General features: G+C 41.4%; 3 protein-coding genes across 4 annotated transcripts in view; all 3 read right to left on the reverse strand.

The window, feature by feature from the left end:
- Positions 1-4497: 4497 nt before the first annotated feature.
- Positions 4498-59985, reverse strand: LOC121182264 (voltage-dependent calcium channel subunit alpha-2/delta-1). The gene is made up of 39 exons (XM_041038683.1): positions 59723-59985; positions 54035-54116; positions 53629-53745; positions 42042-42101; positions 41299-41334; positions 40203-40332; positions 34678-34809; positions 33651-33720; positions 32934-32984; positions 32614-32713; positions 28707-28865; positions 27848-27952; positions 27174-27252; positions 26936-26985; positions 26730-26819; positions 26540-26614; positions 26365-26445; positions 25896-25970; positions 21910-21981; positions 21553-21624; positions 20834-20895; positions 20287-20363; positions 17419-17479; positions 17234-17325; positions 15990-16071; positions 15388-15450; positions 14676-14779; positions 14039-14128; positions 13858-13925; positions 13714-13752; positions 13347-13418; positions 11905-12057; positions 11513-11565; positions 11044-11099; positions 10745-10874; positions 9853-9965; positions 8875-8957; positions 8447-8526; positions 4498-6794 (listed from the first exon to the last, which is right to left on the reverse strand). The coding sequence occupies exons 1-39, from the start codon at positions 59809-59811 to the stop codon at positions 6758-6760; spliced, it is 3240 nt and encodes a 1079-aa protein (XP_040894617.1). The 5' UTR covers positions 59812-59985; the 3' UTR covers positions 4498-6757.
- Positions 59986-63879: 3894 nt separating this feature from the next.
- Positions 63880-94313, reverse strand: pclob (piccolo presynaptic cytomatrix protein b). The gene is made up of 28 exons (XM_041038195.1): positions 90435-94313; positions 87773-89174; positions 86486-87295; positions 85728-86368; positions 85245-85510; positions 84046-84856; positions 82608-83658; positions 80533-80601; positions 78414-78502; positions 78213-78288; positions 77978-78103; positions 76237-76345; positions 75961-76028; positions 75779-75858; positions 75620-75724; positions 74633-74680; positions 74387-74517; positions 73429-73455; positions 72899-72992; positions 71860-71931; positions 71440-71584; positions 71272-71403; positions 70707-70901; positions 68515-68656; positions 68372-68430; positions 67420-67557; positions 67172-67317; positions 63880-66630 (listed from the first exon to the last, which is right to left on the reverse strand). The coding sequence occupies exons 1-28, from the start codon at positions 94311-94313 to the stop codon at positions 66487-66489; spliced, it is 11055 nt and encodes a 3684-aa protein (XP_040894129.1). The 3' UTR covers positions 63880-66486.
- Positions 94314-132641: 38328 nt separating this feature from the next.
- Positions 132642-144179, reverse strand: part of sema3e (sema domain, immunoglobulin domain (Ig), short basic domain, secreted, (semaphorin) 3E) — a 19951-nt gene continuing 8413 nt past the window's right edge. Inside the window, exons 2-17 of one of the 2 annotated variants that reach the window (XM_041038858.1) lie at positions 142886-143046; positions 142627-142686; positions 142112-142231; positions 140130-140223; positions 139697-139813; positions 139316-139458; positions 139101-139215; positions 138723-138792; positions 138494-138638; positions 137928-138153; positions 137481-137572; positions 137006-137047; positions 136376-136542; positions 135952-136019; positions 135464-135588; positions 132642-134696 (exon numbers count right to left, since the gene is read on the reverse strand). In XM_041038858.1, the coding sequence (XP_040894792.1) occupies positions 134202-134696; positions 135464-135588; positions 135952-136019; positions 136376-136542; positions 137006-137047; positions 137481-137572; positions 137928-138153; positions 138494-138638; positions 138723-138792; positions 139101-139215; positions 139316-139458; positions 139697-139813; positions 140130-140223; positions 142112-142231; positions 142627-142686; positions 142886-143046 (2240 nt within the window). In that variant the 3' untranslated portion in view covers positions 132642-134201. Of the gene's footprint in view, positions 134697-135463; positions 135589-135951; positions 136023-136375; positions 136543-137005; positions 137048-137480; positions 137573-137927; positions 138154-138493; positions 138639-138722; positions 138793-139100; positions 139216-139315; positions 139459-139696; positions 139814-140129; positions 140224-142111; positions 142232-142626; positions 142687-142885; positions 143047-144179 lie in introns of both variants that reach the window. The other variant, XM_041038857.1, reaches the window with a different exon arrangement.

The raw sequence follows: 144179 nt of genomic DNA on the forward strand, positions 1-144179 counted from the left end.
GGAGAGAGGGTGGTCGGTAAAATTAAAGAACGGAGGGGGGGGGGGAAAGCTGCTCTGGGGCAGCAGGTACATTTCATCCCACATGTGTCTGTGTCAGACCTCATACGTGTAATTTACGTGTTGATGGTGAACATGGCATGAGGCAGGCAGGCCTGCGTTCAGCCTGGGTCTTCAGAGCCCACCTGAGTGATTCGCCAGACACGCACACAGGTAACATGAAGCACGAGGCCACACAAAATCATGCATGCAAACACACACACACACACACACACATAAATAGACACAAACAGGCTCTGTGAGGTCTTTCGGAGCCAGCTGCTAAAGTTTTACCACTCCACCCCTCTGAGCCTAGGGCTTGCACTGTAAACTTGCCAGTGGGATAACACTCACCAAAGTGTCTACAGCCAGGTGACCTTTCCTATTCTTTACCCCTCCTTTTTTACGCCCCCTCTCTCTTTCTCTAATTTCAACTTATTCTCTTGGTTTTGTGAGCATATGTGTGGGACATGGGAAACAAAACAAAAATCAAACAAACATGTTTCTAGCCTGGATATCTTTTTTTTTATAAGAAATACTTTATAATTTATACTTTATATATCAGTTAAGTTAGTTTGCGCTGCCAGGCTGTCAAAAATCCCTTTAGCTGATGTATATAATCCTCAAGTACAACATTTTCATTTTAGTTAGCAGGTACATTAACATGATAAATTCCTTTAGAGGAGTAACCCTGTAATAACTTAATAATACTTACAGCTGCAGACCTAATTGGTTCATTATATAACTGCAAACAAAAAGACTTTTATATAAAGAGACTGATCAAAATAACTGTTCCAGTGTTGAGAATGACATACTCCTAAATCGTGTTGAATAGGCATGCCACCCACAAATCCAACACCTCGTGTTACCAGTTAATGTATGTTAGACCCCACTCTAAAGGCAGGGCAAATCCACAAATCAAGCCCCAATCTGGGCTGGAATGGTATGTGTCCCGTTGAGACCGCTCACCTGGACAGAGTTTTCCAGTGTTACGCCTGCCAGTCACACTAAGTGCACGCAAACTCAGAAGAACCGCCTGCTTACCAACTGAGAGAAGAGGAGAGAGAAAAACCAAGGTAGTGAGAACTGTGTGGTCATGTTAATAGGTTTGGGAAAGCCCGTGGCATTTCCTGATAACCCATGCCAAATGTGTGTTTGGTGTTCTTTCCAACCCTCAGTTTGTCTAACACCATCTTCCTCTCTCTGTTGCCAGTTTGGGTGGGGGTTCATAAGAACAGGTGCCAAAAAGTTTGAACAATAACAGGAAAATATTTGAAGCCTATTTAGAATCCTTTTCTGTGATTAACAGCTTATTTGACGCTATCTGTATTTTCCTTTTGTGGCAATCAAAACCCATTCAGAGTTTCATAATGGTTAGTAAAAACATAAAGATTTATCTACAAATACTGTTTGATCCAAGCATGGGGAGAAAGAGTTTGCCTCGTACAGGAAGACACACAGTAGATGTACCCAAACACTCAGTCAGACAGCAGTCACTGACAATACTGGAAGACCTGAGTGCGCAGTAAGGGATTGGTTTAGCTTTTTTATGGGATGTCAGAGCTCCACTACAGAACCTTAGTGACCCTGATGCCCCTGCAGTGCTGTGTTTTATAGTGACGGAAAACTGTGACCTCTCTGTCGCAACTTACAGGAATTTTATTTATTTTTTTTTCATAATTAGGAAAAAAACAAATGGTGCCAATTTAAAAATGTTGCAGCTGATGTAAACCACATTATAGTTACCAGATACAGGGAAGTTTATTCAGACTTGGGTTGATTGCCCTGAGAGTGTCATGACCCAGAGGCTGCTGAGAGTGCTGGCGCTTTCTTTAGAGCTAATGTTAGAATCACAGTGTCACTGAGTTACAACAAAAATAGCCTTTGCTGGTAAAAGTCTACGCAAATGGATGTTATAGTACTATCAAAATAATGTTAATGAACTTTAGAAGGGTTTACTAATGCTGATTCTTGCAGATCCAGTCACGGGTCATGTTGTTGATGCAGCATCAATCTCATGTGTCACTTCCTGCAATTAGTGGAACAAACCCAAAAAGCCACTCTCAGACTTTAACTTTACCACCAATGAGTCATACAGTTACAGCTTTTAAGGGTTTAGACTCTGTGAAAAGTTCTTCGTTGCGGAACTTAACACTAATGGTATTTTGCAGAAATAGGTGTATTGGATCAGCAGTTGAGTAGAAAAGCTGCTGGGGCAGAAAAACATCACCACTGTGTTTGAAAAGGGGTATATTGGGAACAGTGTTTTTTTTTAATTATAAAAAAAATAAAACAAAAACTACCTGTCACTCAAGTTAAAATTCCTCTATTATCTATCAATCTATCAGTCATTGTTCTGTTTGACATCACAACAACACCAGAACAATGTCATCAACATGTTGATTGAAGTCAGAATGGAGTTTTCCTATCAGACAAGCTTTAAACAAATCCCTGATTTAACCCAATTATCTGAACCATTCATTTGGAGGCATAGACAAAGGTGACAGGCCCAAAAATGTCAATTATAATCATCTGCGTGCACACATTTGCTGTGCTGCAGGTTTGGCAACTCAGCGTTAAACCAGAAGATTAAAAAAAAATAATAATAAAGAAATTAAGGGGGAAAAAAACAGATGTTTAACAAACAGATTAGGTAATGACTTTAATGTTCGACTTTATTTTCTTTTCCAAACAAATGGTTTAAATAAGATGGTAAAAATATGGGCTTGTTTTGTGTTTGGCCTGCGGTCTAAGACACATGCCATAAATGCAATCCCATGGCTCGATTTTGGCCTGCAACCTTTATTGCATGTCTTCCGCTTTTGCTCTCCAACCATGTCTCCCATTACTTTTGATTGTTAACTTTCTAATAAAGTAGTTATAAGAAGATAGAGTACAAAAGAGAGGAAAAAGGGAAGTTGTTGCATATTGACTTAGTTAAGCTGGAATTAGCACAGTAACTGAGAACCCATATGTAAGAACAGAAGTTGGTGAGTTGTTATAATTAAGAAGATTGATGCCTAGAGCTACAAAAATAAGGCAAGATGTAAAAAAAATAAAATAAAAAAGTCCTGAATTTTCATTTTTACAATAATACTTTTAATTTAAGTGAAGTTCATTCATTCTCTTAATGTGGTTTTTTGACTTATGAAGTATTCCAAATAACAAATTGAAAAGAGCTGTAGAACTTGTCCCTGCTTTTTCCTGCGTCTGTAACTTCTTAAGCCAGGCATGTTAAAGGGTACGACCTCGTCCCCATTTACAAGAGTATCCTGTTACAGCCTCCCTTCTAGATGATCGCTATATAGCACACATACAAAGACCTCCCAGTCTGACACATCTCCAAGAAAAACAAACGCCTTTTTACTCTCCACCCCAAACTGTGGCCATATTGATTCTTAGATTACGATCAGATAAACAGAAATACCATCAAGCGAAGCACACATTATGTACAGCTACTCTGAGAATGGTGTTAGCATCTGGCTTTCCACTGCTGCCCTGGGCAGGAGATGGCAGAGCTGTCTGTGTCAATAATGTTTCCAGAGGCGTCAATAAATTAGAAACACAGGGACAACAAGTCCTCAGTCAGAACTCAGTGGGACATACTCTGCCATGCTGTTTGTCATCATACATGCAGTTCGTTGCTTCTAATTTGGAGGCAGCTTCAGGCGTCTCTGAATCATGTGAAAATGCAAGTCTGTGTGTGTGTGTGTGTGTGTGTGTGTGTGTGTGAACCAGTTTGTAGTTCAGGATGGAGGAAGAGGAACTCAGCAAACAGGAAATAACTAGTTCATGAATTTCTTTTTTTTTTTTAAAGAGCAATTAGGTTTTCTCCTGGGAGGCCATTTCTATTGTACATTAATGTGTTTATATACTGTAGAGCAAATCCCAGTGGGTTGTAGACTGAAATAAATATGTTTGAAATGACATAATATAAACTAATTCAAATTTTATATTATATAAGAGTGAACAAATAAATGAAAAATACCAATCTCTTTGAAACTGCAGTTTCCGCATTCCATTTCCATTTCTTGTAAGTACATTACGTATATGAATCCTTAACTTAAAGAACCCCTACGATTCTTAATTTTCTGACCTCCATTGGTTTAATATCTTGCCTTCCTGCAGTGATGTAGAAGTGTACCCCAGGGTGCAACAGTACACTGTGACATCACTGTCACAGGGCGTGGTTACAGATGCAACGTAGCACATATCGGGCCACACCCAACCATAAATCACATCTATCAGCGATGCTGGGTGTGGTCACATATAACACAGGACTGAAACGTTCAACTGCAGAGGGTCAGTCAAACACTGATTTTCAGCCTGATGCTAGGTTACACACTAATCATTTTTTAAAATTTTATTTAATCTTTTATATGATATTACAAGGCAGTGGTAAACTTTCAGAATGTACAAAGCTATTTGAGAATCACCCAAGCTTTTACATACACAGCCGCCATGAAACCCAGATGCAGATGCTCTTCCCTTTTTCAGCAGCTGTCTCTCTCTCTCTGCAGGAAGGATGACATGTTTGGTCTGCTCCCAGTGGAGCCAAAACAATTGGCCAGACATGACAGCTTAAAAAGGTGCACCTCGGGTCATAACAATACAACACTTTTATTGTGAATATATTGGATTTGCACAATAATTAACACCATATTATAAACATTTTTCTTTTCCTTCATTTTCTCTTTTATACAGTAAATAGTATTAGTGTACAAATGTATACAAAATTTATTCAGGCTAGTCAAGTTCCACAAAAGAGTAATTCATGTACAGTATTAAAGCACAATCAGATATCGGAGGTACACGCACATGCCTGCACATAGACACGGGACCCCCTGGGGTAAAACACAAGTTAACACGCGACTTTGATAGACAGGCATAACCTGACCACTCAATACCAACAGGTCACCATGAAGGTGAAGTGGAGAGAACTCAACTTTAATGGGTAAAATAGCCAAAAAAAAAAAAAAAAACTAAAACACTTATGTGTGATCTTTATGAATCGTGGTAAAGTAAGGCTATGTAAAATTACTACTGGTAGTAATGTAGAGTTCTCTCAGTTCTCCCCAGCTCGCCCTAATGCTGACCATGGGCATAGACAGGCATTCAAACACAGAACAAGCTCATCCCATGACATTGCAGCGTTTTCGACACTGAGCCTTCAGTGTCTGCTTCACAGCACTTATAGAGCAACACAAAGAGGAAACAAGCATAAGGAAGAGAACAGCAAGGAGAAGAAAACAAAGAAACAGTTATTTTGATATGCTGATCTCATTCACAAGTCATCTTGGCTCCTGAGTCTGGTGATCCAGAAAGGGAACAGAAACAGGACTAATAAAGAGAGGTGTTTGGAACACAAGCTCCAGCCTGGTTTAGCTTTGATTTGACCGTGGAGGAAAAAAATGATGTTCCTCTTCCATAATCAAAATCATTGGTTGTTTCTACTGTTTTCTGGGCCACGTAAATTAGAGTAACTGCAGCAGATTTGGCCCAATTCACAACAACACTGTATTACTTCAGGGGCTACCCTCTCTGCTATGTTGCAGCAAGCATTAGCATAGAAGCGTACATGGGAAGAATACAACTCTGATGCATTGCTTCATTCAAATAACAGACTGTTTGAACTACTATTTAGGCACTGGGAATTTGATGCATCAAATTGAAGACAACCAAAGCTGTCAGACCAAGAACAAACATATGTGAAATTGTAATATCCTAATAGATTTTGATTCACATGGGTGCTCTCTGACCTCACTTATTTCTCAGTGAGGTATCTAAGGCATCTCTCTATCTAGCTAACATTGTAACTTGAATACTGATGTACACCCACATCTTAGGAATCTCTTAAAATAAACTAGCCAGCAGATTCTCTGTAGTAGGTTTGTGTGTGTCTGTGGTCCTTGGTACTGTGTGGAGCTTTGGTGTCAGAGTATTGGTGTTGTCTTTAGCTCTGTACTGAGCACATGCTGCTACAATACAACACCTAGCTAGTCACGAAATGCTTGTTAATTTTGAGTACAAAAAAAAGGTTGAAATAGATAAATAGATAGGTACAGTACATTTCAGAAACACTCAAACAAAAGGGATATTCTTCATACTGTAGTTGCACAGGTTGTCGAAATAAACAATCATTACAGCATAATGATTCATACACAATAAATCTAATAAGCAACAAACAATACTGACAACTACACAAATCAACGCTGTCAGTGAACATACAGTCTTTGAATGGTATTTTGTTGGCATAGTGGGACAACTCTCCACCCTCCGCTAAATAAATCAGAGAAACAAATGAGGCAGAATTAAAGGGTTTGGTTAGCTCTTACTCTTGCACCATAGGAGAGTATTAAGGAATATATCATGGAAATGAGTACAGCTGAGCACAGTAAATGTGTCTCTATTTTTGAAAATGACAAGGAGGAAATGAATGAGCACCCTTTGGCATTGGAAAATGGAAATGCTGATACGGGTCATTCAAAAAAAAAGAAAAAAGAAAAAAAAGGAAAGTCTTGTTGCAAATATTCTGCATACTTCCTGGATGGCATAACTGGAGTGTCTTCTGGCCTCTTGTGAAATGAGATGATGCTCAGTGTGTAAATGTATGAATGTGCGTGTGTATGTATGTGTGTGTGCAGGGGTCATGAGTGTTGTAAAGATGTGATGAGCCACAGCAGCAGCAGTTGGAGCCCGAGCACTGGCCAAAGACATGGGCTTAGGCTGGTCCCTCCTCCACAATCAGAATCATCTTCCTGTTGGACAAATCGGTTGTCAATAAATTACAAACATGAACAATTTTCTTCTACATCAATACTTCTGCTACTAACAATGAGCAATTCAAGATCATTTTATATCTTATCCTTTTGTATCCTATCATATCTACCTACTGTATCGTACTGTATGATACACATAAGTCTGCCTGTCACATTAATGGCATAGTTCAACATTTTAGGAAAAGTTGAATCCAGAATTTTTTTGCTTAGTTTAGCACAGAGACTGGAAACTGTGTGTGTGTATGCACATGCACCTGGATATGGAGTGTGAGGCTTTTTTTTTTTTTTTTTTTTTGATGGGTGTATTCAGGATATCCGTGCATGCCAAAGGCCTACGAGAAAGAGGTGGTGGGAGGCTTCTGTACTCAAAGGGCAAGAAAGCCATGTGAAGCTTCCTCTGTTTACTCCAGTGACAAAATGGACTGGCCTGGACACAAACTGTCTTCCTTTGAGGAGCTGAGCCAAAAGTAATGGGACAGATGGATAGAGAAAAAGGGACACAGCCTACTTTTACTCTGTTCATCCACTTCCTCAGCCATTCCTACCCTTTCCTTTGCTTCCTACCACAGCCTCTCCACAGTATAAACACACAGGAACATGAATTAGTGGCCTGTTGTGTGTGTGATCTACGCCTTCGCAACACAATGAAAGGCTCAGTTCACAAAGATATGGGAAATATTTTTTCAAAATATTTAGACGTCTTATAAACTGTTCAGAGTTGGGTGGTGATGCAATGATCTCACATGATTTATCCACCTTGCTCCTTTGTTTTACTTGTTTAGTTCCCTTTAGCTACAGGAATTTCCATTACATGTTTCAAGGGAATGCACCTAAGTGCATTTGTTTCTGAATCAGGTCTTAATACTGCATTTTAATCCCAGAAACTCTGAAGTGCTTCCCTGTTTAAGGGAATCCAAATGTGCTTTCATAGTTCTGAACTAAGTTTGTTTGACAGCATTAGGAGAGGTAAATAAAATGGTGATAGCTGCAGATATATTTATACATAGCTGTGTACTGCCATTATCGAGTGGTGGTGGTGTGGTGCTATTATATCGAAATGATTTAACACGTTTAACAGCCAAGATTGAATCTGCTCTCCATCTGTTGGGGTAAAAAAATAACCGGGAAAAAAACAAAAAAACAACAACATGCCAGTAAAATAAAAGATGTAGCATTCTGTTAGGGACATGAGCATGCAACAAATAAATAAATCCCATCTATTTGTTATTAGGTTACTGTGTTATTTACTTATCATAGTAGGCCATTTCCTCCTCAAATTAATCTCATGTGTATGAAAAAGTCCAAAATGGTAAATGCCACATAAAATATATAAACAAATGTAAGTAATCTGTAAATGTAAATAAATATCTGTGTTTGTGAGAAAGTTACTTAAGACTCCATGTTGCTTGATTAAATGGGTAATGACCTAGATATTACCCAGCAAACATTACATAAGAAATATGAATAAATAAATATTAAGTTCACATGACATCAAACCAGCTATGAGGATTGACTTGTCCCTGTGCTGCCTGATTTACCCTTGCCAAGCACATCGTAATAGCTCAGGAAGAGCTGAGATCAAAGGGGTTAGTGTCAGGGCAGTTGGTAGTGAAGCTTACATAGAGACCAACCCTGAACTCAGCAGCAGAAACAAGGAGAGTGTTGAGGGGCTCAGTGTAGAACCTCTGCTGACTGGGCACAAGGGCTTATCCTTCCAGATAAGAGCAGCAGCCATCGGGAATCATAAAACAAGAATGACAGACGATGAGTGAAAAAAATCATATAAAGCAAGAGAAATGAAAACAAAGTAGTGATAATTGCATGCAAATTTCATAAAGCAAAAAAAAAAAAACTGTTACAGTACATAAATTAAATGAATAAATCAAGTATGGATCAGAGTGGAAGAGCAGGCGGCCAACAGTGCTTTGACTCTATGCAGAAAGCCCAATGCTGATGAAAACCAGACAGAAATTGACAGAGGCCAACTGCAAAGCCTCACTAATAGAGCTGTTTCCAGCAATATTCTCTGCACGAAGGCACATGTGTGGTTGTTTCTTACGTTTTCATTGTTGTCAAAACAAACGTCCGGCCCTTTGCGGTATCTGGGGTTCTGAGCCAGCTCGCATGGATCTGGACCTTCAGCTGAACACACACACACTCAGGAAAAATGAACTACTATGTACCATCAGCAGTGCACATTTAACACTTTTAGCAATAACAGCGAAATGATGTGCTGACTCTTAATTTCCCTGCCAGAAAGGCTTATGCGGTTCCAACTCATCAGCCTTGGCTAGAGACACCCTGATTTATTTTTTCCATCTATTTGCTGATCTTCTGTTAACATATAAGAGAGATTAAATTATAAAAAAAAGGAGTAGAAAGGCAGTCAGAAATCCTTATAAGTGCTCCTTTTGCTTTTTGGTCAAGCAGTATATATCTTTATATCTTTAAGCTATGTTGTGTGTATGTGTATATACATCTAGTGTGCTACAGCAGCATGTGCATGTATTGTGTGTGTGTCAGTGTGTGCGTGTGTTGAGTGCTGTCATTATTAGCAACTGGAGGCCCCTGTTGTGACCCCATGGCGACCTCTGATGATGACACCTTTACTGTTACACCAGCAGGAAGCTACATTCAAGACACATCTGTAAACCAGATATCCTGAACATACATATATATATGTATATATATACACACACGCACAAACACACACACAGACACACATATTGTACATACACACAAACACACCCCTGCTCTTAACCTTAATTCAACCTGATGGCAGCATGCAGCCCAGATGAATTTAAACAAAGAAATCTAATCTGGGGGTAACTTGAGACTGGCTTTCATATGCCGTGCATCTGGTTTACTGTTCACCCGTGAACATTCAGGAGGGACCTACTGCAAACTCCTTAGGTGTGTGTCCTTGTATTGAGAGTTTAAAGCTCCGCTGTCATACGGGTGATGGATGGAGGGCTGGAGAGTAGAAAGAGGAAGTGTAACTCTGTGTTCGATTTTTACGAGTTGAGCGAAAGGATACAGGGTTGTTCAGCCTGTCGTAGCGGTCTGGGGTCACACGACAAACATGTTGCCTTGGCATCAGTGATCAGGAACACCAGGTTGGTGTTTGGCAGCTTCTCAGCACGGTACATCCTAGAGAGCCACATACATACAGTATGTATATGTAAACATATATACAGTCTGTGTCCATACAGTGATATGCCTATGCTGTAAGGATATCATGTAGCTCCAGTAGACATGCAATAATAAATCCTCTACAGTAGACTGCATTTACATACAGAGTAATAAGTACACCACATGCACATGGAGGTATGTGTGTCACATTTATACACGTTCATACCTCTTCCCTCCTCCTGGGATTGGCTTTTTATGGTAGTCATGAAAGTTTCTGTGTCTGCAGTCGTTAACATTGGGGAGTAAAGCACCAGACACGTGGGACTCATAATACCCAGTAATTATAGCCATATTTAACCCCCTTAGACAGCCCAAATTGACACAAGAGGAGGTTAGAGCAAAGTAAATGTGCAGTGGTCCGTGAATGTGTGTATTTGTGAGTTTGAACTACAGCCAGAGAGAGAAGGAAGAAAAACAGATAAAAGAGCTTTTGTGCGTCCTTCTGCAGTTCCGGTCACTGACAGATCAAGGTAATCTGTGTCTGATCAGAACTCATCAGAAAACAGCTGCCTGAAATCAGGCTGGAAAACAGAGGAGGCCAGGAAACTAACACTATTCTGGAGCCATCCCCACAGACCATTAAACAGAAGGATGTCCAGGAAGAAGATACAGTAAGAGGTGGAAAATCTTTAATAACACAGCCCATTTACGAATACAAAGGGATAAAACCACTGGAATGGGAGCTTATAATGTACTGATTTATACACATACACTCACCTGAAGAAACATGCACATACCTGGAACAATTTCCACAATCCAGGACACCCGAGTAGGATCTTTCGTCGTTGTCAAAGAAGTACTGAGTCTGCTCTGTGATACAGCTCTCCTTAAACATTGCATCTGGAATGTCTTCATCTGCTGGGTCCACTAAAAAAAAAATGAGATAGGTTTAATAAAGAGAAATATAGCAAAGAATAAGTGAGAACGTGGTAGGATTTTAATTTATCAAACCGGGAAATAGGTAGCCAAATACTATTTTCTTATCTCAATAAGGCTGACAGTTACATTTTACACAGTCACAGCTTTGATTGCTCACCTGCCTCTAGAAGACTGGGGAACATGAGACCAAAGAAGAGCTGCTGGAGTATTGACCTAAGCACAGAGGATGAAAAACAAGAACCCAAAATGAGTCATTTATGAGCCAGTAAGCCATCTTTAACTCATTTACACTGAGCAACCGAACACTGATTAATAATAGCGATGCATCTTTCAAAGGTCATTGCTAATGTTAATGTCAAGGGAAAGTGTCAGTCATTCTTTTCTAAAAGCTGGTTTTGTTGTAGTCGGACAGTCATACAGGTAGTGATGCAGTATAATGTTGTGTAACTGCCCTTGTCCTACGCTGACCCGGGCCAGCTTCATCCCTCAACAACATGCAAGCCCACTCCCATACAAACTCCTACCCTAAAGTACAAATGTTACTCCCACTCTAAAACACACACACAAATGCCAAAAACTGAAAGAAACAAAACGCAGAAACACCAAAGCACAAGTTGTACACTCACCAGGCAGCACTGGAAGCCCACCAGCCAATACTGAGCAAGTCTGCAATGGTAGGCTGGAGAGGGACAGGAAAAGAAAGTCAGGTAGAGTAAATTCCAAAATAAAGCATGTAGGAAAAAATCAATTCAGTCATGAATCATGATTTTTTTTTCATTTGGCCATTTTATGTTCCAATAATGAATCCAGAAATCCAAAACATATGTAACATACAATCACAATGTTACAAACTAAAAGACTCGAGAATTAATATAGTTTTGGATCAATAATTTTTTTGCCGTACGAGTAAGTAGCATAAAGGCTGGGTGTACTCTCAATGCATAAATGTGTAAACAGTAATAATCTGAAAGAGGGGGCGTGACTATTGTTTGACAGCTTATGTGATTGAGTATCTAACCACATAGACGGAGCGGGGTCCTGCTGCAGCCTTGCTGTCTTTCTCTGGGTCGCAGACAGACTGGTAGTCATAGGTCTTGTTAAAGGAGTACAGGGAGGTGTTGACCAGGTTGATCATCAGCACCGGATCCACCTCGCCAAAGAACTGACCTATCTGGATGAGTTCACACATGCACAAATGACAAAACCAGTCATTAAAGGCAATGTAAGAGTCAGCTTGTACAATAAGGAAAAAAAAAACAGCTGTGTACTATTTACTCTGACAGGGTTTCATAGTCTTAGTCATTCATCATTGCATGGAGAAAATTAGCATTTACAAGCCAATGAGGATGAGCCCATTCAGTTGTTTTCAGCAGCAAGTCATGCTTATGTCATGGAGTCTGTCACTGCCATGCCCTCTCACTGCCCGATCGAGCAGCTTAAGTGGAAAGTGGCGGTGTGCTCCAGTGCCACCTGTTACATGTGTTGATGTTGTGTTGCTGTCAGTGTCACAGCAGGTTTTGTGCAACAGTTCGCTGAACCACGACACCAGTTTAAAGGTGAAGGCCAACATAGCAAAATCCTATGCTGACAGTCAGAACAGGTCACTTTTTAGTTTCACAAGCAGCTGAAGACCAGGTGGATGAGCAATCTGGCGTTTATGGCAGCTTTTATTCGGATGAATTAGCTCATTCTGACTGGCTGAGCATGTAAAGTGTATGAAATTGTCTGATAGGCTGATATGTAGAGGAGCGGCTAAGCTTGTTTGCAACCAGCACAAAAGCAGCCAGAGATTTTTTCACAGTCCCAACGGACACCAAATGCATCCCAAGATGTGAAAACAGGAGAGAAGGGTGCTTATTCAAAAGCCTGAAGAACATAAACTGTATGCCAGACACGGTGATGGGTCGAATGGATCAAAGACAGCAGATGTCCTGTCTTGACTGACATGAAATGTTGCAAAATCCGCGGTGTATCCTACCACTGACACACAGGGGCCCATAGCAGCCTGAGAGAGTGGAGTTAACACAGCTGAGCTGACTTCATAGATACACAGGGGACTCACTTCACTACAGCTTCCATGACTGACTAAGACCCGTCAGAACCTTCCCTTTGATCCTCCTCCAGTGGCTAGTGCATTACTTTACCCGAGAAATGGATGTACTGCTGTCCTACAGGAGCTTTCAAACAGTTCTGAGCTAACAGGCCATTCCCATAACTTAGCTGAGTCCTAAGCCCTTTATTTGACCTCTATATGAGATGGATGGATTCCTGTGACAAAGGTAAAAGAAGCCAGAGGTAGAGAAAAAAAAAAAAAGAAACAGGACTTTTGACTGACTTTGTGACACTCTATGTTTTATTGTCTGATGATTTACCCATTACTGATCATTTAGAGAAAGACAACAGATAAGTCGTTCATACATGGCTATGATAAAGTAAAGAGAAAGGTTGATGGTAGCTCACCAGGGTGATGTATTCATCCTGATTAGACATGAGAAGAAATCCTCCATCATCCAGGATCACACAGTCAACATGCTGCAGGGTAAAAAGTTAAACAGTTTAAAAATGCAATAAATCCAAGTTGTAATCATGTGGAAGTTGAAATTCATCTGTCAGTATTGTAAAAAGAGATAATAATCAAGTTTAAATACATAATTACATTGTAGGCAAAGGTCTTATCATAATGGTTTTCTCTTGTATGGTAATGTAAGAGTCCTAATCAAGGCTGTTACCATAGCCACAGTAAGGGCAAGCACTCTTAGAGAAGATGATAATATGTTTAAAGCAAGAAGAAAAAAAACCTTAGATTCAATAAACTGTATTTCTGTACCTTGTCATTCCTCAGACAGCCACAAATCTCATCTTTGCACTAAAAGGTAAAAAGTGAGAAAAGCAAGCCAAAGAAGAAATTAATACTTTACACTAACAGCAGAAGGTGCATACAATACAAATAAACTTTATTAACACAACTTACATTCAGTTTCAGCGTAGCATTCATGAAAATGTTCATCCAGAAGGAGACATTGAGTTTCACTCCCACCACTACAGAGCAAGCCGCAAAACAGACAGAGGTACAACTTTAATGAATAGCTATTGAGTCTTTTCATTTGTGTTGCATCACAAGACGCAATCAATCTGGTATTAGCGAGACTGACCTGCGGGTTTGAGTGTGACTTTGTCAATGGTGAGGTCCACTGCTTTGCTCACTAGGATACCTGACTCAGAAACAGACTCCCTGCTCTCAGCTGCAATCGAGAAGGGATACATAAGGGAAGAGAAACAGTAATCATGGCAGTTGTGCTGGAATCATGTTAAGTACATGGAGAGAATGTGAACTACAGCTTAAACGAGAATAATCGTCTGTCCATTGTGGGGAATTCCACACATTTTTAGCTGCTTGTAATTTATGCCAGTGGAGTGGAGTCCGCTGGGCCGGAACATGTGTTAATCCAGTCAAGTGTAGCTATAAGAACGGCTACATTACACTGACATTTGCCTGTCCTGGTGTGTGTTAGAGAGATCAGTGGAGATAACAGGAAGTATACAGGGCAGGAGGGAGGGAGGGAGGGGATGAGTGCTGAAAGACACAGCAGGAAGAGGAGAAGGATAAAGAGAGTGATATCAGAGGCCTGAGAGTGTGATCTTTGCCAGTAAGGTTGGGATGACGTCCAAAGGCAGAGAGGAGGATAGGCTCAGTGCCAGACCACACTGAAGATCCTCGCGCACAGAAAAGTGTGCACGCATACACATATCTGACCCTTCAAAAGAAAAGAAAAGAAAAAAAAAACTTACTGTTGAAAGATGGAGCTGTGAAAATATAAATTTCATTGTCCAGGGTCCTCTTGTAGAAGCTGGACTCGTATGTCTCAGGATTCTCAGTCCACTCTTCCCCAGCACTGAACACATTAACACGGTCACGTAATGTTATATAGGGACAATTATAGGCATAAAACACAGAGTGAGTCTGTTTGATCTATCTGAACAATTTATATTTTAATCTGTAGCCAAATGTTAGTCATCGAAATAAGAGTCACACCCAGTGCTGCTGATATACGACGAGGGTATGATCCAGTAAAAGCAATAACTGATTGTATTTCATGTTTTATAGTCAGGAGGAATATACATTCATCTTCTTTTGGAATGTTATATTCTTACAAGGTGGAACCCCCAGTTGTAGTTCAGACAAAAGTAGCAGCAAGGAAAATGAGCCGCATTTGGCTGCTGGGTCTGTGGATTTGACCCATGTCCTGTATTGGGTCTGGCAAGCTCTGGGAGTTCAGCTGAAAGTGTCTAATCCTCTATGTTCTGGAAAATAACCCAGTGGAGCAGGTGAGTAAAGCAGCCAAAAGCGCCGAACCTGCGAGTATTACAGTCTGTATCCATTTTCATCTCACACGTTTACACTACCAGATATTTGGGCAAAGTTTGCTGTGCCTTTTTACAATGCAAGAGCTAATGCTAGGAGTGAAAACTGAGAGAGGAGAGAAGAATGAGGGGAGAGTACCTTCTTGGGTAGACTCTTGTGATTCCTCCATCTGTGGCTACAAACCTGGCTACTATCCCGTCACTGAGAACATGGAAAACAACGGCCAGTCAAACATCAAAGTCGATCACACTGACAATTATTGGAAAAAGTGTTTGTGAACTGCGAGGCCAAGCTGCAGACACGACACAAATTGTTTTATGCACAGAGTCACTTGTCTCTGCGTGTCCTAATGTTAAACAGATACCCCACAGTGTGTGTGTGTGTATGTGTGTGTGTGTTCACATCATTTCAGAGTGGGCATGCCATGAAAAGAAACACACTGATGTAATTATTTTATTCGCAAAACTGCATGTCTTGGCAACGCTGACAGTGGTTGGGTGTGATATGCATTTTGCGCTTTGCTTTCATCATGTTTCACTAGTTAGACGTGATCGATTCACCCGGAGTAGAAAAGAAAGAAAGAAAGAAAGAAAGAAAACTCCGGCTCAGTCAGTAAATTGTGCATGAAATAAGCATCAGCTATGGTAGTGCAAGTACCGTTAAATACTACGAAGTAAAGAAGAAGGTTTATGTCTTTGCATTGCTTAAGGCAGAGAAGAGCAGAAAGGTCTGGCACTCACACTGTCTGCTCATTCCATAGTTTAACCAGTTCAGCTGTCAGACCTGCATCCAGGATCAGTCGACTCACAAGGGACACGTTACCTTAAAGACGAGATAGATTTTAAATATTGCAGACATTACACCACCACAATAACAGTTCTTTATAGGGAGATATGGTAATGGAAGCAATGGCAGCCTTTTTGTTTGCAAACAAAAGTTTTGCTTTTGGCTTGTACAAGAATTAGTGCCACTGAGCAGTGAACTTAGCCCGGCATTTCTGCAGTAAATCTGTTCACTGGCAGTGAACAGTAGGGACACTGGGAAGAATAGTGATTAAGTGTACGAAGGTGGAAGTCAGGGGCTGAAAAAGAGCAGGTGTGTTCAGCCAAATCCTCTCCCTGGATAAATGAGGGGGAAAAAAATTGATCTCATGGCACTTGTCAGGAAATCATCCAGCGGGGAGACATGTTTTTGTAGGTCCTCTCTGAGTGACCATTAGACATTCAGACAGCAGGAAGTACTATGTGAGGGATTGGCTGTTGTATCTTTAGGAGGGAAGTGATGCCAAGGTATTGAGTTTAAATCCCGCTGTCAAGAAGAAGTCCCTTTTCAAAAAGGAATCATTTTGTTCAAAGTTTCAACACAACATCTCTTGAGTTTTCTTATAAATCATGTCCATAACTTTTTCACAAAGACTCCACACACTGCGCAAACAGCAGCAAGGAAAGCATTATTGCCTAAGTGTATGACGTGACCTTGGGTTAAAATGGATCAAGGATACCTAGATCCATTAGCTGGATGATGGTGGTAAACCATACTACGGGTGAGATCCATTAGATGATGACAAATCAAACAATGTGAGTCATTGTGCAGCATGACGGCATCAGGCTTCTAGGAAACTCAGTCGGTCTGGCTGATGTCACCGTGCTTAGACCGTACTCATCTAATGACCAAAGTCATGCTCCGACCTTCAGATGCTGACCATCGTGAGATCAGATTAGAACATTTCACCACGACTAACAATAAAACATAACGTGCCCTTGAATTGCCCCCCCCCCCCCCCCCCCCCCGTGGACAAATAATCAATTGATTGATTGATTGACTGTTGTTTCTGCATACATCAGAATGCAACATACTTAATATTGAATCGTGTGAAATAGTGCGCGTCAGTGGCATCATAATAGTCATATGAACACAAACAGTGCAGACAACAGACATCACAAACTCATGCAAATGTGTCGAGTGGAAAAGATGCATGACTCACATGCATCTGGAGTGTTCCTATCAATGTACTGGTTGAAGTCGAGGAGAAACTGGGTGTTGTTGAGTGACAACTTCAGCTCTTTGCAGTACTCCCTGAGGAAACATTGTTGATCAGTTTCAGTCTGGGCCCCTTGTTTGCTGCTGTATAGTGAAAGTTGGCTGTACGGTAGCGTAGGGATCACTCACCTTGGAGCGATGTAGGTGTAACCAAACTCGTCAAACCTTTCCAGCTGTATGGTCTCCATAGCTTTTGAAAACACAGAAGAACTTGGTTCAGGCTCATTATTGACAAAATTGTGACATATCTCTTTATATATTATCACAGTAGGTAGATCAAGTGCAATTAAGCATGATTTCTATTCACAAAATGATGAAAATACAGTTATTCATGCTGTGGAATGACTTAATGAATCCAGATACTCTTGACAATTGGGTGGCCATATAAGATTTGAAGAAATGCTCGTGGGTGAGACAGTAGTATGCATACTCTAGCTAAAAGGCCCCCACAAATATGCATACACACAGACACGCACAGACACATAAAATATAGAACAGATATGGATTGGATTAATATGGTGATGGATTAACGTAGAGAGTGTGGATGGAGGTGCAGTGGGGAGGCACGAGAGAATAACTGACTGAGAAATACTTGCCTCCTTGCCCTGTTGTGACCCCAGGGAGAGAGAGAGATGAGGGGAGGAGAAAGTAGGGAAGACAAAGGGTGATAAAAATTCATTCATCATCTGACAAATGATGTCATACCTTGGAAAATGTGCTGAAATTTCTGAATATTTCCCACAGCAGGTAATAAGATACTATTCTGCAGTGAAGTCACAGTAGAGCTAATAGACAGACTTTAAATATAAGGAAAGATGCAGTCCATTTTCTAGAAACACAGAACATGAAATGAGGACTATAGGCATAGGCATGCAAGCAAACAACATGTAAACATACAGTAGTAATAAAGAAACGTCCTTCCACTCTATGCGTTGTCTGCCCTGGCTCTGGATCTCATTTGCAATACTGTCTGGTAATTCTTATCTCATAAATGACATGACAGGCATCAATGGCCATCATTCACTGGTCTCTTAAAATGAGGACGTTTTAGACATTGCCTTTAAAATATATTGAGTCGTGTTGTGCAGTCTGCGAAAACAATTACAGAGCACCGAGTTTCCTCGGGGTCATGGAAATCTGGTGCAGGATGAAACAATGTCCTTCACATAAAACGTAACAGGCAGATTCATTGTCCTTCTGTCACTATAGACTAGGCAGGGTGTCTCTATGTCCCAATTGCTTTCCACATCATACACTTTTTCTCTAATTTCTTGCTCTTTACTTCTCTGTCACCATCTCTTCAACCCCAGTATTAGGTCATTTATTCATCAAATACAGTATACTTGCTATATGAATGGAAAAATCTGAGTTCATCCATCACACCCTTGGCTGGGGAAACTCCCTAATGTATTAGAAGGACAGGTGGCTGCAGGAACCACCTACTACAGGAAAGTGGTAAGATGGATCGAGGTATTGGTGGTCTGGCTCCAGTGTGAAACTCTATATGGCTGTACAGAGAACTTTAGAGTCCCAAACTCCCTATCGGAGTAGTCTGCGGCAGCAAGGCATGGTGTGTTACTTTCTTTAACAGGCCTGTAAACGTTCTGACAGCCTTTATGGCACAGTGACAGACTCGTTACGGCAGAGAGGGAGTGATACAGAGGCCGAAACACTCAAAATCTCATCTGTTGGAATAACTGCGCCATTAGCAGTTTATGCTTTGTGGCGTCACATCAAAGTTATGAAAAATCCTCTAAAGCCAGATGGTAATGTGCTGAATCGTGTGTTTTCCTACTAATTACATCCCTTGATCAAAGACAGCATCCATCCATACTTCTATAAAGTCATCATTAGTATTCGTACTCCACAGTCCTGCATTCACCCATTCATCTATTCATCTATCCGTCCGTTATACTAAACACTGTGTGAAATATAACTATGCACATGTAAAGAACAAACATGCTTAGACAGTCGTTGAGCATCACATGAGTAAGAAGAAGCCAGAGGACACAGAATAGTGAGTACTTGCCCCAGGTAGAAGCTGTGAAATTCCAGCATAGAAGCAGGACAGGAGGGAAATAAGTTGCATCAGAAAATGCAAAGAATTGTATGAAGATTCACAGTTGCATGTTCCTCACAGAATGGATTCATTTTAATGAGTTCTGTGCTTGTGATTTATAAGAAGATTATTAGTTGTGTTCTGAGCTGTTAGGAGAAGCAGACCAGAGTGTATCGCACAGTGAGACAGCCTTGAGAGCACAAACAGCAAAAAAAAACAATGAGCTGAAGAAAGGGAAAAAAGAGGGAGGGGAGAGGGATGGTAGGAGGACTAAAGACAACGAGGTGAGGACAGGTTTACAGAATAGATAGAAAGAGAGAAAAACAGAGGGACAGACACAGGAAAAACTTTAGCCTGTCTACTTTGGGTAGCCTGTGACTCCGTCAAAAATTTAGGCAAGAAAAGATGGACATAAGGACAGGGAAGTGTAGAGATAGAATTAGCCACTGAAACAGACTGAAAAGGGTAGAGTGTAGAAGAAAGGGAAAAAAAAAAGTTTGGTACTGTAGGAGAGGCGATAATGAGCAGGGAGAGGAGGTGAAGGAGGTTTCGTCTTCTCCTAAGCCAGAAGGAGGGCCAGACGAGGGGAGTAAAGAAGGAGAGAAGAGCAAAGTGTAGACAAGATCAAAAGAGCCAGTGCTTTGGGCTGGGTCTGGGAGAGGGAAAGCATGTGGTGAGTGTGTGTGGGAGTGCAGGGCGACTGACCAGTGGGTTACACTACAAAAGAAAAGCACCGCAGGGATCCGCTGATCTGTGCAGCAAATACAAAGGAGTGGTTGTGTTTCCAGCTAGGAGCGAGTAATACAAAGCGAGTGGAGATACTCAAGAGTACGAGCCAGAGAAAGTATGCATGGGAGCTGGTTGTGAGGCACCAGCAAAATTAGATGTGATTGACTTGTTTGTGCGCGGTTTATCGCGAGGGTGTATGCTATACTCACACATAGCTTGTTTCATGTCATCCCCCAGTTTAGCTTGAATGAAGTGTTCGCTGTATTTGGGCAGAACAAGAGCCAGGCTGCAGAAAACACAATCACAGTCAGAGTGATGAGGAGGATGATGATGATGGAATTTTATGACTCATTTGAGTAAACAGTTTGCTTTGGAAAACTCAAAGTCAGCTGATCCAATGGTCATTCAAAGTATTCAGCCTTTTCTAAAATGTTGTGTGGAACGCTTTCAAAAACTTTAGCTGCAAGTGATTATGGGAATTTTCTGTCAATCAAAACAAACAACAAGATACACAACTAATGTCCGTGAGTGAAATGCAAAAATAATCTCTTTAACAGTAAATGTATTTGCCATTAACTGAGCAGAGCCTGATGTTAAAAAACAAGAGAGTGACCCCTGTTGGCTTAAGTAGTGTCCTCCAACAACTGGAGCACTCTCAGTAGTTAGTGGCAGTGAATAGTGTTAAGTGATGTAGTGACAGTTTAATGAACCACCAAAAAAAAATATATTACAAAATTGCTGGGATGGCTGACTCACCTGTAATCTGTTGCATTGACTGGTGCCCATGTGTAGGTCCTGACTCCTCTGTCTATGTACCTCTGCCGGAGATAATGCACACAAGAACTGGCATTCAGAGCTGCTCTTTATTTTCAATAGTAAAAATACCTGCAAGTCAGATTTTCAGAATCTGTATAAAATCGTGATACAAATGAGATAATAATTTATAACAATTTTCAGCTCAATCAAAAAGTAGTTTAAATATTCTTGAGGGAAGTCTGGCACATAATCAGCACCTAATTTGTGTTTTCTCTCAGTGTTTCTCTTCCGTTTGTATTAGTGGATGGGTGTTCTGAACTATCCTCACTGTACGAGGAGCTTAATTACTACAAACAGCAGTGAACAACATTGTCTTGTACATGACAGCTTTAAATGTGGAGAAACATAAAAAAGCAAGTGGAAAGCATAAGGTTTACACCTTTTAGAATTTTCTTTTTTTGTAAAATGTATAGTATAATATTGAAATCACTATAAGAAGTGTCCCATTTTACCTCATACGGTGAACATAATGCTGCGTTGAACACATATTGTTATATATTTATGTCAGCTCCAGTTTGTTTTGATTTTACAACATCTGCAGCATTACTGCAGAATATGTAACTGCAGAGCAAAAGCAGGAGGCCTATTCAATAGGATCCAAACAACTCCCCCCAACATACTCCAGTGTAATATGTTAAACCATAAGTACTTTCTCTTACCTCATCCTGAGTTTTCACCAGAGTGTGAATAGTTCGTTCTCCTGTCTCACCATCGATCATCATTCTCCTGATCTACAGGGGGACACGAAGAAGCAGATCGTATAGATGCAGTTCCAGCGACACTGATTCACTGAGTATCAACTGATTTGAAAACATTCTGTATCATCATCTCATACTACAAGTTAGAGACACTAAGTAAATCACTGGTGAGGACTGATCATGATAACTTTATTAGGAGACACGAGACATCTGTACCTGGATACCTGCCTTATGTGTATCCTTGCTTGAATTTGTGTGTGTGTATGTGTGTGTGTGTGTGTATTGGTAGGGGGATTTCCATGTGTTTGCATACTCTACCTCCACTTTGATGTCATTCTCCAGCTCAGCATCCAGGAAGTCGAGGGTAACAGGTTCCTGGAATTTAGGATTCTGTGGAAAGGACGATATTTTGGTGTAAAGTGTGACACGATTTAAAAAATACAAACAAATCAAATGACATTTGACTTGGCTTGACTCATGTGAACACAACAAAGAAGAACCCATTACTTTAGGCTTATTCTGAGTTTAGCTGGAAGCAAAGTTTATTAATAACCCACATTCAGATCACTCTATCTGAAGCCTGCTGAGCTGATGCAGTAAAATATTATAAAATGCAGTGGACCATTTTACAGTTGTTATTCAGAGATGGGTTCTTATCATGGCAATCAGCCATAAAGACGAATATTCCTCTGCATCTCAGTACTTCCATTGCATAAAATAACATCTAGTGGACTTTAATTATTTGAGCCACAATGTTCTTTTGTATTCAGCTCAGGAGCAATGCCAGTCATTTTCCTTAACACATGAATCTAATCAAATTCAGGGTATAAAAAAATAGAGGGTACCATATGGCAGCGTTTTGACAACATATCTGTGACACCAGGCACAGCTGAATCAGATTTGATACAAAGTGACACTGGACCCTATTAATGTCCTCTCTTAAAAACCCTATACGTCTGAGTGGCTTTATGGTGGTATAAAATGGTAGCAGTAATCTAGTGCTTCTCTATAAAACAGCAGTACATGGAATCTGATAGTGCTCTGTCCCCCCACAGCGTTCTCGAAATGTGGGGTTGTGTGGCGAGAGCACACTTGTGTTGATACAGTGTTTTCTACATAGCCTCTTGTTTTTATGTTGACATAAGCAAGCAGTGACTCTAAAAATAAATGGCTATGCATTTCAGTTATAAAAGAAGCAATGGAATGGGGAATAAAGGTTTGCTGTTGTCACAACAAAGCTTTAAATGTTAAAATAAACTGTCACCAGATAAAGTGTGGATCAGTGCGTGGACAAAAAAAGCAATAAATGAAAGACTCAGTCAATTAAATGGCATGAGCTGAGTTCCTTACGTTTGATGGTAAGTGAAATCAAAATGGAGCAGCAAAGGAAGATGATGGAGATGAAGCATCTCAACATGAAAATGAGAAAAGAAAGAATAAAAGATCAAGAGGTACAACAGTGGGCGATACAGAATGAAACATCAAACATACACAAGAAAGACAGTACAGAATTTGAAAAGGACGAAAATGGGAACGCTAGATGGTGTGAAGAGCAAAGTGAAAAAGATCAAATAAGAAATAAGCAGTGAGAAAAGAAGAGCAACAAGATTAAAAAAAACACAAAGAGACAAAAAGTGAGAGAGAAAGCGAATACTGTATGTCAGCAAGAGATTTGTTGAGGTGAGCTGAGGTGTGAGATCAAAATAAGAACACTACTGCAACAGGGGAGATTTGTGTGATGAATATGAAATATGTACAAACATAATGGAATACAGAAAGAGTCACCGCTGAGAGAGGAGCCAGAAAGAGAGAGAAACACACAAGGGAAATGTTCAAAGGGCCCAAGGTCAACATCAGCATTCACACAATCTCCCATTTGGCTGATTCATTGAGACAAAGAGTGATTGACAGGGAGCATCCCCAAGACTTACACAAACACACACACACACACACACCGTATTGAGGGCTGGTGGGACGATATTAATAATAATAATAACAATAACAATAACAATGCTGTCTTGCTTGAGTGCAACATTGAACTGAGATAATTTGGATAATGCCTTTGTGTGCGTGTGTGTGTCTGTTATAGCACTAAGGTTGCTCTAAGCTGACATTGCCGTGCTTAAAGTCAAAGTATTTTACAATTTGTTTTATCCTAATAATTTAATGATGTAACCATTTAGTGTGATTACCCAAAAGTTCAGGTAAAATCAAATGTCTCAAAGACCTTTTGAGAATGATATTTAGGTCTGATCTGTGGAGGTGACTGACACATCACCTGGATTTGTCACTTACTGTCTTCCAGTTTAAACTCTATCACAAAATTCAGGCATCAAAACACGTGCACAATCCCAAAACTCACACAGTCACAAAATTTTCCTTGCCCACAGCAATCATTACAAGCATCAGAAGAAAGGAATTCAGACATAGGGTTGGAGATCACGTAAACTATGGTCCAAAAGGTGATAGTAACCTTCAATAGTGCTACTATATCTATTGAAAATCTATGGTACTATATAATACAGAAAACTCTACATGGCTATGGCTACTACTGCTATTTCAATCTACAGTACTGTATCTCTACTTTGTCTCACCTCATGAAAAGTGACAGCATACTTATTATTGAGCCTGAGCTTCCTGTTACGAATCCTTTTCTAGGAAAATTATAGACAGATTCATAGTGATGTATTTGTCTGTGAAATGTTGCAGACAAATGCATGGTGGGAAATTGTCAAAGTCTACCATAATCACAATCATAAGAGTCCACCGAAGGAAAATGAAAAGAAAAATACTGTACTACATACACTGTCTCATTTCAAACTGTAACTCAAAGCCATTTTTGAAAAGTATTTCTAAACATTGAGACACATTCAACTTTGACCAGAGTTAATTTTTCCAGTCAGGGTGAAAAGATGTCAGGGACAAAGCCAGAAGGAAAATCCCCTCCAATCCAGGGAAAAAGTAAGGAGGGATAATTATACTGCTTTATATTCCATTTCTCTTACCACTGCATTAAAAAGGAAAACCAGAAGGACAAAAACATAAAGCCATTTATAAATACCCTGTATGTCTAGTTATCATGTTTACTATTTATAAACAATTTTTTCCTACTGTCTCTACAAGTAACATCTCTTTTCATGTTATGTCCACATACCTAGAGTCATAGTTATATACTAAAACTTGATTTATTGCACTTTGACAACATGTGAATTACCATGCCAATAAAACTAATTACACTGAGAATTAAAATAACTGGATCCATAAGTGTTTGTCTTGATGGTTTAGACTGTGGAGAGTGGTGGATTGAAGGATGGTATGTGAATGTGTGTCTCTGGGGATCTGGTGTTTCAGATCCAGGGAGGTGCTGCTCTGAACACCATGACCTCAAACACAGAACTCAGTCCTGTGTAGCACATGGCCACTAAGAAGCCTGTCAGGGCGTGCGTGGCCTCAGGCCTGAAGGTGGTGAGCTGTAGTGGGATTTTCTGAATGGTGGGACCCTCTTGTTGGGTCATGGCTAATTTCTACCGGGTTGCAAGTTAATACCTGCCAGTGGCTAGAAGTCCGGCTGCATTCATATGAGGTGTTAGACTACTCAGGGTCTTTGGCAGGTCAACACATGCAACACAAAATTAGTATGGCGACATTTTTCCACATCAGCTTGCAGTGGAATTGTTGGATATTTCCTCCATATTTCAAATTTGAGCCTTGTGAACACATTTAATATTGCTATTAAACATGTTTAAAGAATTGGATTGGTTGAAAGCAGGCTAAAAGTACAGTACAAGCTACCTTATAAAATGCATTACTCATTTTAGCTTCCAAAACCTCATCTATTTAAGTGAGAAAATACAAACAATAGTAGCATGACAGACTCTCATGGGGGAAACAAATTCATTTATATTCTGGGGTGTATTATTTTCACTTTAAAACACATTATCCCTATTATATGCCACAGTGCTTCCTTTTATCCTTCATTTTTAAACATACATGCCAGTTTGCTGCCAAGTCTACCTATTTATTTTATCTCACATGGTAATGGGTGACCTTCTACCCGACATCTGAGGACTGATGATATCAAGTCATACTCCAACTGGGGAATGGATTCTCTTTATGAGGATTGATGAGGTGACGGCACATGGAAAAGTTTGAGAAGAGCCTGCACCATCTGCTAGCCTTTGTATTATTCACTGGGTTCAAGCAGTTATTATGTAACCGTGTGGAATAGTCAGAATATAATATAATGTTTCAAGACATGGACCTGCTGAGCCACACAAAGTGATGCATAGCGCCAGCTGCCATACCTTTGGCTGGAGATTGGGGTGCAGCAGGACGTATCCATTGGGATCGATGGCAAAGTAGTATCCATTTGGACCAATCTGTTACAGAAGATGAACAGAGGAGAGGGAAATTCAATCTTTGTGTCCAGGAAACCACATGGTGCTAGTACATGTGCTGCACAGTATGATGGCAAGACAACTGGTATTGGCTGTTAAAAAGTGTGTAAAAGACGGAGCCCGGTGGTCCCATATAATAAGAGTATTACATGCAACAAAGGGGCTGTAATTAATTACAAGGACATTTTTATTTGAGGATGATTTTATATAGACGTTTGTAAAAGAAGAAGCCATTGAATGGAATCACATCACTGCTTAATTGCAACATTGGGAAAAGTCTGAGCGAGTTCTTCTCAAGAGAGAAAGTCAGAAAGACTTTAGTTTGATAAATGTTTTTGTCTGTGTGCATGTGATCACGTATGGGTGTTAAACTCACTGTGAAGCGTGGTGTGAGCTTCTTGATGTCATCCAGAGACACGTCAATGCCCATTACGCCAAGAATCAGCTGATTCTGGTGCTGAGAGATAAAGAATAAGGAAAATATAGTTATCAGGTCGCGCTGCTGACTCCACCCACAATGTGTTCAAGCATTTTTTTTTTTTTCACTGCACCTCGCCGTTCCTGTCATCTTTGGTCTTGGTTTTATTGAAGACAGGGAGTGTTCCAGTGATGACCAGACCCAGTTCCTGATGGAGACACAAGCGAACACTTACAGACTCAGAAATCCTATCACATTAAAGCAAGAACAGTGTTTCTACACATTAACCTTTGAATTATAGGACACAAAAAGTGATGTCATACCAACGCATCAAGGTACACATTAGTCCATTGGACTTGTTTGGCCTGCTTGTCTGCCAGAACCATGGGTCTCCCCAGGACATCCAGGTACTCCTAAAATGGACATAAAACACCATCTTATTTCCCAGATTAATGTTTCCATGCAGACAGAATGAATACCTTAAATGCTTGATGAAGGAAGAAATTGATAAATTATCTTCTAAAATTACCTGCGTGTTTATTCTTATGGCTCCGATGGACGGAATCTCATAGAAGTAACCTGGAAAAGTGATCAGACACAAAGCTTTGAGGAGACATTAGACAACAAATGTACATAAAGGAAATAGGACCAAGTGGGAGCAAATGATTTAGGATGGAAATTTGTAGTGTAGTCATGTGAGTTATTTATACATGTATTTCAAATCTTCACTGAGATCTAACATCTGTGTATTATGAGCTGTGCTGTACCTTTGTTGGAACAGGCCATCCACTGAATGGGTCCTTTATCATAGTTGTGTTGTCCCACTGAGAAGGTGAAGATCCTCACCTGGAGCAGAAGATTAAATTCAACAATATTTATCATGGCATAGCCTCGCAATGTAAAAAAACAAACCAAAAAAACCCCACACTCTCTAGCAGGATAACTGATATATTTTTTCTCATCATTTCTCTTCATTTAATATTAATTTCACTTAACTGGAGACTGTCTTGTCCCTTATATAATTTAAATTAATTAGACTGTCAAACAGTCACAATTAAAATATGTGAAACATTTTAGATCTTAAAAAACTCAAAAGTTGCTGTAAATTTTTAACATTGAGTCTTGATGTGTAACCTTGTGCATGTGCTTATTTGTGGTTGTTCATGTGAATGAGTGTGTGTGTGCGTGAGTGTGTGTCTTTGTTTCACACAATATGCAGAAAACCTCATGTGCCTACTGCATAAACTTTTGGGTAAGGAGGATATGCACACGGAAGCTTCAACCCACAGGGAGCTCTGAAAAGCTGAGTCTCATAAAAACTACAACGGGAGCACATTCACATAGATAAAGGCAAACAATTCACACTGCACTATCATACGCCCTTGCCTGTGTGTGCTTCTGTGCATGTGTTCGTGTTTGTGTGATCTACTGATCTACAGACCTTTTTGTCAGCATTGTATTTCTGCAGTATGGCCTGAGCTCTTTCCTCTCCTCCATCGGTAAACAGCATGATGATCTTGTTGCAGTTTGCTCTGCTCACATTAGTCTAGTCAAAGGAAATACACAAAGATTTTACGATTACTGCCTATTTATTTTTAACCCAGTAGCTTCATGGGCTAGGGATGACACTTTGAATAAATCAACCTTCACATCAACAATCCATGTTAAGGACCCCTTTATGAGCCACCTCCAAAAATAATACGTCTAGGCAATATTCACAGCCAATTTCCTTTAAATTAGTTTATATGCATAATCCCCAGTGGATGAATCCCAGTTATTTTGGTGACCTCCACAACTTCCCTTTTATCCCATATTTAATTTTAAGATCCATCTGCTTTTCATCTAGTGCCACTCTTGTTTGTTCAGTCCAACACAAACAAACTGCAGGATGATAGCAGGGCTTCAGACTTTAGAAAGCTCTTATCAAGCCATCCCTAACTATGCAAAATATCTATCCTACTGTATCACTACTATTCAGTCAAAGACCAGGTTTAGAGTTGATCACATTTAGGCAGTTCTCTTACATAACCTCACATGATGTTAGCCTTTTCAGGGTGGTCATTCATCTGGAACTATCTATTAGTTTTGTCATTGTCTGGACAGTTGAGGATATACATTCAACCAGCAGATGGCAGTGAAAGACAATACTCCGCTGCTGCTGAAAATGTGGAGGCATCACATGTAACATTCATTCAAAAAACTTCTTTTAAGCCCCTGGTCCTCTCAGTTACACAAACTAACTTGTTTGTTCATTTAAAAAAAAAAAGCAAAAAACAAGACAGGAAATTAGAAAATCTCACCGCAGAGAGCTGCTCAAAAGCAAACTCAAAGCCTTTTGTGTAGTTTGTAATTCCTTTAGCCGTGATGTTCTGCACAGCATCCTTCAGCAGCTTCTTGTTTCTCACGTTGGCTTGAACCAGATGATCGAAGCACGCCGTCTTCTTTACCCTGGTGTTAAACTGGGAAGCAGGGATGAGGAGTTTTAACCTACAAATTATTCATACAACTACAACATGTATACATATTTAACAGATGATATAAATGCAACACACACACGCACACACACACTCCCACCTGGCCTTGCCTGTTATCAGGCAGTGGTAAACAGACACATTCATCAAACCCAACTAATTGCTTCACATCCTTGGAGCTCAACGATTTGGTACCCATGGAAACAAGATTCTGCTATATAAGAACGAGGTTAGGCAGCAACACCATCTTTTTTTAAAGGTGAGACCTCCTCATTTCCACCCCACGGCACACATATGCACACACACACACTCCAACCAACATTAACCAAAAGCCTGCCTCCTTCTACACTGAGCTATTTCCCCTTCTTAAATAACAGAACTGAAATTTTTAATTTGGCCTGAAATTAATACACACTTTCAAAGAGCTCGCGATGGCAATAAGTACAAATGTACAGAATAAATCTTGTAATAGAAAAGAATTTATAATAAGAGTGTGTGAAGGACACGGGACAGCAGAATAGTAAACCAGCACCAGCTATTGTGTTGCAGAACTCCTCTAAAACAATACTGCACCTCATCGATCTCAACTAATCAATGTGTCTCTGTGAGATGGCCAGTAGGGAGGCTGAAAACACTGATCTGCACAGACAAGCAGGGAGGCAAAAAGAGCTCTGACTGAATGTGTGCGTGGGTGCGTATGTGTGTGTTTCCAATGAGCTTGACAGCCTTGAAGTTCCTTTTAGATTGACAGTAACAGACATACACATCTCTATTTTACTGAAAGGCAGTATCACGATGGCTGTGGTTTGACAAAAGACTGAATCAAGGCGACAAACACATAAACACACACATACACACATACAAACATTATGGAAGTTCACGTAATTGCCCATGTAGACCAGATGGGGATCTTTTGTCACGTAATCTATTAAAAGGAGACGTGAGGAAGGTGAGAGGGGAATGTGGGAGTGTGAGGAGCAGAAAGTGAGAGGAAGAGGACAGAAAAGGGAGGGTGTGAATACAGGATTTAAAATCAGGAAAGTAAGAAGGTGTTTCTCATAGAAAATAATGGGCTCACGAGCTATATGTGGAACATCAATCATACAGAGATTAGCAAGGTGCCTTTTTTGTACGTAAGACAAATACATCTCAAAAACATGTGCAGTTACTGTAAAAGCACATCATTGCTTTGTAGGATAGTGTTATTGGCCTTGCACACAAACAATCTTCTACAAAATCCACTGTATTCTTGTGATCCTATTACAACAGCTCTTGTAACTGTGTGTGTGTGATGGTCCAGGCTTTGGGAATGGATTAGTGATGACACAAGAGAGAAGGCTAATCTTCAAGACCTAATCCCACTGGGCTTTCTGCTACTCTGGGTTGGTACTCTGGCTTGCCCACTGGACTGACGTTGGCTAAAGGCACTGGCACCGGCTGACACGGCTGAACAGGCCGGATGAAAGTGACGGCAGATCAGTGAGGTGGAAGGGTGAGGGAACGCAAGAACACAAGTGAGAAACAAAAAAAACAAAACAAACACAAACAAAACAGAGAGGATGAGGACTTAGAAGGAAAGAAGGAACAGAAAGGAACAGCCATCAGCATTCTTCTGACCTACCGCAGCTGTTGAGGAAGTTTGTGAGCATCCTCCATGACCAAATGCCAACTTAGTCCCTGGGCTACAGTTAATGAGGAGGGATTTATGGGTAATATCAGAGATTAATGATTTAGTGTCAGGTTACAACACCCTCAGGGCCAGACACAGGGCGCTGTGTGTGTGTGTGTGTGTGTCTCTGTGTGGGTGTGTGTATGAGTAAGTGAGTCAATGACAGAAGGAAACAGATAGGGGGAGAGAGGGTGACAGAGAGAAAGAATAATGAGTTTTGGTGGAGGAGGACCAAATTGACCACCACTGATTTACGGTTTGCTGACTGATATATTGAGTGGCAAGATGAAGGTAATTAAGGGATCACTCCCATTAATTATAACTTATTGTTTTTTTTTTTTTGTTTGCAGTTTTGGAAATACTTCCTATTGGTGATGACAACATCGAGTTACATTGCTGAAATATGAAAGCGTGGCAACATGGCCAAAAATGATCATAATAGTAATAAGATGGAAACACAAGCAATAACATGGCCACACAGATTGTAAACAAACCACCAGGTTAATCAACAGTATTTGGAAAAGAAAAGTGAATATTAAAACCATGGTCCAGATTTTCTATTATGAACATCCATCACAGTTTACATACTTTTCTGATCGATTTTGACCTTCTGACTGCTGTAGTTGTGCTCAAACATAGCTCTCCTGTGCAGTAAAGGACTAGTAACATTTCAGGTGTACCCCCTTTCAGTTTTACTTCCAGGTAAAGTGTTTTAGGTATTCTTGCTTGTTTAAACCCTGTCTGATTGTCGAACTACTTTCTATGTTGCTGAACCTCATTGTGGTGATGTCTCTGTGTTCGCAGAGCTCAGAAATTACTTCGGTAAGGACAATGTTATTGTAACCAATAAAAATGCTGGCAAAAGCTGCACAGAAGAAAAAATAACCACACTGTACTAAACTTAAACAATCCTTTTAGCACTTAACACATCCACTAATGCATAACAGCCACTGAACTATAGTTTTAGAAGACAGTAGGAAAACACTTCAAACAAACCAAAAAAGTTCCAAGTCAAAACAGAATTGCACTTCACTCGTTGAACTAATCTCTCTCTCATTCAGCCTCGCTTTCTTAAGCACACGCACACAAACATACACTGAGCTCCCCGACAGATTCCGATAATTGCACACCTTTGCAGAATCACAAGTCCACCGTGAAACAGAATACATTGTGTCCAAGATAAAGGGTCCCTGGGGAGAGGAATGAAGACAGCTCCAATCTCTATAAAGACCCATCTCAATAAACACCTCCACAGGCACCCATCTACGCATTGCACAGTCTCCTGATTGGCTCTCACTGAATGTAATCACAAGCGTGGAAGGCCTAGAATAGATGGTCAGAGAATGAAAAGTTGGGGTTGGGGGAGTGAGCGATGGAAGTGATTGGTGGGTGAGAAAAGTAAAAATGAAGGGAAAGAAAGTGGGAGCAGTGAAAAGAGGAAAGTTACGGCATTGTACATAGAGGAGGAGAGGTGTACAGTGAGATCATTCATTGACACAAAGAGATGAATGGAGGTATGTGGTGAAATGCTGAGAGGAATTGCATGACTCAATGATGAAAAGGAAAAGTGTTGGAGAGATCAAGTAGGTGATGAATGAGTCACTGCAGTCAGAGGTTCAGTTTTAATTCATTTAGGAGCAGTAGGAATGTACACACATGCACGCGCATACATACACACACACACACATCCACACACGGGTAAAGAGGTGGGGTGGGGGCATGTAGTGTTTTAATCCTATACACCAAGTAGGTATTTCATTAAAGCTCTGTTTCAGAGTGACCAGAAATCCATATTTCATTACTTGTCATCCATCTTTCTGTCTCTCCTGTGTGTGTCCTGTGTGTGCGTGTGGGCATGTGTGCAACGTCTCCGTGTGCGTGACCTCATTTAGATGTATCCGAATGTACGTGAACGGGCTTGGAAATGCATACGCCCATTCACACACACACACACTCTGAACGTGTCTGTCATGCTGTCCCTTTTCTCAGCGTGCATCATGCTCCCCCGCCGCCTCACACAAACAGACCACCCGGTGCTCAGCAAGTGGAAGGTTTAATAATACTCACGTAAACTACATTGACGTAGTCGTCATCAGACAGAGTTTCTAGCATCTCGCTGACGGAGGTCCTGATCAGTTTGAGAGTCAAGCCAGACACACTCCCGCTCCTGCAAGATAATAAAAAAAGAAACACCTGACAGCTTCTCGCTGCAATCTGTCTTCTCAGTTCTTGTCCTGTGAGATTTTACTCGGTGTAATTAGAAATGCCTCTGCTCTGGGAAATACATTACATTATGTAGCGACTCTAGAAGGGCATGCGTTATAATCATGGGAAATCATGACTGATCTGAGGAGGTTAAAGATCAATGAGGTTATAATGTAACTCACGCGTCTACGAGGATTAGCATATCTTTGGGTGAGGCAGCTCCTTGGATGTACCTAGATGGATGTTAATGAATGAAAGGACAAGCTGGACTGAGACACACACTCAACAACAGCACAACAGCAGTAGAAAGCACGTTGAAGGCCAGTGATTTACACTTTGAGATAACACCATATTACTTATACGTGCCATGTTTCTGAGAGTATTAAGGCTGGGCAGTGTCCTTGAAATTAATATAGCAATGGTAATATGAATCAGTATATATTAGTATATCAGCATATATTATGATATGTAAGAAATAGGTATAACTATATTCCACAGATATGCAGACATTGCAATAAAACCCTCAACTCAAAGTGTACTTCCTAACCAGAGCTTTAAATAACTTTTTACAATTATTACAATTTGCTTGGATTCATTACTAATTAAACAACAGAATTGTGTAACATAATTATATTGTCATAATGAAAGTGGAAAGAACAATAATATTGAATTATCTGCCAGTGCCTCATACACTTCGTACACTTACTGTAACTAAAAGCTAAATTTTTTTCTTGTAACCAACTATATCCAAACAACCAAACAAACAGGCAGCTGCACAGAAGAAAATAATTGTTTATATTCATCTGAATACATTAAATTTGTCATTTTAGGATTGCATTCCGACCGCCATTCAATACATATTATGCTTCTTGCATCTGTATTTGTGCCAGTTTTCTTACCACGGCCTCCTGCGGACATCGTACAGGTCAATTTTACTGGGAGTCTTACGAGCATCCATCCAAGGAGAAGCTTTAGGAAGAGATTGAGTGTGTGTTGATTATCATGTCTTAATAATTACAGGGAATTAAACATTAATTCCTATTTTGGTCTGATTTCTGACACATCTGACTGTCAGACTGAGGTGTTGATCTGCATATATCTGTCGAGATGCAGTGTCATATTCAGCTCAGCAGTGAGGAGTCGCTGTCAGTCATTGTGTAGATAAGAAAGGCCACGTTTTGGTAGGACATAAAAAAAAAAAAAAAACGCCTACATTTCTGCCATAATGACAGTTTGCTTGTTGGATAGGATCCTTTTCTTTCGCCATCTACATTATATCATGTGGTATGCTCGCTGAAATTATTCACAAAGAGGTAAAAAGCAGGGAAATAAGTTAAAATATTCATCTGAGGTGCAAAACACAGAGCACTGGATTCACTTGCTCTGACAATGATCAGTTGCCTTCTATCTGTATGCTATCAGTGAGGGGCGCCATGAAAGCAAGCCAGTATGAGAGTGCGTGACTGATTATCATGCATGCTAAAAGGCAGGAACAAAGAGGAATAAATTCATGGCCAATGAAAATTCATGAATATTAGACATAAACTTTTCCCATAAAGCTATATGGAGTCGATGATGACAGCAATCTCATGAATAGAAATTGCTTGGCAGAGAAAACACTCACGACAGAGAGCAGCACGAGACTAATGCAGTTAAAGATAGTATGACACTATCTGTGGCACCACATATAAAATCCCTGCAAGTTGAGCAATGTAGATTATTTACTGAGCTTATTCGCCCACTGATGTGTGAACAAGGCAAACTCGTGAATATATTCCCTGGCTGTTTGTAGTTATGATAAAAAGCCACATGCTGCATCTTAGGTCAACCAAATAATAATCAGCTGATGAATGCAGCTCAAATTCGATAAGAAAGCACACACAGCTTCAGTATGATATGAACAGATAGAACTTTTTTTTTTTTTACCTGGGTAGTAGCGAGCCAAGCCTGTAGCACTGCCAAACACCTGCCAGAGAAGGGTTGGGTCATCCTCCCTGTTTTTTCTAAACACTTCTTCCAGTGCCTCGGTCCAGTTCAGCTCATTCAGCACAATGGTGGCTGGAAAACCCACATGGACACAAAACATACACAAAGATACATGTGAAAGGACAACTTACTAGAAAGACAGGCCTGCCGAGGGACACACTTGCACAAACATATACAGTATATTACTTTGATTTTCAACAGCTCTGCGAATGCATTCATGTCTCTATGTGTACAATATTCTCCATTAATGATTAAAGGGCAAGGTGCAGGTGCGCTGGCCATTGCAGACTGTCAAAGACATGCGGACGTCCCATATTAACACATTCATTAAGATTCACACACAGGCCCACTCAGTGTCGGCCCACATGCCCAGTGGGACTCCTGAGCAAATATTAGGCCAGCACACCCAGCAGGTGTTGATATTTAGCAACAAATACTGAGGTATAGTATTCTGGCAAGTACTGGGTTTGCACTGACAAAAATTAAACTGCATTTAATTTTATCTGAAACATAAACCAATAACCTGTGTGTGTGTGTGTGTGTGTGTGTGTGTGTGTGTGTGTGTGTGTGTGTGTGTGTGTTAGTATGTGTGCATGCGTGTGATTGATAGTGTATGTTGTGAGAGGCAACAGGCATTATGGATGTAATGGCACAGCACCCAGACAGCTCAAAGCCACATAACACTCACTATGATGGATGGAGACACAGCACATGCTGCCCCAACTCTATCCTTGCTGTCTTTCTCTTAACAGCTCTTCCTTGTCCTCCTCCTTTCTTCTTTTCTCTAATACTAATAGTATACATGTGCATGTGTAAGTGTGCATGTGTGTGTGAGATGGATTGGTATCCTGTATTGAGTGTGACGTGGCTCATTGATGTGCAAAGCAAACACTGTTCATTTGCATGCATGCCTCAAGAGGGGCGAGTTAATGAAGCCTTGGTTGCCAGGAGTGCATGTTTTTTTATTATAGGAAGAGAGAGGAGACAGAGAGAGGGGAGAGAGAGTGTGGTGAACATGCGGTGTGTGTGCACAGTAATGTATTTTCCTAATTAAGTGTAGAATTTTAAAGGGAAAGGGGAAAGAAAATAACACCACAGGCCTTGTTAAGTAATGAGAAAATTACAAAGTGTATGTGTGATTTCTGAGTGAAGACTAATAATGGCAGACAGGTAGCTGGATAGCTACCTACACCCAGTCCCACTAATAGCTATTAAACTAGACAGATACCTACAGAAGACATACTCATGCGTACAAAGTACAGGGCTAAACTAGCATGCCAAAAATATCTAACCCAGTAGTAATATGTAGTTTTTTTTTTTTGTATTTCCAGTGGTTTTGAGTGCTTCTGAGTTAGTCATAATATTTAATAAGCTAAACTCCACTGCTGCTTCATAAGGGATACAGTATCCTCTAGTCACCCATATTGCCACTGACACTAATGAATTCCCTGGCTGCGCTCGGCATGGCTTTGATGCCACACTGAATCTACACCCAGTGATGACTTCATTTCACTGGGGCATCACAGGTGCAATTTAATTCAATATATATAAAAGGATAAGTGTATACTTGTGACAGTGACAGTGAGTTCAGCAGAAGAAAGTTTCAGTTATCAGATCATCAAAATTTCAGTAAATACCCTTTTCAACATTCTTGCTGAGAGTTACATGAGAAGGTCTATACCACTCTCATGTCTGTATGTGAACTATGTAGCAAGAGCCAGCAGCCTGTTTGCTAAGCTTAGCACTGAGCAGAAAAATGCAAGGAAACATTAAACCTAAGAGTCTAATGGTAACAAAATCTGAATACCAGCACCTCTTAGCCTCACAGGTAACATGTCATATTTCTTTTGTCAAATCCATTTAAAAACCAGACCGAAGATTGAGCTGATTGTGGTGAGGGTCACAACAGGAAACCCGAGAGGAGTGGAGGGTGATGTTACTGGCAAAGCAGAGCAGAAGCAAAACACACAAGACAGACTGGTGTGTACAGAATTATGGGCCATAGCCTGGAGGTGTAGGGCTGTCAATAAAAGGGGATGCAGTCTATAAAAGTTCTATTTTGATTTGTCATAGAAACTATTTGGGGAATATCATATTGTCTCAGCCTGAATAAAAGAATAGCTTTTTTTTCTGAAAAATTATTTTTTTTAAAAAACTGGGTTCTTCCTACATTAAAAGACAAGACATAAATGTGAGCGATTTAATACTTTTTGTCTCTGTCAGTCTCCTTCTGTCTCTGAGATTTGCTGTCTTTTTTGTCAGCTGTTTTGTTCTGTTCTTCTGGAAGAGAAAAACTGCTAGCTTGCACGGTATCCTGAAGGTGAAGAATATCATATATCTTCTCTTCAAAATTATTTTTAAAAACTGTCTCTAGCCCTGGGGTGATATATATATATTGTATACATACATTTTTGGCTTCTGTAACCAAAAGCAAAAAGCAACAGCAACATCACTGAATTCAACCATTTGAATGTGCATCTCACTGTCTGATACACCGTGTCCTTCACTGGACCAACAGATGTGGCTTTTGTGGTGATCTCTGCCATCTGAACATCTGTTTCCTATCCTGCACTCGTCTCACACACGTGATGTGCTGCTGCCTATAGAAGGTGATTTCATAAACTTGCTTTCCACTTTGCCCAGAAAATCCAATTTTCTTCGGCTGAGCAAAGGCTATTCCTGGAACATTTATAGGGTGGGGAGCAAATTGAAGAGCAGAAACCTCAATAACATATGAATCCTCTGTCTCCTTTTTTACCAGGCATACAAAATACATACTCCTTCCTATGTGTCCATATCTGACACACTATATGAGTGTGTGCACACTCAAAGACACGCACATTTTCTCACTATTCGTGTGGGGATCATATTCATTTTTCATCACCACTATATGCCCAGTCGTAACCCCTACTCTAACTCTAACTCTAACTCTAACTCTAACTCTAACTCTAACTCTAACTCTAACTCACTCAGGGGTCTACAGCACACAGCTGCCAGTAACAGGCTCCCTGTTTTGTTAAATGTTGCCATGGATTGAATGATTTATGTTGTGGGCTACAACATCAGCCAATTACTAACCTGTTTTGAAAAATTAAGTATGCCGAATTAGCTATCATAATGTGTGTTATGTACCATTGCTTGTACTGACTACCACTACTACCACTCTTTTATTAGATACTGAAGAAACCTTAGAAACGTGATAATTCCCAGGAAAGGTCTGGAGTTATAAGAAGCTTCTTTTTTTAATCTAAGCAGTTTTATGGATGTTTATTTGGGGTAGACATTGGGCATAATTGTATTCTTGGAACGTGTAAGTCACACTGAATCTAAAAATATGTGTATCGTGTCTATGTGTTCCGGTTTGACTGAATTATGACTCAGACACTGATGTGATATCTGATGTTTAAGACGTTTTTGGTACAAAATGTGAGTTTTGGATATTGATATTTGACAATGGGTTACACTAAAACTTATCCAGCTGGTGTGGAGATCAGTTTTGTTCTGGCCTAACTAATTCTAGCATAAATCCTAAAACCTCATCTCAATCTCAAAGCAAACTTGTGGGGACTGGCTTCCTCACAGTGTGAGTGTACTACAGGCTTTGGGTTTTCACACACACACACACACACACACACACACACACACACACACACACACACACACACACACACACACACACACACACACACACACACACGCACACACACACACTTATAGTTTCTTTCATCTCGCTCACATCCGACGTCAGCCCTGGATAGGTCCCAGCAGCTCAGCGTATCTATGCATACTTATTACAGGCTACCAATAAACAGCAGCCTTGAGAGAAAGGGAGTGTGAGGAGTCATGGCACCCAGCCCAGATTAGGGCCAGAGAGGTGTCTCTGGGAAAAAAAATGACAAAGTCACATCAAATTCAAAAGCATGCTAATACACCAGGCTTACACTTCTGCAGATAACAAACCCCAACAACAGTGTGTGCCCATCCCCATCCCTCATTTAGGCCCCTGTATCTGGGGTCAGTGGAAAGGTGAGGTGCGTAACCTTGGGGCCATACGGTTCCCCAGCAGGCTGAGGGCCATGCTGAGGAAGTCACTCCATTCTGCTGTCCCTCCGAGTCACTGCTGACGCACCACATCCCACTGCAAGCTAATTACTGAATATCTAAACACATACACACAGAAAGCCAGTCTCACACAGACACCGATAATAAATACACAAGCAGAGGCCAAGCAGCGACAGTGCAGCCTGGTGGTCAGAGAAACTATCCTGTAACTGATCTCATGTTCAAACTCATCATGAACCATGTGTCCTGGTGTAAGTATCTTTAAGCAAGCGACTGGACACTACTAACTATTGCTCTCTGCTTGTAAGTTACACTATGATAAGAGCATCACCCAAGTGCTTAAAATATAAAAATAGAAGGAAAAAAAAAAGCCATTCAAATATAATACATAATTCAGACCACAGTTAAGATATTCAGACCATCCTTAAGTCATTGACATTCAACTTGAGCTGTGCTAATGTCAGAGGGACTCTAGAGAATCAAATTATTCTGAACCACTCAAGGTAAATGTCACCACATGATGATGAAATGATCAGAACTGTACTTTTATAAAAAACAGGGCAAATACACTTTTTAACAGATGCACATATGTCTCATTTTAATCTTAAACTGTTCTCTGTAGGACATGATCTACAGTTCCAGACAGCTGGTGCGTGCGACTGACAGCATGAAGAATACACACACAGACAGCCATCAAACATAAAAAGGCCTACAATCTGCACACAGGACAGTGAAATCACCCTTACTTAAAAAAATGACAATGGAGCAAGGGAGAACTTAGTACTGCCACCTTGTCTGATTTCACAATTTAAAATGTAAACACAATGTATTACTAACTATAGCTACTTTATAAAACTGTGAAGAAAGACACGTTTCCAAACCCTGGTACTGTTGGAAAATGTAGAAAACCTATAGGCTTAAGTATATAGTCTTGTATCATACATATTATATATGAGTTCGCTGGTTTGAATTCATATCAGACAAAACTTTTATTTATAACTGCATTATGCTTCAAAGCTATTAATAGCAAACCACAGAACACAAGAAATAAATTCATTATCAAAACGTTTACTGAAAAAAAAGTGCCTTGCCACACACACCTTTGGAGGTTTGTTGAGACAAAGGCTGAACGCATACGCCAATCCATTTTCATTAGATGATATTCATTTACATCCCAAGGACACACATCGTGGCCAAGAGTCAGGAGAGTACAGGAGCAGATCTTATTATGCTGTATCACTTTTTTTAAAACCATCATTTGGCTATGGGCAAATTTGCTCGAGGCACAGTCTGTAAACAACATTTCATAATGGGTTGGTGTGTCAGTTGTATCCATGGTTACTACTGGGGTTTGTGTGTCTGTTGGGGTGTGTGTGTGTAGGTGTATGTGTGTATGTACTCACAGCCATCATAGATGTCAGTGGGGATGTGGACAGCCGTGTGGTTGTAATCAGTCAAACGTTTAAATGACGGGTCCTCTTTAAAGTCTGGTCGGATCCTGTATTTTCTTCCCGATGTCTCATTTGCATCCAACTTGGGAAAAAAAAAAAAAAAAAGAAAAGAATATACAGACAGTAATGCTGACCATAGGTTTTAGGTATCATACAAAGCCTCCTTACTCTGTTTGCTGAAGCATCACAGCATCCATGAAGCAGTGTGTGGGTTTCTTTAAAAGCAGTGGACCTTAATGACAGTCTGACTACATAGATCACTCTCATCAAATCCTGATGAGATAATGTCATTGCTGCACTTTTCACACCTTTCCAACCGGTTTAAGAAAATATAGCATCATCAGCCGTGTACTAGATGATACCTTGTTTTTTTTTTTCCTTTTTATCATCTTCTGCTGGGAGGAGTAGCAGGAGACAACCCAGATTGTCTGTGCACCTTGTGGAGATTTATAACTCCTGCCGTGCGTTCGCCAATTTACATCAATGAGAGCAGTGCAGACAGATGTAGGAGACGTATGAAGAAAAGCATGATGAGATATGGAGGAAAGAATGCAAGGTAGAGAGGGAATGAGGTAGTGAGGTGGAGAGAGAGAGAGGGGAAAAAAGCAAGAAGGGGGAGGGAGAGAGACTGCGAACAGTTACTTCCTAATAAAGCAGCAGTGTAGCCAGCTCATACATCTCATCTGTCAATTAGAGGAGAACATGGCAGAAACCTCTTCACCTGAGAGAGGGTGGGAGGAGGGATGACGGCGAGGAAGCTACATGGGAAGAAAAGCCTGGAGAAGAGGGAGGGACTGCAGTAAAAGGCTGTGGCAGTAATGGAAACCGAGGGTGAGCAAAATAAGACATGAATGTGGTGAATAGAAGAAGAAAAATGGAGGAGAGGAGGGAAGATGAGGAGGTGAAAGGGAGGACAAAAGAGAGAGAGAGGCGGGTGTGTAGCAAAAGCATATTACTGGGCCATGTCCGAGTGTGACCTGTGTGTTTGCATGGGCTCAAATGGAAGGAGAGCATATAGGCAGAAGGAAAAAAAAAAGAGCACACTCACATTGTCCTTTGCGTTGTAGTAGGCGATTTCACCATTCTGTAAACAAGTCACACACAAGCACAAATATCACTTTGTGGATGGTTTCGGGTGTCGCGCCGAGAAGCGTAACATTTATGTAACCATGAAATGCTTGATCCATTTCTAAACAATTCTTTATTTAGTTGGAAGGCAACTCCATTAGTTAATTCACCAGGTTAATGTTAATGAAGACACTGGTTTGTAGCTCCAATTTAATGAATACTGTATGAGTTAAGCTGAGTGTGCAGAGTGTTCCTCTTTTTTTACATCTGTGTCTGAGTGCCTAGATCCATTTGCAATGCTCCAGGGAAGCATTTCCCTGCCACTGAGAAAGCAATATAGTTATTCACTGCTTAGACACATATATAACTGTCTCTGTGACAAAAATTTCTCCTGACCACTGCCTTACTGCCCATTTACAATTTTTTTGCCACTGTTGTTCTTTGAAAGCAGAGTATCTGTCATCCAAAATCAGAGGCATAATGCATCATAGCACAGTGTGTAATGTGCAATGAACCTATTTACTAATGGAGCTGTAATACATATTAAACCTACTCAGACAATCAAATGAGTTTATGGCCAGTGAATGATGAGTAGGTGCCAACGTAATGTTAGTCTGTCTTTGTATCTCCCTGTGTTTTACCAATATACATTATACATATATATAATACATGCACTTACGCAGGTAGTGAGTATTTGTCTGTATTTTTGTGTCCCTCTGTTACCTCAAACTCGTCTTTCCACTGATGCTCCATCTGGAATTCCTCAGCAGCTGTGGCCAGTTTCTGGGGAGTGAAAAATGACAGGGATTTAGACTGAAATCTGCACAAGGTATGCCTCCTTCACAGCATCGGTCTAATTATAGACAACCTGAGCATAAGACAGTATGTTAAAAGGCACGATGGAGACCATCCCAGACACAGAGAAATGATTATGATCTCACTCACAGAGCTCAAACCACAGGGCTATCACGGTTCTTACAGCACCGGCCGCTAAAGGCCACACCACAGAGTGTCATAATGTCAGAATGAAAAGGTTGTACTGTAGGAGAATAGTGTGTGTGTGTGTGTGTGTGAGAGAGAGAGAGAGAGAGTAAGACAGAGTGTGAAAGAGAGAGGAGTTAAGAGAAAAAGGGGGGTCAATGGTGTAAGAAATGGCAGATCATTGAATAAAGAGCAAATGGATTACCAACTGAGAGGCTGTCAATCAAACTGCATACTACTAAATAGCAAGGGGATATAAATGTAATTAATTTCACCTTTGCTCTACATGTCTCTACATTGCACTCATACACAAACCCATACTGGGAAACAATACAGAAAAAGAGAGCAGTGGCAAGAATAGTTAATTAAAAGTATTGAAAAGGGCAAAGCACAAACTAAACTGTGCATATTCACCACTATGGGAACAACTGCTCTGTAGACGTCCAGGGGAGAACATTTTTTACTTAAACATCATCAGTTTGGGATTGAGCTTAAAAGTCAACGAGGATGCTGTGATATTTAGTCATATTTAGATATTTCTTTCCACTTGCACACTACGCTCAACGCTTCAGCCGGCTTTCCTTATCATCTTTCAGTTTGATTCCATCCACATTCTTTCCTTTGTAGGGAAATGACAGCAAAACTAAGAACAACCCTTACAAGAACACAATGACACACGGTTGAGGTGTGAAATAATTTAACCATTATTGCTCACATTTCCTGCTCAAACTTTCACTCCTATTGGCAGGTACACTGAGATGGAAAAGGTACTGGGTTAGAATAAAAAGAACAGTGTGTTCCCTAGGCAGACAGCAGGCACAGAAGCAAACCAAAACAAACACTTATGCACACCTCTGTGTATGTGTTCACCCAGGCAAATCCCCACCGATCAGATCCTAGCCTGGCCCTGGCCTGCCCTGCTCCAACTCTACTGGCTAATGACAAGCCTGTGGAGGAAAGGATTGCCCTGAAATAAACCCACCTGTCGGACACACCGACTTCCTTCACAACAAGCAAAGTTACAGTAGCCTCAGAGAAGCTCCACCCAGGGATTTATTATGAATTACGGAAAGCAATTAGAAATGATGAAGACAAACTGTATTTATAGATGAATGCCACTCTGACATCCATCTGTTGGACTGTGAAAGTAGGAAAGTATAACATCAGGCATGCCAGATCCGTGCATGAGCAATAAGCGATTGAGATGCTTATAGTATATCTAATTCTGTGCTTCTGCTGAGTGTGGGTATGAACGTGTATGTGTGTGTCTGTGACCATGTGTCTGCTGTCGGCAGTGGTCCCATTCTTGATCAACAGTCCCATCCCTTTGGCCTCCAGTCCTGGGCTCTGTTCCAGACCTGTCTCCACCACCTCTGCATTGGCTGTCAGCAGCTAAATATACCCCCTATTCCAACCATAAACACACACTTATAATCACACACCAACACAAAATAGTGATCATGAAATTATTACGCGTCATGATTACCATACACAAAAATAGCTAGTTCTGTCACTGAATCATATGATTTCCATTTACAAACTGTCTGTGAAACACTCGACGCTGACGTTTGTTTTCACCAGACACTGACGGTGTTAAAACTATTTCAGTGGTTTGGTCTGGAGATTTACATCTGAATCCACTGCCATAATTAAAATATTCTATTATATTATGTATATAAATATTTAATTTTAAGGGTAACTTGAAAACACAATTTAGTGTCTTGTTAAAAAAAGAGATACTTGGTGTATTGTTATCCATAAGAATCTCCACAACTGTGCTATTGGCAACTTTACACCAACAAGATGTAACCCTGCAAAAACGAGTATCAGTAAAAGACTGCTTTACCAATGTTTTACAGTGCCTTCAGAGATTTTAACAAAACAAGATGTAAGGAGAACCCAGGCACAACTGGGTGGTCGTATAAAATCCCATTCTTTTCTTATTAATAATTAAATTCAGCGACACCTCAGCGGCAGCTACACCCAAGGTTTGACAACTTTCTAAACAAAACCCTGGTTCTTCATATTTTCATTCCTTAATGGTTTCATGAAAAAAACAGGAAAGATTTAAGACTGTAATAATCTGCCACCTCAGGGAGGACTAAGGCAGCATTTCATATCTGTGCTGCAAAGGCCAATTGCGGGAGGTCTTGTCATCAAGCTAATATTGAATGTCAGCCAGTGTCAATGTAACATCACATGACATTATTGTCGCAGATTGAGCTAAGTCAGTTTTATTGCTTGGGCATAAATCCAGGCCATCTCTCACAATACGTTCAATTTGCTAAATGCTTTCATTTATTGTACTGTACCACCAGATAAACCGACAACCGCACGTAAACAGCAGCTCATGAGCATATGGATATTGATTACAGATCTCTCCTTCGGTCCAAGATTTCTCTCTTGACACAATGTTGTATGTGATGTGATACAGGAGCAACAGCTGTTCAATATTTCATACATCATACGTCATGCCCCAGCAATTTGCATGACATTAATGAAGAATCTAGGATTTCGGTATTTTGTGTCAAAATACCCTTCGCCTTCACACGTAGTGTATATGAACATGCACATGCAAATCTGCATACACACACAGCGTGCACACACACACACACACACCTCCTAAGAGAGCAGACCGATAGGGTTGTTAAAAATTCATGACAGGGCTTTGACAAGGCTCCTCTCCCATCTGGGAAATATGGGGGAGGGCAAGGAGGAGTGTGTGAGGAGAGATACCTAATTACCCTTCTCTTTTTCTTGGTATCGCTCTTTGTCAAACACGTACACACAGAGGAGGTTATCAGGCTACCCGAAGAAAGCGACGGCACAATCAAATCCGCTCTAGACTACAGAGTCTTGATTTGATGACACCGCTCCCTGAGTGACAGTTCATCAGTTCATTACAGAGCTGCTGCAAGTTACCATCTATGCCAATTGATTAGAAGCCAGCGTTGCCCTGTTGAAACACAAATTTAGCATTACAACGGTTTAGTTAATGGGAGTGCGTAACACACTCCCCGTAGCATACTGGATGTAACTGCTCATTAGTCTTCGTCTCACTTGCCGTTGTGTAGATACCCGAGCTCCACACCATAATAAGCCCACTCTGTCACTGGGCGACCACTGGAGACCCGAGGAGAGCCACCACTCCCCTGCAGCCTTAATGGGGAAAGAGGGCTTCATTGACAGGAGACTGGGAATTGGCTCTAGTGAGGCAGGGAAGTGGAGTGGTTTAAGGAATGAGGTGCTATAGTGAGAAAAAGGAGCAAAGGGGAATCATGAAATCTAATACTAGGAGACAAAAACCCTCAATATTCTCCACAGGCAGCATTGCTGAGACAGTTAGTTATATCTTAATCCCAGCTGAACATAAAAACGGCCTAATGATAACCGCAACAACTGTTGTGCCTATCAATATTCCTACAGCCAAACAGGGCACATAATATAGTATTTCTCATTCCACGCACCCTCCACTCTTCATGCACACTCATGTATGAGATCATTGTGCTGCAGCCACTGAGAGCACAGAAACATTTGGAGCTGGCCTGAGTGTTGGATGCCATTGGAGTCCTACCTGCTAGCCCCACAGAGATATGTCTACCCTGCTCTCACCAGTCTTACTTGTCATTCTGCCAGGGCAACCCTGCAGCCCGCCATGCATTTAGTGAGAAAGCAGAGCACAGCTTAAAGGATAGACAGGAAAGATGAGACAGGCTCTACTAAACCTCACAGAGCCTCCCAGACTCCCTGTGTGTGTGTGTGTATAAATGCGCGTGTGTATGTGCATGTGTGTCTAAAGGCTCCACCCGCCTGAAATCAATGGGCCCCCACCCTCCCCCAGACAACAAAGCAATACTCACAAGAGTTGTAACAGTACAAAAGGTTATTAACACCCACATTCCGTCTTATGCTTCCCTTCCTCCTTTCTGACGTGTCCACATCCATGAACGCTGGTTATCTACTCGCCATAATGAGTCCAAGCTCAAGAGGCAAGGCAAGAAAGTAAAAATGGTGGAGGTGTAAAGGGTCAGTGTAAGAAGCAGAAAATAGATGTGTCTGAAAAGGGAAGAGGGAAAGACATAAATTATGAGCAGACGGATTAACGGAAAAGACAGTCCTAAGAAAGAAAAACGATATTCAGACTCAGCATGATCACAGTGTTTGTAGTTCTCATTAAAACTTAGCTTAAGAGAATGAACAATAGGATGATGAAGAGACAGATATATAGCAGGGTGGGTGGGGGTTGTTCAGTAAAGAATGAAGGAGTCTTAATCTAGCAATGTATTCGTTTGCTTCCTGGGAAAAGGACAAAAATACACTCTCCTGTGTGCATGTCTGATAAATATATTATGTTAGTTTGTGTATGTAAAGACGAATAACAGAAGAAATGGAGATTAAAAAAAACCTGGGGGTGACAAGAAATGTAGAATAGCAGAGATGGACAGACAATCAAACGAAAGAAGAGGAGGAAGAGCAACAGAGGAGTAATACCAAAGGGCACAGAAGAGTAAAGAGGAGAAAGAAGATATATTCAGTTCAAGAAAGGAGGAAGTAGGGTAAGAGACAGACAGAGGTCAGAAAAGATAAAGAAAGGTTGATTTCAAATTTCAGTTTGACAAGGAACAGTGCCAAAAGGCCAAGAGCCGGAGAGTTGCAGTAGACTGGAGAAGGAAGGCGATAGAAAGAAAGGGAAGCACAGATTGAAGGAGAAGCAAGGGAGATGAGCGAAGAGAGAAAGAGAGCATGACAAAGAGCAGAGGTATATGCAGCTGTGAGAGCCCAGGGGAGAGCCATGCTGCTCCACATGGCTTCTCTTAGAGGCCAAACCCTCCGATGGGAGCAGTAAATCTACAGCTGCTCCCTGTCTCATCCACTCTCTTTCACAGGGAATATTTGTTTACAACACTGAAACACTGAGAGCAATGTTCTTCTAATATAAAAGAGAAAAGGAAGAGGGGCACTTTCTAGAAAGGCATTTTGATAAAGTTGTAACTTATGGATTTATCAGTGGTTTATAAATGAGTTACTGATGCTTTATAGATCAGTTATAAGACATGAATCAAATTTTGAGTTGCCAGGTTATGTAAAATTCAGCTGGTGTTTATCATCCATACTATTTGGTAATAATGCAGTTAATGAACTGGAACTCACTTTAATACTCTGAATTGGTGATTCAGACCATCACACATTATTATGAAAATACTGAATATGGCCACTTTGATACAGGCTTTTAAACATCATGTCTGCAGTTGTAACTGTTAATAAATTAATATTTATGCATTTTTAATCCACCCAGACTGTCTGCAGTTCTTTTCTAGAAATAAGTGGCGAAACAGTCTAACCAGTCAAAAGGAAATTTCCCAGCAGCTCAAGAGTACTATGTAGCGAGTGTCAGTGTCATCATGGTTGAGAAACATTAGCTCACGCTGGTGTAAGACAGAGGCTACTAATTATCTTGTCACATCTCGATTACTATAATTATCACAAAGTATCACAATATTGATTCCGAAAAATGTTATGTGCCACATTTAATTAGTGTTGATTGTTATTAGATATGAAAAAAAAAACTGCATGTCTTGATTGCAAAAGGTTGTAGCTGTCTCCAAATCAAGTCTTCAGATGTAACCATGAGCATGTTCTGCTCCATCAACAGTTTGAATTTCTTCTCCATGAATGCATTAGACGCTTGTCCCTGGCCTACCATAAGTCTAGTTAGAATTCCCCATCTGCACTGCTCCCTCCCACTCTCTCTTTCTCTCTGTCACATACACACACACACCCCCACACACACACACACACACATACACATGAATGCAAGCACACAGACAGAGACACACGCAGACACCTCTTGTCTGCTTAGTATGATCAGCGCAGAGCGGAGATGGGAGGTTGAGTAACATCTGCTCTAGAGACTGGAATATCTCTGATCGTATCATAGCCTCTGCTCATTACTGCCTTACTTTGGCATACACACATACACACACACACATGCAAACATCATAAAGTCACATCTTGTGCTCATTATTATAACATTGTGACAGAAGGCAAATGATTAATAAAAATATGGTCCAACACCTGGGGCACAAAGACTCTATTAAATACATGCACGAACAACACCCGAAACACTTAACACACACCTCTGATTAAGGAGAACTGGATAACTGGACTGTTTAGCATTACATTAGGAACATCGAATATGATTACATTATAAATATGACTACTAGAGAATACAGTTGTTGACATGGTTACAGTTTGAAGAGGAAAGAGTACTGTATCCTGTTTACAGTAGTGGGAGAGTGTTCTGAAAGGTGTCTGACAGCAGCAATTTATTTAAGTTCATTTATAGAATTCTTCCAAATATGCTTTCTCTATAGAGCTGGAGGAACAGCCATATTTCATATTGTGTGGTTTACATGGAACTATAGTACACACTGGTAGCAGATTTTTCACGTGATGCCCCTTTAATGTAGACTTCAAGGTGACATCATGAATGGAAATCCTCCTGGTACAAGAATAGAATAAAAAATAGAGACGTAATGTGATGGAAGAAAACAAATTTGAGTCTGGTTGTGTCATGTAATGTGCATGTAAGGCACATTATTGGTGATAAAAGAGATTTGTCGCTGAAGAGCTTTCTGGTGAGTGTGACACGCTGTGCATTTGAGAGACATTTGCAAAGCAAGACTCTGAAAGCCTGAGCTCTTTACACAAAATGTTTGATGAAGCTGGCGAATTAGCTGCTGTTCTTAGTGAAAATTGAGGTTGAACATCCAGAGGAGAGACAATATTTCATAATATTACGTATGATCAATTTGTCAGTGTTGTAAGATTGAACGTTAACTGGGGCAGTGGCACTGAGATTATCTGTAACAGTAGGGAATTTAACAGAAGATTTCATTGTAGATATTTGTGACAATAATTGTGTTTACAAGATATTTAAAGTAATTATGTGGTGATAAAATACCCTTTCCAGTAAAATGGCTGCTTGTAAACAATTTTACATGCTGTGCATTAGTAAAGCCTGTGACACAATATTAGGGCTTGATCACTGTCACTGTCACTGATGCATGTGCTATACTGGTCAGCTTTGTGATCTATGACAGGGTAGGCCATGTACCTGCCTTCAGTGGTTGTGAATAAGACCTTAGCTGACAATGTCGACAGTCGTGAGCAAAGCAATACAGACAGAGGAGTATGACAGGCATACTGATCTTCTTTTAAATAAAAATTACTTCATCAATTTAAAAATTAAGTCATGCAGAGATGTAACTTGTAAAAATCTACAATGTATAAACGAACTATGTTGTGTCTAAGGCACTACTGTGCAATTGGTATTAAAGAACATGTGAGTGAACTAGGGTTGTGACATGAGTCAAAGCCTAATCCTGCCGATATCCAAGACTGGTCTGATTAAACAATAGTAGTCACTTAATGTCTGTTTTTAATCCACAGGTGATTGCATCCTTTAAAATGTCCCTAGTTCCTAAATGACATCCTCATGAAAGCCTCATCATTTCAATAATTTTCAATAATGAATGTAACTTGCCTGCCAGCAATAGAAAAGGAAGATACTCCATTTTAAAAACACACACTTTAACCTACACCTAGACACGAGTTCACATACACAGTAATGCACACATGCACAGACACAGACACAGACACACACACACACACACACACACACACAGAGTAGTGGGCCACCTGTGTCCTGTACAGTTTTAGTGGTGCTGGTAAGTAATGTTGTAGACTGGCTCATTAGTCACTGGATAGAACTCTTCACCTCAGGAGAAGAATGGAAGTGCACACACACACACACACACACACACACACACACACACACACACACACACACACACACACACACACACACACACACATGCATTCATTTCATGCAGATTGTTCAAACAAAAGCAAACAGCTGCAGCAGATATGTGGCTGCTGGTTGTTAGCAAGAGAGACAAAGGTGAACTGTGGACAGTACCCTGATGCGTGAGCTTATGTGTAAGTCTGTTTTCAGTCTTTTATCAGATCCCATTTTGCTGTAATAGTTCAGCAGCTTCAATAATTAAGTTTTTAATTACAGTGTACACAGACAGCAAGCCAAAGAGAGAGTAGGTTGCGGACGGGGGAAGGAGAGATGTGTTCAAATGGCTGGATCTAGTTTTGGGCAAATCAGACACTTTTACTTTGTGGCCAACAACTTTAGAGAAACCTTTCCTGTGACCTCTCTCTCTCTCTCTCTCTCTCTCTCTCTCTCTATGTCAGTGTATGAGTTTATATTGTACATTGAGTATAGGGATGGATGTGCACTGCAGTATCTACTGTCATTGCTTACTCATACTCTATAACAACAGCAAAATCATTTGCTTTAATAAAAACTATACTATAGGCTAGAGGCATCTGGAAATTTACAGTAAATTACCTGAGTTGACTGATATAAATGTAACTCAGATCAAGGACACTCATGTAAATGGACTTTATTACACTAAAGTAGATATATATATATACTAAATGTGGTCTATGATTAAAAAAAGAAGTGGAAATGTAAATTAACCTAAAATGGCAAAGAAACAGAGCTATCTGTTTATTTGATCAAAAAGGCCATTTCAGTCTGAGTGGGGTAAGGGGAAGTAACTTGAGCCTCCTATAGCTGCTATGTGTACATGTCTCCCATGTGTGCGTACATTTGTGTGCGTGTGTAAATGTGTGTGTTCCCTGTTGAGATCAGGCCCCGGTATACGTTGTAGGACCTTTGATAAACTGATCTCTCCTAACAGTGTGCAGCCAAGTACTCATTAATAATGCATGTTACACTGTGCCACACACTTATTTATGGAAGCATGAGTAGACACACATAGACACACATTTGTGTCACACACCTGTGGCTAGGTAAACTGTGGCCTTTCAAAGGTCGTCCATCATACAGAGTTAGAGAACAGAGAGATGGAGAGAGAGAGAAAGGCAAAGAGAGGATGAAAGTTTGAAAGCAGTTGACAACTGAGTGAAAGCGGCTCAAAGTGCCTCAGGCTATCTCCAATTATATTGACATTGAGAGTCACTTCCAACCTTATATCAAAGGGATTGAACAAGAAAGAAAGTCCCAGCTGCAGTGAAGATTCTCTTCCTGTATTCTGTCTGATAAACTTTACAGCCAAATCTCTTCATTTAACTTCGAAGATTGGTCAGCAAAAACCAGCTCAAAGCAAAACTGCTGTCTGCTGGGACAGTGTATGTATATCAGGTTCTCATTTGAGCTTGCTGGTGTTTCTTGTCACTGTGGTTTAGCCTAGAGGCCCAAGAAAGACAGAATAACAGTTAAAATATGGGACCTATTACATTCTGAGCTCAAAGCCTTATTTTTTTCTCTCATCTGCCCTCATTGTACCATCCTGTGCACCCATCTTCCTTTGCTCGCCTGTCCATCAATCCATGCATCCATTACGTTCATGCATTTTGCCCTTCTTTCACATCATCCGTTCATCCATTTATCTCACCATCCATACATCTCAGGACAGGGAATCCAATATCAGTGTGCCTTGAGGTTACTCGTAGGAGAGGATGAGACACAAAGGCGCAATAAAGAGTGAGAAGTGATCGATGTCCAGAGGTTGGAGTGACTGCCAACGTCAGGCTCGCTGACCCCCACCCACCACCTACCCTCAACACACACATAAACATACACACTAACACGCCCCGACCTCACCAACCATCTCTTTTTCCTATCACTTGGATAATACACTGACGCCAGTTTTCTCCTTGCTGCTTACGCATCTTATGGCACCAGTACTCGGAAAAATGATAAGAATACCAGAGTGTTTACTTAACATACACAAGACAGACACTTGGCAGGGGATGTGTTTATGAACGTTCATAAATACTCCCTCTCTGTTCCTAATAAGACAACAATGATGGGGCCTTATAAAGGCAGAGTAAGGGGTGCTGTGAACTCCCTCTGAATGTATAAAAACAGTTCAATCTCGTGATATAAATGAGCGTCTCTGACCCACTTCTGGGTAAAATAAAAGGGGGGGAAGAGAGAGAGAAAGAGAGAACCTCCCCAGGGTCAAAGCTCTCATTATCACATTGAATCCTACAAAAAAAGGATCTTAGTCCCTGCTTTTTACTCCTCTTCTGCGTGCATGCTTTACCCACTGCTGTTATTTTAATCTATATGTATCATCTATAAAGTTATACATATATAAGTAAGTGGATCAATTCTATACATATCACCCCTGAAATAGTAGTAGGCTGTTGCAAAATGACCTCAACTTTGCAAATAATACACAACATTCAGAGATTAGTTTGTCACAATGTAAAAGCCAGAAGGCTGTTGTCTGGTTTCAGCTAATTCCTAATATTTATTTCCCTCAGAGGAACCCCACAGAACCTGACCATTAAAATGTTTTGAATGTAACGGCCTCTGTTTAAAGGATCGCTTCAGCCAAACTCACACCAATCACATTAGGAAAACCAGTGTGAAACCTCCAGCCAGATGAAAATGTAAATTCTTGAAAAAAAGCCAAATGGTGGTGGAACTGCTACAGGATGAAATTTACAATCAAGATTCATAGTTTACATAATTATACTATTATGATTATGTAAGTAGTGTTTTCTCTTTGTAACTATGATTCAGTTTGGCCTAAAGGGGGATAATATATAATAGCGGAGCTCCAAATATGATTAGATATCTAACAGATATTCAATTCAAAGTGTGTGAATATAGCTTTAGTCATTGAGTGGTAAATTTGCCCACCCCATTTAAAAGACAGAATAAAAATATCAAAAGACAAAATAAAGAGATAGAGTTAAAGCAATATATTAAATCTTGGTACTTTGACTAGATTTCAGGATTACACCATTTCTCCCATTAGATCTTCTCACAACACTAAACTGTAAGAGGTGTTGTACTCTGCAGCTAAAGCCCTTAGGCTCAGTGTTGTGGTTCAATCCAATTCTCGCATTTTTTGAAGTCAAACACCCGAGAACAATGGGCTTATTTTCCAGTGGAAAGGTTGAGCATTCTTTTTTTTTTTTTTTTTTTTGGTTAAACCTATCCCATCTTTCCAGGAATGTTTTTGCTGGAGTTTGCATGATTAAATGCCACACTAAATCACCATGTCATAAATATCTATAGCACTTCGTTATGTCTCTCAGAGTTTTCACAACATACACTTTTGGTTAATGAATATACATAGTCAAGTCTACAACAAGAACTGATGGAAAACTTCTCTCTGTTCTGTCGCAGCCCTTGTTAATTAATTTCTCATCCCGCTCAGCTTTTCAACTAACAAACTGACAGGTGGTTCCTCTGAGTGGGGATCAGTCTTACCCTCAAGGCAGCAGACCTCTTCTGCAGCAGCTGTTCAATCTTCCTGGCTGCTCTGGCCACCAGCTCCTCTGCGTCGTTTTGCTCTACAGTGTACAGGTGCTGGTTTCTCAGAAAAATCTAGACAGATTTAGGGAGTAGGGATGATATGCAATCACACACGCAACTGATGATTTAATCTATCCTGATGTGTCAGATTTTTTTTTTTTAAGTTAGGTGATAAATAACATTTTGCTTGAAAACAAAGAATATGTAATTTCAGAAAAACTGAATGGCTTAATTCATTCAAATTTTAAAGGAGCAGTGCAACTTCTTTCGTGTACTGATATACGTGAGGGTTCATACCAATGATAAATTTGGTTTATGCCTTCTCTTCATGCATCTGTATGTTGCATTTAGGTGTTTATACCTGAGTGAGGCTCTTCCCAGCTGTGGCCGTGTCTGCCAGGGTGACAAGCTCTTTCTGCATCTGATCAACCCATTCTTTAATCCTGTGGGACAAAGCAATGCACAGAATAAACCTTGTAACTCAGACGTAACCAGTTTAAAAGACACAGACACAGATCACAGACATTTCACAGCGCAATTAAACTGTCAATCAAGTTATCTTACATCTATCATCTAACAAGGCCATCTAGTCACATGGTCGTCTAAACAAACAAGGGCAACGGGAATCACTCTGATAAGTTCAAGCAAAGTGTCAACCAATCAAACTTGAATCACCGGGAACAAATACAGTGTCATCTAATCCAACGTGTGTCACCGGGTGTCAACCAATACGATTACTTTCTGAGAGTTCAAACATAAAGTCAACCAATCACATAAGTGTCAGCCTGTGTTGTGACTGGTGACAGTGATGTGAGTGGACAGGTGAGAGGTAGGAGGCGGCCGGCACCGACGTGCTTCTCTGTGTATCAAAGAGCTCCAGGGACATCAGGTCCGGCCTGCTGGTGCCACACACTGGATTAAACCTTCCTCTCATCCTCCTCCAATCATCTTGTCAAAGCACAAGAAGCTCACAGCATGCATTATAATATACTGACATAGTATATCCCTCCATTCCTCCCAAACACAGTGGCAATTGATAGAGATGGGTGAGAGGAAAATGATAAAGACCTAAGACACCGTGCATTAAGTGACACAGTGACTTATTAGAATAATCAGACTCATCTAGAGGTGCACCTGGTTTAAGAGGATTGTAGCAGCAAAATACTTGTGTGCATGTAGCTGCATTGATTCACCATATATGCTGTCATGCGTGTACACACATATATACAGACACTGAGACTGTGACATTAATATTGCATGAGAATGACAGCAGGTTGGCATGAGATACAGATGCTCTCATTGCCATGTATTCACACCAACAGATTCAATTGTGATCGTTCCCATTGGCAAAGAGACATATACTCAAGCATACACAGAGTGGAATGAAAATACATAAAAAAAAAACAGATATGCATACTCAGAAAACCCCCCCCCCCCCCCCCCCCCCCCAAAAAAAAAGTGTCACTGTAGCGGTGTAATGAAAGTCATGCAAGTTATAGTGTCTCAGCAAAATATCTTCTCTGACGCTCAATACAGCTTAGGGAGGTGGTAAGATTCAAAAAGAGAAAGGAACAGAAGATCAAGAAGCCAGAAAAGAAATGGGAAAGGTGCATCAGGGACACAAAATCCACAGTGGATGAGGAAAATTCAGAGCAGGAACACTTGTGGAGAAAGATGAGACACCGTGCAAGATAGAGAATACCAGAGGGGATTGCACAACGTGAAACTGTTCAGGAAAAAAAGGAAGGTAGGTGGAGATATTAGAGGAGGGTCAGGCATAATTCAGCAGCTATCCCTTAATTCCCAAAGCCAGATGGTTTAGCGGTTGTGGGCAACACTGCAGACGGAGGCTTGGCAGAGCTCTATGGCTATGTGAAAGAAAATTAACACAGACGTCCAGCTACTGTATCCTATGGTGATTCAGATCCACCAATCCTAATGCTTGCGTAGTCTTTGTGTTTTTAGCTGCCAACCAATCCCGAAGGGATCAGTGGTGATGAATGACCAGGAGCCGCCCACCAGGTGATTGGCAACCATTAAAGCAGATGAGATTTGTTTTTCATTCTGTTTATCAAATTCTAAGACATTTGAGAAACAACAATAGAGAATATCACCTGACAATATGATATTTTTTAAGTTGATACTAATATTGATATTTGACAATCTGAAGAATGAGTGTGTTTGTCCATATTATTTTCTAAGATCCCTTAAATTTGGTTGTCAAAGAGTTGTGACCAGATTTTAGAGAACTTGTCGGTACTCCCTAAAGGACAAATTATGGAATGCCTGCACTATGTCTTAATTAACTCACTGTTTCTAAATTAACTGTCTTTGGTCTGTCTTGATATACCAGTGATAAGCTACTTAGTACTGTCCACTTGTCACTTACATTTGTTTAAGAGACACTTTTCATATCTTATTTTTTTATACGGTACATTGACCTGATGCTTGGTCTGTTAACCTCTGTTTTTCTCTGACTCTGGTGGGGAGACAGATAGTGTGTTGGGAGCAACACAACAGGTCAGTTTCATTATATGTGAACATACTTGGCCAATAAATCAAATTCTTTATAATTCTAGCTATGTCGTGAGGTGCTGAGAAACTGCCACTCCTCTTTTGTCCTCCTCTCACCTCTCGTTCTCTCTCTTCTCTCCTCTTAAATTCTCTTCTGTTGATCCTCTCCTCTGTCCCACCCTTCCTTGTCCCCAAATCTACCAACAGAAAGCTGATTGTAAGGTATTTCAGTGGACCTTGGACCCCTAAGTTCTCAAAGCCTGAAGCTTTGACAAGTCAATTGTGAGTTAGAGTTTATGTGCATGCGTGTGTGTGTGTGTGTGTGTGTGTTTGTGATTCCAGGGACTTGACATTCAGAGAGGCAGAGGGCCGTCTCTATAGCTTCTGTGAAATCTACTGCTACCAGTGTAAATCTCTATAACAAAAACTCTCAGGTGCTGACAAATGGATGAGACAGTGCAGGCTGTGGTGCAGTGTGTGTGCATGTGTTCTTCTGCACATCCAATATGGATGACATGGACTTTTCTTCTGTGCAATCTGTTTTTTTTTTTTCAAAATCTATTTAGAACATTTTGTCAAAGGCTTCAGAAAAGTGTCTCATCTGCAGAACAGCTCAGCCCATTTCTCACATGTTACTGAATCTCTTGTATGTGTATTTGCTTTGTGAATGTGTGTCTGTAAGAGTAAATACCAAACTCTGCAATGTGCAGACAAAGAAGCCTTGGCTGTAAAGTGCTCACTGTGCTCATTATATACAGTAAAGGACCATAAAATAGAAAGTTATGCAACTCCCCAAAGCTATAAGCCTGTTGCTTTATATGAATATTCGCAGTGAAATTAGCTTGTTAAATAAGCGTTAAACGATCAGATGTATTATCCATATGCATGGAAACTCTCTTCTTATTAATTCCTCATCCTTAAATCATGAATTTCGAAGCATCCCTTGAGGTCTCAACCTGTTTTAATGGCAATGCTTCATAAATGCCATGAGGTGAGGCCTGCTCTCAGTCTGTCATGGTTGATCTATGTGAAGTCAAATCACCCCCCTGCTATCAAGACTAATGCCTCCCATTTTAGCTCTTTCCCTACAAATATTATTATATGATATTAGATGAAGTGCGGTGCTTATTATCTCATCATCTGTCACACTGCTATCACACATGTATTGTTAATGCTTATCAGTGGCTAATGATGAGTTGGAGATGCCTATACAATCAGAAAGTAATTGTTGATGAGCTGAAGTAGCAACATTTTTTCTGCTCTGGTCGCTGGGAGTTGATCGCTGCAGCCTCTGGTTCAACGCTGGGTAATTAAACACACACACACACGCACACACAAACGCACATACAAATGGCAACTGGGTCAGACACTGCCCTACATTGTTTTTCAGACACAGGAAGAGCAAATGAGAGCAAAACAGAGAGAGAGGCGAAGAGACAATACAAGAAAGAGAGAGACAGATGTTGTGGTACCATCACTTTGCAAATAGAGAAAGTAATGAGCTGGCCCATAGTGTGTATCTCAGTGGGAGGCTGTGTTAAACTACAGTCTAATTACACATCATTACAGAGGCAAAGACAGAAGCGGTCCAGTCCAGACAAGCAGAGCAGAATGAGGCATGGAAACACCAACAGTAATGCACCAAAACAACCCACTGTGCTCTGCTCAAGCTCGTGTAGCCTATACGCTAACACCCAAGTGCCCAAATCAGTCCCTCTTTAGCCTGGCCAAGATGCTGAAAAGTGCTTTGATATGAAATGGAGAGTTTCTGGATCAAGTTCTGACCAGCCCAAGTACCTTCTGTCTTTCTACGCCATTCTGCTTGTTGGTGATCTGACTCTGAAATATTCCTGGCACAGCCAACATGAGTAATAAAATCCCACATGATATGGTGTCTAATTTTCAAGAAGGCTTTTGTCCCATTCTTGTTTTAGTTCACTTTGACATGTTGCTCTGGACGTCTTCGTGCAAAATGTTTAGTCTCCTGAGTAGTAGTTTAATTTCTTTTCTCATTTTGTCTTTGTTCAAACAACTGATCATCATGTACACGCCAAACCAAGACTTCTTTTTTCTTAGTGACATATTACATCCATATATATATATACCTCTTATACCACTACAGCAGTATTGAATCATGCAGACAGACAGGCATGGTCATTACCTTAAAAGATTCATTTGGACACGATCATGTATATTTACTGCTTGTTTGTTCTAAGGAATATCTGTTAGGCAAGATGGATTGTCTTTTTTTTTTTCTTGACTTCAACAGTTAGGAAGACGAGGGACTTCAGTGTCTGGTAGATGATCCAGGCCATATGTTTTCCTCTGCTGAGGATTCAAAAGAGGAGCCCTCCACAACCTCCTCTACTGCTAATAGAAAATGAATTCAGCAACCATTCAGCAACCAAGGAGAGAGGCCATTGAAATAGAAAGATGGTGAAGCCGAATGGTCACCATAACAAACCAAAAGCAGACTAACAGCTTCCAGTATGATGTACAATTAGAACGGATACTGGGGCCATTTTGTAAATATGAAGCACCTAAAGGAAATAACTTGCAGACTTATTCATTCATACAGTTACTCACTCATTCACAAATTGACACTGAGCATCCAGCTGATTTAGCTGAGGGGGCTGTTAGATGTCGAGTACCTCTTCATTGCTTTCATCATTAGGCTGCGCAAATACAGGTATTTTTTTGTCATTAATAATTGTCTATATACCCATAGCCAGAAAAAATATGTTCTCTGCTACAGCAATATTAGATATTCACTGATAAATATCTAATATTGCTACAGCAATATTAGATATTTATCAGTGAGCCTGATGGAAATAAATGTGCAGCCCCCCAAAAAATCTAAACACGTGACTAAAACCGGCTATTATTCCCATGTAAGTGGATGAGTCTTTTGGGACTCAAACTACAGTTAAATCTGATCTGATGCTGTTTATAGTTTTAAACACAGCATGTTGATTTTCCATCCGTGACTCAGACTCTTCAATGACACATGAATATACTTTAGATTTATTTTTGGTCACGAAATTAGTGGTCGGGGGTTTTAATTCTGTAGAGTGGCTCTGTATTAGGTGCTCAGGAGAAGAATGCAACTTTTGACATTTTGCATAAAGGAACAGGACCAGGCGAGGCCACTGTAACTCCTCAACAACTTCATAAAGAAGCTGTCACGGTGCCCGGTGGCCACAGTCATCCACCGGTGACAAACTGCTGATTATGGTAACCGACATTAATCACCGCCTGGAGGCGAGCAGCCAGGGAAGAACTGAAATGTTGTCTACCCTTAAACGAAGGGCCTATTTTCCTCCAGCTGACTACCGGTGCATGAATGAAACGACCTGGCCACCCCCCCCCCCCCCCCCCCCTCCCAAACCATGCGCGCACGTACTGTGCAGCCATCACACCGCGAGTGGCTCATTAAATGTACCACTTGTCTCTAAACGACAAGCACTTGAAACAAGGAGTCTGCAAACCATAACATGTATACTGCACGAAATAGGATTATAAGGGCTATACTTACATGAGCTGTGTCGGAAACTGCGATGCCAAAGACCCGTCCTGCCAAAACAGGACCAGGAACACCCACGCTCGTACCTTGCAGGTATCCATTGTAAAAAAAAAAGAAAAAAAGAAAGAAAGAAAGAAAAAAAAGAGAACGGGGGAAATTCCCCGACGCGAGTCAACGCCAAATGTGCTCCGCTCCCCTCCGCCGCCGATGAATGGGAGCGGTGTGCAGAAGCAGCGTGAGTGGCAGTCTGTCTCTCGTTCACAGATTAACGAACCCTGACACCTCTAATCTGATCACCCGGCCATCCAGCACTCTAACAGGTACTGGAGCTGGATCTCTCCTTCTCTCTCTCTCTCTCTCTCTCTCTCTCCCTCTCTCCCTCTCTCTCTCTCTCTCCCTCTCTCTCTCACCTCCCCTCCTTTTCAATCTAGAGAAAAAAAGAAAACAAAACATGCTTGTCAGATCTTGTCATGGGGACTTCTCTGTGATGATACTCATTACTGCCGTTATTGACCTAATACAATTTAGACTATTCATATTTTTTTGTATTATGGGCTCGAATAGTGGTAGTGTTCAAAATATAACCAAACACTAAAATTTCAGTGGAAGCTGTGATATTTGTTTTGATCTAACAGGCATCACTATATTTTTTCCTTCCTGCTTTATATTCTGAGCTTTTTTTTTTATTTTGTAATTTTTTTTTAAACCTCCCTACCTGCTAAAGGGAGGGTCTGACTACAGGTACCACACACACACAAGCGGAGGCACACTGAATACAGATGCAGGCTTTGCTCTTTAAAATGCCCCAGAACCTTTCAATGCCTACAACCTGTGGGGATGGGATAATTTACTGGCTTTGATCGCACAATCTTTGCCACTCACTATCAGTCATTCTGGTAGGGTGAGTGACAGCAAGCAGAGAAACTGTCCCACATGGGAATCACTGCCAGAGTGACAGATGTATTGATTTCACACATATAGTGTAAAATCTTACGAGCAAAGTACAGTAAAAGCCCAGTATATCACAGTGCCATCAATCCTACCTGTTTTAAAAGACTGAATTTGTGGCTATGTGCCGCACATCCTAACCTGAATGTGTAAATTATAGAATATATAGAATGTATGCAAGCTCCTGCATCAGTTTCCCTTATCATTTTAAATTAAAAGCGCATCAGCACTTTGATTGAATAACTGGATAACAAAGTGAGAATGTAAAACCTAGTGTGTGTGTGTGTGTGTGTGCGTGTGTGTGTGTGTGTGTGTGTGTGTGTGTGTGTGTGTGTGTGTGTGTGTGTGTGTGTGTAATTCAGGCCTGGAGGGAGGGCAGGGCAGCACAAGCAGGATGCTCGGGGATTTGGTTATCAATCGTTGCCTGGCAACCACACACCATCTCTCGTGTCCTCTCACCCCCACCTCCTCCCTTCCACCCCTTTCTCTCTTTGTCTCTCCCATATCCACCTCTCCCCCTCCCCTCACTGTACTGCACTGTGGCTCTTCCCCCTCAGTTTCCCCTCTGTTCTCATCCCTTCACTCGCTGTCACATCACCCTGTCCACATTCTTTGTCACCACACCTTTCTCACACTCATTTCCCCAAGCAGAGGAACAGATGCACCTGCTGATGGGATGGAGAGTAGTGAGTGAATGGTGAGAACTGGAGAGGTGGCGTGGAGTAGAGGAACATAAAAGCAAAGAGCAGTGTGGAGGAGATGGTGAGGAAGAGGCCTCCTCTGCAGACATCCTTATTCAGTAGTTTTGTATTAATTGGGAATATCTCACACTACATCCTGAAAAGGAAGGTGTCAGACTAATAACTGCACTGCTACACCTGTCCTCACATAGTCTGAGAAGGAGATACTAGTAAAAGAGCAGAATAAAAACTAAAGCTATGTGTATCTTTGTCTAAAGCCTGAGACACCTGGCATTCCTAACATATTCCACAGAGTCTATATGGTTACATGATTCAAATTCATTAAGAATTCATAACAGCTATGCACATAAGGCTATTCAACTGGCTTTGTCCCTAGTTCCTTGTTTATTTGTTCTTTGTGATCCACACAAAGCAGAAATTCCCAAATAATATAAGCAGAATTGTTTTTTGACATATTGGATAAAAAATGAATAAGAACAGAATACCCTTTGTAAATATCAGTCTAAAAGGTTAATCCTGACTTCAGAAGACAGGAACCACCTCTAGACATGGACGTGTTTTGGTAATGATGTTAATGTAACAATGTGTAAAAGCACCACTGGTTAAAGATCAGTTAAACCAAGCGGTTAAACTTGGGGTTATTTGATTGAGGATACTGCCATCTGGAGGTGATGTATTAAAATCACAACTGGTCACTAGTGAAGAATGATACTTCTTGGAACATAGCAGGATGTAAATAACTACATACAGTGCCTGGGAGCCACTAAATAGTCCTTTCAGTCTTCAAAACCCACATGTTAATTAAAAACCCTCAATGGCATGACCCAATGTCACTCTAAACTGTGTTTCTGTTGGTTAGATAGAATCAGCTGATCGAATACAGATATATATAAATAAATACCTTTTCGAGTAAGAACTACAGACTCCTTTAGATATCTAGCCAAGGATCAGACTTGTTAGCAGTAAATCAGGGTATTCATGAACAAAGTTAAAAGCTAGAACAAATATTATTTGAAGTCAGGAACTTCTGAGCTTGTTGCCTACGTTGTTGCTTGTTTCCATCTTATTCCTCTGCATTTAACAGATAACAGATAATATAGCCAAATTCCAACAATGGTCAGGTCTTTGGCTGCTTTGCTTGACCCTTGAGCTCCTGCTTACTTAACATGCCACAGATTAAACAATTTAAGTCTTCATGCTGTTGTATGCTGATAACTCAGAACTCTTAATGGAAATATAACTATAGAATTTCACTGGTATTTTCTGACAAAACGCCCAAAGATTTATTATTATTATTGTCATGAGTGTTGTTCTTAAATTTGGTATTCTAATACTCTAATACCATCCACTCCTTATAGAACCAGGAGGATCTCTATGACAGCTGTGCTGCCTCAGATGTTATCTTGAGTCAGCGCTGCCTCACAGTGGCCATATCTTTGTATTGCAGCTAAATAAAGCCTCATAAACACGACCACGCCTGTTGCTGTACAGTTTAAATCTGTGACATATTAGTTCCAGGTTCATTTATACTGTAGTAAAAAAGAAACTAGCTGGTTACGAAAAATGAAAATATATAAAGAAGTTATTGTGCAGTATTGTACTGAGAATAATTCACAAACCATAAATTGACAGCATGGCTAGGTCTGCCTCTCAGTGTGCATCCCTGTTAATGTTAAATGTTTTCCAGTCGCTCAGTGTATTTTTTATAATTGTGGGCACACACTTTGGCACCATCTGGTGGCAGTATCAAGAATGCTTTGTTGCTATTTTTCCTATGACAAGCCAAAATGTCTGCTCTGAACAAGGCCTATTATCACTGACAAACAAAACCAAGCTCAACTCTGCATGTGTAATATAGCTCTTCTTAATATTTATTCTTTAGACTCAGGGGAAACAGCTGATTTTTTTACAGCACAATTTGCATAATATCTCAACACATCCTGTGTACAACCACAAAACCATAACATTAGATTCTTTGTTTTTACACTGAGTTAAAAACAAGACAATTTTACAAGCATATTTCTTTACAGTCAGCATACAGATAAATCTATACATATTCTGTCTCTTTTTAAACATAATCTGTAGGCAAAATATACTGACAAACCATCAACAAAACATGCAACATCCAAAACATAAAGTCTCAGACAACTATAGAAGTTGAATAGATTTTTTTTTCCCTTTGTGTTGTTTCAGCCATTTACAGGACGTGGTTGCACAGATAGTCATTGGTTGACAGCACATGTTCTGATTACACAGTCAACTCCCCTTATACAACTATAGACACGCATTGCTGTACAATTATAAGTCTTTTGTGATTTTTTTTTTTTTCGACACTCACATGCTCAAACTTCGGACAATATAAACATTCAATCTTTGTAGAAAATAAACACTTTATGTACACATGTCAAAGGACTTGAGTCACATTCACACCCCTCAGTACAACAACAAATGGATGGTTTCACAATTACAGGCAACAGCTGATCTGAACAAACAGTATTTTAGCTTGAGGGAAGTCTGATGAAACACAGGGGCTAAACAGTCATGACTGAGCCTTAAGGGAATATGACTTTTTTTTTTTTTTTTTACTGTACTTTGTACACTGACTGTTCAGTAGACTATAAGCATGAAATAGTGAGGGTGATTTCTCCCCAGATTGTGCATTGTGTTTAGGAACCCCAACATGTCTGCATGTTTTTATTTTGCCACATAGATACAAAATTTACACCACAATATTTTCAGCCACCACATACACCATGATTCAGTTCGTTTCAGTGCAGAAACACAAAACACATAATCTTGCATGTCATGACAGTTAATATGAGACAAGAAAATAAACAATGTAATAATAAAGTGCACAAGCTCCATGTCGATGTTAACAGCAGTTAACACCAATATATTAAAATCAGTAAAAAAATCATATAGTTAATTTATATTTAATATTTTCTTTCAGTGATGTACAAATTAAAGTTATTTTCTATAAGACATTTTAAGACAATATGTTCACAGATAAAACATTTAATTCCAAAAAACAAATGCATTCAAACACATCTATGTTGCATAGAAGTACTTCAAAAGAACCAATGGGTCTGGAATTAAAAAAAAAAAAAAAATCAGGGTTGGCACAGCAAAATAATTATCTGAAAAATCAACCACGTTCCTTTCCGTATTAATCCTCTTTTTAGTTTTCCTTTGCAGTAAAATTCAAGTGACATCTTGTTCTAAGTGTATTTGTTGTTTCCTCTGTTATATTTACTTCTAAAAAAATTGCATCAGCCCTGTAATATGCCATAATACACTTACAAAGGGTCACTCGATAGTGTCATTTTTTTTATTTTTCCTTTTTTCTGTTTTTTTCATTCTGTAGATATGGTGGCAAAACGTTGAATGAAGATGAATGCATGGGTCACACATTAGTACTGAGACTTGGCCCCATGTGATATTCTGACCTAAATATGACTGAACCCCAGTGGGCCTGAGTGAGTGTTTTGGTCACAGGCAGTGAAAGAGGCTGGTTCACTGTGTTGCAACGGGAGTCACTGACACAAAACAGTATAGTGGGTTTTACAGCACACAGCCGGACACACAGAGGAACCTTGACATTTGACTGGTACAAACCTTTTTTTTTTTTCTTCATTTTGTTTTTAGGTAAAACTCCAGACCAGGGGGCTTTAATACACAGAGTGCAGAGCTGTCACACTGAAGTAATGACAGTTGCAGGTCTACGTATGTTTTTGACACAATGTGTGTGAATTACATGTCCATTCCAACAGTGTTATTACATGATGGGCGACACAGAAAGAAATATTAGCATACTCTGAGCAACTACAACAGCCTTAAATGAAAATGCTGTACACATGACACAGATGTGATAAATTCTTGTCATCCTCTGGAGTTGGTTTGTAACATTCAACACAGCATGTGCTTTGGACTTCAGAGCACAAGATGCTGTTCATTTTATTGTGACCCTAACCTGCCCTGCACAATAGGATGCTAGTGAAATAGCGATATGCCACTGGATGTTGACCTTGACCTTTATTGTATTCTATCTCAGCCCTGTTGAATATCTAGCGGTGCATCGCTGTGATCAGAGGACCAAAGGAGCTGTTTTTCAGGAACATCCTTGAGCTCACATAGGTCCACATTCACATAACAGTTATTAAGAATGCCTACACCATAGACTAAAGAAGCCTACTGGATTGTCAGCGCGCCACCCACAGCCTCAATCTAATAGAGATCATATGTTTATATCTTATCATATATAATCTAGTGACAAGAGAACAACTCTCATACTCTATATTGTATTTAGATATATTCTGAATCTGATATCTTTGTATACTACATAAACATCACACTGTACAATGTGATTCTCTGATATGTTCTGTATTCTGCATGTGTGATATCTACATCTGAAGTGCTGTACATTTTTATCTTCATCCTGTAGCAAAAGACAGATGTCTGACTCAGTTCTACGTAAAGGCTTTGTTATTTTTCTTTTTCTTTTTACATGAAACTGACCATCATACAAACATTATGCATTCCTTCATCATTAAATTTTTAAAGACCACTGATATCCACACACACACACACACCACAACCATCATCTGGGCGTTTCTTATGACAAAAAAACTAAACAAACAAAAAAAAAATTTCAGTTGATGGTTCTGTGATCAAAGTGATATTCACCTCTTTTTCATCTTTCCCTTTGATAGATGTGTTAGTTCAGTTGCACAGCACCAAAACAACAATGTCTCGTGTGGGTCATGGAATTGGAACTATGGTAAGAAAGACATCACTGCTCTCAAAGCCATATTGCTGCTGAGTCTGTTTCGGTGCTTGCTGTGGCATTTGCATGTTTGCATCCTACAAGCAAAGTCCACAACCAGCAGAGACTCTACATGAGAAGAGGTGGACGTGTGCTGGCAGTGTTGGACTGATACGTTTGTTATGGTATTAGCACATAATTCTCTCCTTCTTATAACATATAAAGGAAGTAAATTAAATTAATCTTTTTATTTCCTCATCTTCAATAGTTTTTTTCCTCATCCATTTTTTGTCAAATTGAGTCTCTAAACCAGTACACTCTGGATTCACCTTTCATAGATCTTCTGCTCCTTTTTGGTGTGGTGCTCAGGGGTTGGTCTGAGTGGAGCTGACAAACAGCTTGTGCCAGCTGACCACTCTCTTCCTCATGTCCACCTTGTCCAGCCAGATGTAGGCTTCCCCTATCAGGGTCTTCTTCATGAACTTCCCTCCATTAGAGACCAAGAAAAGCTGGAAGTACATTGGAGAGAGGAACATGTTGTCAGAGTTTGTGCTGTGCCAGCTCATGCACTCATTCCATATTCCATCCTTTATTACAAATAACACTAGAAATAAATATATTCATATTTGTTACACATTTCCATTCATCTTTTATTTAACATTGACTGAAAAAGGAGCCAGCGAGCATGGGATTGTAAGATTTGTAAGGATTTATGTAACTACAAACGTCGATGTAGAATTATGTCTTGATAGACACTTCCAGCTACTTTTAGATGTTGATATTCTGCAGCTGCTACATGAGGCAGCAGAGCAGGTTATAAAACATCCTATAATGAGGTTTAAGAGTTGTTTTGTCAAATGCTACAAGCTTCCAGTTTTAATTAAATGTACTGAGCCATTTTGGAGATTTAACATGGTTTCTGTCAACTGTAAAGTGAGAACAATTTATTTTCCATGATTATCGGGCCAATTAGTGTTTTTTAAGTTGGAGCAGTAGATATTGTGTTTGACAGTTTGACAGAGCCAGATCCATAGTATTTGCCTGTTGTACCTGTATGGCATGTCCAGTTGGGTTGAGAGGGAATCTGAAGGTCTCATTGAAAGAAGGCTCCCTGTCATGTCGACAAACTCTGGTCTTCTTCTTGATGATCCTCTTCTGCGTGGCCACATTCACCACATACAACTTCACGTACAGGTCTGAAGGCAAATTGGATAAATGATGAATATGGATTGGTGAAAATACAAACAATCAATATACTTGCTCATGTGCATGTGCACAAATACACGCTAATTTCAGACCTGGTAGGTGGTCTGGGCTTTTGAACTTGTAAGTGATGTTTCTGCATTGAAGGATCTCCAAGACCAGTTGGTCCCCTTCTGTCTTCACCTCCTTCTTGAGAGCGACCTTGATCTCCCCCATTACTTGTGTTTTACCAGCTAAAATCAACAGTGAAAAAGAGATGAGGGTGATCAGTTTTTAGAATAAAGTTGGAGATTTCTATATTTTTTTTATTGCCAAATCCTGATCCCTGCACAAACTACCTGCAGGCAGACTCCTACAGCTGCACAGTAAAAGCATGTAATCCCCATGTCACTAAAGCTTATTTAAATTATTTAACAATTATGCATCACTTAACCTGGGCTCACAGCAGAATGAAACCAGGTCAAAAGACAGCTCAGCAGTTTCACATGGGTCTTATCAACTGTTATGTGCCTCTATTGATATTTATGTTAAAGCGTTTTACTAAGACAGGGTTAGTGTAAAATGTTTTAAATGAGTCCTGAGGCACCATGGAAATGACCTCCTGACCCTCATTTGTGTAACAGCTGCCAGGCTTCAGCCTAAAGTGACCTTGGGCTCTTTGTTACAAATTGAAACCAGAGATGGGAGAGAGGCATCATGACACCTGAGCTACATGTAATGTAGATATAGTTATGACAGTGAGTAGGATAGTGTGACATCCACTTCTCTTCCACTATCCCACGCCATGCATTATGCTGGTTAATTATCGTTAATTGACAATAAGCACTCAACTCAACATTTGACTCCACAACTGATAGTGTCATTATGAAAACACAGTTCAGAGGTGGTTAAATAGGTGGCTGGGTAAATAAATAAAATAGTGTCATTATACAAAATACCCAGCAGGTGGCGACCCACAACTACATAAGAAAACACCAGGACTTTCTTAGTTTTTCTGTCGTAGCCTCAAGATATTTACTGTAAACAAAGGACATTTCTGGAACTTGCCTTCATTTTCTGGGGTCCCTAGTTGGTTTTTGTCAGTGCCGTTGGGAATAGTCTTACCACTGTGAGAAAAAAGCCAAACGTGAGCAGTGCTGTATTCGTAAGACATCATATCTGTGCTAAAAATCAGCCACAAATGGTCTTACATGCGCGGCACTTGAAAGATGGCACTGTCCACTCCAGTGCCCACCCCCTCTTCCCCATCCAGTCCACCATAGGCATCTCCCACAAGACTCGGGGCAGACAGCACCACTGGCCCTGAGACATCACCTAGCCGGTGTCCTGGTCCTGAGGGTAGCAAGAGCAAGCATGCTGTGAGGAAATCTATCTATCTATCTATCTATCTATCTATCTATCTATCTATCTATCTATCTGTCTATCTGTCTGTCTGTCTGTCTGTCTGTCTGTCTATCTGTCTGTCTGTCTGTCTATCTATCTATCTATCTATCTATCTATGTTTTTCATAACAGGAAATTATTTGCACACAAACACAGAGCGTCTCCACTGACACAGCTTTTACCACACATGCATGCATGTCCAACAGATACGCTGAAACACTTCACACCCCCAGTTATCACTCACTGACAGTGACGCTGTCTGTCACACATAACTTTGACTGAGCATCACATAACAGCACATCAAGGGAGGAGCAGATCAGCTTAGATGACAGTTTGTCCTTGAATTCAGCAGTGCAGTGTGTAACCTCAGTTAACACACAGCGAATCCCTTTACTAGAAATAAATGAAGGTCAACAAGTTTAATTCACACATGAAAATGAATTTAATGTGAGACAATATCAGTTCTCTTTTATAGACTTAATTATTTGTTCTCGGCTCCTGGCTGCTGTTGAGTTATGCTCATATTGTACAGCATGAAAGAGCGTGATTAGTTCAGGGAATATGTGAAGAGTTTCTGTCTAGACTAAGGGCGGACACGTTCTTTGCCTTCATGTTCACAGCATCCAATGCCTATATTTGCTTTTAAAGGATTAAATAATTATATCAATAACAAAAGTAACAACAAAAGGCCTGAAAAAAAAAACAAAAACAAAAAAACCTTGCACACCCGCATATTCACACAGACGTTCACAGACTCACTTACATAAAAATCATTAAACCAGATATATCTGAATTAATTTCTTACTTCAGTTATTTACACATTTGGTTATATACTGATTTAATTTTGTTTCTATTTTTTTAGTATTTTTGTTTTATTCTATTATGGTTAATAAGGTAGGATTAATAATATTTATTACATTTTTCCTATGTTGTCTCACCTTCCCTTGACACTTCTGTTCCTCTCATGGTTAGCTGACCGCTTTACTCTCATTGGCCGGTGAGTACAGAGTGAGCCTCCTGTTGACTTTTGAACCTCGTGGTGTTTCTGTGTTTCCTGGTTTGACTGGTTCAGTCTCACATTTGAGTCCCCCTTTGTTTTAGTTGGCAGGAATGGGAAAGGACCAGGTAGGGAGGGGAGTCTCTGTGCCATACATGTGTGCGTCTGTTTGTGTTTTTAAGGGTTCATTTGTATGGCACACGCATGCACACACACAGACAGACTGCAGCATCACAAAGTCCTCAGTGGCCAGGGAACAGTAGCCAGAGAAGCTGCAGCTGCATGCTTAAATAGTTCTGACACTGGGCTAACGTATCTCAGCAAGGGATGACAACATAATTCATAACTTCATTTTGAGGACATCACACTAAGGAAACACGAATGGACGTTGTTCAAATCAATTTAAATGCTATAAGACACGTGAGGTATTGCCATCCCAGCTTGGTTTCTAAACTGGGTTTGGAGATCTCCACACTGGGGGTCTGTAGAAACCAGATGCTTGGGACTGGCACATGCACGCTCCATGTAGAAACAGAGGGGTCTGGGGCACTAATTTTGGAGCTAATGAAATAAATTTATTTCTTAATTTTGTTATAAATTATTACAATCTTGAAAAACTGAATGTGCCAGATTTATAAATGTTTAATTTTATATTTAAAGGCTCAATAAAATCATTTTTATTATAAGTAGGGTTTTAATATACAATACCTCATTTATTTGCCGTTTTCATATGCCTTGGATTTCGGTTACTGACTAGATTTTTAAGATTGATCTAACTTGGAGGAGGCTGAATTAAACTAAGAATATTGATGATATCAAATCAATTTGTGGTCAGTGCAAAAATGTAAGACAAGGAGAGCAGAAGGCAAAGGTAAAATGTTAAGGAGGTGATCACAAAGCAGTTCGGATTTTTATCAAACGATCTCAACAAAACTTGCATGCGCAGGAAAAAAAAAAGGAAGCATATCACAGGAAGTGTGTCATGGGTAGGGGCGGGATTTACTTGGTTGCAGGCGGGACTGTTGCACAGCAGCCTCGGCGGCAGCAATGGCTATCCCAGCATCCTCAAGGTGGGCCTGAGTGACGCTGCTCTTGCTTTGGCTTCGGGAAGGGCCATGGGAGCGCAGTTGGCCGTCAGAGGAAGACTTGGAGCTGCCTGGGCTGCTGTGTGACTTTTCCAAAGGCATCATCTGCATGTCTGGAGGAAGACGAAATTGAGATTTACAACTGCTAAGGAGACAGCAAAGACTGTAGATGAAAATAATGCACAGTCTGTTCAGTGTACTTAATATTTTCTGCTCCACTACAGCCCTGATTGTGCTATGTAGCAGCTGATAAGCACATTGAGTGTAATTATATCTGTCAAGAAATGATTAGCATTTTGGTTTCTAGGGTAACAGCCTCTATCTCTATGACAACTGAGTGACCACCTTATAAATTACAGTTTTTGTCGCAAATGGAAAAGCTGTCACGGGTAATAGTATCAGTGTCATGATTCATGTAGAATAAACCGATTGATGGAAATTATAGAAACTGAGGAGACAGATAGGTATGGTGGATTCTTTTACCTTTCGCTGGATCAGGGAAGATTCCATGACTTCTGCTCTTGATTACAGAGTTTTTAGGTGAATCATGACTCCCATCTCCCTGTCCTGGCGCTTGACCCTGTCCCATACCATGCCCAGCCCCCATCCCAGGCCCTGACATATGGCCCTGGCCTTGGCCATGTCCCTGACCGTGACCCTGACCTGACCCAGACCCTGGTGGGCCTTGAGTAGCATGGTGGGCTCTGCTGTGCTCAATACTCTCACTCTGCTCCTTCAGAGGCAGCCAGCGAGGAGTGTTGTCCAGCTGGGCTGTGTTTGACAAGTCGATCAGCACCTGAGACACAATTAATAATAATAATTAAGAAAGACGCTTCACAGTGAAGTGTTTGGAAACAGTTAATTTGCTAAACAGTTGTAATGCACACTGTGTTAAATGATAAAAAAGACTGCTCACTATACAGATTTATAGGCATCAAGCAAACACAGAGAGAGGAGAGAGATGAGGCTAATGTTATTAGGCTGTTTGGAAAAACAAAAGCTGGTTCACCAAAAAAATACAACAGAGGAATGACTCAAATTAAACAGGATTCAAATTCCAAAAGCACTCACTTCTCCGAGGAAGTCATTGGAGGAGGATCTGTCATAGTCCCACACTGTCACCTCCAGCGTCTTTTTCTTTAACTGGATGGAAAGAATGAAGAGGAGGAGAGAGGGGCACAGATTATTATGATTATTGTGTGAATAGGTATGTGTGAGGGAGAGAAATGTGCGTGAGTGTGTGAGTGTGCCTGTGTTTGTGTTTATGTGGGTGGAAGAAGTGTGAAAGAAAACAGCTCAGGCACGCTGTATGTGCAGTGTATGAATGAATGCAAATGTAGGAAGGTCATTTTCTGTGATGAGCAAAGAAGCGAGGAGTTACATTCGATTTGCTTCGTTCCAGTGTATGTACATGCATGTATGCAAGTACCTGTCAATGTGTACAGTATGTGTGTATAGGAATGTGTGGGAAGAGAGGGAAACATATCTCGAGGGTCGGGGAGTGGGCGAATGCGGCAGTGTTTTTAAGGCCAGCAGTGAGACTTGATTAACAGAAGACAGCCTCAGAGGAACCGATGAATCCACTGCTTTCACAGAAGGCCGTTTTTCCTCTGACCACAAAAGCTACCGCATCTGCACTCATCCCTCACAGTTGTAATTACTGTCTGGGTGGTGTCTCTGTCACAAACAACACATGCTCCTAGCAAACACAGAGACCCGAGAATAAACACACGCACCCAAATACACAGTAACACTCGCACAGTGACAGATGAGCACACAGGCGCGTGATTACCAAGTTTCTAGAACTCTTTTTGTTAAAATGACACACAGTTAGGCTTTCTATGTTGAGAGCGTGCGAGAGCAGAAATGATGGTTGTTAAGTTGAATCTTGGGAGTGCTGAGAAGAGGTTTCACTGGGATACTTTGAACAGCCTTGGTGACAAGGGATGAGAACAGAATCCTAATAAGAGTATAAGACACCCACTTTGTCCTGTGTGGCCCACGGCACATACAGCAACTGCACAGGAAAGACACAGAGAAATTGTGTGTGCATGTACGAGTGTGGGTGAATGGATGGGCGTGGGTGTGTTGATGTTATTCTGCACAGTACCTGCTCCAAATGAATGTTCTTGTAGATGACAGTCTGGTTCCATTCTGGGTTCATGGTCTTCTGGGCATATTTGGTCCTTCTCTTGTTATCAGCACTGATAAGTCATGATATTCAGAATGATTGTCAGTAATAAATTAAAAATTCTTTTCCCTGTCTGACCCCATGGCAAACATTCACCAAACTGTGATGTACTCAATAGATGTGGACTGAATAGATGTTTTTAAAATGGTCAGTGCCCTTTTGTGGAGACATCAGAAACACAATCAAATGTAAGTGTCTTTTTAATTGTCTGTTTTGACTAAGATACAAAAGCACAAATTAGTTCAGAGATAGAGGCTGAGTAGAGTTAAAAGTGAGAGGCGTGGAGAGAAAAAACAATGACAGGAGTGTTCTTAAACACCATGAAATAGAGCAGATAATTGGACAGACAACAAAGGCCACAACAAAAGGATGGAAAACCACTTTGGAGACGTAATTTACAGAAAGAAAAACATAACACCAACTAAAAGCAAAGATCAGCACCACACTACCTTGCATTCTGGACAACCATGACTTGTCTGAGGGAGTCCAGAAGAGGAAGAGGAGGGCAGATATCACAAACAAGAAAAGCAAAAACACAAAAAACAGTCAGAGAAGCCCAGAGAGCTCAAAGAAAAGGCAATAGAGGACAGAGAGCTGAGGCAATCAATATTCTATGCAGGGTGCATCACTGTTTTTGTGCTGAAGAAATGTATGTGACCCAAGACCAAAAAACCCTCACAATGATTTTAACTGGCTCACGTGAATTTATAATTCACTATTTTGAAATGTTGTTGTGATACCGTGGCTGCTTATGTCAGACAAATACATTTCAAATGAAACTGCAGGTGAACTAAACTGCTCTCCTACAGAGCTTTCATTTCTAACCTATACAGCATGGCTAGAGAGGGGTTATAATCTCATAAACAGGTCTGATGGGGTCATTATATAAGAGCAGATAGTGTTACAGAGCAGATAAAGGCTGTATCGATCCTTTCTCCTGCTATTCACAGGCTCTGGGGAAGACAGTGCAGCAGATAGGGATAAGAGGAGGAAGCCCAGGACGTAATACTAGGGGACAATACTGAAGTGATCCCTTCAGTCAGTATGTTTGTACACATGTAGGCTGCCTGTGACAAGGTAACCTGCCAAATTATAATGCATATATAATATATACTACTGTATACTGCATGTAGCAGCATAGCAAAGGATCTCCTCTCACAGCTTTGTACAATGTTGAAAACACCCATCCATTGATTGATGAATCAAATTACACTACAAATGACTGCCTCATATCATCATGTCCTGTCTCATTCTCTCATACAAACTCAAGTAGTTAGTAAGTTCCATACAGCACAGTCAATACAAAGTCAGAAAGAAATAGGGGGAGAGAAAACACGACAGACACAGAAGCAGAAAGGCAGACACAGACCAGACATCACCGAACACTCAAACACACTCAGAACTCACCCTCTCCCCGGTAAGAGGTAGACCTTGACAAAAGGGTCAGAGTAGCCGTCATTGTCCCTCGGGGCTAGGTTTCTAGCCTGCAGGACGTGGACGATCAGGTTTCCTAGGTTCCTGTCATAGTTGATCTGGAGCTGAGGGAAGAAGAGCAGAGTGGGGGCTGTGTGAGAAAGACCAAACTACTGGGCTACATCTTTATTCCGTTGCAGTTAGAAATTGCTCCAGTGCTTTTTGAGAGTGTTCTCTAACCTGAATTTCTCCAGTGATGGGATGAGGCATCTTCATCACCTCTGCTGGCTGAAAAAAGAAAAAGGGGAGGGGCATGCGATGGTTATGAATGAATTGCTTCATGATTAGTGAAAAAGGCACCGACAATGCCGACAGACCTGACCTGACCCACAGAGAGAAGTTCATAACAGACCTCAGCCATTACTCTGGGATCAGGTTGCAGTAAACTGGGCTCTCTTGAAATGTATAATGTATTGTCAGCTGACAGATGAATGGGTTGTCCTTGCAGAGAAGCTGCAGAGTAAAGATTTCTCACTGGATCTATGAGCCTCAGGAGAGATTTGACTATTTGTGCTGTGTAATTGACTGGAAAAGTCCTCCACTGAAGTTTGAGAAGGTTAATCAATTATTTGAGGTACTTACGCATTAATAGAAAGATGTTTATTTCAATTTTCACTGTCTATTTCATATTTTACACTAGATATTCATCACCACATGTGTTATATAACACATCTTCTTATTTTCTATCAATGTGACATGTCTTTCAAGAATCAAGCATTTAAAGCTTTGCTTATAATGAAGCACTTAAACATATATTAGCAATTTCATGTGTAAAGGACAACCACAATCAGGGTCATGCACTCTAACACACTGTTTTCTTGATCCATTATAATTGGTCTGTCACTCTCCGATGAACACAGTCACACCATTTGACCTTCACATGCAGCCTCCCTCTTTGTACTGTTGTGTGATATAGTACTAATGGAATCACAGCAGCCAAGGTGCATGACGGATCCCACAAGGTTCCACAGACTGTGGCTTAATACTGATCCATACTATTGTTTTTTCAGACTAGACTTGACACAAAATATCAACCTCTGACATATGAACCATTTGTAGACTATTTATATTTCTTTCTTGTAGTCGCATTGTAAACTGAGTCGTGAGCTGTGAGAGTGTGTCTGAGATGAGTCAGCCAGAAGCATGTTAACGTGTTAAATCCACTACCTTGTGTCTCTGTCTTTTGTTTATGGCAGGGGACGCAGGCTGGCCCGGGCTTGGCACACCACTGGAGGCAGCTGATCCAGTCCCCGAGTGGAGGAGGGCGGAGCGCTCCAGTGCAGAGAGGACCCCCAAACCACCAGGCCCTATCCCTGTCCCAGCCACACCAGGAGCCTGCTGCTGGGACACCTTCTGCAGTTCTGCAGCCAACTGCTTAGGATCCACACCAGGAGAACGCTGCCCACCTAGTAAGATAAACGTATGTACTAATGCACATTGTATTTATGTGAAATAGGTACACAGATGCATGCATGCATGCAGACATAACAACAGATCCTTGTACATACCAGCCTTAAGCTGGACATGGTGCTCCAGGGCTTGTGGGTGCTCAGGGTCAGACAGCATATTAAGGTCGCTGTTTGGATCCAGGAAATTTATGATGGAATATCAGCCAGTGTATCTTAGCAGTAATCAGTCATTGAGTGATATTTGTCAGATGAAGGGATGTGGAACAAATAGAGGGGAAAGGAGGGAGGAGAAGGTGTGCAGAGTCACCATATTGCGACTAAACATGTAGGAGTTTCAGTGGGATGGAGGGATAAATGATGACAGATGTAACTCACAGTCTCACACAGAGCTCCGCCTCTGCACATGGCTGGCCCATGATGCACTGCACTTCTTCATAAGTCTTTCCCGTCAGCGGGACTCCATTCCACTCCAACACCTGCATTCCTGTGATTTGATAAAGGCAAGCAAGCAGATTCAGAAACAAAAGGGTGTTATCAATTCCCAGACAACATGTCATAGCCTGTGGGTAAATGCATTTCATCCCATCTCTAAACAAGAAACACGATTCAGTCTGGATAGCGCAGCCTACATGCTCACACAGCAGCAGTAACATTTCAATTTGTAACACACCCAATGGAAAACTTTAATTATTTAATTTTCAATTTAGTTTTTTTGTGTTGACTTTGATTTTGTACACACACAGCACAGCACCCAGGATAATAATGATATAATACACATAAAATCAGTGCACAGCAACCTCAAACGTCCACCCCAAGGCCAGAGCTGTGTGAAGCCTCACTTACACAACTGAAACCTCGTCTTCAGATTAGACTTCTGCTTACGAAGCAACTCACCAGCTGCTGTGACAATAAAGGCTTGAATTAATAACTCTATACCCTTCTGCATGAGCCAGTGCACATTAAGATTATTCACTCTGCTCTCTGTATAATTCACCATATCCTCCCCCACTTTATTTCTCTTTGCACCTGAAGGCATGTTCCACTGCCAGTCTCCTTCAGTGCAACATAAACATCACATTTGCATGGTAACAATTCAGCATACGCTAGACAGTAAACATTACCAGGCTGACCACTGTTTCTATTCCTATATTACAACTAATAATGCCATGAAAAAAAATCCATTCTAACTTTGTCTGTGTTAGTATTTCAAAACAAAACAAACAAAATAGGAATGAAATACATGAAACCAATGAAAAGTACATTAGCTGATCTGTCCTTCACCCCCTCCCTTGTGCAAAACAAAGTCACTGCATTTCCCACGGTGGAGCTGATTCAATTGAGGAGAGAAACTAGAACCAATTTTTTTCCCTAAAAATATCCTCAAACTGTGGGAATTTCCATTAATATTTCATCTCCTTCAAACAACAAACATTCATAGATTGATGATTTGTAAACCCTAATAACTTGAAATACAAACTGAATAGGGATTCTTGAAGGGTTGTAAAGCCTAATTATTGTGTACATGTGTTTGTGTTTGCCTGCTTTTGTGTATTTGTGTGTCTGTAATGATGCTAAATATAGCCTAATGACTAACACAGCCCAGTGCTGTGGAGGCTGAGTTGACAGGCTTTTTCTGTGTTTGGATGTGATGTCTCGGGGAATGAGACGTGACAGACCACAACACAGAAGGCTACAGAAGACTCTCACATCTCCATCTGGAATTCAGTGATTCAGGCAGGGATTTTTCCTGAAGTCTTACACGGCCCTAAAATTAATAATAGTTAAAAAAAAATGTACATCTACACCATTAACTTCTCAGGCCTCAGACAGGATCTTTCTTACCATGTACAGTGTCATACCAAGGAAAGCCAAATGCATCTCCTATACCTTTGAATTTGACCTGCATATCTGTTCTTGTGGAATGATGGAAATATGTCACTGGTTTTCTTACTAAGCCAAGCATTGTATTTTATTATTTTTTCCCCATTACAAAGGAGAATGTTTTATTTCCTGGTAAAATTTATATTACAATAATAGTAAAACTAAAAAATACAGGACGCCCACAGGGGCAGTAAACACTGATTTATACCATCTCCTGTTCTTATTCTCCTCTTACCCTCTACAACTTTTCCTGTTTGTTCTGCCACACCGCCAGGGATAACCTTGGCAATGTAGGCTCCGATCTCGCCTCTGCTTCCTGGAATGTCCTTCCCACCAACTACACGGATCCCAAGTCCATTCCCTGCCAGAAAAATAAACAGACCAAATCCTGATTAGCAGAACAGTGATAGAAATTACTGTGTGCATAATCCTTGTATGATATATCTGTGTGCTCCGTGTTTGCTTTATACCTGACACACTGGTGTCCTTCAGGTCTCTCTTAAGCTTGATGCGAGTGTGAGGGAAGGCATAAGGGACCAGTTTCATCTGAGAGAGATTTTTAAAAAATTACAGCATGAAGAAAATAGGTTTACATAAAATGGTTTACATAATGATTTTTTTGTAAAGAAACAGCATGCTGAGAAGTTCAGTGTTGTTAGTTTTGATCTCACCTGTCTCCGGTCTGACATGTGTCCACCCTGCGGATGCCCTTCTCTTGGCTTGTCAAACCAGTCTGTGTCCTCTCTCCTCAGGTGGTAGGCTAGACAGGGAGAGGTAGTGTTTAAAAGCCATGTGCACGCAATCACACACCTTCTGATAGCTTGATAAATCTCTGCTTTAAACATGGCAATGACTGCTTGGGCAGAGATCAATCTCGCAATCATCCTTTTGAAACAGTTTCTAGTATGCATCAAAAAATTTGTCACACATCCATCCCCGCTTGCTCAAATTGCTCAGGAAGATCTCTGATCTGTCCTGACTGGATAGGTGAAAGCACAGAGGTAGAAACTCTGTTCCACCCTATCCATACCGTGTTTGAGATCAAATGATCGCTGCACAAACTGAATGAAGGATGAATAAATTTCAAGAGCATTTTAAGTGTGGCATGCTTTTGATACCATGCAGTGTTCCCCGTCTGAGTGTGAGGGCTCTTATTTGTCCACATTTTCATAGCTGCTGTACATGTTGTTGAAAGAAGCCCTCAGAAATTAGATGTTATAAAATGTAATAATTTTAGTCAAAACACTGTGGATTGGAGTTGTCCCATTGTATGATTTTACTCCACTGATAGTAGTAGTAATAATCATAATAATAAACCTCATTTATATAGCCGTATAAGACTTGAACTGAATTTTGTCTTTAAATAAACTGTGGGGGGAAAGGTGAGAAATATCTGTTCAGTATCTAATTCTTTACCTTCCACTATAGCTCATGGCATAGGATCAAAAACCATGTAACTGTGAAGTTGTACTGTACTATGTAAATGTATTTATGAAATACTGTTAGTGCAGTGTGCTGTGAAACTTCCCATCGCTCATCATACAGACATCTAATACCTTTTTAACAATAACATCTGAAAGATACTGGATGTCTTGTGCCACATTTTACCATTGTTATTGCAAAGCTCAGAAAGCTTTCAACTTTCAAAATGATCTAAAACCGTCAAGTCAGGTTAGTGGATAATGTTCTACATTAGAAATATGAGTCATCGCTTTGGTGTTCAATGCAATAGATTGTCACTAAGGATAGAATGTGCACAGGTCTGCCAAATGTCTCCTTGTATTATCAGTGATCTAATTTCCCCAAGAGAATGTACCAATAATGATGGAGAGAAATGGCCTGATGACCATTTGTGCTGAAGGTAAATGTTGCCTGTTGCCCACGTCTCAGATTAGGAAGCACTTATCTTTTCTTGTCAGCTTTAGAGTTTTCTGATCTAGAATCAGTAAACAGTGGCGGCATCAACCTTCAGAATTTGGATAATACACTTAACATACTGTATATGTATTGAAAAGCAGTTTAAAGATATTTTTGTGGTAACACTTATGCACGATCACACAATACACATTTTTCTTTTTTACAAAAGTGCATGAACATGAACACTGGAAATGGGTCTGATATGCTTGCAGAACCACTGATGTGCATTCATTCCAGAATGATGTATAACTCAAATCACTACAAGATATGACACATAAAAGATATCTAGTGCCATTAAGATGGGGTTCATTCCAGAATGGATCTGACATGTCAACAACTACAGATCTGCTAAATGACATGTATTGTATACTACTAAGATGTGGGTCATTCGAGAATGAGTCTGGCATGTTTACAAAATCAACCAGAGAAGTGGATCATTCAGAACCATGATGTGCGGCATGGAGGCATACAGTCTCTATGTAACTACATGGGAATCGAATGCTGTCTCACCTTCTATATTCCAGTTTGGGCCTCCAGCTGGGGTACAAAGTTATATATATATTTTTTAGAAATGCGTCAACATATGTTCATTAATCTAACAAGCTACAGGAACTGTGCTAAGTCTAGATTTGTACTGTGAGTATACTGCAGCACATGCATTGAAAGCAGTAAAGATAAGATGCATGCTTGAAATTACTCCAAGTCTGACAATAGTATATTGTCAGACAGTTTACAAATTTAAGCAGAAACATTATAAAAAACATATGAAATATATTTTAGGGGAAAAGAAGCCATCTATCAATTAATGTAAGACTGAGCCATAGTAGTACTATGAGAGTAAGGGCTGTTAACTAGTACTGTAAGATACTCTACCGTGTCTGATACTTTCATGAAAGATTCTGGCATCATCTCTGTTCAAAACCAGCATGGACTCACTTAGCGCTGTAATCAAGGCAGATGGACACTTTTACGTGGGGTCAGGACAGATATCACCTACTCATCAAGAATCAAACTATACTGAGCCTTCGAAAATGGTCCAAGAAAAAAAAAGCTAAAGTTGCTAAACACATTTGTTTCTGTTATGCATTGTGATACTTGTCTTATAATCAATGTGGATTACATTAAAGCCTCTTAAATGTATCCCTAATCAGTAAAGTGCTTTGCAAGGGCCATTGGCCCCTATTATTAACATTGTATTTCTGGTAGTGACTAAGTTTACTTGTTTCTAGTAAATGTGATACACACTGTATCTAATTAAATCTTAAGAATAATGAGCTTTTCATATTGCAAATTGATATCTAAAGAAATGGATTTATCTAACCAAATGGAACACTACCAATCCCACACTTACAAAGATGGAGATAATACATGTCTGTATTTTCTGTCAATCACTAGGGGAAATGGACATCTCACGTAGCAATGAGACATCCACAGCAACATCCAACAAGCAGAAAACATTCACTTTATTAAGATGGAAATGGAAAACATGTATTGCACAACATGCAAGGATGCAAAACCAGATACAGATAGAAAATTAAAGACATATAGAAACAAAGACAATTAACACAACACAAATGAAACACAATAATATGATGCTGAATGTAAATTTTAACAGTACACATAACTGCAAGACAGTTCTTAAAAGAAAGCCATTGCACTGCAGTAAGGGTTGACATGTACAAGAACTCCTGCAAATTGGATCACTCTTAAATTGGCAGGTGTGTCACTGACTTGCCAGGAGTTAGAGAGAAATAACTACACAAAAGTGACTGTACCTGCAGAACATTAAAGTACATCCAGACACCATGATTCAGCAGTATTCCTTTAAACTTACTGCTGCTAGTTGTTCTCCAAAATAGCTGAAATGGTGCCTCAGAAAAATAAACATACATGTCTTTCAGAGGCATTGACCTACTTCTCCCAAAGATACTATTTTGCTCTGCAGACTGGTGGGTGAGAGCTGGAAAAAAGAAAGAGAGAATCCCTACACACTCCTTGTCATACTTTCATGTAAAGGTCCCGTATCCCAGGTTTCTGCAGCTAAGACAGCTTCCAGATTATGTACATTCTATGTATGTATAGGTCATGTTTATGTGATTTCTGTTTATGAGGCACTGCACATATGAGAAAACGAATATTACATTGTTCTATTGTTTTTGTTGTCTAACAATGACACATTACAAAATTTAGTCCTTTTTCAAAACACAAAGCTCACTAAAAAAATATTAATCTCTCACTTATGCCTGTATCTCACTTTTAAAGATGAAAAATATACTCTGCCATTCTAGCCCTGCCTGTAAGTTTCTGAAAAACCACTCCTATCTGCCATTGTATGGCACAACCAATCATAACTTAAATATTTACACGGGAGTAAATTCTCGGTAACTGTGTTATATCTGCCATGTATTCAGTTAATGTACCCGGTCTACATACTCTGTTTAGGATAAAATATGTATTGCTGAGATTTTCAATAAATTCTGGACTCTCATTGAGAGTAAGGCAGCTGTAATGTGGACAACATGTATGAATAAGTTCAAGCTCATAAATTATGTGCATAGCAATTCTCTTACTGCTGTGTTTTAAGATTAAAGATGCTCATTTAACTGTGAAGGAGTAAAGCCACTGCAAAATAAAAAGACAAAGCATGCAGACGAAATCACAGAACAACAAGGATAGAGCTGATTAGTAGCATACATAAACCCAGGCCGAGAGTGTTATGTATCGGTTAGTAAGATATTCAAAAGAAAGGAAATAGCATGCAAACATTGTGACATTTACCATGACAGAGGGAAATATAGTAACGAAGAACCAACAAGTATTATATGGAGCACTGATGATTGAGAAGGAACCAGTTAATGCACAAAGTCAGTACGACCACTCAGCATTAGCATGCATGACAAGCAGGTCCACACAGTCGAGTTGCTGCAACAGTCTGAGGCTCCATTTACCTTCGCTGTCAGACATGGCACCTTGCAAGTCATCCATGATGAATGCAATGTCTCGATCATAGCCACGCGTCCGAGATTCCTCCCTCATATGTTGCTGTACCTCTGGCAGGGAATGGCTAGACCCAAATTGGTCCCTGGAGTCAGCAGATATGGGAGGGAGAGGTCCAGCTGACGCTCTAGCCATGCCCATAGGCTGCCCCACTGGGCTCAGAGGGCTCTCTTCCTCAGAGTTCTGAGCCACAATGGGGATACGGCCCCGGCTTTGGCTAATAGGTAAACTAGTGGGCTTTGCTCTGGCCACCCCAGGGGCAAATGCTGCATCCAGGACCTCTCCCTCTGTTTTAAGTCTGAGTGAGGAGCTGGATAGGTCCCGTTTGATAGATAGATCCAAGCCATAAACAGAAGAGGGGCGGGAGGAGGGGCGTGATGAAGGTCGGGAACGAGTGCCACTTGGGTAGGTGCCATCATCCTGGGCAGTGGCCCTGATAGTGGATCCCAATCCAAGGGACTGCCCAAGATTAAGAGAACCAGCTAGGTTGGCCCCCAGGGAGGAGCCCAAATATTTTTGCTGCTCAGACAAGTTCTTTCTAAGCCCAAATGTAATCTCATCCTGAAGCAACCTGGCCCTCGCAGCCAGATTGGTCACGGAGGAGGCCCCAGATCCCATATAGCTGCCAAAGTCAGGCTCCAGGTCCCTACTCTCCTGAATTGGGGAAAATTTAGTAATGGCCTTAGGGTCTATTAGGGCCTTTTTGTTCTTCATTTGTTTCTGGTAAAGCACAGCTGCCGGAAGTTGCTTTGCAGCCTGCTTTTCAAGAGTAAGCCTGCCAATGCTATATTTTTCTCCTTTAGGAAAATGGCGAAAACTGCTATCACTAGGGAGATACTGGGGAAGGCCCAGACCTGCTAAGTGTTCTAGCCCCTCAGTTCCTCGTCTGAACTCCTGCTTGATCTGCTGCTTCAATAGTTTCAGCTCATAAGGCTCTTCCATAGTGTCATCTTCTCCTTTACCATAACCTTGAAGCCGAGATGAGCCTAAAAAATCTGTCACCTAAATGGGAAAAATAATATGCAAGACGTTTAGTGTTTCCTTAACAGTAATGTAAATCAAAGTCACACTAATAACAAGTGTATTTTATGTGTGTTGCATATACCTCTAAAATAAGAGAACAATGATGCACAGAAGTGACCAGATGGATCAACTGTGTCTACATTTGTTTGGATGTGTAGCATCAGCCCAACAGCTAAAGATTTATTTTGCTGCATTCTGAACAGGCTTTAAAATGTATCATAGGAATAACAATGGTTTGAAATTTTGTATCCTCAGTCAAAATGCATCCTTAAAAACAAACAAAAAAATATACATGTATACATTAAGTGATGAGAAGTATAGAAATAGAGATGTAACAGGTGTATTTACCTCTGCTGTGCGCCTGACTTCTGCTGCCCTAAGTAGTCTGTCTGCCTTGGACAACTCCTTATCAGGCAGGTTGAATCCAGAACCCAAGCCGGTGTTGCCCAGCCCTGTTGAGGCCTTGGTGAGCTCCCCTATGTCCTCTATCAGTACGTAGTTCCGGGCATTGTGGTGGTCAATATCAGCATAGAAGGAATCAGCAGAAATACTAGACATTGGACTGGAGGCCATACTCCTCTCCTCTAGCCCTAGCCTTAAGTCCAAGTTGCCATACTTGCCCCCCATGTGAGCCACTCCATAGCCACTTTCTGTGGAGGTTGGTACAATAAGCAGAGGCTGGTTGCGAATCACTTCATAGTTGGTGGTGATCTTAGGCTCTAGATCAGACAGGGTGGTTTGTCGCTGCTTTCCCTGCTGCAAGAGCAGAGCATGTTGGTAGCTGCTGGGCTGAGCCTGGGTATGGGAGAGGGATAGAGTTGGGTAAGGAGACACCTGTTGGTGGTAAAGGGACTGCTGCTGATACAGGTTCTGTTGGGTATAGTGGCTGGTGGTTTGGGTCTGGGGGACATACTGGGCATAGTGAGAATAGGGACTAGTTAGTGTGTTGTACTGGGAATCAGCTTCTGTCTGTGGGGGGATGAACTGGTCAAACTCTGATTGGGGAGCCGTCCGTGGCCTCTCCAGGCCATCACCCCTAGCCTCTCTGATGTTGCTAACCTCACTGTCTGACATGTAATCTCTTTCCTCTGCCACCCCCTGGAGATAGGCCCTCTCTCTCTTCTCTCTCTCCTTCAGCAAGGCCTCCTTACGGCGATTGATACCCATCTCCAGATACCTATAGTGATATAGTGAAAAAAGTAGATATTGTTTTATAATTTAAGCACTAAATATTATTTTAACATTACAACCAAAGAGCCAAATGATATTCCGGGTTCTCACACATTAGTACCTTTCACTATGTGTGAGTGTGGAGAGGTCTCACTGAGTGATGTCAAGGCAGCCTTTTAGCCCATAAGCTATCAAGGTAAGAGGGGAATCATGCAGATGAATTAGGAATAATGATTGCATGAGAGGGACGAATGCAGTGATATTGGTTGTAATCTATTTACAGCATATTAACTGGTTACTAACATTGTTTGTTAATGAATTACTGTCACAGGGTCTGAACAAAAATGTAAGCCTCTATTCTAAAGTGTTTTGAAGCCAAATCTGTAGCATCTCACCGTAGCTTGGCATCAATCTCCTTTTCCTCTTCATCTAGCTCAGCTTGTTTCTTGCGAAGTTTAGAAGATTCTCTTTCCACCAGATCAAGCTCCTTGTCAATGTCTTGCAGGATCTTTGCCCGAGCCATTGTTGTACTGCGGGCAAGACGGCGACGAGCAGAGTTGGTACTGTAGCCTGACCGTCCTGTCAAAGAATCATCCTCAGGAGGGGGGTCTGGTAGTGTTCGTTTTACCTTCTTGCCTGTGCCAGAGGGAGAGCCTCGGCCCTAGAACACAAAAACAAATAATAAATTTGCCCATCATTGATGATTAAAACACTTCAGAATTAATTTAAATTGCAATGCACTGTGCATCATTGGATACTTCATTATCATGTTTTGTATTTAAAGCATTATCATCATTCTGAAACAATCAGCACAGTAATTATCATTATCAATGATAAGACATTTCTTATTTTTCCATTTATATTCTGTTGTGACTTACAGAATAGCTGTCTGCATAGTATCCACCCATCCTGTCTTCTGTGGTAGGACTAAGGGATTTTGGATCAGATAGAGACTTCTGACCAGCCTTTAATATCCGAGGGCCAGAGGAAAATCTGGTTGGGTCAGCAGTCAGCATTCTCTGCCCTCCAACTGACTTTTCTGGGGACAGTGGGGAGACTGGAGTATAGAAGACTTTAGACTTAGAGGGGGTATCTGCCGTTAGGTGTGTGCTGTAGCCCACCTCAACAGGTGTGTGCCTTCTATCTGAATCTGTTTGACAACTCAGACTGCCACCTCTCTGAGAGTTCTCTGGAGCTGAGATATGTTTGATGATTTCCACCTTAGTGTCCATCTGGACATTGGGTCGTTTGATAGTTCCAGAGTGGTCTGTCTGGACAGATATCTCTGCTACTGTCTGGATAGCGATACTAGAGACCTTGGAGCCATGTTTCCCATCACTGCTATGTTTTCGAGAGCGTCGTCGAGCTTTGGTGGGTGCATCCCATTCATCTTGGTCCTCATCATCAGTCTGAGCTGAGCTATCAACATTTCTCTTATTCTTCTTCCTCCTTCCTACATGCTGCTTCTCTGCTGAGTCTTCATCATCTGTCTGGACTCCACTATCAATTATTTTTTTCCCTGTGTCCTGATCAGCTTGAAGCTTCTTTACTAAATTAAGCTGGTCCTGACTTTCCTCTAACTGTGTCCCAATAGATGGAGTTGTAGACTCATCTTTGACAGGCCAGTACTGGCCACTGTCCCCTACCCCTGCATATTTTGCATCTAGGAGGTTTCCTGTGGTACCAGTGGTACCATAGTGCTCATCTAGCTGGCGTTGGAGTTGCAGTTGAAGTTGTTGGATTTGCTGGAGCTGCTCTTTCTGTTGGGCGTAGGTCTCCTGCTGTGCCACCATGTGGGCATGGTGCTCCTCTTCTTGCTGCAGGAGAAGCTGCTGTTTCAGAGCCTGAAGCTCCTCAAGCTCTCTCTGGACCATAAGCTGCTCCTGTTCACGGTAACGCTGGATCTCTTGTCTCTCCCACTCCAGCTCCTCAGCGAGACATAGCTGCTTAAGCTTCTCTAGCTCTAGAAACTCCCTCTCCATCTGATACTGAGCCATCTTGGTGTTGTCTAAGCCAGGGAATATTGGAGAAGAAGCCAAGGCATCGAGAGAGGCAGCAATTGCTTCCAGGGTGGTGTCTGAGTACATGTCTGGATAGCCTGTTATGATGTCAGCCAAAGCTGTGGGTAGAAGCTCCTTAGGTAGCCCTGTGTCAAAATGAATCATCTGTCCTGGGTCTGTAGTGGGAATGAAGCCATATGGGTGCGGCAATGACTGGTTCTGGACTGTTGATGTAGGTGTTAAGGTAGTGCTAAAGATGGAGCCTGGTTGAGTTGTAATTGCATATGTAGATGGAACTGGAGCAGCAACAGAGGAGTAAACTATTCCATCTGAGGTTCTTAGAACACTATTTACACCAAATCCAGCTGCAGGGACCTGGGAGTATGGAGCAGTAGTCATCCCAGGGTAGACTCCAGTAGCTTTGCTAGTGTAGTCTAGTGGTTTACCTGCCATAATAAGTTCAGAGATATAAATTTTACTCTATCAAATAATTTTTGTTTCAGAAAAAAAATACTGCACTGTATATAAGGTGAAGGTCATGCAACTTTAAAAGAGTCCGATTGCACATGCATATCTGTAGTCATTTTGGCTAGCAAGATGCAAAACCAAAATACTGAGGGAGCACACGCAGGCACACACATGCATCTGTATCAAGACAAAAGAAAAAAACAAAACAAAAACAAGCAGGTGTTAATATTTAATAAAAACATGCATATTAAATGGAAAAGTAAATCAAAACAGTTAAGGAAAGCATGAATTTAAGGGAAAAACAACCACATGTATCTTCAGTAAACAAAGTGCTGAACTGTAACAATACAAGAATAAAGGCACTTTGTAAATAAGTTTAAATGCAAGCCCAAAAAGCACATAAAGTGAACAGCAGTCAAAAACCTGCAAACATACAGAAACAGTCCCATACTCACCAGCAGAAAGTTTGGCTGCAGTGAGGTCTATAGCGCCATCTGTAGATCCACTGAGATAGTCATAGTCATTCTTTGGATCATAGGAGGAAAGTCCAGCCTCTGTCAGGTTGGTCTCAGATATTGATGCTTTTATACCATTCATGCCTTTGATACCGTAAATTCCAGCATTATCATATTGATAGTGGTCATCTCTGTAGCCAAAACGGTTGTCAGGCTGGGTTGTAACAGGGGGCTGTGTTCTACAGCTTCCTGTAAATGGTAGCTTGTAAATGACATCACAGCATACACTCCTCCTACCAGCCGTAAGGTCAACTGGAGTCCCGTCATCCTCTACAACAGTGGTCACCACTCCTGGGCTTGTGCCAGACAAAGCTACCATAGCTCTCACTGGTCTGTAGTTTGACAAATCCATGGCTCCTGTGGGTTCTAGGGAAAGGACAGGACCTCCGTTGCTGATAGCAGCTGGGGCCAAAGTCATTGGTTGTTTTACTCCTGAGGAAACGAGAGCTCCAAAGGAAAGATTAATGGGTATGTCTTGAGCTGTGGATGCTACAGCACTGACTACGGGCTTAGAGTTCACAGGTCTGTAAACAATCTGTGCTAGTGGTTCAAATGGTTTGCATGTGGTGAGAGGCAGAGGTAATGATGTAACAGGACCCTGCAAATCAAGTGGTTTCTCTGCAGGTGTGTTGTTGTATGAGGCAATGGTGGCTGTGCATGTTACTATTGTGATGCTGTCAGTGACAACAGACAGTGTGGTTGCAGGAGTGATTTCTGCACTAAGATTTACTATCTCAGGCTGCACTGCTGTGATTTGTCGCCCACTAGAGTCACTTGAAAAAGACTGTCGACATGACTCAGGTGGTGTCAGGTCCATGCCTTGTTCAGTCATCCTTACGCCAACCTTCATAGTACGTAAATCGATAACATCGCCAGGGTATATTATCTTCCCATTCTGTTTTGGCAGAGGTTGGACTTTCGCTACGTCTGGTTGTACAGTGATTTCTACACTGGGTGCAGGGACCTGTGGAAGTCTTTCATGGACAACAGAAACAGTGGTCCTCTGGACCTCAGTGGTGACCACCTGAGTGACCAGGCTAGGCAGGCTTTCAGGAGGTTGACCCGAGGTGGAAATTGAAGAGGCATACATGTGACTCATACTGGAGACTACCTTTTCTGGTCCCCGAATCTCTTGGCTCTCAATAGACTCTTGCTGAATTTTAGTGATGGTGACTGGAGCGACAGACACACCCTGTGGAATGTCCTGTGCAGTGGGCATTGAGGTTCTCCTGGTGTATGCCTCAGTGGTTATTATCTCCAGAGGCTGATCATATTCCGATGAATAAGTTAGCATCTGTGTTGGTTGTTCTGTTGAAGGAATAGATCCTCTCCTGTATGGAACCTGAACACCATAACCATCAACAGGAAGATCTCTTTCAGCTGGCATGTTTACTACCTGTGCCAATGGTAATGGCTGCTGCATGGTTATGGATTCTCTCCTGGTGGCAGCAAAGGTCTCAGTTGTAACCACTTGTGTTGGAGTTTCATACTCTGTGGGATAGGTAAATATGTCACTTGTTGTGTATGGTGGCTGTACTATGGACGATATAGATGTCCTCCTCCTACTTGTGGTTTCCTCTGTTGTAATAACTCCAACTGGCATCCCAGCCACTCCCTGAGGCTGCATATCTGATGATGGTACTGAAGCTCTGCTTACATCGATATTCCTTGTTATGATCTCTGTGGGTGTCTCACGTTCAGGCTGCAATGCTATGACCTCAACTGGTGGCGCTGTATGTGAAATGACTGAAGATGTAATTGCTCCATAGACCTGTGGTATATAAGTAACAGGAGGTACTTCTGGCCGCACAGCCATTTGTTGAGCTTCTGTCACAAGAGGTGATTGTGTTACTTCAGCAACTGTAGGAGTTACCATCTTATCAACTGCAGTTAGTGGCACCAACTTAGCTAATTCAGGTGTTGGGGTAACTTCAGGTGCTACAGGTAGAGCATGTGGTACTGGAGATGCTGTTGTTGGTATTGTAACAGCAGTGTCAGCTGTGATAACCTCAGGAGGTAATTCAGAGTTTTTAGGGAGGGTTATCATTTCGGCTACAAGATGTGGTTGAATGTGAATATCTGTTGGGAATTTGTGCTCTGTAGAGAGAGTCGCTGCTTCAACTACTATGTGCTGCTCTTCAACAGGAATTTGCTGACTCACTCCTGGTATCAATGTTCTTACAACTGCCTCTGTGACAATGACATCAGTAGGCATATCCTGTTCTTTCTGTAACATTTGTATTGGAGTTGCAACTTGTGGATAAAGAACCGGTGAGGGGACTGCAGTTGGTCTGTCTTGGAGAACTGGTGCATCTGAAGGTACTACAGGCTGCAGTGGTACAACAACAACTTCTGCCAGTGACTGTGGCTGAACGGGTACAGATGGGATTGGAGCCTGAGTAATTAGTGCTTCAGTTGAAATCTCTGGTGGAGCTGCTTTGACCTCTGTTGTTATATTTGGATGATGAGCAACGAATGGTATAGACTGTGCTGTAACTGTGGCGACCTCAGATATTGTTGTAGGTGGTGGCGGCGGTTGAGTAATAGATTGTTGTTGCTGTTTCACATATGGCTTCTTAATTGGAGGAGGTACAATGTGTACCTGAATGGATGTGTCCTGACCTGATGACACTGTGATGACATCAGCCACAGATGGTGGTGGTTGCACTACAGAAGACACAGAGTCTCTCCTGGTTTGCACTTGAGCAGCCACTACCTCAGATGGTGTGACTTGCTCTACTGCCACAGTTGGAGGTACAGGTATTGGAGGTGGATGCCTTACAGTGGGGACAGAGGCTCTCCTCACTGTGGCCTGTGCTGAGAATGCCTCAGTGGGTGTTTTCTGCTCTGAAGGTGTGGTCCGTACCCCTGACACTTTTGTAGATGGGATGGACCCTCGTCTTACTGGTGCCTGGACTGTTATACCCTCTGTTGGTGAGCCGGGTTCAGATGGAAGAGTTATCACCACATAGGTTTGCAAACATTTGGCATGTCTGGGAGACAAAGGTGACTTAGGTGATGTCGCACCCAACTTAGACTCCACAGGACGTGTCAGGCTAAGTGACAGAGCATTTGGAGGTTCTTTGGTCCTGGGTAGTGTTGCAGCTTTAGGGGCCACAGGAGGAGGAGGTGGCTTGACACTCTCTCCTGGCTTGTGACTGAAAACCAGTCCACTTGGAATTGAAATAGGCTTAGGTGGTATGGGTGGAGGAGGCTTGGTGGTTTGACTAGGGCCAGTTGTAACAGAAACTTGAGCTATTGTTTCTGCAGCGGTTGTTACTGCAGAGGGAACTGGTGGCTTTGGATAAACAGTTGACTTGAGTAATGTAGTAGGAGGCGGTGGAGGTGTATCTGCTACAGATATTTCAACTGTGTCTACAGCTTTTGTCCCTGCCATAGGTTTAGGCGGAAGCGGTGGAGCTGAAGCTACTGTCACTGCCGACACCTTAGTGTATTGTAACAGTGTATCGGCGCTGGGTATATCTGAAGCAGGATGTGTGGCTATATGAGTACTTTGTGGCAGTGAAGCAGTGGAAGCTATTGGCCCTGTGGCAGCTATATCTTGTGGGGTTCGTCCAAGCAAAGATATATTTTCCCCACTGGGCACTATGATGACTACATGTCCTTGTCTGGTTGGGGTCACTATATGAGGTACAGCCACACTATCTGGTGTGTCTTCCATTCTTGGCTGTATATCCACAACTACAGACTGCATTGGCTGGCCTGCTACTGTGGTTCCCATAGCTATGGTAGTGGTCATAGTAGGGGTGACATGCTGAACAGTCCTTACAAGTGGCAGCTCTGTTTTAGGTTCAGGTAATGACACTGAAGTAGACCGAGGTGGAGGAGGGGGTGGGACCTTCTTTTTGATTATAGTAGTTGATGCTGGGGCTGGTGCAGGCACCTGGGCCATTTGAGCCTGAGCTGGGACTATCACTGGGCTCACTGATGGGACGGCTGGTTGAACGGGGACTGAGTGTACCACTTTGGCTTGGGCTTGAGCTGGGCTTGTTACAAGTGCTGAGACTGGACGTGGGGTTTGTGCAGAGATTGGAGATGTAGTTGAAACCAGGTCGGGCATTTGCACTATGACTGGGCCATGGCATGACTGGGCCACAGTGACAGAAGCAGAAACCACATGAGCTGAAGCTGGAGTGGAAACTGCAACCGGTGTGGCTGTAACTAGGGATGTAGGTTGAGCTGAGACAACAGCAGGTGCTGGACTTGGTGCTGAAACCTGTATAACAGCTGGAGACTCAGGAGACACCCGAGAGGGAGATGAAACCAAGTCTGGCATTTGGACCACAACAGGCACAGCAGACATCTCAACTAGGGCTTGAGTTGGGGATTCAGCTCTAAAAGGCTCCACTTGAGCTACTGCAGTTGTTTGGGCTTTGGATGGATCAGAAACCACATCTGGTATTGTAACTATAACTGTGGTTGGAGTGGGACGAGAGACTAAGCCTGCACTAGACCATACTGTTGCAACTGTGGCAGGTGATGGTGGCGTCACCTCTGGGGGTGATTGGGTTACAAATGAAGCTGGAGGTGTTGGTGTAGACAGTGGAGTTGAATCTGGTGAAAGAGGTGTTTGAGCCTGGAACGAGGATGAAGATGTAGCATTAGAAGCCAGACTGGAATCTGGAGTGGCCGGTGAAGTTGGAGGTGACACTGGTGATACAGGGGAAGGTGTAGTGGTGAGTTCTGGGGCTGATATTGGAGTTGGAATAGGTTTTGGCTCTGGAATTTCACAGACCACACAGATGGGCTCAATCTCAGTGGTGTCAGACAAAGGTGGACTTATGGATGCATCTTCTTTAGTCTCAGAGTCATCACTGGGGGTGATGTCAGAGGAAATACCAACACCATACTCATCTGCAAGACTGTCATCCTCTTCCTCCCCGGATGAACACTGGGTAATTTTGAGATCTGGTATGGGGAACAGTGCTTTTCTGAGTGCAGGATCTTGAGGAACCATAGGCCTAACAAAACTTATAGATCCACTGGGAGTGCTGGGCACAACAGTCACCTCAGGGCGCTTAGGGGGTTCAGAGGGACGTGGTGGAGCTGGCCGTTTCTTTTTCTTTACTGGTACTTCACTGGAGGTATCAGTGCCTGTAAGAGGCATATTAATTTGCCCAGTGGGCAATGTCTCCTCCGTGGGTATAGTAACCACACAGGTCTCAGCAACTGCTGGAGATCCAGTGTCTGAAGCCCCCGGTGAGGAAGATACCATGGCAGTCTGGGCCTGCTGAAACTCTTGCTCTATCATCATCAGTTCTCTCTTTTTCTGCATCATCTCCTCATAAACCTCCTCTGGTGACCTGAGTTTTTTATAAGATTCAGAGCCAGTATCCTGCTTGGGTTCCTCCTCTTGAGGATCACTCATCTTAATTTCAGGCTCCTCAACTAAGGATTCGTAAAGATAGTCCTCAATTGCCATTCCTCCATAGAGAGGTTCAATATCAGGAGGACTCTCCCCTGGAATAGCTTTTGTCTTCTGAATAATTTCCTCATATGCTTCTTCGGCACTCTTCAATGATTTTGTCACAGTATCCTTCTCTTTAAATGGATCAGTAGGAGTGTATGGTATCACTGTTGGTGAAGGCTTACGTCCTCTCTGTACAGCTCGCCTAGCCTCTGGTTCTGATTCTATACTAGCAGAGTACTCAGAGCCAGATGTTCTATTGCTTTCATCCATTACAGTAACCTCTCTTAGATCCTCTGTAGAGGAAGCATCTTCTGCTGGAGATAATGATTGGCCAAGATCCCTAGGTTCATCTTTGTCTTTCCTAGGCTTCTCTTCCTCCCTCATCTTCTCTTCCTCAGAGGAGTCTTCAATAGTTGGGAGCGGCTGGGTTGGCTGCCTGTGCTTACCTTTGCGATGCTGTTTGTCCCCACTGACTTTCCTGTGACTGGGGCTGCTATCACTGTCCTCCTCCAGAGATGAGGCTGACGTAGGTGAAGATCCTGGAGTGAAGCTAGATGCCTGAACACTAGATGATCCCTTAGACAGGGATTCTGTGATGCTCTCTACTTCTTCATCAGTGCTTTGTCTCTGTCTTGTGACTGGAATGGCTTTTCTGAAAGTAGTGCTGGGCATTGTTTCAGAAACATCTTGAGTAGTTGCAGTGTCAGTTTTTGGGAGGTCTTTTTTCCAGGCTGGGCTGTCTTCATTATCTGTGCTACCTTTTCCAGACAGTGATTTGGCTGTCACCAAAGCATTATCAAGCCCAGCCTCCTTGACAGCTTCCTCATTTGCCAAATTCTTTTCTTTCTCATCTTCTGAAAGAGACATTTCTTCTTCATCACCCATACCCATTATCTGCTTGCGGATGAACTCTTCATCCTCAACAGAGGAGTCAGCACTTTCAGTTTTGATATCCTCACTGCTGGATGAAATATTTGTCACCTCCAGCCTTCTCCTCTGGACTTTAGGTGAGGGTGATGGCGTGAGCTCACTTTCACTGCTCTCGTTCATTGCTTGGAAACTTAGGCGCCTTCTCTCAGCTTTGACTTCCTCCTTTACTGGTATGAATGGTTCTGTACTTATATCATCTTTCTTTGTATCACTAGCCACCAATTCATCCTTAAATTCCTGTGATATAGGTAAAATCTGAGGTTGATCTTCCTCTTCTTTGGATTTAAGCTTAGTAGCTGGCGTAGGGAAAATCTGCTCAGAAGGTAGGGAAACCCTTCTTTCTTTCATTGGCTCTGTTTCAATTTTATCTTGGTCCTAAAAATGTGGAGGAAAAAAACAGATAACAGTAAATACAGTAAATACATTTTCTCGCAGCAAGAACCAGACTTTCTGGCACTAACAATACTAGATATCTTGTTTTTACTCGCAACTATAGCATGTTATGAAGGACAATTCTGAAAATGATGTGATGGAGTTGGAATACACATCATTCATCTAAGTCTTATTAATATAAGGAAACAGTGGTTACCATATTGCAGAAGACACATTTAAGCTGAACTGAATGGACTGAGTAAATTGGTGCCATGGATGGTTTACTGTTTGACAACAGTAAACAGAAAAACTTCACTGGAGGTATCAGTGCCTGTAAGAGGCATATTAATTTGCCAGTAAACACCAAAAACTCTAGTTTTTGGTGTTACCACACTAATGTCATCATAATGTGAAAAATGAGGGACAAAGTAACTAACAAATGAGTAAACGAAAGTGACTAATAAAAATCTGAAATTCAATGCTGTGTGATAGTTGACTAAAATATATCATAACTTTAAATTCTTCACGTTTGCATTTGATGAAGCACTCAATGCCATTTATTTCAACACGAGTCTTCCATACTGTTAACACAGATATGACATAGACTACACTTAATTTGTAGCCAAACATCAATGTCAACACAGCTAGGAATTAGATGCCTACATGTTTCAAAACCAACACTCATTTTTAATTCTATCAGTTTTGATTTTAGCATGTTAATGTGAATATTTGTCAATACAATTATTATTTTTTATAAAGAGGACCCATTCTTACTTTTATGATGATGCTCTTTGTAGAAAGTGGTTGTGTCTCTGGAGCTGAGGTGACGTCAGTAATCTTTTCAATCAACTTATCAGCCACTTCCTTGTCTGTTTCTATCACTGGTTCTACACCCAATACCAACTGTGTCTCTTGTGTCTTAGGTTGCACCTCAGCTTGTGGTAAAGATTGTGTTGGTTCTGTCAGTTTGATATGATCATCAGGCTGTACTTCCTTAATAATTGTCTCTGGAGCAGACAATTCTGGCTTCGTTTCAGGCTGTGGAACAACTCCAGCCAGAGCATTTTCTGCAGCAACGGGGGAGGGTGGCACAACTATAGCCTCTGTCACTGGGAAAGAGGAGGCTGCAGCTACACCTGCTTCTAGTTTGACTTTTGGAAGGTCAGGTTTAGACTCTTCAGCTATGGGACTTTCTGTCACACTGAGCTCCATTTTCAAGGCCTCCTCTGTGGTTTCCACTGTTAAAATTTTGGGAACATCTGTGTTTGGCACTTCAGCCTTTGGTGGTATGACTGACTTTTGGACAGGGGCTGTAGATGGTATAGTGGGTTCTACTGTGGCTGCTGTTTGGGGCTGTTTTTCTTCTATAATAGGTAAAACTTTTGCTGTTGTGGGCATGGGTGTGGTCTTGAGCTTGACTTGTGTGGAAGTTGCTGTAGGCTTGGTTTCTAAATTGACAGATGTAGGCTCCATCTTTGGGGTTGGAACGGTTGGTACTGCCTTGATGGGGGCAGGTGTGGGTTGTGATTTTGTGGTTGCAGGTGCAGGCTCTGCCTTTGTTGGGGCAGTTTCGGGCTCTGCCTTTTTGGTTGAAGGTGCTGCCTGGGCCTCTGGCTTGGCAGGTACAGGTGAAGGCAGGGGCATTTTTCCTGAGTCTCCCAGCTGTCCCAGCAAAGCCCTTTGAGTCTGGCAGTTCAGACACAGCCATTCCTTCTGTAATTAAACAAATAAACATACCATATGATTAGGAAACACTATACCAAGATTAACACAAAACATCTTCAAGGCCAATTTAGCTATTTTTGACCTTTTGACATCTTTCAACTTACAGCAAATGTGACCAGACTAATTATGGCCCATATTGGAGGAATTTATTTGCTCTGCAACATAACTGAAACGTTGCGTTAGCATTGCAGAGCACTCAAGTCACACTTGCTTTAGCATCAGCATGCGTTATCATCAATGGCTTAAGCATCAGCTGCTTGGCAACCAGCTAACTAGTAACATATAAGCATATTCATACGGGTGAACAGCACAGCTGTGGCTTTTGTGTCCTGCTACTTTCCACTCTTAGTAAGCTGATATACTTATGATTTTGTGCTGCAGCTCCCTCCACCACTAAAACAACGTCCTCCACATATGCTAGGTTTTCGGTATTGTTGACTTAACTATAATGTTCTGGTATGTTTGTTAAGCGTAGATTTGTTCTCCCTGCAGAAGTTTTGTTGTTTTGTTTATTACTTCACCAAAGCAGAGCCTTTTTCTGCCAAATCCAACAGTAAAATGCATTTGCAATGAATGGAAATATCCTTGATGTACGCTCTAAAAAATAAATAAATAGAGCAAGTACATATTCTGCTTAGTTTGTACTGTTGTAATCCTCCACAAGTAGCAATTGTATGAAATTTGTTGGTTTGTTTTTAATTGAAAGACAAAAAAACAATAGTTTTTACAAATACTGCATATGCAAACACGCAACAAAAACATTAAACTTATAATTGTTGTCTAGTGTATAGAGTTAGTATTAAATGCTTGTTATTGAATTAGTGAGTGAGAAAAGGCTCCAATTATGTGGGGCCACATTTTGGTCTTAGACTGTAACGTGGAAGTTTAAATGATATGCAGGTGAAATATTAGTTCAACAAGACACAAACTACATAATATCATATATACTAAAGCAACAAGGTATTGATGTACACTGCTGTGGATAATAACTAATAATTTTTCCATTTTCAGCTACTAAAGAAATTTTTGACCTGCTATGCAACAATCCCTTATGCTGAGTAATACCATAGCATTCAGCATATAAATATAAATTCAGTCCTCACCACACGGTATCATTGATGGACAATTCAAACAACCAAAGCATTTACACAGCAATATAGCCATAAATGACATTTTCAATAGAAGCTTGCAGTCCCTAATGTCATCATGCTCTCTGCTATTGCACTAGAACTTATGACACTTGTAAGATAGCAATAAAAATGCTTACCTTGCAAAAGGGCTAATCACATTTTACAAGCACTGCTGTTACTTTAAAATTTTAATCCTCTGAAGACACATTTCTTATCACATCTAAGCTCCATTAATGAACAGTTAAGGAGGAAAGGAAAGGCATAAGCTGTCAACAGAGCAGTGGGTCTGTAGCAGCCTAGCAGACCAAATCACAGCAATGCGCCTGCCTCTGCAGAGCCAGGGAGAGCAGTTCAGATACACAGGACAGAGGAGGAGATTACACCACACACATATCCTGTTTGTGAAACACCATTCAGTTTTAATTGCTTTATTCATAAAGTATTATAACCTATACGCCTTTAATACATCTTTATTATGTAACCACAGTCGACACATGTGCACACTAATGTTGATGAATTTTATAAACACGAGAAGAATCTGGATGTGCCTCCAAACACACACATTGTCTTGGAGATTAGCACATGTTCACGATGCAGTGACGTAAATGAATAACATGAACTTTATGGGCTCATGTGCTGAGTTGAGCTTTAGAAAGTGATGTAATCTGCCCTCTGTCATACCCTGGCTTAGGCCTGCTCTTCCAATCCAGCTGTGCTGGACCTTTCATCTTTGTTCCCATAATCAAGCCTAAAATATATCCCACTGCTAAGACCTGTTGTGATCATAGCCCTAAACAGAAAGACAAGGCTACAGGGAACATTTAACTAAATATTCTAGAAATATTTATTTAATAGAAATATTCACTTAACATAATTTGTAACTGTTTTGTCCTAGTAAGTTCTATTATTATTATTGTCTATAACCTCCCGCTGTGCAGTTGCTTTACATGAATCAGATATTTGGGAATAAAAGTGTGCATAAATCTACTGCAAAGAGAGCATGGTTGAAAATATAAATACTCATATCCTACCCTGAGACTGTGGACAGCAGCAACACAGCAAGAAAAACATGATTATCTACATTGCTGTAAAGCGATGAAACTGAGAAATATTCATGAGCAATAGAGTTATAGCAAATAAGAATGTATTATATGTACACTCTGAAGTCATAATTAATGCAAAACATAGCTTGACTTAGTAGAAAACTGATACTGATGCATCCAGTTTAATTGATACTGAGATGATTTGGTTCAGTCAGTTGTGGTTCAGACAGGAATATGATAATCCTATTTGTCCCTACAGTAACAAACAAAGCCTCATCAGCATAGTGCATGATGCTGATAATCGGGTAAACCAATAAATCATTTAAACCTCAGTCTCATGTGATTTGATGAAAGCTAAGCCTCACTGATGTTTACCTTCGAAGTTACAAAGTTATATGGGTTCACATAAAAGCTAAACCTTACAGAGGGTAATTTATCTTTCTTTGTAAAAACTTTAAACATTGCTGTTCATTGCACCTTGCTCATCTAGAACACAGAGTAGCTCATAACTCAGTGCTTCTTAAGAGCTCATTATTAAGCCCCAGTATTTTGCCTTAAACATCTGTTAAAGCTATAATTCCCACACATGCCTTCATTTCACTCTCTCCGCCTCTGTCACGCTTGCAGGATGTAATCACGGCTAACAAGAACTTGCTCCTGTCGCATACATAGGCTAATCAGCAAAATCATGTCACTACTGAGGCCATTCAAATGATAAATTAGTAATCACATACCTCAGCTCTTCCTACTTTTCTGATCATTTTATAGAGCCAGCACATTAGGCTTATCAGAGGCAGCTCATATGCCCTGATGCTATCTTTATAGCTATAAAATAAATTGAGTTATACCTGTAAAAGAATTTGCCCTTTTGGAGGAAAGGATTTTTAAAAATTGATTCTTTCTTTGTAGATAAAATCATGAGCTGTCATAAGCATAATTTGGGACTATGTGAAAATATGGAAAAGCACAAAATTAACAGGTCATTGTTCCATTTTAGATAGAAATGTTATACAATTAGATCAGTATAAACATAATTACAGTAGATTTTCACATTCTTAAGATACCTATCATTATAAGTCCACCAGTCAGTTGCATCATAGCCCTTTATCGAAAACGGGTAACATTTTCAGCCACTGCAGATAATTGCACACTGAAATTAAGACATAATAACAATGCAAAGAGCATTAAAAAGCCACAGGACTGTCATGAACCACGTTTGCATAATTCATTAAACCCTGGTACTGTGGCGTACTTCGCATTCTAATTCAGATTCCCTTTGACAGGACAAACTTGAAAGGAACTATTGATAAAGACTGATAGAGAAGGATCAAACAGCCGTGTTCACAGATGGCTGAGCCATGGCAGTGCATTCCTGAGTCTTTCTGCTGGTCTGCTGTATTCTCCCTCTCCTGCAATCCAAATATGGCCCTGCCCCTCACACCTCTCCAGGTGCTGGTATTGCACAGGTCCAAATCTCGGCATGATAACTGACCTTTTTCAACCCAAGTGAAGAACAGATGGGCATTGCAATTACAGTAGTATGCAAATGAAGGTTTAGCAAAGATTTATTTACATACCACCAGTCCACCAACCTTGTATCTGATAACCCATTTAACCTGCTCATTCTGAACCAAACTGCTAAATAAATAAATAAATAAAAAACATCTCAGTCATCAAAAAGACCTAATCCCATCACATTCTCTTCCAGTGCCAGTCACTGCCTCACAGCCACGCAGTTTCAGAGCCATGCATCAGAGCCACGGGGTTTGGAAAGTCGCCATCAGCCTTTTGTCTAATTAAATCTGTTTTATAAGTAAAGAGCAGGAGCCCCAAGCAGAGAGCTGTGGGAGAGGCTGCTCCCCACGATTAGCCTGTGAGCTGGATTACCAGACCTTCACAATGACAGCAGTCAGGAAATTATGCTCTTGACACAGAGGCGTGCTGCATTAGGCTGGATCTGCTAAGCTTCATAAAGAATTGCCCAGTTCACGTTATTCACAGCAGAAAACATTCTACATTTATGCAGTGGCTTAGGAAAAGAACCTACATCAGGCACAGATTAACTTCAAGCTTTTTGAGATACCTTAATATTTTGTTTCGTTACTTTCATTCAAATTACACAAACGTGTTTATTGGTATTCATCTCCCAGATACAGATTTGGTACATTCCACTATGCATTATGGATAACTGACAAGTGGAATAAATCTTGTTCACTATCAGCACTGGGTATGACAGGTTACAGACATTGTAAGTCAAATGTAAAACAGAAATGCCAAAACATCTATCAAAACTGTTCTTATTGGTAAAGGCCTGCCACCCTTACATTTCCACAGAAACAAATCTATCCAGTGATTACAGTTTGTATTATTTGTACAGACCCAAATCCTTTTGTGAGACGCCAGTCACTGGGTCTCCAAGTGGCCCTGTAATTTTCATTTTATGAAAGCTAGGATGAAGGGATGGCCTTTGTGCTGTGGACTACATCACTATTTCTCAGCCTCTCTTCAGTGCTTTCCTGCTGTTGATACTGGGGCTGGTAAGTTTCTTATTGATTTTCTGGCAGATGCCTTTGGCACAAGCTGTAGCCGGCTAATATACTTGGCTTTCAGCAGCCCCCACGGAGCAGAACTCCTGATAAATCAAGCCCTCTGATAATAGAGAATGTTGGCCTACTAATCTGTAATAAGCAGGGTGCCTTATTCTAAAGACAAGGAAATACACCCCCTGCTTTTTCCAATCTGACAAATGGTGCATCAGCAAACTTCCGTTTGATGACACGGTGCAATGGGACAAAGACTGGGGAAGAAGAAGAAGTAAGAGGGTGTGGCATAAAGACAGCAAAGACACTAGGGTATGCACGACACTGGGAGGTACATTAACAAGGCTGAACCTCTTAGGGGAGGCTCTATTCCTTCTCCTCTGACAGAAAGCCACAGCATGTATGAAACAGCGACATGGATCCTTTTCTCGTATTCAGGGAAATCATCGCAGCTCGAGGGATAAGTGTCACGGTCTTCCAAATGTCATGGCACATCAAATATACTCTATCCTGTCAAAAGTAAATAGAGTAATATAATATGTTCTGAAAAAGAACTGAGAGCAGTGGAAAAAAATAAATACAGCAATGATTTCATTGTTCACTCTGGTATGAGTATTTTAAGAATGTAGTAATGTAGCAGCATGACTAAAGTATACTTGATTTCAGCACTGTTAGTCTCGCTGTACCTTCTAAAAGAGGCTGTGAAAAGAGTAGGGATGCAGCAGGTAGATTGTGCTTGTCTGTCCTCAAAATGACTATTTTTTACACTATCACTAGGTGCACCAAGGGTGTGTAATCCTTATCATGGTCCAACAGTCTGTTTTTCCCTGGCCTACAGCAGAAAACTTCTTACACATAAGCCTAGTATGTGTAAAGAATGGGAAAACTTTAGGGCTGATTAAAAGTCTTCAGAAGTGATACATTGCAGGTTTGAGGATACTCTCAGCTGAGCTTGTGCGCCAGACGTTCATGCATCTTTTCATGAATCAGTCTCTCGTGGAAGCTTGTTTGTCAGCTGTTTTTTTTTTAACCTTTGATTGGTAGGCATAATTCCTCCAGAGGAGCTTATAATAAACGAATATTTTAAGTCAAAATCTAAGGAAGAGAGACTTAAGAAGACAGCTTTGTACTAGGAAAAAAAAAGTCAAAAAATTACTGAGGAAATATCATTCATACTGTCTCAGCTATCACACACAAACCTTTAGCTGGCAAAGCACAAAACACGTGTGTCCTACTTATCAGACAACAGTCACTCCCAGGCTTTTGATGGCATCAGCTGAAGCAGAACAGGCAAAAGGAAAAATGGATAGATTTGCTACTAGCACTCGTTTTGCCTAAAGTGGTCTCCTCTTCTGTCAAACCTTACAAGTCCTTTTCATATTTTAAAAGGAGGCATTTCTGTCCTTCCACTGAAAAGCCACACACATTCATGATAGAGAACTGGCAGGCACAGCTCCTCTGGATAAAGAATGTTGTAGGACAGAAATAATTATGGGGTCTCATCCTATCTAGTGTGTTAAGGCCAAGCTATTTCTGTTTTCCTCGGCTATTATGAAGAATGAATCTATGTCGTATGCACAGCAGCAATCATCCATGCTTAACCCTTCCCCCATCAAACCTCTACCCTCAGGCTCTTTCCCCTCTCTGGTGTCCACAAAAAAATGTGAGAAGTGTCAATTACATAAGTGTTGGGAAACCAAACTGAAGGCTGAAAAAAAGAAATTAGGAAAAACATAATGCTCACTCTTGGTGAATCACTACAGAGGTGAGTTTTGCTATTTACTGGCCGACAACAGAATGTAAAACTATGTCCCCATTGTCATATAAACAACTGTCAACCACAAATACTTTCTCTTTCCTAGAAAGCAGGACTTAACTCTCAGCAACAAATACTAAACGGCCACATTATTTTGATAAACGCATCTGTTACATATTTTTCTGATTTAATGTAACCAAAGGTTTCTCCTGTTTAATAGGGTCTCACATTATGAAAGCATTACCATCAAAGATGACCTTAATCGAAACCCTACGGTAAAAGGACTTACACTGTTGTCTGACATTCCACATCATTGAATTATTCTCACGTTTGAAACACTGGCAGCACAGTGTTGTATCATTTGAACTCTTAAACACTTAAACTGTATGCTTAAACGGACTATTGGAATAACTATGAGAGGAGGATTAAAAGCTTTAAATATTTTCACCAAATTATTGTAGACGGCTCTGACGAAAAAAACAAAACAAATTATTTAAGGTAATAACTGTTAAAACTGTTTGCCAGAAAACCAACCCCAGAGGGAAATGTGAGCTGTTCAGCCAAAAATAATGGGATGTGGGGAGGGGAGTATTAGTGCATCTAACACAGGATCTCAAAGAGGGAAAGGGTACACAGCCTTGCACTCAACAATGGCCTGCATGTGTGGGTCACATAGCAGGTACACGTGTATTTCCTACTACCCAAATAAAATAAAGGGGAAATTGTTGAATTACATGGAGCTACTGATCTGTGAAATAGCAGATGGCTTGAAAGGAAATGTCTCCTGCTCTGATGTACTGCACCATGTTGTGTTGGACTTAATCCGTTTCACCTCTGCTTATTGGCATATCACAGGGCTTTGCCATCTCAGATCTCTCACGGGGACTGGAGATTCCCTGGTCCCTGGTCTGTCATGGCAGCAGATCCCATCCCACTAATGCTGTTGCACAACCCTCAATCACTTTAATACATTTTCAGTGCTGCTGGTCTGCGAGAGCACTCTTCTCATGAGCTGTTATGTAATAACTCAGGCCACTCGAGTGGAGAACTAGCCACCACAGTCAGCCACCACGTAGCCTGCATTATAGTATATTTTTAATTTGATCTGAGATCTCTCAAAGTAGGTTAATAATTCAAATAGATTACATTAATTAAATGCACACTGACCACTGTTCAGTGTCACAGCCTGAAAACCAATTCAAGCAAGCTCTGTCTTTATTTTTTTCTGCTGAGGCACCTTCATCTGTTATTCCACCACTATTGTAATTCATTTGTCAAGAAAATCAAATCAACAACAGAGCAAAATTTAGCCTGTTATAATTTGTGTTTTCAACAGGAATAAAAGGCTCTGTGGCAGCCAATCTCTCAGTTTTCCACCCTTTATACTGCAGAAGAATACCCCACAAAGTAAAAAGACAAGTAAAAAGACAAAAAAAGTACTAAAATCAATTGTGTAGCTTGTACACCTCCATCCAAAAGACCTTGTGCCTGACTGCGCAAGTATTAATAATAAACAGCTAGAACAATAACAAGTACAGTTGTAACTTGACAATATAAGAAATATTACTTTTGAATGAGTAAGAACTATCAAATAAATGTTCATAAATCGTAATACTAATGTCATTCATACGCTCAGATACCCATGTGGCATTGGTTATCGTAGGTCAAACAACTGTACTTCTTGCATGAAAGAAAACCATGTACCAACAGCAAAATTTGGATTTACTGATCCCAAATATGTTCAAAATTTTCCTGAAACATTATGCATAATATAAGGCATGTGAAAATGACACTTTTGAAGTATTTATGGTACTTACCACTGCTGTATGAGGCATGGGGTTAAATCCACAGAGGTTGCACACAGTATTCTTGCATTCGGTGCAGGTGTTGTAATTGGGAGGATCCTTGGAGCCTATGTTGAGTTCGACCTTACAGAGTGGACAGGTGGACAGATCTGCTTTAGGAACAACTTGGGTCACCTCTGTTGATTTTGAAGGCTCTAGTGGAGCTTTCTCTACTTTAGCCTGTGCTGATGGAGCAGGCTTGGCCTGTTGAAGTGACTCTGATTTCTGAGTAGCAGGCACTTTGGTCTCCTTCGCAGGGGGTATCTTAGGAGAAACCGGAGGTGTAGTTTTAGGAGAGACATGGGCTGTAATGGACATCTTGCGTGGAGTAGGTGGTGTAGTTTTAGGTTCCTCCTGAACAGCTGAAGTTATCAATGTAGATGCAGAGCTGAAGATGGATGAACCAAAGCCAAACATCTTCCCAGTGACTGACTCAGCAGGCTTCGCAGCAGCAGGTTGTGTTTTAGGGCCACCAAAGCCAAAGAAGCCTCCTGACTCCTGTTTAGTAGGCTGGGCTGGTGGTGGTGCAGATTTGGCAGGAGGGGGCGTAGACTTTGAGGGCTGCTGTGGTGGTTTCACAACTTCTTGTTTTGCAAGACCTGCCTTGACCTCTGGCTTTGTAGTTTGTGGGGGTTTTCCAACAGGCTGCTTTGGACCAGCTACACCCTGGGCCTGTCCTTGTTGTGTAGCTGAAATCACCTGCACCTTTTGAACAGAACCTTGTTGTGATGTGTCTGTTGTCTGGGCTGCAGTTGGCTGTGGAGCCTCAGCTTTGGGAGTGTCCTTTTTGTGTGGAGTTGCTTGAGTGACCTCTTTTTGGACTGCTGTTGATTCTGTAGTTTTCTCCTTATGGACTAATGTTGGCACACCCTTCTGTTCAGAGACAGGAGGTGTAAAAACCTTGCTAGTGGGGGGCTGTGGTTTAGCCACAGGGGGTCCAGTGAGTTCGGATGCTCCAAGGGCCCTCTGCATCTGGCAGTTCAGACAAAGCCATTCCTTTACCTGGAAAGAGGTGCAATGGACAAAAACATTGTTGAAAAATAAGCGACAACACAGTGTTTTGATAGACAAACCATGATCCAAGTATTTTACTGTGATTTCCTCACATACAATTTTGAGTGTATTCTCATCTCATTTCTGGATCATTAGTTTATATAAAATATAATATTTGCCTATTGTTAGGACAAAGTCTTGTGATTTTTTTTTTTTATTAATGTGGGTCTGCTATTTATATTCATAGACAGGCTGGACATAATAAGCCCACTGCATAAACAATGAGTTCAGTAAACCATTGTATGTCAAGGAGTTATTTTTCAGTGGCGAAAACTGTCTGGAATTGAATTAAAACGCCTTGTTTAAACAGTTAAAATGTGTTTAAAGTTATCAACATCAAGATTAGTGTTAGCTATTTAAACTTTGCCACCCTATTGATAATCAAACACAATTAAAATATCATATCAATTCATAAATTGCCACTACTAGGCCCATAAACATGATGGACAAATAAAATGTATATTTAACTCAAACAACAAATAAATGCTTTCTTTACTTCCTATTTAAAACAAAAGTAAGTCAAATTAAAGCAAAGGCAGTTGTGTGATGGTGATTTACCTCTGCCTCATTTGGCATTGGATTAAATCCACATTGCTTGCAGACTGTCGTCTTGCATTCTGTGCAAGTGTTGTAATTGGGAGGATCTTTGGAGCCCACATTGAGTTCAACCTTACAGAGTGGACAGATGGACTGCTCAGCTTTTGGAGCACCTTGGGAGTCTGCTGGTGCCTTGGAGGGCACTGATGGAGCTTTATCCACTTTGGCTTCTACTATTGTAGGAGTCTTGTCCTGCTGTGGTTTCTCTGGTTTCTTTTCCTCAATTTTCTGGACAGCAGGTGGTTTGGTGCCTGTTGTGGGTAGTGTTTTAGGAGAGGCTGGCGGTGTAGTTTTAGGAGAGACACTGGCTGCAGTGGACATCTTACGTGGAGTCGGTGGTGTAGTTTTAGGTTCATCCTGGACAGCAGATGTTATCAAAGTAGATGCAGAGCTTAAGAAAGATGATCCAAAACCAAACATCTTTCCAGTTACTGATTCAGCAGGCTTTGCTGCTGTAGGCTGTGTTTTAGGACCACCAAAACCAAAGAAGCCTCCTGACTCCTGTTTTGCAGGCTGAGCTGCTGGGGGTACAGGTTTGGCTGGAGAGGTCCCAGCTTTTGGAGGCTGTTGTGGGGATGTCTTTTTCACCTCTGGATCTGGTGGAGGAGTAGTCTTAGCAGCAGACATCACAGCATTTGCAGGCTGCTGGGGTTTACCAAGTTGTCCTTTGGGTGTCTCTCCAGCAGGCTTTTGTGAAGCCAGTGAAACATCGGCCTTTGTGATGGTGGATGGAACAGTCTTGTCAGGCAATGAAGCAGCTGCAGGGGTAATTTTCTTTGTTGGAGCACCAAGGACTGGGGATTCAGTTTCTTTGGTTGTGACATTAACAAGTTCATTAACAAGTTTTAGTGCAGCTGGTTTAGGGATGTCTTCTTGAGGAGCTGGCTTTGCAGGTTCTTTCTTCTGTGTGGTAGCAGAGACATCTTTGCTTGGTGACAGTTGAGGTTTTATCATGGGAAGGCCTGGAGGTTCAGAAGCTCCAAGTGCTCTCTGCATCTGACAGTTTAGGCAAAGCCATTCCTTGACCTAAAAACAAATATAAAACACAAGTGCCATTCTTTACAGTTGTTCATAACACATTCTCTAAATAACATTTTGATCCATTGGTTCAAGTGCATAATTTGTTTAATAGAAAGTAACAACAGAGCCATTTTACACTCTTTTCTATATGTGAATTTGACACAAAAATGAAAGCTGGGATTTCATAGCCAGGAAGGAAACTAAAACATAAATTTATTCTCACCAAAATGCATGCCAAATGAGACAATCAGTCCTATATGAAGTTAAGTATTCAGTAATTTACTTACCTCTGTTACATTTGGCATTGGACTAAATCCACATTTATTGCAGACATTGGTTTTGCATTCAGTACAGATGTTGTAGTTGGGTAGATCTTTGGACCCGATGTTAAGTTCTGCTTTACAGAGTGGACAAGACTGGCCCCCTTTCGTAGAAGCTTGGGTAGCTTCTGGTTTTGCAGGCCCTGATGGACCTTTGTCTGTTTGGGTCTGTTCTGATGGAGGAGCCTTGGCCTGCTGAGGCTGGTCTGGTGCCTTCTCGAGATGTAGCTTCTGGGCAGCAGGAGGTTTGGCTTCCTTTGCTGAAGTCATCATTGGAGAAACTGGGGGGCTGGATTTTGGAGATGCTGACAACTTATCAGAGACTTGCGCTGGGGCAGACATTTTGCGAGAACTTGGTGTTGGTGTTGTGCGGGACTCCTCCTGAACTGCAGATGTTATCAAAGTGGATGCTGAGCTGAAAATGGATGAACCAAATCCCAGCATCTTCTCAGTCACTGCCTCAGTAGTTTTTGAGGCAGCACGCGGAGATTTAGGGCTACCAAAGCTGAAGAAACGTCCTGATTCTTGCTGTGTTGGCTGTGCTGCTGGAGGAGCAGATTTGGCAAGAGATGTTTCAATAAGGTTTGATTCTTTGTTTAGGGCTTGTTGGGGCTGTACATCAGAGGACTTGACTAGTTGATCAGCTGGTTTCTGAACTATTTCAGCTTTCTCCTCTTTCTTTTCTGATGCTTTTTTAGTTGCAGGAGAGCTTGGTGGAGTATTATGAACAGAAGTTTCAATATCTGTGTTGACAGGAGGAGCTTGAGGATGCGGTGCCTTATTGAGGTCTGAAACTACAGCAGTTGGCCTTGTGGTTGGAGGTGCAGTAGAAGTTGGAACCTCCTTGGTAGGCAGTGAACCAGTTTCCTCCTCTTTTATTGGGGCTGAAACAGTACCTGGGGTTTCTTTTGCAACTGGTGAGGCAGTGGTTGTTGGGGTTTTAGTTTCTTCTTTCTTTTGTAGTGCACCTGGTATTGGACTTTCCTTCTGTTTCTTGTCTGGCACTTCTGCTTTTTGAGTGGAAATAGTATCTGTCTTTTGGTTGTCAGTGGTGTCTTTTTGGGCAGCAGCAGATGTGGATGCTTTGTTAGGTGGTGCCTGGGGTTTCATCAGTGGAGGCTCTACTGATTCGGTTGCTGTGAGAGCTCTTTGCATCTGACAAGTCAGACACAACCACTCCTTCATCTGTGGGTAAATCATAGTATTTTGAGTATGATTGTCTGTACAACTTTTAAGTTTGTATGATAAAGTGTAGCACAGTACAACAACAAGCAGAATGTATTTCTATATTATATTTCAAAGAACACCACATACATTTTTAGACACAATATTTTTGAGTGTAAAGTAAATACCATACAAAAATGTGCATATATGGAAAATTCATTACTGATACATACATCTTGAGTGAATCTCACTTACTTCTGACACATTTGGTACAGGGTTAAATCCACACTGGTTGCAGACAGTGTTCTTGCATTTGGTGCAGGTATTGTAGTTAGGTGGATCCTTAGACCTAATGTTGAGTTCAACCTTACAGAGTGGACAAGTAGACTGGCCTGGTTCGAGAGTGCTTTGGGAGGCTGCTGCAGCCTTTGGAGGCTCTGATGGACCTTTTTCCACTTTGACCTGTACTGATGGGGGTGCCTTGGTCTGCTGGGGTTGTTCTGGCTTCTTCTGATCTTCTTTCTTCAGGGCAGAAAGGGACTTGATATCTTTTGCTGGGGACATCTTGGGAGAAACTGGTGGAGTGGTCTTGGCCTGGTCCTGAACAGCTGAGGTAATCAAGGTAGATGCAGAACTGAAGATGGAAGAACCAAAGCCAAAGATCTTTCCAGTCGCTGACTCTGCAGGTTTTGTAGCATCAAGTTGAGTCTTCCCACCACCAGAACTAAAGAAGCCTCCTGATTGTTGTTGAGTTGCTGCAGTGGCATTGCTCTGCTTACGTTTAGCTTGCCTTGTGTGGTCTGGTGATTTCTTAATATCTGATGTTTTCTGGGGTTCCTGTGGCATTTCCTGAGAAGGAACTGGGCTGGCCTGTTTCTGGCTCTCTATTCTGTTAGCAGCCTCAGCTGTAGCTGGGGGTACGCTTACAGATGGTTTCCTCTGAGGTGACTGTGATGCTGGTGACTCTTTCTTTTCTCGTTCAGCTGGGCTGATGATGTCTTTCTTTTGAGGATTTGCAATTATCTGAGAGTTGACAGAAGCGGTTCCTGGGGGCTGTGTTGCTCCTAGAGCTCGTTGCATCTGGCAGGTGAGACACAACCAGTCCTTCACCTTAATGTAGAAGAAAAAAGGTTCCATTATATACTGTTTGGTAACCTGTGTATAATCATTATGTTCATGTAACTAGTGTGTGGGATTTTTCTGGTTTATTTCACCAACTGCTATATACTAAATCTAGTACTAGTAACAGAGAGTAAATTGGTATTTAAGTGTTTTACATTCCAAGAAAATAACAAACAAAGGCAGGCAAGAGACACTTAAAATTGTAAATATGGTTTAACTCTTTACAGCCAGTCAGGAGTAAAATAAAATTGTAATAAATATTTATATTTATTTTCTCGTCTTACCGCTGTTTCACTTGGCATAGGGTTAAATCCACACTGATTGCAGACAGTGTTCTTGCATTCAGTACAGGTGTTGTAGTTTGGTAGATCCTTCGACCCAATGTTGAGTTCAGCCTTACAGAGTGGACAAGTAGACTGGCCTGGTTTCACAGGTTCTTGGGAAGCTGCTGCAGTCTTTGGAAGCTCTGATGCTGCTTTGTCCACTTTGACTTGTACTGATTGTGGTGTCTTAGTCTGCTGGGGTTGTTCTGGCTTCTTCTGATCCTCTTTCTTCTGGACAGCAGGGGATTTAATATCTTTTGCTGGGGACATCTTGGGAGAAACTGGTGGAGTGGTCTTGGGCTGGTCCTGAACAGCTGAGGTAATCAGAGTGGATGCAGAACTAAAGAGGGAAGAACCAAAGCCAAACATCTTCCCACTTACTGATTCTGCAGGCTTTGCAGCGTCAGGTTGGGATTTAGGACCACCAAAACCAAAGAAGCCTCCTGACTCTTGCTGTGTCGTTGCAGTGGCATTACTCTGCTTACGTGCAGGCTGGCTTGCCTGATTTGGTGGCTTCTCTGGGCCAGTCTTCTGTCTTTCCTGTGGTGTTTTATGATCACGTGCTGGGCTAGCCTGTTTTAATGGTGATATAACAGTTTCAGGTTTGCCTGGCTGCACTGATGGTGTAGACTGTTTCCTCTGTGGCGAGACTGGTTCTGAGGCCTCCTTCTTTTTTAAAGCAGGGCTACCACTGTCCTTCTTTGGAGGTGTAGTTGTTTTGGAAGAATCCTTCAACTGGGCTGCAGCAGGTGAAGGAGCTGTGCCTGGTGCCTGGGATTTCTTTATGGGAGGCCCTGGGGACTCAGATGCTCCAACTGCTCTTTTCATCTGACAGTTAAGACATAGCCACTCTTTTACCTAAAACACAGTATACACCTAGTTATGTGTTGCTTTGCAATTGGGAATTACAGTAACTCACAACAACAACAAATTGTTTAGAAGAATAGACTCCTTAAAAACTGCACCACAGGTTAATAACATCATTGTTAAAATTGACACAAAAAACTCACAGGATGTTGATGTTCTCCTTTACTTACCTCTCCTATAGGCATGGGGTTAAATCCACATTGGTTACAGACAGTGGTCTTGCACCCAGTGCAGGTGTTGTAGTTTGGAGGGTCCTTGGAGCTGATGTTAAGCTCAACCTTACACAGTGGGCAGGTGGCCTGGTCTGCATTTAGAAGTGTTTGGGAGACTGTTGTTGCCTTTGGTGGCTGTGATGGGGCTTTGTCCTCTTTGCTGTGGTGGGTTTCCTCTGGTTTCTTCTCCTGATCTGGCTTCTGAGCAACAGTTTTTGGTTGTCTTGCTGGCGACATTTTGGGAGAAACAGTCGGTGTACTTTTTGGAGAAACCTTGGGAACAGCAGACATCTTGGCAGAAACTTGTGCTGGTGCAGACATCTTCCGTGAGCCTGGTGGTGTGGTACGTGATTCTTCCTGAACAGCCGATGATATCAATGTGGATGCTGAGCTGAAAATGGAGGAACCAAAGCCAAACATCTTCCCAGTCATGGACTCTGTTGTTTTTGAAGTATCAGGCCCTGTTTTAGGACCACTCAGAAATAGGTTTCCTGACTTCTGCTGTGTATCTGTGGTTACCTTACTCTCTTTTAGGTCAGGTTTACTTTCCTGGTCAGTTGGTTTCTGAGAACCTGATGCCACTGGGATATCCAGAGGAGTTTTCTGTCCAGGAGTTGCACTAGCCTGTGTGTCATTTTCTGGTCCTTTAGCGTCCTTAGCTGCCTGTGTTATTGCTATAGCCTGTGTCTTATGAGGAGAACCCGGTGTGAGACTCCCCTTCTTTTGAACGGTATCAGACACTGGAGTCTCCATCTTTAGAGGAGCATCAGATTTTGGTAATTCTTTCTTTAGAGTTTCCACTTGATTCTGAGCTGTTACTTTCTGATGTACAGCAGGTGGAGAAATTTTGTTAGCTGCACTGTGAGGTTTCATAGGAGGTCCTGTGAGTTCAGATGCACTAAGGGCTCTCTGCATCTGACAATTCAGGCATAACCATTCTTTTCCCTGCAACAAGAAAATGTCACATTAAAATATGAAACATTTACAACACCAGTATGCATTTGCTTTTTGACATCTAAATATGTACTTTATAGAGTTCATATTTGTTAATTATTGTTTGTCATATGTTACTTTTATAATTCATAGTTTTGTACTTTACTGTAGTTTCAAAATAATCTTTGCTATTATTACCTCTGAAACATTTGGCATTGGATTAAATCCACATTGATTACAGACAATGGTTTTGCATTCAGTGCAGTTGTTGTAGTTGGGAGGACCTTTGGAGCCAAAGTTGAGTTCCACCTTACAGAGTGGACAGGTGGATTGCCCTGTATTGGGAACAGCTGGGGCAGAGGCTGCATCTTTTGGACGTTCCGATGGAGCTTTTTCCACTTTGGCTTGTAGCAATGGAGAGGCCTTAGGCTGTTGGACTTGCTCAAGTTTCTTCTCCTGCTCTTTTTTCTGAGCAAGAGGTGATATGGTTGCCTTTGCAGCAGGCATCTTGGGAGAAACTGGTGGTGTGGGTTTGGATTCATCTTGGACAGCTGAGTTTATTAAGGTTGATGCAGAACCGAAGATAGATGAACCAAAGCCAAACATTTTTCCACCCAGTGATTCAGTAGGCTTTGCAGCTTCAGGTTGAGGTTTAGGACCACCAAATCCAAAGAACCCTCCAGATTCTTCTTGTTTAGTTGAGGCACTATTATTCTGCTTACGTTCATCTTGACTTGTACGGTCTTGTTGTTTCTGAGGGCCTGTCTTCCGGCCCTCCTGTGGAGTTTTCTGACCAGGAGCAGGGCTGACCTGTTTCTGACTTTCTGGTCCTTTAATGACCTCAGCCTTTGCTGGCTGCTCTGCTGGTGTTGGTGGTTTCCTCTGAGGGGAGCCTGGCGCAGATGTTGGAATGTCTTTCTTTTGAGGTTTATCTGTTGGGGGAGTTTCCTTCCTTAGGGCATTGGCAGGTGCAGTAACTTTTGGTGAGGCCTGTAGTTTCATCATGGGAGTTCCTGGAGGCTCAGATGCTCCTAGTGCTCTCTGCATCTGGCAGTTGAGACATAACCACTCCTTTACCTATATTAGAGCAAACAATGAGTAAGTAAAATGTAGATCAGGGTTGTTGTTCAACAGAGTGTATTTTACATCTAACAGTATATTATTACATTGTTATTAATAAAAAAAAATAGATAATGTAACTATTACAGTTCAAGTAATTTTTCCGTAATCTACAGTATTCTTATAACCTTACCTCCTTAGTATTTAGCATGGGATTAAATCCACATTGGTTACACACAGTGGTTTTGCACTCTGTACAGGTGTTATAGTTGGGAGGACCTTTAGAGCCCACATTGAGTTCCACTTTACAGAGAGGACAGGTAGACTGGCCTGCTTTGGAAATGACTGGAGAAACTGATGGTTGCTTTGGCGGCTCAGGTTGAGGTTTATCTGTTTTTGGCTGTACTGATGGAGGAACCTTGGCCTGCTGGGGTTGTTCTGGTTTCTTTTCCTGATCTGGTTTCTTGGCAGTGGGGGATTTGGAGTCCTTTGCAGCAGGCATTTTGGGAGAGACTGGTGGTGTAGCTTTGGGTTCATCTTGAACAGCTGAGGAAATCAGAGTGGATGCAGAACTGAAGATGGAGGAACCAAAACCAAACATCTTCCCACTCACTGACTCTGCAGGCTTTGCAGCATCGGTCTGAGTTTTAGGACCACCAAAACCAAAGAAGCCTCCTGAGTCTTGTTGTGTAGCTGCAGTGGCAATTCCTTGCTTTTGTGCAGTTTGGCTTGTCTGGTCTGGTTGTTTCTGAGGACCAGTTTTACGGCTCTCCAGAGGTGTTTTCTGACCAGGAGCTGGGCTAGCCTGTTTATGACTATCTGGTCCTTTAGCAGCGTCAACCTTGGCTGGTTGTGCTGCTGGTGTAGACCCTTTCCTTTGAGGAGACCCTGGAGCAGAAATCTTTGATGAACTGACCAAAGGTGTATCTATCTGAGGTTCAATTGCTCCAGCAGCTCGTTTCACCTGGCAGTTTAGACAAAGCCACTCCTTTCCCTTAAAAAACACAAACAAATAAACAGATTATACATATGTGTTTTAAAAGACAGCTACAGCAATGTAGATGTGGGCAGGACTGGGTTGTATAATCAAGTGTAATCTTGATAGGCTGTGTGATGTGAGAAAGACACATCATTGTGATTCTGGTAGCATCTTCTATTTGCCAGAATGTTTAAGAAAATTGCATATCAGACATTTGCATTTAACTGAACGTGTTTAAAGTTTAATTTAACCGACTAATTCTATTATCAAAAAAATGCAAAAGTAAGCTTATGAAAAACTAAACACCCTCCAACTGCCACTTATTTAATTTACAAATTATAAAGCCAAGTGACAGTAATGACATTTCAGTGGTTTAGGCTATACCTGTTAAAACACCCATTTTCACAGAGTGTGTGCAAAATGAACTTAAGGATCTCCCCATCCTGATCTTGGTTCACCACTGTTTTAGCCATTAGTTTAAGCAGTATCGCAAGATCAGGTAGCCTTGGACTGTCCTTGGCAAGGAAGCCTACTAACTGTGCATTGAATTACGGAGTCAAGTGTCAAGTCCTTTGTGCTTCAGGTAGCTTGGGACATGCCATGTCCATTTACCCTGTATGTGGTATTTTCTACAAGCTAATACCCATGAGGGGTGTGTGTGTACACGGTTGTGTGTGTATGTTAGTCTCTTTTACTAAACTTAGTTTAGTAAACTCAGAAACAGTATTTAATACACTATGAACATGAACAATTCTCTTTAAATTCTGTATAACACTAAAATTATTATTCCAAAACAATAATCTGTTGTTCATACCACAGCTTTCTTTTTTAAGCACTGTAAGGCTAAAGGGAAAAACAGTGACACCAGAGATGTGCAGAGCTGTTTTTATATGTGAGTGTGGCCCTTATCTGCCAGGCCTGGCCGAAGAGTCAGACACATAGCCTTCTCGCTGTTTACAAACTAGCAACGTTTACAAACTAGCAACAAATACCACTCCGGTTTGGATGTAGTTTACATTGACATGGTTTAAGCTATCTGTTCCTACTTCATGAGAAAAGATATTTCTAAATTATGCCTGTCATGGACTCCGTAACTTGAAAATGATTATTGTATGTCATCTATTCATCTAGATGAGTTCTGCCATTTGAGAAAAGCTCTCCAAACAACTTATGGATAAGGATCAAAACTGAACTGAACTTCAAAGAGCTTAATTCACAATTATCATGAGCATGCTACAACACTGTATCTAAGTAATGAACACTTTGGAGACACTGAATCAATAACATAAAAACCCAGACTCGACCATCTGACAAGTTCTGTACAGACTAATCTACAAAAGCAATTTGCCTCCAAAATTATAAAATTATATAGTGATGTATGTGACATTTTTGAGAGCAAATTTTATTTTTTCCCCTCTGTCCTCAGTCCTTCATTCAATCATTCAGTACTTTGTTCAGTAAATATCACACATCTTACCTCTTTAACATTTGGCATGGGGTTAAATCCACACTGGTTGCAGACAGTACTTTTGCATTCAGTGCAAGTATTGTAGTTGGGAAGATCTTTCGAGCCCATGTTGAGCACAACCTTGCAAATTGGACAAGTGGACTGGCCTGCTTTGGGACCCTTGTGGGAAGCTGCTGCTGCCCTTGGAGTCTCTGATGGAGCTTTTTCCACTTTGGCTTGTCCTGCTGGAGAAGCCTTTGCCTGTTGGGGTTGCTCTTGTTTCATGTCTTGATCAGACTTCTGGACAGAAGGTGGTTTGGTCTCCTTTATAGACTGCATTTTGGGAGAAACTGGCGGTGTGGTTTTAGGCTCATCCTGAACAGCCGAGGCTATCAAAGTAGATGCAGAACTGAAAATGGAGGAACCAAAACCAAACATCTTCCCAGTCACTGACTCTTGAGGCTTAGCAGCTTCGGTTTTAGCACCGCCCAAGCCAAATAAACCTCCTGACTCCTGCTGTGGAGCTGGGGTGGCACTGCTCTGCTTACGTCCAGTTTGACTAGTCTGGTCTGGCTTTTGAGACCCTGATGCTCTCTGGGTCTCAGGTGTCATTTTCTGAACAGAGGCTAGGCTGGCCTGTTTTTGACTTTCTGGTCCTTTAGCAGATTCACCCTTGGCTGGCACTTTTGCTGATGTAGGCTGCATTTTCTGAGGTGAACCTGGTGCTGACTTCTCTTTTTTGACAGGTGCAGCAGAAGATGGCGTCTGGTTCTGAGCAGGAGAAACTTCGCTGGGTGTGGGCTTTTTCATGGGAGGTCCCGGTGATTCAGAAGTTCCTTGAGCTCTCTGTATCTGGCAGGTAAGACAAAGCCACTCACGCCCCTATAGAAAAAATAAAAAGATACGAACATTTTGACAATTATGCAACACTTGTGTAAAAATCATGCACACTTCATGTAAAAAGGTACATGAAAAGAACAGAAGCAGTTCATAAAAACAATTAAATAGGATCACAAATAACTTTTGTAATGAATGAAGTGAATGCACTGAATATTTAAAAAAAAAATCAACTGTCAGTCACTGAGAACCATATAAAATTAGTATCAAAAGGTAGGCACTGTATTATACTGTATTATATTATACTAATTTAGTTTAGTTTGAACAAAGCAAAGTCATAAGCAAATATAAAAGAAATGATACAAAAGCAAAGTGCTAAGCCACTACTTACATCAGAGTCCGGAGGACTGAAGCCACACAAGCTGCACACTTCAGTTTTACACTGTGTACAGGTTTTATGGTTGGGTGGCTCCTTGGTATGCATATTAAGTTCTGTTGTGTTACACACTGGACAAAGGATCTTAGCTACTGCTTTTGACTGAGATCCAGCTTTGGTTGCTCCCGGTGATGAAGACCCTGCTCGGGACTGGCCAGGTGTGCCAGGTCCCTTGGGGCCTTGTCGCTGAGGCCCAGGTCTATCAGAGGACTGCTGCTGGGCTGTAGTCCTGAGGCCTTGCTGCTGTTGTCCCACCTTCGGTGAGCCCTGTTGTTGCTGTGAAAATTTAGGTGAGCCCTGTTGTTGCTGTCCAACTTTTGGTGACCCCTGTTGTTGCTGTCCAATTTTTGGTGACCCCTGTTGTTGCTGTCCTGCTTTAGGTGACCCTTGCTGTGAGCCAGTTTTTTGTGGCCCAACCTTTGTTGACACTTGCGCACTCGTCTTTGCAGGTTCTTGCTGCTGTGCACCAGTCTTAGCAGGCCCTTGTTGTTGCATCCCTGTCTTTGGTGGACCCTGTTGTTGCGATGATGTCTTTGGAGATTCTGGTTGTGCTCCACTCTTAGACAGAATCTGTTGTTGAGCTCCAGGCTTAGGTGAACCTTGCTGCAGTGTGTCCTTAGGCTGATTTTTTTGTGGTTCACCTTTAAGCTTGCCTTCAGGCTGTGTCCCTGCCTTTGGAGCAGCTTGTTGCCCAGCAGGCTTGTTTGGGGGTCCAGTCTGTCCATTCCCGTGCAGCTGTGGTGATCCTTGTTTGGGAGGTGGCTGGGTCTTTTGCATAGAGGGGCCCTGGCCTGATTTCTGGGGTCCCTGCTGCTGTTGTGGGCCTTTGCCGGGGCCTGCTCCTGGCTGCTGCTCTGGAGATGGCTTCACCCCCTGCTGGGGAGGGGCTTTCTGATTTTTATCCCCCTCCCCATCATCTCCAAATAAACCAAACTTATTCACAGCAGAGGACACAGCATTGAGGGGATTGGCCCCGCTAAGGAATTTAGAAGAGAACATAGTTGGGTCTTCCTCCTCCTCTTCCTCCTCCTCCTCCTCCTCCTCCTCGCAGGAGCTGGACTCTACGGGACTGTCGGAGTCAGAGCAGGAGCTGTTTCCTCTCTGTCCTGGCTCTCCCACAGAGGCCTGAGGGGGGGCTGGGGCCGGAGCTGTGGAGAGGGCATCTACAGCCCCAGTGCTGCTGCTACTGCTGCTGCTGCTCCCTGGGCTCTCTTCTGGCTCAGCATCTACATCAGACTTCCTAAATGCATGAGAAACAGAGAGAGAGAGGAGAGAGAGAGAGAGAGAGAGAGAGGGAGAGAGAGAGAGGAAGTGTGAGATGACAAGGAACAAGATAAGAGGAAGGGATAATGACAGAGTGTGAGAATTTGTAAACCACATTTACAACACTGTCTGGGCCCGCTTTATATCTGGTAAGCAAAATAAAAACAGCATATTGAAGTATAGTGGATGCAAAAAAAAAAAAAACACAAGATCATTTATCCTCAAAGTCACTGTCTAAGGTATGTTTTTCATTCCCCTTATCCACATTATAACACAATACTGTAATCAAGTCATCTCTTATATCTCCACACAGGAGAGCATCAGCTTGTTACATAATCTCATGTGGTTAACGCTCACATTCAGAAGGCTGCATTTTTATCTAGGAATTTACATTTGAACACACTGTAAGTGTAAAGGAACTGCGTCTGTGACACACAGCGCCTGATAAATAAAATACGGTCATCCCCGCTGAACCGATTATCATTTGCATAGCAGTCGCCTCTGTACAGAGAAAGCCAGTAATGATTCAGCCTTACTTTGATTTACTTCGCTCCCACTGTTGCTTTCAGGACCATGGACAGGGTCAGAGCCGCTCTGTTGATCACAGCATATACAAACCTCGGAGATCCATTTCAGCCCGTACAATACAATACAGACCAGTGTGCTACACAGGAGGCTGATACCGCTCTCAGTATGCACCCGGCAACTAGAAAACCAAATCGAATGGCCATTCAATGTGGACTCGTTAGTACAAATTACTATTTATCTTCTACCAAGAAAGAATTCGACTTCCTCTGCTCACACATCACATCACATCACATCCTCTTGTTTTCCACATGCAGCCAAATGGCACCGAGTGTCGGGGAGTGAGAAATCTCATGCAGGACATGTTTTACAGCTGCAAGAAGACGAGTAAACACGGGAAATCTAGCGCTCTCTCTAGAGAAATCGCAGGCACATCCGGGTAGGGGCCCATCGAATAATGCATGGGAAGTGAATACTGATACTTTCCTATATAAAAGCAGCATCAAGGGCAGTTCAGGTCTGTCTTTCTATTTTTCCTATAACAGCTGGATTTAGCGTTTACTACGCTCATGCCACGAGCAACAATCGTTCACCCATCGGCGAATAAGTGGATCTGATGTATCCACAGTTTTATCGCTATGAAAAAAGCAGCATGCACTACGCCCGACCACTCTAAATCCGACAACATAAGTCTGCAGAGGGTACGAGGTAGTGACAGTGATCCGAGCGCACGGGTGAACGGAGATTAAAGGAACACATTATCACCCGTTTGTGTGCCCTTGACCAGCACCATGTTCAGATTTCGCTACAGTCTATGTTGTACAATCCGGAATTGTTTCAAACCAGTCTAAATCAGCGAGGAAACCCAGCACAAGGGGCATTTCCCGAAATACCATCTGTTATCCGCTCCGTGTCCCCCCGCTCATCTCCTCCCATCCCGCAACCGAGCATCCTTCACCCTCCACGGTCACAATGTCAAACACTGAAGCGCGGTATTCCAGTGGAACCGACGGGTTATTGTACCTTCGTCAGCGGCAGATCTGTGTCCCCATCCTCGCCCAAACCTCCTCGGATATCCCCTTGTCCGTGTCTGTCTGATCGCGGAGGGATGGAGGGCACAGGGCAGCAGATAGAGAGCGATCAGCATCCACTCCGCCTCTCACTCCAGTGCGCAGGCGCCGCCTCTGACAGGTGATCACAATATATATCACGCACGGAAATTGAAATTAAAGGGGACAAGGCGATTTATTTCCCCGGATCACGTGTGATCAGTATCGAAGACCTTAAGATTTACCCACACGCGGGTATGTGTTGCACATTTTCTCAGCGACTGCTGAAATGTCACTTGACTATTACGCAAAGCAGGGATAATGTGATTTTACCTCTAAGTGTGCTGAGGCATAAGAGCGATATCAGATGCAACATATTCAGATCCCTTTAAATTCCATTTCACATTATAATGCGTATTTTATATGCAAATAATCGTCTCAAAACACCAAAATCTATTATGATGTTCTCTTGTTTCTTCAGTTTTATAATAGACTGTGGATATAAATGTAACCAGAGTAGACTACTAGTGAGGCATAGTATTTCACCTGTGGATTGCTTGGAGACACTTCTGTCTTGTATTTTTACAGAACAATTTGACACACACACACACACACACACACACACACACACACACACAACACATACATACTGATCCATGTATTCACATATAGCTGGGCAGTTGCATGCCAGCTCATGCTGGCCATATGTCTCCCTTTGTCTTTATGAAGCTATTTCTCTGTACCTGATTTGATGAAACAAAAATCGTCATCACTACACTGATAGGTCATCTATCTCCATAGTAGATGTCTTAAACAACAGCCGTGCTTCAGCCCTGTCTGAGTCCAAGCACGCAGAGTTACACAGCTAATTTCAGCAGAAATCAGTACATCTCAGAATTGTCATTAAAGTCGCCTTTTCATATTTCGTCCCCTTTGTCAGCTTAGCAAAACTAATTGTTCCATTGTTAGACTTGCCTCCAGACCTGCTACAGCATGCACAGTATGCTGAATATAATTCACACAGCTCCTAGTTTTGGACATCAGTCAATGAGTCCATGTGGGCATACACTATTATTTTATTTAGCATACACAGTTGCAATTTGGACCAGATGCTTTTCTTCCAGTCTTTACCAGTTCTTTCACTGTGCATACACCGTCTAGACATTTCCTCTTGGGCCTGAATTAAAGATTGTTGCTGTTGGTTGCATTTTAGTTTATACAATACTAAACGGAAATGTATGTTATAGGAAGTGAACACCCACAGGCACAAAGCACCTTCACAGTCTGTGTAACACGCCTCTTCTTCCTGCACTGGCCTTCTTATTCTGGCATTTCTCCCACAAGAGTTTTTCTATGGTGCAGATGTGATGTGAAGAGACAATCTGGGCAATCTTATCCTGTGTAGTTGTCAGACTGATGAAAAAGAAAAAAAACTTGCTGGCTTTTTTCTTGTCTTCTTCCAGTTTAGGCCAGATGAATAGACATGCTGAGACTTCTGTCCAACCATGAACTGACCATGATCCCAGAGAAGAGCTAATATCTTTATACAACTCCTTAAAATTTCAAACTCTAGTGAAAAATTCATACAATGTAAATAGCCTTTATAGTGCCTTTATACCCTCAAGGGATTAAAATAAAACAATTTGCTTTCTACACCTCCTGTGAATTGCTGTACAGAATATAAGATGTGGTTTTAGCAAACTTGATTTAAGAGCAACAGGAAAAGGCACCACAAAATGGGAAAAACATCTCATCTCTATAGATCACCCTTCTGCTAAAAGAAAATCACTTGCTATGATCATTTATCATCAGAGGAAAGGATTTCTCTAGACTATTGAAACAGACACATACAACCCACACTCAGATGCAAATTTACACGACATACAGGAGAATCTATTGTACGTCATTGGTGGATTTTTTTTTAAATACAGCAACACAGCAAATACCCTGCGCTTTCAGATAAGGCCATACACGTTCTCCTTCCTTTTTTGACCTTCTTCACTTGCCATCTTTAAAAGGAAATGCAGAAGCAGGATGGGTGCTGAGCCAAACCTGAGACAGAAGCTGACCTCGATTGACTCAGACATCCCACCACTGTGTTCTCAGAGGCAGGCGTATCCTTCTCATTAGGCTTATGTGGGTTGTCAATAGTCACCAACATGCTGGCCAACTTTTAAGACTACTTGTATTTAGCCTCAAAACTTTCAAACAGGTTTTTTGTATACAGCAGTTATTCTTAATGTTCTCACTTGCTGTGTGTGTGTGTTTTTTCTGAATGAAGTACAGTTGTTATTCATAAGGTTCATACTTGCTCTGTGTGTGTGTGTGCGCTACTGTAACCTTACTGTATTTCAACGTCAGTCATAATGGTGGTGCTTGGACTGCCAAATATTTTCTGAGGTGACTTAAAAAGTTTGAGAACCCCCGCAGTAGATAAATTCCTATTCAGTATGTGGTAAGCGTGAGTGAGATGTGTGGGAAGGACGGAGAGCAAGTGGCATGTGGGTGTGTGGAAGAGTTACATCATGCGTGATGTGTGAGCAGCAGAATAGCTATGGTCTCGGTTTGGAAAGCGCCAGATTTGGCTCGCAGACACACACACACACACAGGAAACATTCATCAGCACAATCTCCATCTGGGGATATAGGCTGTAGCTTTTCTGTGGGCTCGTACATGGGCAGGAAATCCTTTAAGTAATCTTTGACTGCTTATATCTACCTCATCCTCACAATCTGGTGCTTGAAAATCTTTTTGGCAGACATAATAAGTGATGATCCTCTTCCTGTTTTTGTGAAGTATCAGAATAGAACTTATGTCAATGTAGGATAAAGTCCTTATATGTTATTACTTACTTATCCGGTGGGAGATGTAACTATGTTTTGTCTAAGTCATGCACTAATAACCATTGTTCTTTGGCTTGTTATTTTAAAGTAAATGACAGTAAGCGAACAGCTGTTCAAAAATCTCAGTTTATCATTAACGCTTTTGATGTTGTTAAACTGTTTTTATCCCTCTCAACAAGTGAGTCGTGTTTGACAGTCAACACTGTTATGTAAGACTGTAAGACAGCAGGCAATCACCAGATGCGGTACCATCGTGTTCTTTTCTTTTGATCTCTCCCCGCTTGTCAATTTAAAAGCAATAACGACAATATCCACTGTCACCATCCTTTTTTTTCTCCCACGCACTCTCTGATAACGCCAGGCCAGACTTAAACCCTACATCACACAGCTGAAGCATCATACAGCCTCACTCATTTGCACAGAGACGGACCCCAGAATGAATTGTGTGCTCTTGTGTGTGCTGAGGAGTGAAAAGAATTCATGTCAGGGGGAACGGTTTGAAAAGCTTGAATATTAAAACATGTTTCGCCTGAAGGTTTCTTTGTCGGCTCCACCACATGTGTAGTGAGTAAATTCACATGAGGGACAGAGATAAAATTCCTTTCAAAGGCCTTTTCAATATCAGGTTTGTTTTTGCTCCTTTCCCATTCAAGCAGCTTTCTTAGGAAAACAAGCAGAATTCCCAGCAGGAGTTTCAAGAGATGAATAGCATCTCTCACTCTGCTTCTTATTGTGTGGTTTGATTTAGCAGTCCTAATGGAGACACAAAGCCTTTCTTAATTTAGTCAGTTTAATCAGTTAAGATATACAGTCTTCTAGAAAATCATCTCAAAAAGGCATTTGATGAATATTAATGATGAGGAGAGTTACCAAAGAGTGTTACCTGTTGAAAGACAGGCTTTAAGGCTTTTGTGCTTCCAGTTCACATGTAAATGAAGCACAAACTAAAGCCAGCTCATACCGAGCAGCTTAAACTGAAAGCTGACCTCCACAGGAAGAAATCTACCCTGTTCAAGGTTCAGAGGTCTGAAAGAGGGAAAGAGGTGGAATACATCCGAGACAGGTCAGCAGCTTACCGCAGGGTACATGCTGATAAATGCATTTGTACCTACAGGCCTTTTAGTAGTTGAGTTTGCAGTGCACCTGACCTGCAAGTGTATTGGCTGTGGGAGTAAACCTACACAGGGTTTGAACCTAGGACCTGCATGCTAAGAGGCAGCAGGGCAAACCATCAAGCCACCATGCTGCCCTTGGACAAACTCAGTCCCCATTAATGCTAACCAGCAATGCACTTATCCTGGATTTCCATTTTCCAAACATTAATATAGACATGATGGCATGTCCCATCTGACAGCTGACCAGACGCCTCTGCGGTTCCCTTTTCTGCAGCACTTCCTTTCACCTCACTCAGGCATTTACCATTAGAAAGACATCACATTTATACACTATTTGTATTCTTCTGTGCACAGTGAAGCCTGATCCTGGCACCCACACACCCATCTCTCTCTCTCTCTCTTTCTCTATCTGACTCTCTCATACACAAACACACTCAAACAAACAGAGCTCAGAAGCAGTACTTATCTCGCTCTCATTTTAATTAAGCCGACACACTGGAGCATAATGCTGTCTAGCAGTTTCGAGGTCCCATAGCTGTAATTCTCATGGATGAGACTGCAACTTCCACTACAACAAAAGCCAAACAGACACTTCCAATCGCCTTTTTCAAAACTGTTTTGGTAAAGGAACTCGTTTGCAAAAACACACACCTCTGGCGCTGACCCTTGAGGAAGGCAAAGCAGTTTTTCCCTGGCATGGTTTTCTCTGGAGTGGAGCCGGAGCAGTGTTGAGCAGTAGTCTGCATGGAGGTGTATTGTGGACCTCTCTAGGTCTCTGTGCCTGTGTGTTTGGCAGGCTCACCATGTAATCTATACAGTAACCTGATCACACACACTTTGCCAGTGTCATTAAATTTACATATCTGCCCCGAGGAGGGGAAGATATGGACTCACGACATTACTCTCTAGATGGAACCAAAAGACCAGTGAAATGCACCAAAATGAAAAAAAAAATAAATAAAAAATAAAAATAAAAATGAACAGTTTGTGATTTGACTCTAAAGCATGGCATGTAAGACAAGGTGGAAATTGTACCCTGCACTATGCCATATTGTTTGTATCATATTAATTGCCAGAACATACTGGCTCATTGTCTGAGTGAGTGGTCTTTAAATAAAATAAAGTGGACACGAAAAATGAAGTTAGACAGTATTTGTTGCGGGTCCTTTTTCCTCTTGAACACCTGGTTATTCATGGGCAGATTCAAGCCAGTACTTTGTCACACATTATAAACGTTCCAACAATGTAATTGACTGAATACTTGATTGTATTAGAATGCGCATGATACGCAGGTAGAGTTACCAGGCTTTGGCAGTCTGCTATGTGTCACTAGGGAGCATGGTTTGCGCTTTGCCTTCTCCCTTCCTCCCTCGGCATCGTGCTAGGCCACTGCACAAGTCTCTAAAGCCACTCAGTCTTTTTTTCCTGACGAGTGACCACTGCTATCTGCCATACTAAAAATACTCTTAAAGAAACAGCGTCCACTAGACACCCTTATCGCTACCTCCCCTATTCTTATCTCGCTTTTCCCACCACCCCCCCTTCAGCTGCCATGTCATGGGCGAATTCTGAGGATAACACAGTTCACGCCCCCAAATCCTACAAATCAGTGAGCAGGAAATCACTGCTGATCAGAGTCACACTGGCAAAGGTGGAGAGGGATGGGAGAGAATAAAAATGAGAGTGGGTAGGATAAAAATACATGTAGTCTGATAATGGAAATGAGGACATTTGGTTTATAAAAATGGTAAAGATAAGAGAAATAAGTCACTGGCAGACATAAGGACAGGAATGGAGTGGAAAAGCAGTCTCAATAATGCTGTGAATAGAAAAGGAAGGTAAATACAGCAGAGCTGCAGCTGCATTAATGCTAATGTGGTGATGTCCTTTAACGCAAGCAACAAAAGCTTGAGTTAGAAGTTCTCACTGTCTTATTTGCATTAGATATATCGTATCTTGTTGCCATTTGTTGTCTCTAATGTTAAAAGGCAATGGAAAGTGCACAGACAAAATGTATTCACCCTAACACTGCATAGACAAACCTACAATGGTGATTGGTATGCAGCCTGAGGCTTTCCTGCAGGTAGGTGGACATCAGAATGTTTGCAGAGGTGTTGTGATAAGGTCTAGACAGCAGGCTGTATATAATTGAAGAGGTGTAAAAGAAGATGGGGTTTTAGACTACCTGAGGACTCCAGCTTCACCAGTGTACAGTGTCAGAGGCAAACTTTGTTCAGCTAACAGGCAGGTACTGTACCCATGGTAAAAAAAAAAAAAATCCAAACCGAAAGTTTACAGGAGTGCACTTTACAAACATTCAGATTCACCTCTACACTTCAGTGTCAGCTATGAATTATGAATCAGTATCCGAAAGTATTCACACAAGTGTTTCCGACTATTTAGCATTTAGCGTTTTCATATCACATATACTTTACATTACTGCTAACAATTTTTCAACATAAACTATAGCATTTCAGATTATTGATTTGTTTTTACCACTTTCGGACTGGTTTCCATTTCTTTCCCGATGGCATGAAAAACAACTTGCCTAGGTTTGAAACTTGTTTTAATCCATCAAAATAAACATCCTGTCTGATTGTGGTGATAGACGTGTTTCCCCCTCTGTGCTAAATTATGCTAATGCTGTCATAAGTGCACATAAATTTGAAAAGCCTGCACTCAAGTGCAAGACAGCAAAATAAACAAATAAAAAAAAAACTCTTAAAAGGTTCACAATAAATGTGGTAAACCACTCAAAAATGCTGATGCACAGTGCGGCAAATTAGTGATGAAACCGAATGAACACATTTGTAATTGCTCAATTTGAGACATCTTTGTCTTTGAATCTTTCTTAGTATTCCACTCTTACACTTAAAAGCTATGAGTGGAAAAGAGAAGATGACCTTGCATGTGTGCGTGAGTGTGTGTCCCAATGATTTCTAAGATGGAGACTATGGAGAGTAAGAGGCATCACTTTCTGGTGTACTTTTCATCAGGGAGTTATTCAGTATACTCTAATATCACCTTCACTGGCACCTGCTTGGTGTAAACCTCTGGAGCAGCAGCGAAACTGTACCACCTGGTGTGTGTGTACATATGTGTACGCCTGCGTGTTTGTGTGTGTGTGTGTGCTCATGTGTGCTATTGAGTATGCACACTGTACTCAGCCTGCCTAGGGAGCGGATCCATTCTCTCATCAAATATTCACCAGCTACCACAGGCTCCCAGCTGCCTGCTTCTATAATGCACACACATTGCTGTGTTATTGGTGCCTGATGTATTCCCTGAAAAAAAAAGTGTCATAAAATGCTTGAACAGTCAATTTTGAGGATAATTTTTCAAGTTTATGCGGCTCTCTTTCAAGCATAACTGCCATACAAGTGCACTTGGATACAGCAAATCTCCTACTTGAATACAAGCTGGCTGGGTGGCTAAATTGTGTGTAAAAAAAATCAATTCCCAGGTGTAGATCAACTCAAAAACATATGCCTTGCTTATGTACTTCCAGAGCATCATGCAGCTGCTTGCATATCCCACTCTAAAGTGCACGCCATGTTTGTGCATCATCATCTGGCAGCTGCAGTAACTTATATAATTGCATAACTTTAAGATACAGATTCATCAGTCAGTCAAAATATAACACTACTGAAATCAAACCAGTGCTGATGGATGAAGAGTTTGATTCGCAGACCTGTAACTAGGGGATAAACAAATTAATGCAAATGTATGCATTTACTCTGTGTCTGCCTACACGCTTTCTTATTTATTTCCGGTGCTGGTATGTTTTCAGCATTCAAAAACATATGTGACTTGAAACTGATATGACTCAAATGTGAACCTATAAATTATGAACACCAAGAACTCCACAATCACAATGGAAACTGGCTCTGAAGTGCAGTGCTGGAACAGATACACAGGTAGCTTGAATTGCTTGGGGTATATCAATGAAAATCAGAAATTTCAAAAACACATATATATATACACAATATAATTATTATAGATTGTGTTCTAAATTGAAGTTCATAGAAACTTCCTCAAAATGAATTAGTAGTATAGTATACTATTGAATAGAATAGTATTATGGTATTATGGTACTGTAATGCTAAGACAGCAACAGAAAAATGTCAAAGGAAGTTAATGCTGAAACATAATTCAGCTTATATTGGTATAGAAAAAACAGGCAGCCCCACTGAAAGTCCGTTTATCTTCAGTGTCGGGAAAAAAATTGTAATAGGCCACAGAAGAAGATACACACTGTACAGTATCTGCTACCTTTGTAAAAGCAATATTCCCTTGGTGGAATTAATTTCATAGCTGACTTGTTTCATGTTATCATGAAATACTGTGAGCTCTGACTGATGCTGCAAATACAGCAGCTTTGATTTAGGGACAGTGGGAGAAAACAATTTGAGTCAAATTGGACAAATGTCCAATAAGCTATAATGCATACAAGTATGAGCAATTTGCAAGGATATTATGTGTAAATATAGATATTTGATTAAGTCTTTTTATGCACTGTTGAGACAAATTTACTAAATTAGCTTGCATTTGACAGACAGCCCTACCTACTGTACGAGTCCATGTGGCAAGAGCTGCACAGTGGTAAAAGTAAAGCTGAGAGTTAATCAGGGATATTACAAATCTAATTCAATCACTTACAAAGTATTAGTGTACTAGGAGACGCTTTGAAGAAGTGTCTGAAGTGTCATAAAAGGTGAACAATCTTCTTAATACTTTTAATTAGATCACTCATATAAATCCTTCCCTTCTCTGTTGAGGAAATGTTGTCTTTGCAGTTGCAACGTCTGTTGGTACCTTATAGCCTCAAGCAGTGTTTTTCAATGCAGCTTTGAGTCTGGAGCCAATGACTGACTCAGCGTTGGGTAGAATGTTGTCTTGCTCTTTGTTTTCCTCATCTCTTGTCTCGTCTCTGCAGCGGGGGAAGTCTCTATGTTTCGCCTTCATCAAAATCTCACAGTTGTTCAATATAAGATTCAACTTTCCATGTTGAAAAGAAAACATTAGGTCCAATGCAGTTTATTCCCCACATACATTCACAAACAGACAGACAGACAAAGAGAGAAGGGTGAATATCAGGGTTGGCATATTGATTAGACGAGTAGAGCAGCTCAGTCAACACCCAACCCTGTCCAGTAGAACAGACAAACATACTGACTGCCTACAGTATATGCTTCTTCAATCAAATACAAGACCTTGGATGTTCAGTACATGAATTTCAGCTATAAAAATCTTTTGGCCTCCCCAGCAATACTGTGGGCATAAAGGAATCCTTACTACTACATGGCATACCTGACGGCAGAGCTCAGTTCATTCATATTTTATTTCCCTGTATTTATGGTCAAGCTTTCATAAGTGATCCTCATGTGTATCGTGGTACAGCTTTTTGTTTATAATGCAGCACTTTCTGATTTCAGCTCTTCCTGGTTTCCCCAGCATGTAGAGCCAATATGGTACAGTATGTGCTGCTTGACTGCACGTGCTGTTTGCTGTTTAACAGCCTTGGCCAGCTGTTGTGGCCGCCACAGTGCAAAGGTCAGAGTGATGTAATGAGAAAGATGCAGGGATAAAGAGATGGATTAGAGGAAAGAACAGCCCCCACATGGACACAAATGTAGTGATTACACCCAGATTAATGACACAGCACTCACTGCGTCACTAACATGCACACACGTGCACGGCATGTGCATGACTTCCAGCTGAACACAACGTACTTTAATGCATGCAAACACAGAGACATGTACCCAAACAAAGTTGCACAGATGAATTTATTTCCAGACATTCTGCTGGAAATGTATTTCAAAAATAGAAACGCTTGACACTATACCTTCATTAGTTTTTAGCTGTGCTAAACAGCATTACTCATTTATACCTGCCTGACATGTTCACTTTCACTGTATTTTAGGGCATCTCTGTGTGGTACCTGCCCCACTTCTCCTGGCAGATTTAGAGTTCAGGTTGCCAGATTAGGCAGAAATATAATTCAAAGACTTGTTAGTCCCATGAGAGGCAAAACCCCAAAGTGAGGAGAGCGCAGAGCTTCACATCACACACTTCCCTAGGTGCACGTTCCTCTGTCCTCTGTCTTTCCTTTTCCCTTTCACTTTACACTTTCCCTCTCTCACCGTCTCACTCTGCCTTCTCTGCTTTCCCTTGGCTATCAGTAGTAGGAAAAAGCCAGATGATCTACGCCTCCCATCTTTCTCACTCGTGGCTGTCCTCTCTAAGCCTCCTGTGTGTTGTGAGGTATGTGAGCTGTGGGAATCATCATAGGATGATGGGTGGTAGGCATCTTTTATGCAGTATGAACTCCACCCGGGGATCATGGAGAGTCTCACACACATACACACAGGCGCAGCCTGGACAATCATGTTGAATGAATGGATTTATTTATTTTCTGAGGTTGAATAGGTGTCATAAATGCTTTTGTGAACCATACAGGGGACAAAAACAAAGATTATGGACACGTGCACAGAATTACATTTTGCAGCGGTCAGTCCAGACTCTGCTTGTGCTGGTTGTTTAATGTACCGACTGCTGAGGGAGAATACTGTACCTCAGTGACAGCTGTGTTAGCGAGATAACACATAATACATGTTGACACGCTGCTTGTGTGAACAGTGCATTGACATTTATATTATTTCAGGTTCCTTTATTTATTTATGTTTTCATCTCTATGTGTGTGTGTCTATGCCGTCATCATGTTTATGGGTGATAAATATACAGCTTACTTCAAAACTGTACTCCCTTTTGTCCAAAGGTGAAATGCAGGGCAAGTTACTGCCTGTGCTGCTACTGATAGAAGATCCCCTTTGCTTATCACTTCACTTATCGATGTGGAGAGGACTGTGTTTGATGTTTAACCTTCACTTGTCGCCCCTATGTGTTGAGAACATCTAAAGATAAAAATGAAGTTTTACTCCATCTGAACACTTAAACAAATAGTAAAAATAATTAAAAAATGATCATAGATTTGAGCAAATCCAACAAGGTGAATTTAATGGAAATGTTAAAAGCACTGCAGTGCAACAGAGCACTGAGATGAGGACCTAAATGAAGGCTGAGGAACTGAATCCAAAATGCGAACAACTATTTATTTCTTGGAGGCGTTAATCTGTAGCTTACAGGTCAGGATGACAGAGTTTATGAAGCTAGTATGAAGTGGACAGTATGAAAGCGAGAGACATTTTGCCATGGGCGTGTGTTTAAGATGTGTGTGTGCGGTTCGCTTTGCATTTCACTGATAACACTAAATCAAAGGAGGGGGAGTGAGAGAGAGAGAGAGGGAGGGAGAGAAAGAGAGAAATCTGTTCATATCTAATGGGCTTTCATCCACTTTACACAGATATAGCCATTAAAGCAAACACAATCAAAAGTGGTAAAAACGCGTACATAAACAGCAGATACAACGTACTCTGCGCACTGACTAACGTGTGGAGTGTAAGTATGGGTTGAAGCTCGTTTTCTGTCCTCCGATGTTCATTTTCCACTGCCTCACAACCTCTCTATCCCTCTCTGACATTTTCACTTGCAATAAAGCGTTCTGGTGCATTGGCTCCTGATAGAATCAGCGCTGTGTCGGGACAACAAAGACGGCAGGGAAAAGGGAGAGGGTGCAAATGGAGGGAAAGGATAAGCCCTGTCGTGTTCTCACAGTGAGAGAAACATGTACAGCAGCCTGTTTATTACAGTGGCCTTTGACCTTTTGATCCCTCTGTAGATCAATAAATGGATTTATAGCATTTTATTCCATCAAATTGGCCTCTTGAACCTTTAAATGTATGATCTCATATGTGCAGCTCCAGATTCAGGGTCTATTTCTGTATCTGTTCCCAAAGCCACTCAGAGGGCATCTATCTGTGGGGTCAGAAACTCCATCCAGCAGGCAAATGCCAGCTTCAGTCCCAGAGGAAAAGAAGACACTTTTGCGCTTAACTATGAAGACTGTTCTGATACTGTATATTATAGTGTTATATGTGAGTGGCGACTGGGACCATTGGTTAGAGGGGCCCAGGGGCCAGAGTAACAGAGTGAAAACTTGACAGAGAAAGAGAAGAGGGTGCTTTGATGAGGAGGGGAGCTGAACTGGTTCAGAGCCTGTTGCTATGGTAGCCATGTGGAATAAATCACCAGCATGAATTCCATTCTCAAATGCCTTCAGCACCCCACTGACTCAGGTAGACCTAGACAGAATTTGAATGAGTATGGTGTCCCAGTGAGCAGCTCACTGTGAGGGGAAAAGAATCATAACCAGGCCGTACTGGTTGTTCTAGATTCAGTAATACCTTTCTTTAAGTCTCTCTCTTTAGTATGGACAAACAGTACATAAACAAATGCTTTACAACATATTATAATGTATTTGTAGGCAGATATATGTTTATTGATGTGTTTGTCAGCAACTCTTACTCCTCCTTTGGGCGCCTAAAAGTGGAGGCTGGTGATGTGGTTTGTCTTCATCTGAGAAGTTATTTTGTTAAGGGAGTTTTTTCTTACCACTGTCGCCTTAAGTGCTTGCTCTGGGGTCAGGCTCTGGATCTCAGTAAAGCGCTTTGAGACAATTTTGATTGTGAAAGGAGCTATATAAATAAAATTGAATTAAACTGAATTGAATTGAATTGAACAAATACCAGGCATTAAAAAAACTAATGAAAATAAATAGGGGTACTTAAAGAAGTTTTACCTGTCTTTCACCAGCATATGGCACATTCTGTGACTACCTCTTTCTTTCAGCTTTATTGAACTTTATCTCCTCCTGTGTGTGCGTGTGCGTATGCAGAAAGCATATTTTGTCATTATTGATGGCTAAACAGAGATGACACCAGGGAAGGATGGTCCATCTTTTTTTAATGGCAGGTATTTATAAAGGGTATGGCAGACACGAGAAGTCAATCCAAGTCTTTTGATTTGAAGAATATTCAAGGAGAGAGATGAGTGATGATATAAGACCTTGACAAAGATTAACCATATTGCCACATCATGAATATAGTGAAGTCAAGAGGGTCAAAACTATAAAATGACAAATTTGATAGACAAATAAGGCTCGGCGTTACAAAAGATGGGATCCTCCAGACTCTATTATTAGCATTTCACTTCAGCATCAAAGTGTCTGATGTTTCTTTCAAGATTACATGAATATTCATGGGGCTGACTCATCAGTTTTTGTAATAACATGCTTGGATGGTCACCATCATCACAACATTCATCTGTCCTTTTTCTTCTGAGGGAAATGTGATGTCGTACATTGCCATTTGTGGTGGTAATTATGAATCCCATTGTTGCAGACAAACAAAAGGGGGTGGGAATGAAGGAGGGAGTAAAGGGGTGATAGAGGGAGGAGAGGAGAAAGAGTAAGATAAAGGGAGAAAGGGAAAGAAAAGGGGAACAACCAGCAATGAAGGATGACTTTCTGAATACACAGTTATAGTCACCAGATGTGCACACAAAGACCACCCTGAATTATAGATAAATACAATACACAATACACACAGTACTGTTGTTAAATTTGATCACAATTGTAGATGTAACTGTAGACGCTTAGAATAACAATAATATCCACTTATAGGACCACTTTTCATCTACTGTAACAGGTTTTACAAGTGCTTAAATAGTAATTATTTTCATTCAAGGCATAATTATAATTAGAACATGCCTCAAATACTCATAATAGTGGCATTGCAACATCTTACTGTATGCATAGTGGCCATAACCACACACACCACAGCCATGACCACGTTGCAATCAAATTAGCAGTATCATAAAACTCAAAGCATTTTTCACTGTACAAAAACAACACTATATTTTCCAGTTTATGACATCTAAACAACTACAGAGCTCAGTAGAAACCAAGAAAATAACTTATCATAGTACCAAAAAAAGATTAGAAGGCCATTACTTTTAACATAGTCGTTTTATCTCATAATAGTTACAGAGTTTGTCATTTTTAGCAGTTGAACGAGAGGAGGAGCCGAGGTTTGGTGGAGCGGTCTCTGTGTGCGTTTGGATTGACAGCTGGGTTGGGCTGGGTCAGTCCTCAGGAGCTGATATTTTATCTTCTGTCTCTTCAGATCAGAGGCAATGTTGCTTAATCAGTCGCCCGTCTCCTCCCAGGGCCTCTGCTCTGTACTGACACTGACGTTCATAGTATTTACACAGGGTCTGCACCAGATAGTCAGTTTACACTACACAAAAAGGAGGCAAAATATTGCTTTTTAAAATAAATGGAGACACACACAGTCGAACTATTGAGTGATAAATGTAGCTCCAATAACTTGACAGTCTGCTACTGTTGTTTTTCCTGTTACTGCTCTTGTTGAAAGCGAAGTGAAAACCTTTTACATGGTGCAAACACTGAGTGAGTCTGACCTTTAGACTATGTGCGTGCGTGTGTGTGTATGTGCAGTCAGTCTCTGTTCTCCTCAGGTGTCCAAGGTGTGCCTGGGTGCTCGGTTGGAGTTCTCCTCTCCCCTCCCTTTCGCTCTCTTTTCACCACCTAGAGGAACATACTTCCTTTTGGGCTTTTTACGTTTTTTATCAGTGCACCACACTCTCTCACAGTACTCTTCTACTCTCTGGGCATCCCCGTAGCCAATCAGCTGGAGAAACTCCTTGTACCACAGCCTGGAGGGGCGGCCTGGGACTGAGGATGGCAACAGAGCCCTGGGGCTGATGCTGGGGCCTGGTGGGGGGCCCAAGGAGGAGTGGCATGGAGCTGCAGCCTTCTCTCCCTCCCCATCATTAGCCCTCGCTGACTCCACCCTCTCCCCACTGAGCACGTGTAGAGTGATACGTAATAATGTGTTGACGTATCCATGTTCCACAGTCTGGCACACATACACACCGGCATCTGAGCTTCTTACACGCAAGAACAGCAGGCCGTGGGAGGTCATGATAACCCGCTCATCACCTCGAACCTACACGCAGGAAAATAAATTGAAAGTATATTTTTTTCTAGTCACTGATGTAGCCATTATTCAGGTTTAGTGATTCAGACAGCTGCTGCATTTGCTTCTCTCTCAAGACAAATGCTAATTAAAAAAACCTACAGAACTAGAGAAGGATAAATTAGGGAGAGGTTGTACTTCAATAGTGCACTCAATACAGTCTGTACTTAAGGTTCTGTGAGGAACATAACCAGTCCAGGTTTCATTTTGCTGTAGTAATGCTTCAGTCTCAATATTGAAGATATAAACATGTAAATCTGTTCTGATACACTTCATTGTGTTTCCTAAAGTGTAGACAGAGATAGATATACCGCATTGAGTGTGATGGAGGGAAATGGAGTTTTGTTTGTGGTGCTCAACACAAAATTACATTTTGAAGAACTCAACAAAATCTCTTTCCAGAAACAATGTCCCACTTGCTCACAAACACTCACAGATGTCACTGTGAATTTAAATGTTTGTTGTCTTGAGCGGTACAAATGAAATTCCCTTCAGCTCAGAGTCACCGAGGTGGCAGCAGAAATCTCAGCTGTAAGTCAAGCCACCACTGTCTGCATGGCTAGACAGCTCCATAGGGGTAAGAAGAGAAATGTATTTTTGGAAGCAGAGAACAAAATAGGAGCATCTCCACTCTGCTGCTTTTCTTTTTCTGGTGATGAGATCTGTTTGCGGTGTAATACACTTTTAGTATGTGTACATTTGTATTTGTTTTGCGCGAAGTAGTGCATCAGACTCACCTCGTGTTTCTCTCCTCCTTTCTGTAAGAACCAGAGTACTTTGGCCTGAAGTGATCGAGGCACGCACTCCAGTAAAGTGCTGTTGCTCTCAACACTGTACGCCAACCTCTCCTCGGATCCTTCATCTACACACAAATACACACATACACACACGTCGTAAGAGATAGTGTGGCAAGAGAGATGGCAGGGAACTGCCATGACCTTTCATTAGCTGACAAACGTACAGTGGATTGTTCTACTGCTGCTGTAGAGGCACATTAACCTTTCTCATCTCCGACTGCAAGAACACGTGAAGAGTTCATATTTTTTTCATATGAGGTCTAGTTCTCCTAAAGAATAGCATCATTTTCTGGCTTGTATACAGTATTTGCCTGACAAAAATTTTGTGATACCAGTAAATACATACAAGCGTGCCCATGCACACACGCACACAAGCACACGCACACACTCACAAGCACACATATCACACAGTCATTTTATACACTAACCATCAATTTGCAGTTCATTGCACAGCTGGACGGCGTTGCCATGGCGAACATCCTGCCGCCTGAATCGTCTGCTGAGATGTTAGAGAGGGAGGCAAAGAGAGAGTCATTTTGAACATGTGATGAAAGTGTGAGAGATAGGTGAAAAGAAAGAGAGAAAGAAAGCAAATAGAGAGAAAGATGATAAAAAGAGGAAGGGAGGTGATCAAGTGCATACTGATTGGCCTTACATAACACCTGGCAGTCATGTCTAGCAGTGCCTGCGATAATGACTTGGTAAATCAGCCTCAGAGCATTGTGACATTCAGGGCAAGATGATATGACGGAACATAAATGTACTGCTAAAGGTGTGAACAGCTGATTGTCACACACACACACATCTGCAGGAGAAAAGATGGGTCCTGTCTCACAGTGTGTGTGCTGTTACCTCTTGGTGTAGACTCCAGCAGGGTAGTATCTGGAACAGGTGAGGCCATCCCAGGCACAGTAGGGGTCTCTGGCCAGACAACAATCAGCACATTCAGAGCCATAGAGGTCACACTGATGCAGTCTGACCTGGGCCACACCGACTTCCGACCCAACGTAGAGTTGTTGCTGTGGACCCAGAAACGAGACATACATGTGTAGATTTATGCAGATATATGTAGAGGTACAATGACCTCTATACAGTATGTATATGCACTCAGTTATCAGTTTATTAGGAACCCCAAACCAAAACAAAAGCAGTCTAATACAACAGACCTACAATAAATCCTGCCTTCATGAATGTTAATTGAACTGCTAGTGTTTTTGAACTATATTGCCTTATGCTGACAGGTGTCCTTATTATTTTGTCCACCCCATTCAAGTCAATGAGGGTAGGCTAAACAACAAACACTTTGTGTAATGCAATACAGTTCACCAGACTATTACAACCTTCATGATGGGTTACATAGCCACATGTAGGCTACAGTAGTAAATTATGTCAGTACAGAGTAATACGTTGCAATGTTATCATCTTGTGGCTGAACAACAGAATTGCAGGAATGAATAACAGTGATTCAGATACTCATCTTACCCTTTTAGGTGATATTATGATCTCTCTTATTGGTGCTGACACCTGCGAACAGGAAAGATTTTATGTTATTCAATAATGAAGTTGAATCCGTGGTTCATCATATCCTATAAGAATGTAGTTCTTTATCACTGGAGGCTACCAGACATTCTTCTATCCATCCCAAATCAGTTCTTAATTAAAATGCAACCAAAAGCAGCCTCTGCTCGCAGACTAGTTTTCAAATGTAACTGATCTAAGTACAATTGATATTCTCCGATCATTCTCAAGATCTATCCGCAGGCTGGCTGCACAAACATACTGGTGGGCCTCTGATGATTGAAAGGAAACAAAATCAGCAATCAGTATTTTCAAAAGAATCCCTCAAACTGTGTAACAGCAGCAGTAATGGATATGATATGCATTGCAATAAAATGCAGATTTTTCTTGGTTACAGAGTCTCCTTTGCATTCACAATTTGCATCTAAAAATAGAGTACCTTGAATACTTGCAGCTCCTCCAGCAGCACCTCCTCCATAGTGTCTGTGTCTTTGTTGTAGATGGTGATAACTTTCAACACCACCGAGTCATCTAATGAAAAGAAGGCATTAATGCTGCACTGTTGATTTGACAAGAGTTTTACCGGTAATGGCGTAACATTCTTCTTTATTTTCACAACTGATGCAATATATCAGGTTCAAACCTGCCACGGAATGTTGTATTAGTGTTTCACTAATATACTTTAATGCTTAATACATGGCTTTATGCTGTCAACATGTCACGTCAGTAGTGTTTGTGCACCCAGATATTCAGTTCAGTGTTTGCCTCTCATTTTGCAAATAGTGACATTCATATTTTGCAAAGAACTATGCATTACATAAGTCTTCTTCTGGCATTCTTGATTAAGCACAATATGTACAGTGTTCATTCCTGAGAGTGTATATACCGGTGCCGATGTACAGAACATGGTAGTGTCCGTCCTGGGCTTGGACTCTGTCCACGGCAATCTGGGTTAGCTTTCTCCTGCCCGGCTCTGTCTGTAGCAGGACAGGTCTACGGTGCTGGGGAAGGACTGGACGATACATCACAGGATGAGAACGCACAAACCGCAAAACCTCATCAGGAAACTCCTTAGAGCTGGAGAAGCCACCGCCATTCACTCTGCTGGCACACTGTTAAAGAGATGGTGTGGCAGAAATAGAGAGAGAAAAGGAAGGAGTAAGGGCAGAGACAGAAGAAGGCCATTAATTGTGTCAGCACCATGTACGGTGTAGGAAAAAAAAAAAAGCTGACATGCTTTAGTCTGGCTCAGACTGTCCCTCTATGACCTGCTGAGGTAGCAACAACAGTGCTGACATTCACCAGAGCTGTCCTACATGCTCTCAACACTGTCCCACTCAAAGGACATCTGTCGTGGACACAGACTAATGGAGAGTGCAGTGAATGCATAATGTTGGTGCATCAGGGAATGAAGTCCCATAAACATTATTTTATTCAGACTTTAAAACTCACAGATCCAGGTCGAGGATAGGGGACTCTGTCCTCATAAGGTGTCCAGTGATGCTCAGGTCTCTCTCGGTAGGCAAATTGACCATTAAAGGCTGCTCTGATGTCATCCATGTGATAGACACACACAGCATAGCCTTTAAACACCGCACTGCAAGAGAAGATTTCATTAGTGATTTGATGGATAACAAAGTTGTGACTGGATAATGAAACACTGACGTCATCCTCCACTCACCTTGTTGTGCTAAAGAGGCCAAAGATTTCTGGGTTTTTTCCATCCTTGTTCTTGAGAACAAACACGTCCTCTGAAACACAAAATCCTGGATTTAGCCACTGTGTTTTTTTTTAGGTACGCTGGAACTTTTTGTTGCTCTTTTTGTCACTCTAAGCTTACTGGCTGCTCATCTTGAGGGAAAAATCCCAAGTGCTGAAATTTGTTGCTTTACCGCTAAATACTGGTTACCATTACTGAAGGTTAGATGCACAATGTAAAAAAAAAAAAATTAATACCATATAGGGACTTTCTAAATCTTGAGGGATGTAGATGCTATCAAGCATAAGTACTGAAAGTTTAACAATCAATAAATGCACAACATGTCCTTGTAGCCTGTACCGAGATCATCAAAGTGTGTATCAATGCCATTTGGTCCAGCCACAGAGCAGATAAGGCGAGTTTTCAGGAAGGAGCTCCATCTATTCACCAGCATTCTCTGTCCTCCTTGGTCATTCTGAGAGATGAAGGGAGATATAGATTTTGACTGCACTGTCAATGCTTTGGCATCGATTTGTTTGTGCCCTGAAATGTTTCTACAGCATCTGCATTCTCACCGCACAGACTCGTCCAACTCGAGTATACACAGCCTTGTTCCCTCCCTCAGCATCCATCTCTGGCTCAGTGAAGAAGAAGTACACTTTGTCATCATCCTTGTCATCGTTGTCAGGAATAACTGCTGACCCCACAAATTTAGGTTCTGTAGGAAGAAGAATTTGTAAAAAAAAAAAAAAAAAAGCCTGGAGTGAAACATAAAGTTAAAAAGAGTTAGCGTTTCATGTGAATAGCATCTAATTTTCTGAACTGTCAATCTATTTTAATGTATTTTTTTTAAAACATCCTTAGTTTTGTTACCAGATATACAGATATACTGTATCTGTTTGCACTCCCTTGCATTTGAAGGGAGATGTGACCATTTCCCGGTAATGTACACCAACCATTGAGCTGCTGCCTGTCGTCTCTCTCAGTGCGTGTGTAGGTCTGGTTGTTAAGTCGGCACAAAGCACCATCGTTCTCCCAGTAGTCAGTGTACAGGCCAATATACAGCTCTCCTCCTAATGCACGTGCGCACACACACGCACACAAACACACACACACACAAAGTCAGTTAATAACAATGCACATATTATCAAAACTGCAACTCCCTTCTACCCCCTCTACTTATTAAAATACTGAGATTAAAAAGACCACAAGATGGCAGTATTGACTGGTTAGAGGTCAACAAAAGTGAACAAGCTTCTTCATTGTGGAATTGCATAGGACGTATTCATGTGTATCCAGCTGAATGAAAACATACATTATAGTCTCACAGCTGTGCTTTTAGCTCAGCTGATGGGGACGTGATGAGCGACTGAGTGAGCAGTGTCTTACTGGAGAGTGTAGACGTGCAGGAACTGTTGGGGTCGTATGGACAGCGTCCTTTGCCACTTGTGATACTCTCTTCTTCAAGAGCAAATAGCCTGTCCTGAGAACAACACACAAAACGCACAAACACACACAAAGTTATTCACACTCAAATATGTGTGAACACAAATGTTACAGATGCACTTCAAAAGCTCCACCTGTGGAACAGCTTTAACAACATCCAAACAAATCCCAGGTGCGAGAGAGAAAGAGATAGAGAGAGAGAGAGAGAGAGAGAGCAAGATCCAGGTGAGTTAAAGAGAAGAGGGATCAGAAGGTGATTGATGAGAAGGAGGAAGGAAGATAAATGAGACAAGGAGTGAGAGATGACCAAATGAAGGACTGGAGTCTAAAAGTGTATAACCAACTGTGCTCTGCTCTTATATCATTGAGAGTTCACTACTTCCAGTCTTTTGATCTTGCTGCCCTGCACAGGAGGTGGCAGTAATACACACACACACAAACACAAACATACACAGACCTAAACTCCCTATAGAACCACAGCTCATATGTTTGTGGGCCACCACAGTGTTTATGACTGTCACTGGCAGATCAGAGAGGATGTCATATATTGATTTATGAGTAGCCATGGAGCCCTACTGTGCTGTGACTACCGCCCTGCGTATGACTGTAACAGAAGTCAGCTTCTGGGTTAAACTCATCCATCATGTAATGCAATCTATCAAAACCAAACGGAAAATAGGTAAAATAGGCTGAATCAATATTTCTCTACGCACAGTACTCTGAGCTGTGGACTGTTTTTATTAAAACGTCTAAACAATTGTCGCATAAATATTTGATTTGTTAGTCTGTGGTTGACTTAATGGCTAATGGCATTGGCAGTTTCTGGCAAAGTTTATCTTAGTGTAAATATTATTAAGCTCAGGCTTAATGATAATTGTACACTAGATGTAATCTCATACACCAAGTATGAAATTTATGTGAGGCAACCTTGTAGAGAGATTAGGTTGCTTAAACATAGAGTAACCAGCCATGGCCAATCCAGCTTTGCTCACACTATGAACATTCCTATGGTATGACTGATGGTTGAAGGTGTGACTGGCCTGGTTGGCCTAGTGGACTAGTGTTGGAATGCAGAGTGGAAACCTTCTCCCCTCCTCTATCTAAATATGCTCAGGACTGTTCAGTGTTTGACATCTAGGAGAAATGTGTCATACTGTAAAGAAACATGTTCACAGTGATGTATGTAGTTAGTTATTTATGCACATCAGTATGAACGCTCCTGTGCACCCAAATCCTACTCATAAGCAGCTGACACACACTTGAATGGACCTCAGAGTATGAAGACAGAACATTAGTCGTCGCTGACCTTAGACTCTCTCCTACAGAAAGCAGCACCTGGCCTCTTCTCCCTGTTTACCTGGCTTGTCATCTTTTTTTAATGAAACCGAGAACCTTGCGTCAAAGAATTCAGTGGAAAACAAACCCTCCGCCCTCTCTTACTCACTAACTGTCTTTTCCATCTCCACCTCACTCCACTCCTTGTTGCTAGGAGGATAAACTCAAGTGCAGTAGCATGTGCTAAGTGTTTAACCGCTCAGCGGTCCAAGCTGCACTAACAAGTCTAGGAGCTCCTGGCTAAAACATTATCAAAAGAGTGTGAAGAAGGCTCCGGATACAGCCATCTAAAGAGAGAAAGAAAGAATGTTGAGTGAAGGAGTACAGTGTAAAATCTGGCTGTCTGTATAACAAAGACGCCTGCAACGTTTTCACTGGAGTAATTGTTTTAGTCCTTTGCAGTGAAAATCTGATGCACACAAAAAGCAACCACAGGCTTTTAAAGCAGGAAAAGAAAGAAACCGACACTGGAAATATCCAGAATAAATTAATAGAGCAATAAATCATGCCACACTGCTTGAAATACCACCTGAATATTTGGTTGTTATGGAGACCATAACCCTTCGTATGTTTCAGTCCTCGGGACTCACCTGCCCCGTGTGTCCGACTCTGACCAGGGCACAGATGGGGTTAAACGCTCCTGTTCCACAGACCAGCAGATGGGTGTGGTTGTACTGCTGCAAGACCTTAATGTAGTTTGCACACTCCGGCTGTTGGAGGAGATACAGAGATGAAGCAGGGGGAAGGTAAAGTGGGATGAGCGAGTCAGAGGTCGTGAGAGAGGATTGAGGCCACACAGTGAAAATGGTGTAAAGGAGAAATGCCAAGCTTTTACTGCATCATCAATAACATCAATGCTTTAGGTTAAACAAAGGTTAATGAGCATTGTGAGATATGTAAATCAGTCCACGCATACTGACAGTATCTGCCTCTGTAACTGATCTATCTGCCTGTGTTATAAATTAATTATGCACTATATATATGAATGCCGTGTTAATGCACATTATCATCGGAACATTTGTGCTTTACCCTTGATAATCAACCTTAGCCATGCTACCAACGTCCCACTGGGATCTGATATGTGTATGTAGGGTGTGTCCCTTACCTTTTCCCTCCCCTTCATCAAACACTCCTCTATCTGAGATTCTGTACTGGCCCACTGGATCTGAAAGAAAATACAAATGCTCACATTTACAATAGTGTTGTTTCACTCAGTCAAAGTACTGCTGTGTGCTGAACACAGACTTATAAAGACACACACACACACATGCATGCTCAGTTTGGCTAACCTATAGAACCATGTGTCTAAAAAGTTCAATATGTCTCACTTCCTGACGGGCAGGGAGGGTTGAAAACAGACCTACCTCTCTGTGGTGTGTGTTAACCCGGTCTAGACTAAGGGAGAACAGAGTATTCTTGGCCCCAATGTAAAGCCTCTCATGGCTTTCATCCAGCAGCATGGTCTGGGGCTGAAGAGACGCTCCATGTCCCTGGAACACCCAGGTCCTGTTCAGCTGCCAAAGCTCTGTGGAGACAATAACATACACACTGAAATTAAGCAAATAATTATAAAAATTACTATGGCAGGCTAGATAGCTATTGAAATATAGATGTAGAACTATCTATACTTATCTAGATAGATAGATAGATAGATCGATCGATAGATAGATAGATACATAGATAGATCTCTTTGTTATTTTACATGTGGGTTCTCATCTTGCCTCTTGTCTGTACTAACCAGCAAGATCTGATTAGACCAAACCCCTCCTTCAAGGGATTTTTAACTGCTCCGGGAACCTATGTCTGTGTCCCAATTGCTCCCATGGCCAAGGGCACATTGCAACATGTGTTTCTGATTCATAGCTTCCCCAAGAGAATGGCAGAGAGCAACAGTAGAGTTTTATCTTTCCATCTCATTCTCCCTCACATGTGGCACCCATGCCTCCTCTCACCCAACTCAGATGTGTCATTGGCTTGGTCATAGACCTACAATCCATCTTGTTTATATCATCACTACAAGTTCACATGGCATAAAAGGGTGCACAAGCAACTCTAAGCTGACCTCCCAGTGCATACCAGTAAATAGCTTTAAGGACTACTGCTTACCCTTGACACAGCTCAACCAAGAGGACAACCAAAAAGACACTTAGCAGAAACATGAATGGAAGGAGTTGGATATGAGTCCTGGGAAAGATGTAGCGATTAATGGGAGGAGCATATGATGTAGACAGTCTGGCCTATAGTCCAGCTTACTGGGAAGCAGTTTTATCTGAGAGGAAACGGAACCGGCCTCTTTATCAGCCATTAGTTTGGGATCAGCTGCCACTCCCTGTCAGTCTCGCTTTGGGTGATTTGAAATCATACTGCAGCGAACCGTGACAGACATGTCATTAAATATAAACACACACTCATCAGAACAACCACAGAGCTTTGGAAATATCTTGTTCAAATTCACAGCAGAACCACAGATAGTTTGCATACACGCACATGTGTCAACACACCCAGTTTTACCTACCTGATTGAACCTGACAGGCTGCTCCTCTATACCTGAGCTCTGTGAACTTCTGGAGAGCAGGGTTGAGGGTGAAGGATTTAAACTAAGTGCAGGAACCCCAGAGGTGAGCACTTCCTCTGGGCTGCACTGGCCTGAAAAACCTT

Source organism: Toxotes jaculatrix, chromosome 5, assembly GCF_017976425.1.
Source record: "Toxotes jaculatrix isolate fToxJac2 chromosome 5, fToxJac2.pri, whole genome shotgun sequence".
NCBI lineage: Eukaryota > Metazoa > Chordata > Actinopteri > Toxotidae > Toxotes > Toxotes jaculatrix.

What these genes read in the sequence shown, in the direction of transcription:
- LOC121182264 (XM_041038683.1), bottom strand. Translation starts at nt 59,811, where the DNA reads ATGGATACCTGCAAGGTACGAGCGTGGGTGTTCCTGGTCCTGTTTTGG. An exon ending in CAGTTTCCGACACAGCTCAT is followed by an intron (nt 54,117 to 59,722) that starts GTAAGTATAGCC and finishes TTTGTCCCACAG; the next exon opens with GATTAAAGAATGGGTTGATC. An exon ending in GATGGCCTGTTCCAACAAAG is followed by an intron (nt 26,986 to 27,173) that starts GTACAGCACAGC and finishes TCACTTTTCCAG; the next exon opens with GTTACTTCTATGAGATTCCG.
- pclob (XM_041038195.1), bottom strand. Translation starts at nt 94,313, where the DNA reads ATGAACGAGAGCAGTGAAAGTGAGCTCACGCCATCACCCTCACCTAAA. An exon ending in TGGGTCAGGTCAGGGTCACG is followed by an intron (nt 71,404 to 71,439) that starts GTCAGGGACATG and finishes GCCATATGTCAG; the next exon opens with GGCCTGGGATGGGGGCTGGG. An exon ending in CTTCCCTGATCCAGCGAAAG is followed by an intron (nt 70,902 to 71,271) that starts GTAAAAGAATCC and finishes GTCTTCCTCCAG; the next exon opens with ACATGCAGATGATGCCTTTG.